Here is a 121,580-nt window from a genome sequence, read left to right on the forward strand (position 1 = left end):
TTAAAGATACAGGAGACCGGTCCTCCTTTCCATAGGGTCACCCTATTCTAGCAGGTTTCCTTACCAGCACCTCTGATGATTTAACACAAGTTGCAGCACTTTAGGGAGGGCTCCGAGCACTTTGCAGCAATTACCTCAGTAATTCTGACAACAACCCTAAAAAAAGTACGGCTGTATAAAGAATATCCCCATTTTGCAGATGGGGGCTGAGGCTGGCAGAAAGGTAGTTTGCGGCTCAATGGGGGAGTGTCTGCTTTGCATGCAGAAGTTCGCAGGTTTTACCCACAGCATCTCCAGGGTAGGGCTGGGGGTGGGGGGGAAATCCCACCTGGAGAGCCTTTGCTGCCAGTCCGTGTCGGCAATACTGGGCTTGATGGTAAAAAAGTCTGACTCTGGATAAAGCAGCTTCCTACGTCTCCAGCTTTGCCTAAATCCACCTAGTGAATTTGCGGCTGAGACGAAATTCGAACCAGGGACTGTCACCGACCAGACTGCACCAGCTCTGGCCCAACCCGTCGTCAAGGCCCTTCCTTGCCCCACAAAACTGTGGAAACGGCCGTGTGATGGGATATTAGGGGCTGTGCACCCACCCCATGATCTGCTTCGGAGACCCCGAATCAGCTTGGCTCGGCTCAGATTCGGGGCCTTGCTCCGAGGCCCTCATTAAAAGGGCTAGAAAATGAATAGGGAGCTCACACATCTCCTTTCTCCTTTCCAGTCTCCCTTCCTACAGTCGTCTTTTTGCTGGTGCTCTCGGGCTCCGCTACGGGCCTGCCGTTCCGCTGCCATCACAGCACGGTGAATTCCCTGCTGGTGGCCAACTGCCAAGCTCAGCGCCACAAGGCCGTCCCTCACGTCGACCCCTCCGTTCAGGCCCTCCTGCTGAATTTCAACGCCTTCTCCGCCATCTTGAATTCTTCCTTCCCCCCGCTGAAGTCCCTGAGGATGCTGTCTCTCGGGAAGCAACAGGGAGGATCCCTCTTGGTCGGAGAGAGAGCCTTCCGGAACGTGTCCAACATCACGTTCCTGGACCTTGGAGGCAACGCGAATCTGACCCTACACCGGGACGCGTTCAGTGGCCTGACCAAACTTGAGGTGTTGCTCCTGGACGTTGACGGCTTGGACGAAGAAGTGCTGGAAAATGGCTACTTCCGGGACTTGGTGTCCCTGAAGAGACTGGATCTCTCTGGGAACCACCTCCGTAGGTTGAGGCCTGACCCGACCTTCCAAGGGCTCAAGAGGCTCACCGTGTTGCAGCTGAAGCTCAACAAGATCGGGGCAGTCTGTGGGGACGACCTACAGCACCTCCGAGGCCGTCACCTGGCCCTGCTCGACCTTTCCTCCAACCGGCTGCTCAGCCGCCCGGCCTGTGCCAACCCCTTCCGCGACATCACGCTGGGGACCTTGGACATCTCTTCCAATTCGTGGACCGTGACCAAAGCCGAGCAGTTCTTCACGGCGATAAGAGGCACACGGATCCAGAACCTCAAGATGCAACACCCGGGCGCCATGGGGAGTGGGTTCGGTTTCAGTAACCTCAAAGGTGTCTCGGCCAGCACGTTTTCAGGGCTGTGCAGCAGCGGCGTGGTCTCCTTCGACATGTCCCACGGCTTCCTCAACAAACTCGTCTCCTTTGCCTTCTCGGGGTTCCCAGATCTCCAAATCCTGCTCTTGAGATCCAATCAGATCAATCGGATTCAAAACGGAACCTTTGCTGGATTGAGCGAGCTGCGCGTTCTTGATCTGTCTGATAACTTCCTTGGGGAGCTGTACAGAGACGCCCTGCAGCCGCTGACGTCGTCTCCGCTGTTTCATCTCATCCTGAAATCCAACCACATCGGGGCGGTTCAGCATAACGCCCTGGAGAAGCTGAATTCTTTGCAAATCCTTGACCTCCAGGACAACGCTCTTTCGCGAGTCCCGCCGGGGAAACTTCCGGCCCTGCTGTACCTTAAGCTGGGTCAAAATAGGATCAAGGACGCCTGGGGTATCGCGGATCTCAGCAAGAACCTGACTCACCTGGACCTCTCCTCCAACCGCCTGAGTGAACTGGGGAGTCTCTGGGGTCACCTGGGGAAAATCCCAAACTTGCTCTTTCTGAATCTCTCCCGCAACCAACTAGCAAAATGCTTCAGAGTCGAGAAAGGGCCCCGGCAGCTCAGGGAGTTGGATCTTTCCCACAACAACCTGGAAAACATCTGGAAAGCGGATCGATGCGTGGACGTCTTCCAACATTTGGAGAAGCTGGCCGTCCTCAATCTCAGCTCCAATGCGCTTCGGGACCTGCCTGGGAGTCTTTTCCGGGGCCTCGTCTCGTTGCAGACGCTGGACCTCTCTGCCAACCTACTGCTCAGGATCCCGGAACAAGTGTTCCAGAGTTTAACATCCCTGCGGACCCTCAGCCTCCGTCGGAATCCCTTGACGACCCTCTCGCCCCCCGCCTTTCGGCCGCTGGTGCAACTGCGCTCCTTGGACCTGGGGGAATTGTCTTTGTTTTGCCAGTGCAATCTTGTCCACTTCCAGGGCTGGGTGCAGGACAGAACAGCGACGGTACGGGGAGCCGAGACGACGCTCCGTTGCATCCGGACCAGCCCTGATTTCGCGGAGTTGTCCCTGACCACGTTCCTGAAAAACAAGTGTTAGCCTTAACGCCCGGGTATCCTTCCCTGGGTGCTGTTGGCTCCAGGTTTGGGAGGCCCCTGGTGTGCCCCATCTCTGAGTGCGGCCACCTCCTCCTTGCCGCTGTCGCCTGGCCTTCTCCAATCCACTCTGGATGCCCAGAGAGAGGCGGGATCAAGAAAACAGAGGTTGTTGCTGTGACACCAACTCCTGTCACTGCTCACCGGCTTAGAGGGGACGAGTCAATAGGCAGTGAGAGTGAGGAGCCCCCAGGCTTGGCAGCAGCCCCTTTCTGTACTGTGGGCCTTAGCACGTGCCCAGTTATGTCGACCAGGTCGAACATCAAGGGTAGTGGGCCCACTGACAAGTTCCTCCTGGACCTGTTTCTCCACTTCCCCACGGCATCCTTCCTTGCGCCCGGCCTCTCAAGCAAGCAAGCGGCGGCCATGATGAGGAAGAAGAGGAGGAGCGAGAGCCGCAGGAGACCACAGCAGCAAGAAGGTCAACTTAGTGATGGAGTTTGCCGCCTGAGGGTGTATTCCCCAAGGAGCGGCAAAAAATCTGGAGCCGGTACTGATGCACTAACTTTCTCAAGTGCCATTTTGGGTAGAAAGGTACAAATCAAATCCATCCATCAAATTCCAGTCCAGGAAATGGGCCTAGAGCGAAAGAGAGATGCCTTGGGAGGAACCGGCTGTCCTTTTCCTGTGAATCCTAGAACACACAGATGACAAAAGAATTGTCTAACTATCCCCCCCCCTCGTTTTATGCTTTTAATCTACTTGTTTTTACAGTTGCTTTAACTACGTTGATTTTGGTTTTGCTACAGATAGGCAGCAACGTTGAGCTCCATTTTTTGGGGGGTGGAAAAGTAGGGTATAAATGAAATAAATAAATGTGCAAGGAAACAAATCCTGCCAACTCTTCGTGTCGGAGTGTTTGCGGCTCAGAACCGGGGTACTGGCTGCGTTTACCTATTTATTTAAAGTATTTTTTATCCCGTTCCTCCGCCAAGCAAGGTTCTCTGACCGGCTTAGAATCAATCAGTAAATAAAACAGTCTCTGCCCAACCAGGCTTACAATCTTAAAAAGTCACGGCATGCAAGGAAAAGGGGATGAGGAGGAAGGAGGAGGAAAATTCGCCCAGCTTTTAAAGGTGAGGCCTCGGATTCCCAAATTCTGTTTTTGAGCTTTTGGAGGAAAACGGCAAATCGAGGCAAAGGTTGCCAACTTTTTCTTCTTCGTTTTTGCCTCTGCTTCTGTGCCTTGTAGGGTTGCAAGACACGGCAAAGGTTTACCAAGCAGGACTTCTCCTGTCATGGGAAGGTGATAGGAAAACCTTTGCTTATTTAAGTGTGTGTGTGTTTGTGTGTGTGTATGTGTGTGTGTGTGTGATGTTGCTATTTAAAGCATGGAAGCAAGACAAGGAAAACATGTTGGCCGCTCTAATAATGGCATTGACCTTCAACAATACCTTAGCATCTACACTACAAACTTATTTTGGTTCGGACTTGTCGAAGAATCGAGGGAATTGTATTCTGCTCAGGGTGTCAAACCATTCCTTGCCTTCTCTGCAGGAATCACTACTGTCCGATTCACACGAGGGTTGTTTTATTCCCACCTACGTACAAACCATCACTCCCTGGGAAATGAGGTGGTGGCCATTATAAAACCTTTAGCTTCTATGGATAGCAGGAACCGGTAAAATTGGGATTTATTACCATATTTGCAAAGTCATCTATTAGTTGAAAAGCGATCTCAGTGTTCATGTCTCTTTCCTGTGTGTACTGGTTAAATACATCTTGCACTCAGCTTTCAGGATTAGAAGCCTGTATTCTGTTACTGGTATTTTTTCTTTCTTTTATGTATACCCTGTGGCAGGATCTACACTCCTGCTTCAAAAAGGTTTATAACAGTAGTGACAACTTTTGGGGGCCAGGACACACTCCACATACAGTTTCCAAACCGCTTTCGAAGTGTGGAGAGCTAGGGTGACCCCATGGAAAGGAGGACAGGGCTCCTGTATCTAACAGTTGTATAGAAAAGGGAATTTCAGTATTTGTATGCCTGCAGCACCTGGTGAAATTCCCTCTTCATCACAACAGTTCAAGCTGCAGTAGCCCTGCCCTCTTTGGGATGTGATCACTCTAGTATAGCTCCTGCAGCTTGAACTGCTGTGATGAAGAGGGAATTTGCATGCATACAAATGACGCCTGCTGAAATTCTCTTTTCTACACAACTGTTAAACATACAAAGGAGATGTATCCTTTCCATATGGTCACCCTACACAGAGCTCCATTCCAATTTCACATACATATTTCAACACAAAACTCCATTTTGATTGAATTTATCTCACGATGAAATGCAGACTCCATCTTAGATTTCTTCTAGGGTGACCCTATGAAAAGGAGGACCGGGCTCCTGTATCTTTAACAGTTGTACTGAAAAGGAAATTTTAGCAGCTGTCATTTGTATATATGGAAACCTGGCGAAATTTCCTCTTCATCATAACAGTTAAAGCTGTAGGTGCCCTGCCCTCTTTTAAATCTGGTCACTCTTGTATAGCTCCTGCACTTTAACTGTTGTGATGAAGAGGGAATTTCACCAGGTTCCCCATATATACAAATGACACCTGCTGAAATTCCCTTTTCTATGCAACTGTTAAAGATACAGGAGCCCTGTCCTCCTTTTCATAGGGTCACCCTATTTCTTCAGTGTACCACACAGACTTCATTATTTAAGATTTCACTCACACCTCCTAGCATAATTCTCTTTGGGTGACCCTATGGAAAGGAGGACCGGGCTCCTGTATCTTTAACAGTTGCATAGAAAAGGGAATTTCAGCAGGTGTCATTTGTATATATGGAGAACCTGGTGAAATCCCCTCTTCATCACAACAGTTAAAGTTTCAGGAGCCCTGTCCTCCTTTCCATAGGGTCACCCTATATTCCTTGGCTGAGGATATGCTCAGAAGCACTCTTGTTCCTTAATTCTAATTGATGATTGCTGTTTTGTACTTGGCTTTCTGCGTATGCTCAGGTTGTATATTTATAATAAACTCAAATATTATGAAACATCCTCAATTTCGACATCTTTCCAATAAACCAAGGCAGGCGTCATGCCCCTGGAACGTCTCGCTGTTCGGAGAATCGGGGTGAGCGTAACAATCCGTGAAGTGGATTTGTGCTGAGCCTGGCACTGTCAGATGGGTGAGAGGCTGAAGGGACCCTGTATACACACCCTGCACTACTATACACAGTTACTGGGGAATACATCCCATCAATGGAGGATGGAGGATCCAATGTCAGCAGGGTGGTGAATCCACTCCAGGTTTCAGTCACAACCAATCTTAGTATGGGCCACTACTGAAAAGGCCCTTCCCCTTGATCACTGACTTGGGTGGTGGGCAAGTGCAGGCAGTAATTTGGAGTCCTCTAAACGAGCGATTTATTGCACACGTGTGATTGGCCACTCACGGAAGTTTGCGGGTCCGTTACACGATGTTGTCAACAACCAGGCTGTCTCCCGCGCTATCCCTTGGAAATCCCACTATTAAAAGAGCCACAGATAATGTGTTAATATCCAGGAAAAGGCGGATCACCCAGTGTGTAAATGCAGTGTTGTGCAATAATTCTGCCACTGGATGGCGCTGTCTCAAGACGAGAATGGAGCCCGCAGAGAGAGGAAGTATTCAATTCAAACCAGGTAATTGAGATGATTTTAAAACGTGGGGAAGCTATTGGTCTCAAGCTGATTAAGCGTGCAATCCTATGCATGTTTGGCAGGGGAAAAAAAGAGTCCTTCAACTCCCAGCATTCCCTAGCCAGCATGCCTGGGAAATGCTGGGAAAGTTGTAGGACTTTTTATGTCTCAACATGCATAGAGTTGCACCCTAAGGCTTTAAAAGTTAAAACCAGCACTTTAAACAAGGCTCAAAAATGCCCTGGCAGCAGGTGCAATATCAGTGTCACATGAGCCAACCAGTACCACTATCCAGGCAGCCGTATTCTACACCAACTGATGTTTCTGCACTGTCTTCAAAGGCAGCCCCACGTAGAACACATTGCAGTAGTTCAGCCTGGATGCCATCAAAGCATGAACAATCAAACATTTTCTACATGGGGCATTTATTGTGCACTCGTCATTCCCTACTCATGGTTGTTTATGAGTTCTTTAGACAACGTCATGAGCCTCCAGTTTCAGTTCTGTTTTTAAACAGCACTTTCGTGGAGTCGGGTGTTTTTTTTTAAGAGCAGGGGAAATGTGGTATTATTTAAAAGAAGCGAAAGAAAATGTATTTTCCTACTTGTATAATTGCAGTATTCCACAGCGCCACCTAGAGGTGATGTACTGGGAATGCAGGAAAGGAAACACTCTTCGTGTTGTGTTCAGATATGAATTCTGTGATGAAACGGAAAGTAGATGTAAAGGATTAACAGCCACGGATAGAAAAGCTCCCAGCCTTCCACTGATATACTAGCCTAAGCAGGTAGAAAAAAGTATTTCCAGTTACCAATGTCACCTGAGCTGCCCCAGATTATTATTATTATTATTATTATTATTATTATTATTATTATCCTCCCGCCTTTTTCCCAGTGCTTTGACTCAAGGCAGTTTACAAGATTAAAACATGTACAATTAAAACATAAAAATATAAATTACAACAGTTAAATTAGAATTAAGCCTACAGTAAAATTAAAAACGTGTTTAAAAGTTTTAAAAACTGTAACAGATTAAAAGGGGGGGGGAATCCAATACATGAACACAGGTCCAGCATAGTTCCACAAGTCTGCTGAAACAAAAAAGTTTTTGCCTGCCTCCAAAACTGTAGCACAGAAGGATCCAGCCTGGCCTCCCTGGGAAGGGACTTCCAGATCCTCGGAGCAGCCACCAAGAAGGCCCTGGAGGCCCTGATACCCATTAGGCATGCCTGGGACGTTGGTGGCACTGAGAGAAAGTTAACATGGAATCCATGACGAGTCCCGAACTCTGCACATGGTCTTTTTGTGGGGACGGACTCTGTCCCAATTGGTCATTTTCCCTACCTGCATAAGCCTCAGCTTGTTCGTTTCTGGCCAGACACAAGGGCCAACAAATGTAAAAGCCTTTCCAGCTCAGCCAATGATTATTTCGTCTCTCTCTCCCCTCTACGTGAGAAGTTGCAACTTCTTTCAGCTCAAAGGGCAAATTCAACTTCGTAGGGCCAAATGGAGACCCCAACCCTGTTCAAAATTTATTTAATTAATTAATTAATTAATTAATTAAAACATTTGTTGTTGTTTATTCGATCAGTCGCTTCCAACTCTTCGTGACTTCATGGACCAGCCCACGCCAGAGCTTTCTGTCGGCTGTCGCCACCCCTAGCTCCCCCAAGGTCAAGTCCGTCACCTCCAGAATATCCTCCATCCATCTTGCCCTTGGTCGGCCCCTCTTCCTTTTGCCTTCCACTTTCCCTAGCATCAGCCTCTTCTCCAGGGTATCCTGTCTTCTCATTATGTGGCCAAAGTACTTCAGTTTTGCCTTTAATACCCTTCCCTCAAGTGAGCAGTCTGGCTTGATTTCCTGGAGTATGGACTGGTTTGATCTCCTTGCAGTCCAAGGCACTCTCAGAATTTTCCTCCAACACCACAGTTCAAAAGCATCCATCTTCCTTCGCTCAGCCTTCCTTATGGTCCAGCTCTCGCAGCCATAGGTTACTACGGGGAATACCGTTGCTTTAACTATGCGGACCTTTGTTGTCAGTGCGGTGTCTCTGCTCTTAACTATTTTATCAAGATTTGTCATTGCTCTCCTCCCAAGAAGTAATCGTCTTCTGATTTCCTGGCTGCAGTAATCTTTGTGCCCAGAAATACAAAGTCTGTCACTGCCTCCACGTTTTCCTCCTCTATTTGCCATTTATCAATCAAGCTGGTTGCCATAATCTTGGGGTTTTTTTTTTTTTTTGAGGTTTAACTGCAACCCGGCTTTTGCACTTTCTTCTTTCACCTTTGTCATAAGGCTCCTCAGCTCCTCCTCGCTTTCAGCCATCAAAGTGGTGTCATCTGCATATCTGAGATTGTTAATGTTTCTTCCTGCGATTTTAACTCCAGCCTTGGATTCCTCAAGCCCAGCACGTCGCATGATGTGTTCGGCATACAAGTTGAATAGGTAAGGTGAGAGTATACAGCCCTGCCGTACTCCTTTCCCAATCTTAAACCAGTCCGTTTGTTCCGTGGTCTGTTCTTACCGTTGCTACTTGTTCGTTATACAGATTCCTCAGGAGGCAGACAAGATGACTTGGTATCCCCATACCACCAAGAATTTGCCAGTTTGTTATGATCCACACAGTCAAAGGCTTTAGAATAGTCAATAAAACAGAAATAGATGTTTTTCTGGAACTCCCTGGCTTTCTCCATTATCCAGCGGATAATGGGTATCCCGCCCTATATCACTGGGATCTCAAGGTAAAATCGGAACGATGTAAAACAATAAATAATATACACAGCTAAAAACGTATTAAATCATTAACAAATTTAAACTAGTAGATTAAAAAAAAACAATAGAAACAATTAAAAACAATTAAAACTATGTACAACCATAGCCCTCAAAGGGGAGGCACTGGGCTCTGAATTGCCCCCAACCCGCCGGAATTGCACTCTGTGTATGCTCAGGCACCCTCTTCCCCTTGGCATATTCCAGGGCAGAGATAAGGCATGAATCACAGTTTCTCTGCCTCTGTCTGTCTCTTTCTCCAGATCAGGGCTGAGTACGACAGAATGGAATTGAAACTGAATTGAAGAGGATCAGTGGAAACTTAGACACTCCTCCTGGATCCTGATAGGTCCCTCGGCCTGGCGTGTCATTCCTCTCCCCAGGAGGTGATTGGCTGCTCCTTGATAGGGTCAGGATGGGCAGAGAGTGGTGCTGTTGTAACCTGGATTGGTGCAGGTGACAGACGTCAGATTGGTGGGCCAGGAGGACAGGGGAGCATCCTTGCCGCTCCAGAACTTGGAACATCCTGCATCCTTCCGGACAGGTAAGCCTTCTTCAGGAGGTGGGGAATGCATGTCAGAAGCAGGGGATTCCTCCTCGTCCTCCCCCTTCTCGGCTACCACCCAGGGCCAGATGCTAGAGCCAAACCTGGGTGCCACTCCATCTCTCCCCACTTGTAAACAAATTGCAAAACGGCGTACTAAAAAGAAGGCTACAGAATAACCCCTGAAGTTCATGGATGCTCGCTGAAGGACCGTGGGAATGCTCTGGGTTTCCAGTTGGGATGCATCTGACCTGGCACGAGTAGTTATTCGTACCGTGGATTTTGGGGGACAGTCAGTCTACAAAAAACCAGGCAAACCATCAAAAAGCATCACAAATCCAAATGTCCGCTGGGGTTTAAAATCCTTCCCCTGTAAGGCTCTGAATTAAAAGCAACTTGACAAATCTCTTACGGGCTTGGTCATCGGGACGTGAGGTCCCAGCACAGAGGCTGAGCGCCCCAACTTTTTAGGAATTTTGGGGTTTTGAGAGGGTGCTGTCATGGGCACTCTCACAACATGGCTGCCAAGAGGGGGGCTTGCCCGTTCAGAAAATGGTTGCCGTGGTGGCCACGGCCAGTCACAAAAGACTCATTCCGCAGAAGGCAAACTGGTGAGGCTAAAAGAAAAAAAAATATCCCAAGAAGAAGGCAGAGACGGGAGCTCTGCAAATGACTTGTTTGAACCCACGGTTTTCCAAACTGCATCTTTGCCCCTGCAAAGTTCAAGAAAATACCCATTTTACAGAAGGCAAAACTGATGATGATGATGATGATGATGATGATGATAATTTATTTGTTACTCACCTCTCCCTTTGGATCGAGCCAGGCACAACACAAATGCAAACATCATAGGTGTACCTAGGTGTACTGGTGACCAGCCTGGCTGACATATTTTGCACTAGTTGAACTTTCCGGACTAGACACACAGGTAGCCCCATGTAGAGCGCATTGCAGAAGTCGAGCCTCGAAGTTACCAGTGCGTGCACGACTATCTTTAGGTCTTCCGACTCTAGGACAGGGCGCAGAGATAAACACGCTCACAGGAGAAACACCCGTCCGCACCACACCTCAAAACCCCAGACTTTCCATCATTTGGCCTCCCAGTTAATTTTTTAAAGTAAGAAAAATCTTTAAAGGTTCAAAAAAAACCCCGATAGGGCAGAAAGATACATGAGCACCAAGGAGGTGTGCAAGCACACATTGGGGACTCCAGGTGTGGGTATTTCTAAGCTAGATAGACAAGTGGCCTGACTTGGTATGAGGCAGCTTCCTAGGAGCGGCACTCTGCACATGCTCAGGAAATCATAACACTTAACATTCCTATAGCGCTTTTCCACAGCGTCGAAAACTCTTTGCGCACTGAAGTTCAGTGGTCCTTACCACAGCTTCTCCCAACCTGCTGTTCTCCAGAGGCGTTGGACTACAGCTCCCATCATTCCTGGCTGGGAATGATGGGAGTTGTAGTCCAATGCCTCTAGAGAACAGCAGGTTGGGGGAGGCTGCCTTACAACATCCTTGTGAGGTAGGCCGGTGGCTGATTTCTAGCAAGACAGAGGCCCAGCTGAAATACATGCCCTGTGCTACTGAGTCACTGCGCATACCAGCTGATAATCCCCAAAGCCCGGCTCACTTTGGTTAACTCCACTCCGAGGGACTCTGCGCATGCTCTCCGGGTGATTCATTTCTAAAAAAAGAAGGGAACCTGAGCGGAATTCACATGCACCCGCGCACACATGCACAATTTGCGCATGATGCACAGCTAGTTAGAAGGAGGACTTAAATGAACACTGCGCCCTGTCACCAGCTTGACGTCTGTGAGCATGGGTGGATGTTTACAGCGTACCGAGGGGTGACCCGCTTGCGCCGAGGGGGCTTAGCGGTGCGCTCCAGAAGAGAAATGAAACCTGATCAAAACGGATTCTTTCCCCAGGGTCCAGGCGTGTGGCGGCTGAGCACGCCCTGTTTTTACACACATCAAGCCATAAAACAGGTGCCAGAGGGCCATCAGGCGTGCAAACATTTGGCAAAAGCAGCGCTCCGGTCTGAGGACAATGGATCGGTTCAGAGTCCCCCGCACCAAGGAACTGGAATTTGGGGGTGTCCTAGGTAAGGAGAAGACTGCGGGGTGCGGGGCGGGGGGGGCCTTGTTTTATGCATTTCTCTGCACACACCTCCTGCTTTAAGAAGCAAGATGAAACTTCCCCCCACTCTTAATCTGGAATAATTACCCCACCGCCCGGTCCATAAATTAAAATCCTCACACCTTTGGAAATGCTGTTAATAACGGCCTTTCTATCCCTAGTTTTTAGCTCGGCAGATTGCAAGCAGAAATGGCGATTAAAAGGGCGACTACGACTACCATGAGTTGGGAAATCTTCAGTGAGCCTGGGATTAGAGAGATGGAAAACGGAAAGAGATCTGAACCAGCATCGCTAAGGCTTAGTTTTCCAGCTCTGGAGGGAGAAAGAGGAGTCTGGTAATGGTAGAATTAGGGTACCGTTGCCAACTGACCAGTAAAACCCCAGCTGGGTCTGCTCTTGTGCCTTTAACCATTACATGATTTGCAGAAATCTGCACTTGGAAGCTTTTCACATGGTGAAGGTAAGCATCATTACTAGCTCATGTCAGATGAGAGACAGCGCGGTGTAGCGGTGAGAGTGCTGGATCAGGACTGGGCAGACCCAGATTCGAGTTCTCATTCGGCCATAGAAACCCACTGGGTGACTTTGGGCCAGTCACTGAGTGACTCTCAGCCCAGCCTACCTCACAGGGTTGTTGTGATGATAAAAATGGAGAGGAGGACCATGGGAGGGGAAAATGCGGGACAGAAATGAAATAAACAAAGTTTGCTGCTGTTACTGACACAGGAGTTGAGGCTGTCGGAGAAGTTGGCGACCTAAAGGTGGCAGGCCGGGGGAACTAACATCCTCTGCTATTTGTCATTATTAATAGTAGTTTTGTAAAGGAATTGTCAATGCCCTCTTAGAGATTCCTCGAACCCTCTCACAGAAATGCAATCCTAACCCTTTCAGTTCAAGGTGTCGACTACGTAATTCCTGGCCCGCCCCAGTTTTTTAAAAAGTAGCTGAGAACACTTAACTGAACGGAAGGCAGTGCCGTTAGCAGATGCAGGACAGAAAGAAATTCAACAGGTGAAGCTTTAGCCGTCCCTGCATCTCCACACCAGAAAAACAATAACAGATTCGCCTTTTGAATTTCTGCCTGCTCTGTTGATTTCAGCCTGCTCTGCTGGTTGATTTAAAAGTATTTTCCTCCCGTTCCTCAGCCCAGAAGGGCTGCTGGACTTGGCTTACAACCCATCAATAACAGACGACAGCTCCTGCCCACATTCTTCGCATCGGAAAAAGACATGACACACAAGGAAGAAGCGATGGGGAGGGAAGAGGAAAAAAATAAGTAGAGTTTCAGTGGGGCTGGTGGAACATACCTGCTTACCTCTCATCTTCTGGGGAGGATGAGCGACAGCCCAACTGGACCAGATCCTTTGCTTGTTTTTCCTCACAGGGATAAGAGTCAGATTTTTTTACCTCCAGTAAGTTATAAGTTTCCTGTGTTCTGTCCCCTGCTTGGTTAGTGTTGGGATGCAGGACTCCTGGGTTCTGTATGGATTGGGTGACCCTATGAAAATGAGGACAAGGCTCCTGCACCTTTAACAATTGTATCGAAAAGGGAATTTCAGCAGCTGTCATTTGTATTTATTTATTACATTTATATACCGCCCCACAGCCGAAGCTCATTGGGCGGTTCACAAAAGTTAAAACAGTAAACATTAAAAAGTATACAAAATTTAAAAACCATCAGAAACATGGTATATATGGAAAACCTGGTGAAATCCCCTCTTCGTCCCAACCTTTAAAGCTGCAGGAGCTCTGCTTAGCGTGACCAGATACACAAGAGGGCAGGGCTCCTGCAGCTTTAACTGTTGTGACGAAGAGGGGATTTCACCAGGTGCTGCATGCGTACAAAGGACCCCTGCTGAAATCCCCTCTTCATCCCAACCTTTAAAGCTGCAGGAGCTCTGCTTATCGTGACCAGATACACAAGAGGGCAGGGCTCCTGCAGCTTTAACTGTTGTGACGAAGAGGGGATTTCACCAGGTGCTGCATGCGTACAAAGGACCCCTGCTGAAATCCCCTCTTCGTCCCAACCCTTAAAGCTGCAGGAGCTCTGCTTATCGTGACCAGATACACAAGAGGGCAGGGCTCCTGCAGCTTTAACTGTTGTGACGAAGAGGGGATTTCACCAGGTGCTGCATGCGTACAAAGGACCCCTGCTGAAATCCCCTCTTCGTCCCAACCTTTAAAGCTGCAGGAGCTCTGCTTATCGTGACCAGATACACAAGAGGGCAGGGCTCCTGCAGCTTTAACTGTTGTGACGAAGAGGGGATTTCACCAGGTGCTGCATGCGTACAAAGGACCCCTGCTGAAATCCCCTTTTCAATACAACTGTTAAAGATGCAGGAGTCCTCCTATCCGTATGGTCACCCTATCCCACCCCAATGCAAGGTGTCCTTCCCCTTTTCTAACCCCTCCATCTTTTCCCCCCGCTGCAGGGGCTGCTCTCCTCGTCGCCGTCATGCCTGCCACCGTTTTCTACCTGCTGCTAACCTGCAAGTCCGAGCCAGCCAGCCTTCTCAACGTGCCCCTGCCTTTGCCAACCTTCCGCTCTTTGTGGAGCCCCCAGGACTTTGTGCTGGTCTTGGCCTGGATTGGGCTGCAAGCCGTGTTGTACATGCTACCAATGGGGAAGGTAAGGAGACAACAGGGGAGGGTGGTGGATCCAATGTCAGCAGAGCAGCGAATCCACTCCGGGTTTCAGTCACAACCAGTCATAGTATGGGCCACTACTGAAAAGGCCCCGTCCCTCAAACACTGCCTTTTGCGGTGGGCAAGTGCAGGCAAGCAGGCTGGTAGAGGAGAAGGTGATTCTTCAAGTGGGGCTCCTTCAAACGGGCGATTTATTGCCCGCTTGTGACTGGCCACTCACGGAAGTTTGCAGGGCCATTACACGACGTCATCAATGACCAGGGTGTCTCCTGCGCTATCCCCTGGGAATCCCGCTTATAAAACCTCCCACAGGTAATGGTTCTTTTATAATAAGTCCTATCATGAAAGACCCCCTTGAAACCCGAGTTCCCACCTTCCTGCGTCTTGTTTTTGACAGGTCACTGAGGGGATTGCCCTTCGAGACAAGACTCGGCTGCAGTACCGTATCAACGGTAGGTAACCCCTGGGGAATCGGGAGTGAGGCTAGCTCCAAGGTCAGTGGGGCGGGGAATCCGCTCCGGGTTTCACTCCGAACCTGTCAGGCCGGTTTGGACTGAAACCTGGAGCGGATTCAATGCCACACTGGTAAGATTCTAGAATGCAAGGCAAGCTATAATATGGAAAATCTGTTTCAATTGCTATAGATATTGTCTGTTTTTTAAAAAAAATCTGTACTTTTAAAATGCTATCGTGACTTTATATGTACCTGCCCGGACCTATATGTACCTGCCCGTCTAAAAGCATATAATGTAGGTGCCAAGCAAATCTCCTTAGGGAGCTCATTCCACAGCCGGGGTGCCACAGCAGAGAAGGCCCTGCTCCTGATAGCCACCTGCCTCACTTCCTTTGGCAGGGGTTCATGGATATACTGCTATTGGGCAGTATAAAAATGCAATAAATAAATAAATAAATTATATTGTATACTGACTAAGTATGCAATCTTACACGTGTTTCGGCATGGCAGGTGAGATTACTGGGAGTGGTCGGACTTTTTTTCCTGTCTAAACATGCATAGGATTGCGTCCTGAATTAATCTTTATTTTAAAAGCAGAAAAAAACAAAAGAAAACCTTCCCACAAGTAAACAAAACAGAAAACTAGCATATCAAGGAGAAAGGTCCCTGCTCTGCTAGTTTTCTTCTTGCGGGGAGCTTTTCACCCATTCGAAAGTGTGTTCTTTTAGAGCGTCGTTCTGCCACCTCTGAACCTGACCACCTCTGCCTGCTGCATAAGCCCACGAGCAGATGAAATTCCTCTCTCGCTTGTGGCACGCCGTGGTCAGGATTAGAACACAGCACACTGAAGAACAGTTTTGCCGGGCCAGACCGAGGGTCCCCGTCGTTCCTCGTTCTGTTCCCATCTGCCTCAGAAGACCCCTGGCTTGGCTAATCCGATTTCCGTCTAAATCATGGCACTTTTTCTCCCTTTGGCAGGGTCGCACGCCATGTTGGTCACCGCGCTGGTCTTGGGGGCCGGGCTGGCCGCAGGGTTGCGCCTCAGTTACGTCTACGACCATTTCCTGCAGCTCGCCTTCTCGGCATCTCTCCTCGCCTTCGGCCTCAGCGTCCTTCTCTATCTCAAGGCTCTGCTTGCTCCAGAGACAGCCATGGCTCCAGGCGGGAATTCAGGTGAGGTCTTCATTCACACAGAAAGGCACAGCTATGCTCATGCGCACTCTGATAAATCAGCACTGGTGTCCTAGTCATAGAATCGTAGAGTTGGAAGGGGCCTAAAAGGCCATCAAGTCCAACCCCCTGCTCAATGCAGGAATCCCCCTTAAAGCATTCTTGACAGATGGCTGTCCAGCTGCCTCTTGAATGCCTCTAGTGTGGGAGAGCCCACAACCTCCCTAGGTTCCATTGTTGTACTGCTCTAACAGTCAGGAAGTTTTTCCTGATGTCCAGCTGGAATCTGGCTTCCTTTAACTTGAGCCCGTTATTCTGTGTCCTGCACTCTGGGAGGATCAAGAAGAGATCCTGGCCCTCCTCTGTGTGACAACCTTTTAAGTATTTGAAGAGTGCTATCCTGTCTCCCCTCAACCTTCTCTTCTCCAGGCTAAACATGCCCAGGTGTTTCAGTCTCTCTTCATAGGGTTTTGTTTCCAGACCCCTGATCATCCTGGTTGCCTTCCACTCAATCTGGAAGCGTACACACTCATTGTGACTTGCCCTCATAGCCACACCCCACACAAGGAGAATCCCCAAATTGCAGGCAGCTGTGTTAATCCACATCAACAAACCCATTTTAGCATTTTTCATCTCCTCCAGGAGTTAATGAGACCAATTGTCCATTAAGCACATAAGTCGTGCCGTGCTGGATCTGACCAAGGGTCCATCTAGTCAAGCACTCTGTTTGCACAGTGGCCAACAAGCTCAGAGACCCATAAGCAGGACATGAGTGCAACGGCACCCTCCCACCCATGTTCCCCAGCAACTGGTGCACACAGGCTTCCTGCCTCGGCTACTGGAGGGAGCACACAACCATCAGGGCTAGTCGCCATGGATAGCCTTCTCCCCCTCCAGGAATTTATCCACCCCTCTTTTAAAGCCATCCAAATTGGTGTCCATCTTGTGGTAGTGAATTCCGTAGTCTAACTCTGCGTTTTGTGAATTCTCTGCATTAAAACACGGCATGATTTATTGTCGCTGGGAAAACTCGCACAGACAGAGAGCTAGTGAGTGGGTTTGCACAACATGCGAACCCACACTTGGTGGCTGAATGTGGGTTCTTTGTTGAACCGTGGGTTGGCATGTTGTCTGAACCCAAGGCATTTCCTGCAGCATGGCTTATTTTTCTCGAACCTTCAGACCCATGGTTTGTTGCTGGGTTCTCCAGGGTAGTTCACAAGCCATGCTGCGGAAAATGTCCTGGGTTCAGACAACACGCTAACCCACACTTCAACAAACAACCCACATTTCTATAACAATCCACACCCAACCACTGAGTGAAGGTTAGCGTGTTGTGTGAACAGCCCATAGTCTTCGAGATTTCTATCAACCCAGTGTTGCTTAATCAATTGCTCTGGAGACTTCCAATTGCACGCTGTACATGACTTTGCAACTGTATATAACTGCTGAAGGTGTTTATCAGGCATCCATGATCATTAGGTTCAAAAAGATGAAGAAGTATAGCTTTAGGATTATTATTATTATTATTATTATTATTATTATTATTATTATTATTATTATCATTATTATTCCTGGCAATTTTTCTAGATTGTCCTGATGGGCTTTGCCAAGTCATGCTGTCTTTTACAGATTCAGGCATTTCCTGACAATTGAGCATATTTTAATTATGACCGCTTTCTGGATGTCAGTGTGGAAGTATTTTCGTAGGCCCCGTTTCTGAAGGTTTTCTGTACAGTTTTTTGATGTGATGCCAGTAACTGATGTGACTTTTATTATTATCATCATTATATTTATTTGTATCCTGCCTTTTGCCTCCTTTTCCTGTTGCCATAGTTCTTTGACTTCCATGGCCAGTGGTGTATATTTCTCTCTCTTTTCCTCTTCCTTTTCAACAACGTTTTTGTCATTTAGTATTGCTATGTCGATGAGGTATGTGTGTTTTTCTTGTTTGTCTATGACTGTTATATCTGGTCAGTTGCAAGGTATTGTTTTGTCAGTATGAATTATTATTATCATCTCTTTCTCGCTCATGATGGTTTTTCTAGATGAATATAACGGTCTTTGCCAAGTCATGCTGTCTTTTACAGATTCAGGAATTTCCTGACAATTGAGCATGTTTTAATTATGACCGCTTTCTGGATGCTGGTGTGGATGTATTTTGGTAGGCCCAGTTTCTGAAGGTTTTCTGTACAGTTTTTTGGTGTGATGCCAGTGACTGATTATTTATTTATTTATTTATTTATTTAGAATATTTATATACCGCTCCCCATTGAAAAATTTCGGAGTGGTATACAAGATAAAATGAAAATAAAAACAGAATAAAACAGTTAAAACAAAATTAAAAGAAGTGAGTAATGGAATAATTGTGACCTTTTCCTGTTGCCATAGTTCTTTATCTTCCACAGCCAGCGCTGTGTATTTTTCTCTCTTTTCCTCTTCCTTTTCTACAACATTTCTGTCATTCAGTATTGCTATGTCAATGAGGTACATGTGTTTTTTTTTTTTGTCTATAACTGCTATGTCTGGTCAGTTGCAAGGTATTGTCTTGTCCGTATCAAGTGTCCTGTCCCAGTATATTTCATGATCTGCATTTTCCAAGATTGTTTTGGTGTAGGTTGTTTGATGAGGTTGAATTTGATGGACAGTTGTTGGTGAATTATTTTTGCAAATGTATTGTGTCTGTCTGTATAATCCATTCCTGCCAGAATTTTACCATCGTCATCATAATCATTTTGTCTCTCCCCACCACCACTACAGGAAACCCTATTTACGATTTCTTCATGGGTCACGAGTTGAACCCGCGCATTGGTGCTTTTGACCTCAAGTTCTTCTGTGAGCTGCGCCCAGGCCTCCTTGGATGGGTGAGTGTCGCCGTTCTGCACAGCTCCCATTTTAAAGTTTCAGCTGGCTGTTTCATCAGCTGCTGCTGCTTTATTGCTAGTGGTTAATTGCATGGGGGGAAACATATTGGTCCGAGCAGGTATATATGGAAGGAGGCCGTCCTGCAGGTAACCTGGCCCCAAGCCACTGAAGAGAATACCAGAACTTTGAATAAACAGGGTCAAGTAGCAGGTAATGGTGGGGATCTTTGCCTGAGATTGTGGAAAGCTACATCAAAGTAGGTTAGAGAGGCCAATGGTCAGTTTTGGTATACCGGAATGTCACCAAATTGAGAGAAGCGATGGATCTGGGCGGTACTTAAGAACATAAGAGCAGCCATAATGGATCAGACCAAGGGTCCATCTAGTCCAGCACTCTGTTCGCACAGTGGCCAGCCATCCATCGGCCAGGGATGAACAAGCAGGACATGGTGCAACAGCACCCTCCCGCCCATGTTCCCCAGCAACTGGTGCACACAGGCTTACTGCCTCGAATACTGAAGACAGCATACAACCATCAGGGCTAGTAGCTGTGGATCGCCTTTGCCTCCAGGAATTTATCCAACCCCGTTTGAAAGCCATCCAGATTGGTGGCCATCACTTGCCCTCAGACCTCTCGCAGCCAGCGATCCTGACAGATGAGAAAGAAATGAGATGTAGATCGTTTATACACCTGGTTTATATTTGGTGATACTTGCTTAAAATCATCCAGTTTTGGTTTTCAAAACAAGCAAACACTAATTATCATCGCTTCCGCGGCTTAATTGGAGGGCACTATGGTGCATTGAAGTGCATGTGCATGCTGTTGTAATTTCTTGAACTGCCAGCAGGGGGCAGCCACTGGCATATTTAAATTCGTTGGAAAGGGTATTTGTGTTAAAGGGGGTGGTTGGAGGGGTTAAAAAAGAGTTGGATGGAGAAGGGGTTTTGCAGGGGATTGAACTCATTCCGTAGCTGACGTTTCCCCCTTTCTGCCGTCTCTTAGGCCGTGATCAACATGGCCATGTTAGTGAAGGAAACGGAGCTGAGGGGCAGCCCTTCCTTGGCGATGATCCTGGTGAATGCCTTCCAACTTCTCTACGTGGTGGACGCCTTCTGGCATGAGGTAGGTTCCACCTGCTGTGGAATCCACACCGGCCTGAAAATTTGGCGAGATTTCCTGGGACGATCTCTGGTTTTGCCAGAAGTCTTGAATTCCTGGGTTCTGCTCCGATCTCTGGTTTTGCCAGAAGTCTTGAATTCCTGGGTTCTGCTCCGATCTCTGGTTTTGCCAGAAGTCTTGAATTCCTGGGTTCTGCTCCGATCTCTGGTTTTGCCAGAAGTCTTGAATTCCTGGGTTCTGCTCCGATCTCTGGTTTTGCCAGAAGTCTTGAATTCCTGGGTTCTGCTCCGATCTCTGGTTTTGCCAGAAGTCTTGAATTCCTGGGTTCTGCTCCGATCTCTGGTTTTGCCAGAAGTCTTGAATTCCTGGGTTCTGCTTCGATCTCTGGTTTTGCCAGAAGTCTTGAATTCTGGGTTCTGCTCCGATCTCTGGTTTTGCCAGAAGTCTTGAATTCCTGGGTTCTGCTCCGATCTCTGGTTTTGCCAGAAGTCTTGAATTCCTGGGTTCTGCTCCGATCTCTGGTTTTGCCAGAAGTCTTGAATTCCTGGGTTCTGCTCCGATCTCTGGTTTTGCAAGACGTCCTGAATTCCTGAGTTCTGCTCCGATCTCTTGCGAAGCGAAGCAGTTACCAAAACAGGCAGAGACTGGAGGCAGTGCTGAGTTTATAGGGGATGCACATTGGCGTTTTTGTACTTTCCTTCGCTGCAATAAGGACTAGAAACTTCGTTCGTTTTTATACGAGAAAAAGCAGACATGGAGATTTTCAAGTCTGATACCCCAATTCTGCACTTTCCTAGCGCTGAGATCGAATGCAGAGGGTCAGTGCCGGCCCTAGGTTTTGGGGCGGCCACCTCCTCCCTCAGTGAGCACCCCCTTCTCACTACCATGATCCTCAGCTGCTCATCACGGCCACCGCTTGCTTGCTGGACAGGCAGAAAACCAGAGAGAAAGCTGTCCTTCTTCACTGGGCATCACTGTTGTCTCAGCCAGAGACAGGGCCGGCCTTACCATAAAGCAGAGTGAGGCAAACACCTCAGGCAGCAGATCCTGGGGTGGGTGGGCAGCACTGGCAAACGCCCAGACTTTTCCTTCGCTTGGAGGACACGGCTGTGTGTCCCACTTGGCTTGTTTTTCACCCCAGAGGATGCCGAGCTATTACCGGCATTGAAGTAAGATCTAATTGTGATACCTGTACATGGAATGGAGGGGAGGCCCTATCTTGTGCTTTGCCTCAGGCGGCAAAATGTCTCGGGACGGCCCTGGCCAGAGAGGCAGGGGAAATGGAGGAATTAATCCAGGGTGTGGGGAGACTTGCTGGGCGACTTTCTTATACACATTTCTTATGTTTCTCCCTGAAGGAAGCCATCCTAACCACCATGGATATAGTCCACGACGGCTTCGGCTTCATGCTAGCTTTCGGAGACCTGACGTGGGTTCCGTTCTTGTACAGCCTGCAGACTTACTTCCTGGTAACCCACCCACAGAAGCTGAGCCTGCTCGTGGCTGCGGGGATCATTCTGCTAAACGGTGAGTTGGGCTGCAAACACAGCCTCTGAGCATGTACAGAATACATTTCCCTCTTTTTCTTTTAAAAGCGGTCGTGGGCAACCATCAAACGTGTGGGGCCATGGGGCTTTCTGTTGAGGAGAGGGATAAAAAGCCTTTATAAAATGGTAGTAAACCATGTGGTCTAGAAACTTGAAAGGGCAGAAAAAGACAAGCAATATTCAAGATTCCCACTAGGTCAAAGATATGCAGTATTACTTGCTGAGCCTAGAGATGCCTCAGTCATGGATTTTGTCCTGAATGCTTTTGTCCTGAATTTTCGGAGGGAGAAGATGGGAGTTTGTCTACAGAAAAGGACAGGAGCAAAATGACGTGGCCTGAACGAAGTGTGCAAATGCGCATACATTTAAATAATTTGATGAATGATGATTCTGTTCATCACTCTGTTCCTTCAGCCTCCTCTCTCCCAGATTAACCCCACGATATTTATGGACTCTGTCTCCCTCTCTTTCCTGCTGCCCATTTGTCGGTCTGCGTTCACCCTCCCCTCTCCTCCCCGCCCAGGGCTAGGCTATTCCATCTTCCGTGGGGCGAACTCCCAGAAGAACACCTTCCGCCGGAATCCTGCCGACCCCAAAGTAGCTGGTCTGTAACTCTTACAGCATGTTTCTGTTGATAACGTACTAGGTGCTGTACAAAACGCAGCATCCATTTGCAACTGACTTCCTTTCTGTTTCTAGTGGATTTTTAAAAAAATGTCAGTAGCGTGTGTGTGTTTGTACTGCAGCAGATACCTGTATTTTAAATCTAGACAGCAATCCTTCGATATATGCATTAGAATCATAGAATCATAGAAAAGCAGAGTTGGAAGGGGCCTAAAAGGCCATCAAGTCCAACCCCCTGCTCAATGCAGGGATCCTCACTAAAGCATCCCTGACAGATGGCTGTCCAGCTGCCTCTTGAAAGCCTCTAGGGTGGGAGAGCCCACAACCTCCCTAGGTAACTGATTCCATTGTCGTACTGCTCTAACAGTCAGGAAGTTTTTCCTGATGTCCAGCTGGAATCCGGCTTCCTGTAACTTGAGCCCGTTACATGTCCTGCACTCTGGGACGATCGAGAAGAGATCCTGGCCCTCCTCTGTGTGTCAACCTTTTAAGTATTTGAAGAGGGCTCTCATGTTTCCCCTCAATCTTCTCTTCTCCAGGCTAAACATGCCCAGTTCTTTCAGTCTCTCTTCATAGGGCTTTGTTTCCAGACCCCTGATCATCCTGGTTGCCCTCCTCTGGACACGCTCCAGCTTGTCTGCATCCTTCTTGAAGCGTGGAGCCCAGAACTGGACGCAATACTCTAGATGAGGCCTAACCAGGGCCGAATAGAGAGGAACCAGTACCTAACGTGATTTGGAAGCTCTACTTCTATTAATTTCAGCCCAAAATAGCATTTGCCTTTCTTGCAGCAATAGTAATTTTTATTAACATTTACATACTGCCTGATTTGCTAAAAAAGACACGCACAAACCAAACAAAAACGAAACACAATAAAAACAACAACAGTAAATCATAAAAACAGCTACAATTTAAGAGGTTAAATCATAGAATCCTACAATAGTAGAGTTGGAAGGGGCCCATAAGGCCATGGAGTCCAACCCCCTGCTCAATGCATCCCTGACAGATGGTTGTCCAGCAGCCTCTTGAAGGCCTCTAGTGTGGGAAAGACCACCACCTCCCTAGAGAATTGGTTCCATTGTACTGCTCTAGCAGTCCGGATGTTTTTCCTGATGTCCAGCCGGAATCTGGTTTCCTGTAACTTGAGCCCACTACTTCTTGTAAAAACTGTTCATGGTGAAGGCTAGAAGGAAATTAGTCACAGGCTCATTTGATCTACCACCAGGCTTTTAAATGTCCTTTTCATCTGCCTTAGGTTAAGGTATTGTCAGTGCCAGTCCACTGTGTCAGACTCTTTTTAAAAAGGCACTTCTGAAGGGCTTTAGCTAGTTCCAAGGGCCATGGCCATACGTGTAAAGAAGTGAGCAGATTACCCGAATGTTACTGCTACTTTTTATTCAGGATGGCTTTGCACCAGCCTCTTGTTAAAAAGTTTAAGAAGGCTATGATCTGTGTAACTATCTAGAACTGGCCGCCTTGAGTGCCAGTTTTGGTAGAAAGGCAGGGTACAAATAAAATTATACTCCAGGTCCTGCACTCTGGGAAAAAGTTCTCGATCCTCCCAGAGTGCAGGACATGGAATAACGGGCTCAAGTTAAAGGAAGCCAGATTCCAGCTGGACATCAGGAAAAACTTCCTGACTGTTAGAGCAGTACGACAAGGGAACCAGTGACCTAGGGAGGTTGTGGGCTCTCCCACACTAGAGGCCTTCAAGAGGCAGCTGGACAACCATCTGTCAGGGATGCTTTAGGGTGGGTTCCTGCGTTGAGCAGGGGGTTGGACTCGATGGCCTTGTAGGCCCCTTCCAACTCTGCTATTCTATGATTCTATGATTCTTGCTTTTTTCTATCTTAAATTTGAATGGGAGGAGGCAGATGAGGACCTGCCTTTGCCCGTGAACAATAATGTGCATTGCTGGCCAGTCTTTTAATGTTTTGGGTTTTTTTATGGCAGTGAAAACAAGGATTTTGGACTCTTGCCCTGGGGACATATCCTGGAGGTGAAGGCTATCCGTGGCTACTAGCCCTGATGGCTGTGTGTTACCTCCAGGATCAGAGGCAGTAAGCCTGTGTGCCCCAGATGCTGGGGAACATGGGTGGGAGGGTGCTGTTGCACCGTGTCCTGCTTTGTGGGTCCCTGGTCGACAGCTGCCTGGCCCCTGTGTGAACAGAGTGCTGGACTAGATGGACCCTCAGTCTGATCCAGCATTAGGGCTCTTCTGATGTTTTTAATAAGAGCCTGAAGCTACAACATGCAGTTTTGGGGGGCGTATTTTTGCCGTTGCCCCCGGATTGAGGCCTCCGGAATCTTCTCCGAAATGGAATCTGGCCCGAATTTCTGCACCTTAAGGCTTAACTCTGTGCACGTGGTGCTGCTCGCACAGAAGTAAAGAGCGTTCGGGTGCTCCTGCATGGAGGACGTGGGAGACCATGCCTTCCTAGGCATCCGTCGCTGCCCAGTTTGAGGACGGGAAGAATCACCCGTGGCAATCCCTCTCAAACATTCTTCCACACTGGCCTTCTTGCGAAGCAAACAGCCACCCTCTGGCCCAATTTGGATGACATTTGGGGACCCGAGGATGGGATAGGCTGCTTAAATCCCAGCCGGACCCCACCGCAGGCCTTATTTTATCTTGTAAATGTCTCTTGGGAAAGCCAAGGGTGGAGGCGGGCTGTAGCATGTGTGTCCAGGGACGGTTTTGGATGCAGGGCCATGCAGGATGGGACGGCGAAGTCTGTATGTTAATGCTAGAAACGCCCTTCGTTGCAGGACTCCGGACCATCCCCACGGCCACAGGACGGCGCCTGCTGGTGTCAGGGTGGTGGGGCTTCGTCCGGCACCCCAACTACTTAGGGGACCTCATCATGGCGTTCGCGTGGTCCTTACCGTGCGGTAAGTGGGGCGGCTGCCAGTCTCAAACCACGTCTCTCTTTGTCTCTGGCCGATTCACTCAAAACATGCTTTCAGGAGGCTCGACGCACTCGGTGTGTTTTGAAAGAATGACGTGGTCACGGGGGAATGGCTTGTCCTGTGTTAGATAAGGTTGCTTTGGGCCTGTCCAGACAACACGCGAAGCCTGGGTCTTGCAGGTCCTGGTTCCCACCGGTAGTCTGAAACATCTGGAGGACATCCGGCCGGGGAAGGTTGCTTTGGGCAAGAGGTAGACCGCCAGATGTTTTGGACTTCAACTCCCATGAGGCCCTGCCACCACGACCAATGGCCAGGAAGGCTGGGAGTGGGTCTCCAAATCCCCAACCCTACTTGAGAGTATCCAAGAACTGGATTCAGGGCCTTCTTGAATTGCTACCTTCTTGAATTGCTACCTCTCCCTGACGTCGCTCTCCGTTTTCTCTCCTCTCAGGCCTCAGCCACATCCTGCCTTATTTCTACGTCCTCTACTTCACCTTGCTCCTGGTTCATCGGGAGGCCAGGGACGAACACCAGTGCTTGAGGAAATACGGCCTCGCCTGGCAGGAATATTGCCGGCGCGTCCCGTACCGGATCTTCCCGTACATCTACTGAGATGCCGTTCGGACGCTCGGCTCTCACCTAGGACCACAGCGATGCCTACGTGCCACGGCGAGAAAGAAGGTGCCACGGCCCGCTGGGCAGAAGTCTCAGACCCCACTTGACCAACATGGCTTGTTCCTCCCATTAAAGAAAACGTTCCCTTGCCTCCGAGGACACTTTGATCTGGAGATTCTTTTGCTATGCCGCAATTTGGTAGAAATCCCACTCAAATGGGCAAAGCTGGGCAAATATATCTATCTATCTAAATGTGCAGCCTTCCCACCCAAAGTCCAGATTCCGTGAATATGCAGATTTATCCTGTGCCTGGAATACAAGAGAAAGGGCGTCAAGCTATGCCAAGACAGCTGGCTAACTTGTGCACTACTGGATCCTGTGCAGCAATAAGGACTAGAAACTTGGTTTAGTTCCCCCCAACCCCCAAAAGCAGAGATTCTTGGGAGGCGACATTTCTACAACCAACACTCATTAAGCTGTAGGAAAGATGGAGCCCTGTTTAGATGGAATTAACGAAGCAATACTAATTGGGAGATCTGACATTTTACAAAGCAAACGGATTGTAATTTGGGATGGTGAGAACAACCATCACAGAAATGATCAAAAACGGACATAAAAAAAATCTCAATCTGATTTTTTTTAAAAAAATGGTTTCTAATTAAGTTTGGCGTCTAGGGCTGGATTATATGTTGTCAAGAGCGCTACTTTGGAGGATACAACTCGAGTTTCAGCTTTAATAAAGGAAGGTTTGAGACTCAAAGGTTGCATTTCTCTGTTCTTAAACAGTAAATGTGACACTGGGAATAACCTGAATAATTTCTAGCGCGGAAAAAAGTGTTTAAAAATTGCTGTCATAACGCTACACCGGGTTTGACAATAAAGATTCTAGCTAGTGGTTCCATTTCAAATTTTGGAAGGGGAATTCTTAGTCAAATTTGGAGAAATTTCAAATGTATGCAAAAGTTTTTATTTTAATCCACATGCGGAGGTTGGCACTCGCATAAATCAGCTAAAGAGGAAGTATGTGTTCTCAATCCCACCACGACCACCATGTACTAAAGGACTGAATGTTGTGAAGAGACTTTTGACATTATTTTACACTGGAGTTGTCTAGCGCTGATGCTAGAACAATCACACTGGCTGAGCTGAAGCAAACTCTTTAATATGAACTGGTTAAATCGGATTTCTTCTCTAGGGAGGCCCTGGCGAATTTGGGAACTGGGGGGTTGTTTGTTTAGGGTATTTGGAAGGAGAATGAACAAATGAAACTTATTTTAATAAAGCCTGCATTAAAACCTTTTCTCTATTTGGAATATAATTTTGTGTGTGTGCAAAATTTCTGCTCAGCACTTTGGGGAAATCAATGCTGAATGCAGAAGTTTTGGCACAGATTAAGCGGAATGTTGTCCACGTCATGATGGAAAACAATGAAGAAAGCCATCTCCAAAGGAATCATAGAATAGTAGAGTTGGAAGCCATCGAGTCCAACCCCCTGCTCAGTGCAGGAATCCACCCTGAAGCATCCCTGACAGATGGTTGTCCAGCTGCCTCTTGAAGGCCTCTAGTGTGGGAGAGCCCACAACCTCCCTAGGTCACTGGTTCCATTGTCATACTGCTCTAACAGTCAGGAAGTGTTTCCTGATGTCCAGCTGGGAAAAATTCTTGACTGTTAGAGCAGTACGACAATGGAATCAGGTAGACTAATTTCAGATTATTAAAACATGACATGCTTAGTTATTAATAGCTCTGCTGTGTGCTTCAAAAACTTCAGATGATTTCATACAGAATAAAAACACACACACCCCTGTCCATGGCCTCTGCTCATCCAGTTCTACCCTCTGCCCCCATCTAGACAAGATGGACCTTTGATCTCACGCAATTCTTTACTGTGTCTCCTCACGATCATTCTTCAGCCTGTAAGCTCTTTGGGGCAGCGATCTACTTTAAAAACAAAAACGCAATGATAAACTCGTGCTCTGCTTGCTTGAAGAGCTACTGTTTTATTTATTTATTTAGAATATTTATATATTCTAAATTGAAAAATTTAGGACCCATTGAAAAATTTCGGAGCGGTATACAAGATAAAATGAAAAATAAAAACAGAATAAAAGTTAAAACAAAATTTAAAAGAAGCAAAAACAGAGATTCAAGGCTGCATATTAAGGAAAGGCTTCTTGGAATAAAGATGTTTTCAGGAGGCGCCGAAAGGAGTACAAGGTCGGAGCATGCCTGACCTCCAGAGGCAGGGAGTTCCACAGGAGGGGAGCCACCACGCTGAAGGCTCTTCCCCTGGTGGATTCCAATTGGAGGATGGATCTAGGTGGAACCACCAGGAGCAGGCCCTCGGATGACTTCTGTGACCGGGCAGGTTGGTAAGGGAGAAGGCAGAGCTCTCTCAGGTATCCTGGTCCCAAGTTGTTTAGGGCTTTGTACACAAGTACGAGAACCTTCAACCTGGCCCGGTAGCGAATAGGCAGCCAGTGCAGCTCCCTCAGCAAAGGAGTTACATGCTGGAAAGGGGCAGCTCCGGACAACAGCCGAGCTGCAGCATTCTGCACTAGCTCCAGCTTCCGGAGCAGCTTCAAGGGCAGCCCCACATAGAGCGCGTTGCAGTAATCCAGCCTTGAGGTTACCAATGCCTGTACCACCGTGGCCAAGCGATCCCTGTCCAGGAGAGGCCGTAGTTGGCAAACCAGCCGAAGATGGTCAAAGGCACTCCGAGCCGTGGCGGCTACTTGAGCCTCCAACGACAGAGATGGGTCTAAGAGTACCCCCAAACTACGAACCTGTTCTTTCAGAGGCAGAGCAACGCCATCCGGAACAGGCCATGAGCCTGTCTCCCGGACCCGGGAACCACTCACCCAAAGGGCTTCTGTTTCCCTCACATGTCCCTCATAATCATGGTGGTTTCAGCTGCAATCCCCAAAATATTTATTGGGAATACAGTGGGATTTCCCACCCTCTTGCCACAATAAACATGCACAGCTTTGAGACATTAATCGGGTTAAAAGGAAGCCGGAACGAAAACAGACGGCCAGCTCAGCAAGGAAGTTTACCTTTTATTACAAATCCCCTCCTCACCCTCAACATCTCTTTAATCCCCGGCCGTGCTCCGTTTCAAGGTGTTCGGTATAGAGGCAGAAAGGAGGCTAATCTATACCCATCTGTGCTCAGGTCTAATCTAAGAAGTGATCCAGTGTTGTTATTTTCCAAAGCCTTCTTTTTCCAATTTCCTGCTGAAGGATCCAATCCCGTTTCCAGTAGAGCGATTCCGTCCTGGGCTGTGTGGCACCTGCGACAGGTTGAAGCGCTCAGTCCAATTCTTCTATCAAGGGTCTTTTGGAGGGGGGCACTTTGGCCCCCCACATCTTCTCCAGTTCCTGGGTGACAGCGCCCACTTCCTTCGCCATGTCCAGGTGGGACTTGTACTCCCTCTGTGCCTCCAAGGCCAGGAGGGTCAAGGCCTCCTCGTTCTCGTTCACCCAGGACAGGAGAAATTCGCACTTCTTCTGGGCTCCGAACACCTTGGGCCGGTCTTCGGCAGGTACCTGCCTCTTCCCGTTTCTCAGCAACCTGGACAGATGGGCGAGAGCGGCCAAGGTGAATCCCTTCTGTTTCACCTGGCGCTCCCCCATTAAGAGCTGGGCCACCGCGAGCATCACGCCGCCGTTGCCCAAAGGGCATTCGGGGTACCGGTCCACCGTCACCGCCTGCAGGGCGGCTTGCAGGGCCTCCGCCGTGGACCGGTACACCTGCTTGGCCCCCAGAGCCCCGGAGACGTCCAGGACCGTTTCGCAGAATTCGGGAAGCGTCGTCTCCGCTTCGCCCACATCCCCGTTATAAAGTGACAGGGCGTACGCGTAGGCATAGAGCACGTTGGGCAGCTGGAAGCGGACCAGGGGCGAGAGAGGCGAGCCGATGAGGGTGGCCAGAGGCGCGATGACAGCGGGCACGGCGGGCACCGAGTTCGAATCACCCGCAGGCTGCGGAAGGCTCTGGGTGCCAGCAGCGGTGTCTTGCGCCTGGATGGGAAGCGGAGGCCGGGTGTTGCGCTCGGAGGCTTCCTGTGGGGCTTGGGCATCCGTGGGGCCCAACTCCTGGATCAGGGCTGCCCCACGGCTGCATGCCACCCACCAGGGCTGCCAAGGGGGCAGCAGGGCCGAGATCTCCCCGCTGCTCAGCATCCGCTGGAAAGCCTTCCTCTGCTCGGGGCTCAGCTGCTCCCACAGGCCCTCGAGCGCCTCCTGCGCCGAATGGGGGCCGAGGCCTAGCTGGGGGTCCGCATCCCCGGGCTCGCGTAGTCCCCGCAGCCGGAGGAGGGCCTCCCTCAGGCGGCGGCGCGAAGCCTCGTCGCCCCGCTGGCCCCGGAGCCGGAGCTGCAGCTCGCGGCTCTGGAAGTCGCGGGCGCACGAGCCGTGGCCCCGGTAGCAAGGCACGGAGCAGAAGCGCAGGTGGCAGCGCGGGCAGGTGTACGGGGCGCGCTCGGCCAGGCACAGGCCGCAAGGGGGGCTCGAACCCGCGGCCTCCATGGTCGGGAGGGCGGCCGGCGGGGCGCGAGCGCGCTCGGGAGTTTCCGCCAGCAGTCGGCGACTTCCGCCGCCGAACGCTCCCCGAGCGGCCGCCTCGGAAGCCTTCGTTGAAGATCGGCTGTTTCCGCCCGCTCTCGGGCCAGAAGGAAGCCGGGTCTCCGCCGGCTCTCTAAGCCAGCCTTCTCCAAGCTGTGGAGCCACAGACTGTGACCCACCCACCCCCATCCATCATCCCCAGCCAGCTGATGGGTGGGAGATTCAGGACAGAAGAAAAGGAAGGGCTTCTTCACGCAGCACCTAGTGTGAACTATGGAACTCACTGCCACAGGATGCAGTGATGGCCGCCCATGAAAAGGGGGCTGGATCAGTTCCTGGAGGAGAAGGCGATCCATTATTATTAATTAATTAATTAATTAATTAATTAATTTATATAGCACCATCAGTGTACATGGTGCTGTACAGAGTAAAACAGTAAAACAGAGTAAAACATTCCAGCTTTGCCGCTTAAAGAACTGACGCCCAAATGTATTTTTTTTTCCTCTTCCCTCCTCACGGCCTTGACCTCGTATGTTGTGACTTAAATTAGAAGTTCGTAGGCAGAGACTGGGAGTCTTTTTTGGCTTGAAGAACAGGGCAAAACCAAAATGCTTTAAATAAAACAAACATGAAAACAGAAGAGTGCGACAACCCAGCAGTTCACAGAAACGGGGGTTGTCCTCCACACAGTGGCGGTGTGCTGCATGTATATATTTGCTCTGCAGCAAGCCCTCCCCCGCATTGTTTTAATAACTGAAGGTTTGCTCTTCATGTTAGGCACCTTTGAAAAGCATTATTGTGTGATGGCTATGAACAGTTCCATGTAAGTCTTGCCAGCATGCAAAATAGCAACTTGTGTTGCATTTTAACGTTTATCATAGAATCATAGCAGAATTGGGAGGGGCTTCTGAGGCCATAGAGTCCAACCCCCTGCTCAATGCAGGAATCCCTCTTAAAGCATCCCTGACAGGCAGCCCACCAGCTGCCTCTTGAAGGCCTCTGATGCAATTCCACGTGCACTCAAAGGAATAACCTGCAACCTTTCTGTTTTAAAAGCAGGGACTGTTTTCCCTGTCTATGCAACCATCTTCCTAGGCAAGAAGTTCTACAGCAGGCGATTCAAATGCCTTCTCAATGCTTTCACACTGTGGGAATCGATCCATGGCTGGGCACATCCCCCTTCAAACGGCAGCGACAGATCTCTGTGAAAACATCTGCACACGCAGAAAAGCGGCATAAGCAGGCAAAAGGCCGAGACGTTCGGCTGACATTCCCTCCGGAATGAAAACTAGAATATTTCTTGCATAGGTGTTCATCATGTGAGCCTTCACGTGCAGCTTGAAGCACTGCAGTCAAGACCAGCCAAGATCCAACTCTTTATTTCTCAGGCTTCAACCCAAATAAAGACCAAATATGTTGTCACTGCCATCACTTCCTTGTTATCTACCTGTGGCTCTAAGCATCTTTGGGCATAGGTTTGTAAAGTATCAGGGACGTGAATAATGCGAACTCAACCTTGCTCACTCTAGTTGTGTTGGACTAGTGTTGGCTGGGGGTTTATGGGAACTGTAGTTCATCACATCTGGAGGGCACCTCGGAAGGCTGCATTATATACAGACTAACAAAACCAACTCTGGAAAAATGCCACCAGCTGTGACCTGCCGATTTTAAACGGGTATCATTTGCCCTCGGCTTTTCCTGAACATGGCTGGTGGCATATCAAAGTGGGGGGGGGAATCCAATCCCATTTATTTATTTTTATTTTAAAAAGAAAAAGATCTTTCCTTTCAAAGATTTAAGTGGATTTAGAAAACCTCCAATGGTCGAGAAAGCCATGAGGCAAATACATTTCTGCTCTCCGCTTCTACTAATCCTGCAGACATCGAGGCTCTGGGAATGTTTTTGAACCAGGTAGCAGAATCCCATTCTGAGCCCAGAGCCCATAAAATCCCACCACCGCAAATAACTAAAAGCAACCTCCCACCTTGAGAGGTAGCATACAAGTTGGGGGAGTGGGGGGGGTACTAACAGGGAAAGGCAGCATTTGATTGGCCACTACTGGGCTCAAGTGATAGGAAGCCAGATTCTGGCTGGACATTAGGAAAAACTTCCTGTTAGAGCAGTACGACAATGGAGCGTGTTCAGAGGGCAACCAGGATGATCAAACAAATCCCTATGAAGAGAGACTGAAAGAACTGGGCATGTTTAGCCTGGAGAAGAGAAGATTGAGGGGAGACATGATAGCACTCTTCAAATACCTGAAAGGTTGTCACACAGAGGAGGGCCAGGATCTCTTCTTGATCCTCCCAGAGTGCAGGACACGGAATAATGGGCTCAAGTTACAGGAAGCCGGATTCCGGCTGGACATCAGGAAAAACTTCCTGACTGTTAGAGCAGTACGACAGTGGAACCAGTTACATAGGGAGGTTGTGGGCTCTCCCACACTAGAGGCCTTCAAGAGGCAGCTGGACAACCAACCATCTGTCAGGGATGCTTTAGGGTGGATTCCTGCATTGAGCAGGGGGTTGGACTCGATGGCCTTGTAGGCCCCTTCCAACTCTGCTATTCTATGATTCTATGACCTAGGGAGGTTGTGGTCTCTCCCACACTAGAGTCATTCAAGAGGCAGCTGGACAGTCATCTGTCAGGGATGCTTTAGGGTGGATTCCTGCACTGAGCAGGGGGTTGGACTCGATGGCCTTGTAGGCCCCTTCCAACTCTGCTATTCTGTGAATGGATCCAGCACAGCATCTTAGGCGCCCAACTAGACCCTATGCAAAACCGACCCTCCAGCTTGCCCCTGGGCAGCCCAGTCCATCTCAGCCGAGCGGCTGCAGCCCTCAGCTCGGAGGGAATGAAAGCCCTAAGGAAGAAGAGGCACTTAGGAAGAGCCACGACATCAGGCAACGGTTGAAGCAAATATCAGATTTATTAGATCGCTGGGCGCTGTCTAGGAGTTGGCATTGGGCCCCTTCTTCTTGCCAAAGCCGGGCACAATGTTGACGAAGCGGCGGTTGTACTGCATGCGCCTCTTGGCCCGGCCGGTCTTCTTCTTCTTCTTCTCTTGCTTAGCAACCTTGGGGGGGGGGGGGGGGACAGAACCAAACGTCAGCAGAGGCTCTGCGGCCGGCCTCCACCTCTCACAGCCCTGAGGCCCCGCCGTGCTTATCCTCGCCTTCGAAGCTTAGCTCCCGCAGCCGTTTTACGGGCGAGGGGTGGGTTCGCTGGTTCTCCACACACCCCGCCCCCACCGGGGACTCTCCGCTGCACGTTGCCCGATGGGCAGAGGGTCGGAAGCTGCCGTTCTCCCTACCCCTATATTACAGGGGTTTCCCCCAGAAAGCATTAGCAATTCTAGGGCTGATTTGAAGCCGGGCTCAGGCCACTCAGATCATCAGCGGTGCTGCTGTGCAAAGTGCCTTCCCACACCCGCCAGCCCCCAAAGCTGGAAAGCTTCTACGCCAGGCAAGTGCTTCCGCAGAGACCCACAGACTATCGTTCAGGTAAGCTAGTTCTCAGCCCTTTGCAGTTCACCTGCGGCTCTCCTTTCTAGAGCTTTTCCTATTACCCAGCCCTCCAGCAAGAGCCAGGCTCAGCTTCCCCACACTACACTAATGGGGCTTTGCTGCTCAGAGTCTTCCACACTCAGCAAAGGGAGGCAAAAGCAAAAACCCAAAACCATTTGATGCTGTGGGAAGAGAGAACAGCGAGCGCCTTTTCTCCCAAGTTTCAGGCCGCCAAACCCTGTGAAGCACAGGCTGAAAGGGGTGGAGAAACCGCTTTGCCACTATTATTTATTATTTATTATTATTTATTTATATAGCACCATCAATGTACATGGTGCTGTACAGAGTAAAACAGTAAATAGCAAGACTCTGCCGCATAGCCACTTCAGCAGGATTTCACTCAAGCACCTACCTTTGGGGTCTGGCCTCTCACTTTGCCGGCACGAGCCAGGGAGCCATGGACCTTACCTGGGCAGAGGGAACAGAAGAGGTGCAATGAAGGCTGCTGTATCGATATGTTGCTTAAGAGCGCGATCCTATGCACATTTAGACAGAAAAAAGGTCCTAGAATTCCCAGCAATGCTGGGAACTGTAGGACCTTTTTTCTGTCTGAACATGCATAGGATTGTGCCTTGAATGGACTTAACGGGAGTCATCAGAAAATCAAAGTAGGAGACTAAAAGAACTGGGCATGTTTAGCCTGGAGAAGAGAAGATTGAGGGGAGACATGAGAGCACTCTTCAAGTCCTTGAAAGGTTGTCACACAGAGGAGGGCCAGGAACTCTTCTCGATCCTCCCAGAGTGCAGGACACGGAAGAACGGGCTCAAGTTAAAGGAAGCCAGATTCCAGCTGGACATCAGGAAAAACTTCCTGACTGTTAGAGCAGTACGGCAATGGAATCAGTTACCTAGGGAGGTTGTGGGCTCTCCCACACTAGAGGCCTTCAAGAGGCAGCTGGAAAGCCATCTGCCAGGGAAGCTTTAGGGTGGATTCCTGCATTGAGCAGGGGGTTGGACTCGATGGCCTTGTAGGCCCCTTCCAACCCTGCTATTCTATGTTTCTAACTGACCAGCCACAGTTTTTATTGGTACTTTCATTTTAAAATGTTCAATTTTAATCTTTTAACTGTTTTATTGCTATGTTCACCGCTCCAGAATTTATTTTAGTTATGGAGCGTTGTACAAATATTATGTGGGCCTTATTCATGAAAAGTCACACTTGGGCCCATGAGATGAATATGTTAGATCATCCCTTCACAGGAGGGTCAAAGCCGGGCAGGGTAAAGGCTCCACCATTTTACTTTAAAGTTCACTCTGCATAACCTTTTCATATCAGGTGCATCAGCAATCTGTAGCTTCGAACGTCTCAACACAACTGCCATCCCTGATGTCGTCGTCCCCCAAACCGGAGGCCTTCACACTTACCACCCAGCATGCGTGCAGCAACCTCCAGCGTTGTGAGGTCGCTGATGCCGCACTGCCCAATGATGGCACCATCTTCCAGGGGAGTCCCGCCTAAGAGAACCACCTGGTCCTCAGGCGTGATGCCTTCCAAGGACTCTATGCAGGCCTAATGGGAGAAGATGATCAGAAAAGAAGCCGGGGATGTTTCAACTCGCTAAAGCATCCCCTGATACTTAGGCAAGCCCCAAAATGCACATCAATAGTCAACATTTTCAGCACATCAATAGCCAACATTTTCAGCCGCTCTAAGATGTCAAGAAATACTTTTGTAAGCCGCCGTGAGGGCCTTTTTTGGCTGAACGGCGGCATAAAAATCCTTAAATAAATAAATAAAATAAGATGGGAGATCTCACTGCCGAGAAGACAAGCTGCCCACACTTCTTGCTGCTTCTCCAATAGCCCTTGGGAATAGAGTCTCAGGATGGAACTGTACATTACATGCAAATGCATGCAACTGCCAATACATCTAGGGAAAAGCAACAGAGGCGTGACAGTGCATCTCCACGCATCAGCCCCTGCTGAAAACCCAGATGGGTCTTTGCACAGGTAGATATCTGTCTGGAACCCAGCAGCGGGGAAGGATTGGGGTGGAGAGGAGAACGAAAAAACTGCAGTAGAAAAGCAGTGAGCCGGCTCTTCGATAAGAAATACCCACCACTACACACACAGCACGCTGCTTTTCCCTAGTGACTATCAGGGCTTCGTTACATGGATTGTGTAGTTTATTTACCTCCTCAAATTTATATCCTGCAGTTTCTCCAGCAGAACACAAGGCAGCACACATGGAGTGTTCAGCTGGCCTTCCATCCTTATACTGACTGGTTTAGCTTCAGCAAACGCACAGACTAGATCCCTGACCCTAATGCCATACAATCCTAGAATCAGATGCAAAGGACCAAAAGGTAGCACTCCCACTATTTTTCATACATGTTTTCTCCCAACGGCAACAGGTAATACTAGCAAAAGACCGCTCAAGCGCTGAAAAAGAACACGTGAAGCCCAGATGTCCGGGCGACTTAAGCAAACAAGCTAAGCTGCAATGGAAGAGAGTAAAAAAAGAAAAATAACCTCTCAGAGCCTCGAGCGAAAGCATCCTATGAGAGAATCCCTTCCCGACTTTAAATGTGGTAACTGGGTACCATACAGTAGGGGCAACACTCACTATAACCGTGCCACAAGCAAAGTACAGTACAACTAGCGAGGTTCAACGCCCTTCACCGAGGGGGTAAATTTAGGGTTCAAAGGTAAGGAGACCTTATAAGAACTACATTTCCCTGCTCCTTCAGTAAGAGCTGATCAGCAAAACAGGAGCTTGACAGGGCAGGATACAGCTTCCTTACCTTAAGGTGAGCAACTGTTTCTTGCCCGGACACCTCAAGGGTGTGTAGATTCTGAGCACGAATGAAGAGCTGCATGGTTCTACCTGTGCTGAGAGGAGAGAGTGGGAAATTAGCAGGCATTGTTTTGAAGGTAAGGGCAGAAGATGGGACGTCTGGCACCCCCGCCTCTAGCTGCAAGACATCCCCACCCTGGAGACACGCACACACATACTTTTCACTGTAAATCCTCTCTTTACTCTGTAAAGTAGTGCTCAAGGTAAGGCGGCTGTTTAACAGCCCACTCGGAAGTTGAGTTTCTCAAGACTCTCTGTTCAGCCTGCTGTTTCACCGCTTCCTGGCAAGAACTAAAGTTTCCGAGAGGGAGCTGTTTGAAAGACTCCAACCGGAGTTTAGGGACTCGGAAAAGCTGTATATGTGTCTTTCCCAAAATGGTGCAGAGAATAAAGTCCACCTGGGAAGGCCAGCCAGGACTCCGTTGCTCTCAGTCAAAGATTAGCGTCTTTCCTAAGCAAGACAAACACGCAGCGTCATCTGCTGGTCCAGCCCCAGCACAAATTCTGTCCTAGAGAACAGGAATTCAAGGACCTGCCATCTCTCCATTATCAACTCGTTTGCTCATCAATCCAAAGGGAGAGGCGGGTAAGAAATTATTATTATTATTGATTTACATGCCCAGGCTTGAACCTCAGCATCTCCAGGTAGGGCAGGAAAAACTCCTGCCCGTCAGTGTTGACAAAACTGAGCTAGTTGGACCCATGCTGTGACTCAGTAGAAGGCAGCTTCCTAGATCTCTCTGAGTTCTCATCCACTAGCCCAATCATCCCAAAGCCGGTCCACCAGCCCTGCTAAAAGACCCCCTTCATCAAGGCGCCTCTTCCCCCAACCGTCACCATCAACAGCCATTCCAGCAGGCTGTAACAGAGGGAGGGCCATTCCACCAGCTCTGCTAAGCCTCACTCTTTCCTCTCCCCTCCTCATGCCTTTTTCCTTGTGTGTCGTGTCTATTTAGATTTTAAACCTACGGGCAGGGACTGTCTTCTTTGACTGATCGATTGTAAGCCGCCCCAGAAGACTTCTGTGTCGAAAAGAAGGGTAATAAAATTTAGTTCTCCAGCTAGTCCCCCACCCCACTAAACAGGGACACAGAAAGCTGCCTCTTCCTGAGTCAAACCCTGGATCCATCTAGCCGAGTGTTGTAAACTCCGACTTGCAGCAGCAAATGGCTCTTCAGGATTTCAGGGAGGATTTTTTCTAGCCCTCACTGGGGATCAAACTTGGGGTCTTTGTGGCCCATCTATGGAACCCAGGAGTCCAAGCTCTTTCCCTCCATCTCCCTTGAATGGCAACCTACACAATAACCTCACCCCATCGGTTACGTCCTTTTCCAAGGTGAGGTCAAGAGCTTTTTATTTGCCAAAGGCACTTTTCACGATTCCTATTTGCTTCTACTGTTGACTCCGTTCCCTCGCTTGCTGACTCTCGGTTTTTATTTATTATTACATCCAGCCTTTTTTCCTCTTCATTTCTCTTCCTCCTCTCCTATCTTATCCTCAACCACCACCACCCTGTGAGGTAGGCTGGGCTGAGAGTCTGTGACAGGCCCAAAGTCACCCAGTGGGTTTCCATGGCCAAGCAGGGACTTGAACCTGGATCTCCAGACTCTGTTCCCTCATTTGCTGCCTCTCAGCTTTATTTATTATTACATCCAGCCCTTTTCCCTCTTGCAATGTAGCTTACATAATCCTCTTCCTCCTTGCCATCTTAGTGGGCTGGGCTGAGAGTCTGTGACAGGCCCAAAGTCCCCCAGTGGGTTTCCATGGCCGATCGGGGACTCGAACCTGGATCTCCCCACTCCCAGTCCAACACTCTAACCACTACGCCACACCACCTCTTATTATCTGTATGCTGGTTGCTTCTAGCCTGGCCTAGGGAATGCCAGCCACAGCACTCTGCCTAGAGGTAGGTAATAAAATGAACAACAACTAATCATATATACAGTTTTGCTATATTCTGTCATATTTTGCCATATTCCCGAAATTCCTTTTCATGAAGGGGAGGTTAATAGATATATTTTGTATATATATAAACTAAAATAATAAAAGCCCCTTCTTCTAACCCCCCACCGGGGCAAAAACAGGGGACCCAGGCGTCCGGCGGAGGGGGGACCCAGGCGTCCGGCGGAGGGGGGGACCCAGGCGTCCGGCGGAGGGGGGGACCCAGGCGTCCGGCGGAGGGGGGAACCAGGCGTCCGGCGGAGGGGGGGACCCAGGCGTCCGGCGGAGGGGGGGACCCAGGCGTCCGGCGGAGGGGGGGACACAGGCGTCCGGCGGAGGGGGGGACGCAGGCGTCCGGCGGGGGGGGACCCAGGCGTCCGGCGGGGGCACCTTCTCTCTCCCCCACAGCCCATCTGCCTCCCCGGCAAAGGGGACGCCGCCTGAAGCGCCGCTATCAGCCTCCCCCTCACCCCGCCTCACCCGTCACGCTCCGATCCAAGATGGAGGCTGGAGAGAAAAGGAGAAGCTGCAGCTTCGCGCACGCAGACGCTGAGAGGAAAAGGAAGAGGCGGGGCTATGAGGAGCGCAGGCGCACTGAGGAGGCGGCGTCGGTGTGGGCGTCGTCATCTCTATGGTCGGTCGCGCCCACGGCTCGTTCTCTATTCTCGCGCGGACGTCACCACGCTCCCGGGGTCATCCGGCGGCGCTGCGCTCGAGAACGTCATCAAGCCGCGCCGCCGCGAGAGAAGGAGGTCCAAGATGGCGGCTTTCGGCTTGGTTAGAGCCGGGATGAGGAAGGAGCTGCTGTTCTTGCTGCGGGGAGGAGGAGGAGGACGAAGGCGGCTGCCGCAGATGGGGACGGCCCAGATGGTAGAGGCGGCGGGGGAAGAATTAAAGGGAGGATAGACGAGGGAAGGCCTTGGAGGGGGGCATTTATTTATTTATTTATTTATTACATTTCTATACCGCCCAATAGCCGAAGCTCTCTGGCCGGTTCACAAAAATTAAAACCATTCAAAGTATAAAACAACAGTATAAAACCATAATATAAAATCCAATATAAAAGCTCAACCAGATAAAAACAGCAGCAATTAAGGGAGAAGGGGGCGGGGGGGGGGGTTCTTTTCAAGACACGGAATTGGCACGACAGGCCGCAATCCAATAGGTAGAGCTCCCCCTCTCCCTGGTCAGGTATCACCTAGCCTTGCAAAGCTACATTTCTTGAATCTCTATTTTACTAATAATATTAATAATCTATCCCGCCCCATTGTTGAATCTCTCTGGGCCGTTTAAGCATAATTAAAAATACAGTGGACAAAGCTTTGAAAAAATTTACATAAAAATGCACAAACAATATACACAGGAAAAACACATATCTAAAAACATTTTTCAGCAACCAATGAAACTGTAAGATGAATCCAGGATCTCATCTTAGTAAATCTCATCTTAGTAAAGGAACTCTGGTAGTGTAAAAAAATAAATGACTGTGTAGGGTAGTGATTGCTTCCTGTGGAGGGTTTTTCCTGCTTGCAGCTAGACTAGTGAATGGGAAATTCACAGTAACACATACATGTGAACTTGTTTAATGTGTTTGCTCTTTCTGCTAGCTCAGCTTGGCATGCAAGGCCCTCTTCCCTTCACCTAATTTCATCAATCCCCGGGAGGTTGGGCAGCGTGCGTGTGAGAGAGACTGGCAGGCCCAAGACCACACAGTGGTTGAACAGGGTTGGAACCCACGTGAGTTCCATTTAACAGAGATCATAGAATCATAGAATAGTATGGAAGGGGCCTATAAGGCCATCGAGTCCAACAGATCCCAAGGAGATGCCTTTATAATAATTTATAAATGTATATATTGAGAGAGAATGCATGCAGTACCAATCCCCAGTCAGAATCAAGGCATGCCCTGCCTGAAACCTTGAAGAGCCATTTGCTGCTTCCAGTCGGAGTTTACAACACTCGGCTAGATGGATCCAGGGTTTGACTCAGGAAGAGGCAGCTTTCTGTGTCCCTATTTAGTGGGCTGGGGGACTAGCTGGAGAACTAAATTATATCATCCTACTTTTCGACACAAAAGCCTTCTGGGGCGGCTTGCAATCAATCAGTCAAAGAAGACAGTCCCTGCCCGTAGGTTTAAAATCTAAATAGACATGACACACAAGGAAAAAGGCATGAGGAGGGGAGAGGAAAGAGTGAGGCTTAGCAGAGCTGGTGGAATGGCCCTCCCTCTGTTACAGCCTGCTGGAATGGCTGTTGGTGGTGACGGTTGGGGGAAGACGGGCCTTGATGAAGGGGGTCAGGGCTGGTGAACCGGCTTTGGGATGATTGAGCTAGTGGGTGAGAAGTCATAGGGATGTAGTATGCCAGGCTAACTTTGTCAAAGCAGCTTCTAATGCGCACAGGTGCAAAACAAACCTTGTTTTCTTCTGTTAACTTCCTTAAGTTAATTTATCTTGAAATCCACATCAATCTTTTTAAAATGTTTTATGGGTACTTAATTTCCTTGGCTCCTGCTAGCGTACGGATCTAACCCTCCATAACTAAAGTGAGAATGGGTTTCTTTTTTTTTATATAGACTTCCCTGTGCCATTGTGGGAGAAAAATAAAGTGTCAAGAATGTTATGTGAGAAAATTGAGTTCACTGTTACCTCTTATGTTTCAGAGCCAAGTCTCAGGAGAAGCCAATTCTGCAGACTTGAAATATCCAGGGATTATTGAGTCTACTGAGGAATATAAATTTGTGGAGAGACTCATACCTCCCACTCAAGTACCAGTACCTCCGAAACATGGCAAATATCCTACCCCTTCTGGATGGAGGCCGCCACAAGGTGAAATGGGGTAGGGGTATGAAGAGAATTTGATTTCCTTCCTGGCTGTTGTATCTTTAAAGGTTGAAAAAAGTCCCACGTTTTCTAGCACTGGAATGGATCCTAAAAGAGCTTATGCAAACATTACGTGTTGAAGTCTCAGAAACTAAAAGACAGTTTGGACAGGATAGTTGAACATGTGCAGTTGAGGCTGAAGGAGTGAGACACTTCCATTGTGTCTGGCATTGTAAGCTATCTGAGTGGGTTATAAAATAAAATCTTATAATTCACTACTTCCTCTTCTGCCTCCTCCTTCCATACAGCCCACTCCCCATCAAAATTTGTGCTAGAACCTCAAGACCTGCAAGCTTAAACACGCTACACAAATTAAAGATGTTTGTAAAATCAGAGTTGAAGGAGGGGTGGGTCAAAGTGTACCCCGATCTCTGCTGACCAGGCTTTGAGCGGTAAAGCAGCAGTTCCTGCAGCCGAAACTCTCCCCACGGCCTGAGTTCGATCCCAGCGGAAGCTGGTTCTCAGGCAGCCGGCTTGGGTCGACTCAGCCTTCCATCCTCCCGAGGTCAGTAAAATGAGCACCCAGTTAGCTGGGGGAAAGGTAATCATGGCCGGGGAAGGCAACGGCAAACCCCCCTCCCCACTATAAGGCCTGCCGAGAAAACGTCAGCGAAAGCTGGCGTCCCTCCAAAAGTCAGTAATGACTCAGTGCTTGCACGAGAGGTTCCTTTCCTTACTTTTGTAATATAAAATGACACAATCTGTAGAGCCAAGCATGTTTTGCTCATGTCTCAAAATCTCTCACTAGATCCACCTCCTGACGTTCCTTATTTCGTTCGGCGTTCACGCATGCACAACATCCCAGTGTACACAGATATCACGCATGGTAATCGGAAGATGACAGTCATCAGAAAGATTGAAGGTGACATCTGGGTAAGTGTCCCTCCCTCACCCCAAAATGCTGGGCTTTTGTTCAAGAGGTTGCCACAGAGGAAGCAAAGTAGCCGCTTCAGTCATTTTAAGGTTTTCTTTCATTTGCAGCCAAGTGAGTGCTGGACTAGGAAAATATGAAACTTAGCACAGCCATCGCACTCTGTGCCAAGCCAACCTTTAGGATGACGAAACTGGGTTGGACACGTAGAATTCCAGTTTAAGCCAGGACAAAGGGATGTGATCTTACAAATGGCATAGAGGCATGAGAAGAATCTCAGTAGACACCTCCCTGTCCCACTGTTGAAACAGAATTAAGTTCAAGTAAACGGGTGAGAGTTGTTTAGCAAGTACAAACTCTTTGTAAATCATTGGCTCTGTATTATTCTAGGCCGGTGATTGTGGAACTGTGATAATCTCAACAGAAATCACGTGAACTTTTGCCTTTTTCCTCTTCCCCCTAGGCACTTGAGACTGAAGTGAAGGAATTCCTCACTGAGCTGTCTGGAAAGACACCAAGCACCCAAGTTAATGAAGTTGCTTGCAGTATTCGTATCAAGGGCTATTTTGACCAGGAATTAAAGACGTGGCTGGTTGATAAAGGCTTTTAAATAAAAGACTTATTTATGGGAGGATCTCGTTTATCTTCTGTGAAGACCTACTTTACTAACTGTTATACTGTGTTCACCAGCAGTGAGGGGGATTACAGACTTTTTTCAGGCCTAGAAGTTTGGTAGTGGGGAATCAAAACTCTTACAAGCAGCAGCAGATTTAGTGAGTTGGACAGGTGTGTCCTAGAAGTCTGCTGCTTTTTCTTTAACTATCACTCCACCTGATGGAGTTTTAGTCATCTGACACAGTTCTTTAATAGAGGAGTAAATAATTCCCTTTTGCTACAGAATCGTTCCAGGGATTATCTTGGTCACATTCTTTTAAAACCAGCATCAGACTTTCAAAAGAAGATACAGTAGAATACTCCCTAAAATTGACAGATTAATAATTTGATCTGCTGATGGTAGATAGAAGCAAGGGGTCCCTGTCACACTGCACCCTATTTTTTTGGTTGCTAACATTCTGAGTTAGTTTAATAAATATATTACTCTGAAGTGGATTTTGGATTTTTTCTTATGGCCAAGATAGCTAGCTTTGCCTTTTGTGTGAGAGTGTGAGTTAAAATTTAACTGTTTAACAGTGGGATCCTCCATTAGAGGAAGAGTATTTTACATCACCTGGAGCTGGGACTTTACACTGTAAAACTAAGCAATTTGGCTTCTGTTGACTTTTTAAAAAACAGTGCACCATCAAAAATTGTCTCCATCATTTACTATAAAAAACGATTCAGTTTATCTACTTCTGTTTTCTATGATAGACATGATAGCACTCTTCAAATACTTGAAAGGTTGTCACACAGAGGAGGGTCAGGATCTCTTCTCGATCCTCCCAGAGTGCAGGACACGGAATAATGGGCTCAAGTGACAGGAAGCCAGATTCTGGCTGGACATCAGGAAAGACTTCCTGACTGTTAGAGCAGTATGACAATGGAACCAGTTACCTAGGGAGGTTGTGGGCTCTCCCACACTAGAGGCATTCAAGAGGCAACTGGACAACCACCTGTCAGGGATGCTTTAAAGGGGATTCCTGCATTGAGCAGGGGGTTGGACTCGATGGCCTTAGAGGCCCCTTCCAACTCTACAATTCTCTGATTCTACATTGCATGTATTTCATTGTGCGTATGTAGCATGGAATCCAGCACATGAAAGTCTCAACTTTCTAAGAACGAAATTCCTGCCCAAAGAGGTTTGCAGAAGCGCTTATAGTCCCTGAAGCTATGGCACTGGGTTTGACTGAGTCTGTAGTGGCGTTTTAGCCACACCTGCCCTGTTAAGTAATCAGGTATGCAAAGGTACATGAACTTACGTATGTTAACAACAAAGACACAGCCTTGACTGAGCAGGATTCTTACCCATACTAAGGTTACCCCCCTCACATCTACAATTCTCCGTGACCTCGTAATTAATTCCTGTTTATTTACAGTTGCAACGCATGAAATGTACAGTGGGGAAAAGTTTACAAAAAAAAGGAGGTGTTAATGGCAGACACAGTCCATGATCGCTCAGTCCTCAAAAGGATCTCTGGAGTAGCCTCTCTTGCGTCGTGAGCAGCCTCTGCTCTGCATGGGATGAGTGATTTCAGGTCTTCCACACCTGATCCGTTAATGGCAACATGTTCCCTTAGAAACTTACAAAAATCATGGATGGTAATAACGTGGTGAGGCAGCTCCACACATCATAAAAGGAGAAAAACCAGTTTGTTTTAAAGACGGGCACAGTTCATTTTCTCCACGGCTTGCCACAGAGAAGGTCACAACCAGACTTCATTCTGCGTTCATTTGGGCTCAAGCGAAAGTAGCTGCAGCTTCTGCTATGTCCCACAGATATTGCAGGTGCCTCACTTCAGTCCCTTTCAGGTCTGTTGGTAATATTGATTGTAGTTCCAGGCATTCTGGTACCCATAGTTGCTATAGTTCTGCAAACAGAATAGAGAAGTAGTGAAGGAAAAGCCTTCTCTCTGGAGGTGAAAACTCTTTTGCTACAGAACATGAAAAGTTTTAACCCACAGCGTCTCTCCCACTCCGTTCCTTCAACAAGGTTAGCTGCAGTAGATCATTTTCTACATAGTTATTTTACTGCTTCCTTTAATATCTCATAAAAGCACCCTTATTACTGAAAAAATAATAAATACAATCTTTAGGATATGAAATCACAGTATTTTTGTGTGTGCTAAATTATATGGATGGTTCCGTTTATCAGGAACATACACTACTAGCTTCCTATAGTCAGAGCAGCAAGAATTATACATGCAAAAAAATGGAGATCATTAATTCACTCACTACAATGAGTGAATGGATGGGGGGAAATGTGGGAGTTCGTTCTTTTCGCTAAATTAACACATTGACCTGGTTTGCACCTAACAACAACCCTGGGTATGGCTTGTCAGTGAATCATGAATTATATTATGTGTGAACCCTGCATTATGGTGGGTTGTTAATCATGAATAACCTAGAGTTCACAACCCAGCAATGAACAATGGGTGCTCTTCCTGGGTTGTTTGTGGTTAACAATCCATAGGTAAACCATAGAGCAGGCTTCACATGTAACAACAACCCACAATTCAATGACAACCTGTACTGAACCCGTTCTCTAGGTTGCCATTAAATTCAAACCAGGCCATTATATGAAAACTAAAGAAAAAAGACAGCAACTGGACAATTTTATAATAAATTAGATCCCAATTGTTGCAAAAAGAATTCCTTGATTCCAAAAATACAATCTGTTTTTTTTAAATGTTCTGAATCTAATTACATATTTTAAGTTACTTTTTGGGGTGTTGGTTTTTCTATGGAATATAGCTAAAATTAGATATATTGTTTGCTATTATTTACAAAAACAAATCTGAAGTGATAAATGTTTTACTAGAATTATCAGATTTTATACTCTTGTAAAACTATTTTTGCCTCTCTTTTTTTTTGGCAATTAAATAAGGCCGCAAATGTTTAGAAGGCAAAGTTGTTTTTAACACCAAATGTTTATTCTAGTCCGTATGGAAGGCACTTTTAGTATTATGCTAATATATTTTAAATTAGCCAGTTTAAAAGGCAGGCAGTATAAATCAACTAAAGTATTTAATGTGTTGAGAACTTTAGTTTTCATACATGACAGTAGAAGTTGGGTTGTTTTTAGAAAAACCAATGTTTATTCTATTCAATATTGGAGGCACTTTTAGAGATGTGTGCAAACACATATGCGTACAATATTGAAGGCACTTTTAGAGATGTGTGCAATATTGTGTGTGAAATATGTGGTGCAATATGTGGTGCAATATTGAAGGCACTTTTAGAGATGTGTGCAATATTGTGTGTACAATATGTTATGCAATATGTGTACAATATTGAAAGCACTTTTAGAGATGTGTGCAATATTGTGTGTACAATATGTGGTGCAATATGTGTACAATATTGAAAGCACTTTTAGAGATGTGTGAAATATTGAAGGCACTTTTAGAGATGTGTGCAATATTGTGTGTACAATATGTTGTGCAATATGTGTACAATATTGAAAGCACTTTTAGAGATGTGTACAATATGTGGTGCAATATGTGTGCAATATTGAAGGCACCTTTAGAGATGTGTGAAATATTGTGTGTACAATATGTGGTGCAATATGTGGTGCAATATTGAAGGCACTTTTAGAGATGTGTGCAATATTGTGTGTACAATATGTGGTGCAATATTGAAGGCACTTTTAGAGATGTGTGCAAACGGGCTAGGAGGCCTTGTACACCTAGACAAGGCAAGCCAACATCCAGTAAGAACATCCCTATATTACGCTGATTGCTCAAAGCGAACCAACTTTTAATTCTATTAATTTGTGTTGTGCACGCCAGCTAGCGGGATCAAATTTAAGAATCAAGCCAACAATACCCGTCCGTGTGTGTGTACACGCCTGGCAAATAGTTTGTGAACTGCTTCTAGCAACTCACCTGGTACCAAGTGTTGTAGTTATAAGTTCCGCTCGCGCTGTTGGTCACATCTGCCGCCATCAAGGGCGTGATGCCTGTTGTTGCCACCGCAAGGTTGCCGCCTCCAGCAGCGGCGTCCTCCAGGCGCATTCTCTTTTCATCCGCTTCATCGGCACTGCTTGGAAGTTAAAAAAGGACAGTCAGGCTACATCCTGGAACAGAGTGTGTCTCTTCGGCTGCATGTATCGCCCTAGGTGGATTTAATTCTTGTGGCTTCCCCAGAGGGATGATTTACAGCGAGAGCCAGGCATGGAATCTATGCTTACGAACAGCCAGTCCAGGCCCGGGCCCGATCCAAAGTGCTGGTATTAACATTCAAAGCCCTAAACGGCTTGGGGCCAGGCTACCTGAAGGAACGCCTCCTCCCATATGGACATGCCCGGACCCTAAGGTCATCCACAGGGGTCCTTCTCTGCGAGCGCCTGCCAAAGGAAGTGAGGCAGGTGGCTACCAGGAGCAGGGCCTTCTCTGCTGTGGCACTCTGGCTGTGGAATGAGCTCCCTAAAAGAACACTATATTCTTTTAGACGCCAGGTGAAGACCTTTTTATTCTCTCACTATTTTAACAGTCTATAAATTAATTTCAACTTCGCTGTTTTAAATTTGTAGTTCTGCACCGCTGCTGATTTTATCCGGGTTGTGCTTTTATATCATGGTTTTATACTGTTTGTTTTATACTTTGAATGGTTTTAATTTTTCTGAACCGCCCAGAGAGCTTCGGCTATTGGGCAGTATAGAAATGCAATAAATGAATAAATAAATAAAGTAGGCTAAAAATCAACCCTGTTAAATCCAGGTCAATGAATGCCACTTTATGCCACTTTTGAAAAAATAGATACCACTGTACAATCAGAACTGCTGTTACTATTTTGTCAAGAACACTCACACATACGGCTCGGGTCCAAGGTTATCTAAAAAACAGTATTCTCCCTTATGAGCCTGCCTGTGCTTTTGAGATCTTCTGGAGAAGCCCTTCTTTCAGTCCCACCACCATCACAGACATGTCTGATGGGAACATGGGACAGGGCCTTCTTGGTGGCTGCTCCAGAACTCTCTTCCCAGGGAGGCTAGACTGGCTCCCTCCTTGATGTGCTTTCAGAAGCAGGCAAAGACTTTTTTGTCCCGGAAGGCCTTTGGCGATTAATCTGGACCTCCATCTGTGCTAAGGACTTTTAAAATTGTCACGTATTTTAAATGTTTTATTATTGGAATGCATTTAATATACTTTAAACCGTTGCATAGTTCTATTCGTAGGTTTTAAAATGTGTATGTTTTTAAATTTGGTAAGGCCCAGTATTGGGCAAAGGCGGGATACAAATACAGGGGGGGTCTGGAAATCGGGGGTCTGGAAACAAAGCCCTATGAGGAGAGACTGAAAGAACTGGGCATGTTTAGCCTAGAGAAGAGAAGATTGAGGGGAGACATGAGAGCACTCTTCAAATACTTGAAAGGTTGTCACACAGAGGAGGGCCATGATCTCTTCTCGATCCTCCCAGAGTGCAGGACACGGAATAACGGGCTCAAGTTAAAGGAAGCCAGATTCCAGCTGGACATCAGGAAAAACTTCCTGACTGTTAGAGCAGTACGACAATGGAATCAGTTGCCTGGTGAGGTTGTGGGCTCTCCCACACTGGAGGCATTCAAGAGGCAGCTGGACAACCATCTGTCAGGGATGCTTTAGGGTGGATTCCTGCACTGAGCAGGGGGTTGGACTCGATGGCCTTGTAGGCCCCTTCCAACTCTGCTATTCTATGATTCTATATAATAATATATTGTCCAAATATATATATATTCTATGGCTAGGATATCATTTTTTACCAATGGCTCTTATATTATTTATTCATTTTTATCCTGCACCTCAGCCAAAAAGGCTCTCGGAGCAGCTTATAACTTATCAGTAAAGAAGACCGTCCCTGCCCTCGGGCTTACATTCTAAAAAAGACACGACACACAAGGAAAAGGGGATGGGGAGGGAAGAGGGAGAAAAAAAAGAGGGCTCTTGGGTATGGACTTGCCCAATGAGCAGGTTTCATTCCAGAACAAGGTATTTGAGAATTATTTATAGAATAGCTTGCCCATATTGCTTCAGCACTGAAGGCAACTGGAGCACAAGAGCGTTTTTAACGTTCATAGCGCTCTAAGTCATTCAGGGCACAGCACCCACACACTACCTTCTCATAACTTTTACAACAACCCAGCACGGTAAGCTAGCATTCTCACCTTTACTCCCTAGAGCTCAGAAGGCTATTGACAGGGCTGGTCTGTCTGTGAAGCTTAACACACGCACACAAATGATCTTAACGTGGAAAGAAGCAGCCTCTTGCTTTTAACACAGCAAACAAGGCGTTCAGATGGATGTCCCAAGCGAGAAGTGCCATTATATCCCCCTCTCCCCCCTGGATTGGATGAGAGTGTCGTGCTTCTCCCATTACAGAGGAAGGGACGCAGTTGCTCTTCCCAGTACTGGCAGAGTCCCCAGCACCGCCATGGAGGCATCGCACAAACCCGCTCAGCTACTCAGTCTACAGCCAAGTCCCTCTTGAGGGCACCGGCAGAGTCCCCCACTGCCTACATCCCTGGTGTTATTTTATTTATTTATTGCATTTTTATACTGTCAAGGTGCTGGTTTTGACCTATGAAGCCTTACACGGCTTGGGACCACAATACCTGACGGAACGCCTCTCCCGACGTGAATATACCCCATCACTACGTTCAACATCTAAGGTCCTCCTCCAGGTGCCTACTCCGAGAGAGGCTCGGAGTGTGGCAACGAGGGACAGGGCCTTTTCGGTGGTGGCCCCCAGACTGTGGAACGATCTCCCTGACGAGGCTCGCCTGGCACCAACGCTGCTATCTTTCCGGCGCCAGGTTAAGACTTTCCTCTTTGCCCAGGCATATGGCGGCACATCTTAATCACCCACATGTTTAGTTTTTTTTAAATGGTTTTTAATGCTTTATGTGTGTATGTTCTGTGTTTTAGGATTTTAAATTTTGTATACTCGTTTTTATCTTAATTTTAGAATTTCTGTAAAACGCCGGCTATGGGAGCGGTATATAAGTGCAGTAAATAAATAAATAAATAATAAATACTGCCCAATAGCCGAAGCGCTCTGGGCGGTTCACAAAAATTAAACGACTACCAAAGACAACAGGGTGATATAACTGACATCACAATATAGTCAACCACAAATCCGGAGTAAAAATACTTATAAAATGAACGTCAGTTGCATGCATTTGTAGCAGCAAAGTAAGTACAAAGCATTGATTGCAACAGTGCTTATAAACCAAAGTTGAAACATTTGACAACAGTTCGTATATATTCGTAGCGTGGTGAGGTGTAAGATCAACTACCAGAATCCTGAGATCTGCTCAAGGACTTCCACCTCTCCCAGGCAAAACCAAGGAGTCTCCAAGGCCTACACGTTAGGCTCAGAGTAGCATCCTGAATCTTACGCGTTGAATTTTCTCCATGCAGCCATTTCCGGGGCTGACTTTATACTGGAGATAACAGTGGGGGGTTTCTCCAGGGGGCAGAGTTGGAGAAGAAGCCCCGCCCTTAAAGGAAGATAAGGAAGCTTTGGGTGCCGAGGAGGCTGGAGGAGCCAGGAGCAGCTTTCAAGTAACTAGGCCAGTGTTGTCAAGCAGTATATTTTTCGTAACAAACAGTATATTTGCAGTATATTTTTCTTCACAAACCCACTTAGTGAAGTATGACACACAGGCCTGGAACTCCACGTTGACAGAAGACTGTCCGGGGGCAAACGGGCTTTTGCCGTTATCTTCCTCCCAGTTAATTGGCCATTGTTTAACTGCAAGCATGTCCTGTTGGACTTCCAGATTAGCACGGAACAAACACCAAGGCAGACGAACTTGGCAGACAGAAGGGATTAAAGGTGTTGATTCAGGACACAAGCAAGGCGATCAAAGGGGTTTCGGCTGAGGGAGGGGGGAAGAAGGAGCAGGGATTTGGCTACTTAAACTCTGTGTATGTTCAATAAACTTCACTTCGGTCACTTCAACCCTCAGGGTGCGTGAGTTTCCTACACACTTAGCTACTCAGTCTACAGCCAAGTCCCTTTTGGGGGCACCGGCAGAGTCTCGCCACTTCCGACATCCCTGGTGTTATCTCCAACCTTAGACTGGAGATAACAGTGGGGGTTTCCTCCAGGGGGCAGAGCTAGGAGAAGAAGCCCTGCCCCTAAAGGAGGCGCCTCCTCCTACGCCGATGACACACATGGAGAAGGCCAGAGATTGAGAATAGGAGTGGTTGGGGAGTTGCTCACCCGTTTTCCAGGAGCCTCTTCCTCATCACTTGCTGGTTCAGGAGTTTCTGGTGCTCGTCGTACGATGTCAGTAAGCTGGAAGCACAACAAGGAGGAGGAGCATTGGGACAGAGAACACTCTGGCCTGTGCCCTCACAAATCAGAAAGGCAGTAAAAGGAAGAAAAAGTCTGGAGTTTGGCAATTGCCCTGGGCTATTACCTGTTTATGCTCGACCCAAAGTCCTCAAGGAACTCTACTCTGCGCTGGGAGAAGATAATCTTGGTCTCCAGGGGGAGGCCGCTGGTCAGGGCTCGGTCAAAGCTACTCATGGTGTTGCCCTCGTTTTGCCGGACATCAGCACTGAACTCCATCTCCAAGAGGTTGGCGTAGAGCTTAGCGTTGTCCTGAATCCACCGAGAATCCAGGGGAGAGGGAATGGGCGAGAAGGACAATTCAGAACAGTCAGGAAACAACGCTTGGAAGGGAGGGGGGGGAAGTCATACATCCTCCAGCTTCATGTCAAATTCTGCCCTGAGAAAACATGCAGTTCAAAATAAAAGCTTTGGCAAAAGCTGGCCAGCAATAAAGGTTGTCAAGAGGAGGGCCAGGATCGCTTCTCGATCCTCCCAGAGTGCAGGACACGGAATAACGGGCTCAAGTTACAGGAAGTCAGATTCCGGCTGGATGTCAGGAAAAACTTCCTGACTGTTAGAGCAGTATGACAATGGAACCAGTTACCTAGGGAGGTTGTGGGCTCTCCCACACTAGAGGCCTTCAAGAGGCTGCTGGACAGCCATCTGTCAGGGATGCTTTAGGGTGGATTCCTGCATTGAGCAGGGGGTTGGACTTGATGAAGGCCCCTTCCAACTCAACTATTCTGTGATTCTATTCTATGAAATCCACCCCGGTCATGCCAGGTGCAAAATTTGGAATGCTGTAAAACGGCATACTGATTTTTCTATCCATATTTAATACGGACAGTGGCTGATTTGTCTATCCTTTTCCCTCACTGTTTTGGTGCCAAGGGTGGGGGGGAAGAGGCTGGGGTGGGGAGGGGACTGGACCTGAACGGATGGGAGGAAACTGATTACTAAACGCAGAAGTCTTGTGGCACCTACAACCTTGTACATAGAAAGAATTGTGGTCAATGGGACCCAAACGCCATGAAATAAGAGGTTTAGGAGATCTATATTTCTCCTCTCATTCTCCCCAGCTCGCTGCCAACTGAAGGCAACAATTTATGCATGTAACAGGCGACAGAAGTCTGCCCCGATGAACCCATTCGACTTTAAAGTGCCACAAGAGCCTGTTGTTTTAATGAACAAGGCGACAGTTCTGCAGAGAAGACTGGAGACACCACGGTGAAAGAATAAAAAAGAGGGTTGCCTCTAAAGAAAGGCCGTGCACGCTTTGCATGCAGAAGGGTCCAGATTCCATCCTTGGCATTTCCACTTGGGAATGAACGTGGTGCCAAGTGTCCCACTGTGAGAACTTAATAACTGCATGGACACGCCTGGCAGAGTGCAGAGAAAATGGACTAAGAATATAAGAATGAATCTGAGGAGTACCCTTTTCGGTCGCCAATAGATTAACACGGGAGACGATGTTTTTTGCTGGAAGAAATTCTGCAGACACCTCCTTCTAGTAAGTAAGGACTTGTGTGTTATACTTTTGCAAAAGGCCAGATTTATACGGATTATTATTATTATTAATAATAATAAATATTCCATTAATTACATCAGTCACCAGCATTACATCAAAAAGCTATACAGAAAGCTATACAGGACACGGAATAACGGGCTCAAGTTAAAGGAAGCCAGATTCCGGCTGGACATCAGGAAAAACTTCCTGACTGTTAGAGCAGTGCGACAATGGAATCAGCTACCTAGGGAGGTTGTGGGCTCTCCTACACTAGAGGCCTTCAAGACAACCATCTGTCAGGGATGCTTTAGGGTGGATTCCTGCATTGAGCGGCGGGTTGGACTCGATGGCCTTGTAGGCCCCTTCCAACTCTGCTATTCTATGATTCTATGAAAACCTTCAGAAACTGGGCCAACAAAATACATCCACATCAACATCCAGAAAGCGGTCATAATTAAAATCTGTAGAAGACAGCATGACTTGGCAAAGCCCGTCATGTCCGTCTAGACCAGCCTTCCTCAACCTGGGGCGCTCCAGATGTGTTGGACTACAACTCCCAGAATGCCCCAGACAGCTGTCTGGGGCATTCTGGGAGGTGCAGTCCAACACATCTGGAGCGCTCCAGGTTGAGGAAGGCTGGTCTAGAAGAACCGCCATGAGCGAGAAAGAGATGATAATAATAATGGCAATGTGCTTAATTAATATATTAAAAGAAATACGTTTTAATACTAGGTCTTGTGTCATTGTCCTCTGTTTTATCGTTAATGTTACAGCCCCGTGAAGAAGGCCTCAAAATAAAGGACTGGCTGAAAGGATTCGGGCTTCTGGTCAATAAATCTATTTTGCATGCTGAGAACTGGCTTCTCTCCTTTCATAGAATAGTAGAGCTGGAAGGGGCCTCTAAGGCCATCCAGTCCAACCCCCCACTCAGTGCAGGAATCTACCCTAAAGCATCCCTGACAGATGGCTGTCCAGCTGCCTCTTGAATGCCTCTAGTGTGGGAGAGCCCACCACCTCCCTAGGTCACTGGTTCCACTGTCATACTGCTCTAACAGTCAGGACGTTTTTCCTGATGTCCAGCTGGAATCTGGCTTCCTTTAACTTGAGCCCATTATTCCGTGTCCTGCACTCCTTAGAATCATAGAATAGTAGAGTTAGAAGGGTCCTCTAAGGCCATCCAATCCGACCCCCTGCTCAATGCAGGAATCCACCCTAAAGTATCCCTGACAGGTGGTTGTCCAGCTGCCTCTTGAAGGCCTCTAGTGTGGGAGAGCCCACAACCTCCCTCGGTCACTGGTTCCATTGTCGTACTGCTCTAACAGTCAGGACGTTTTTCCTGATGTCCAGCCGGAATCCGGCTTCCTGTGACGTGAGCCCGTTATTCTGTGTCCTGCACTCTGGGAGGATGGAGAAGAGATCCTGGGTCTTTGAAACCCTGGAGAGCTATTGCCAGTCAGTGCACCAGCCATCTTCAACCTTTTCAGACCTAGAACCTGCATTTTGGAGAGCTTGTTTAGAGTTCTGACTGAAACCCGGAGCGGATTCACTGCCTCACTGCCACCAGAGCCACCGGCCTCCATTGCAAAAAAATTCTCTCTCTCTCTCTCTCTCTCACACACACACACACACGTCAGTATTTTTTACCGGATCCTTCTCCAACGCCTCCAAGAGGATTTTCCGGGCTTTGATCAAGTTCTTCTGCACTTTCAAAACCTGCCGGGCCAGCTTGACGGAATAGAACGAAGAGACGGGCATGCCCTCGTTGTCCCGGATGGCTTCCATCAGGAGCGTCTCGGCCAACTCCATGTTTCCCAGCCGGCGCTCCAGGCTCACCCGCCGCAAACGCACCATGGCCAGGCCGGGCACACAGTCCTCAAACGTTTTCAAGATGCGCCGGGCTTCCTCCACCTCTCCTAACGTGGGCGGACGGAGACACAACACGGTCAGGTGCGTGCAAAGCGGCTTGCGGAGGAGTCTAGTTCGTATATGTACTTATTTATTTACACGTTTGTATCCCGTCCTATCTCACTAGGATCTCAGGGCAGCGTACAGATAGAATCATACAAGCAATATAAAACAATATATATATATATACACACACACACACACACACACGCAGCTAAAAACAAATTAAACCATGAATAAGCTAAAACCAGTACAGAACTTAAAAACAGTAAAAGCAATTACAAATATGTACAGGCTTGGTGAATTTAGCCATTAAAAGCTTTGTTAAAAAGCCATGTCTTTGGCGCTGGAATAAAGTCAGTGTCGGCACCAGTCCAAGGGGAGGGCAGTCCACAGTCAGGGTACCACAACAGAGAAGACCCTCTCCCATGACCCGCTATAGCATATGTCTCTTGAACTGGAAGATTCAAGGAGATTATTGTATTGAAGAATGTTACAAAGAAGTATGGGATATAGCTATTAATGATAAATTGACTTGTAATATTAAATTGAGAAGAGGTATAGCTAAAACAAATGATTTTGAAGGAATTTGGAAACAGTTCCTAATATTTGTGTTTTCTAAAGGAAGTGGGAAACCGCCAGCAGAAGAAAGTATGAGATTTTGGAATCAGGAATGAGATCTCGAGGTGGGGGGTGCACTTCTATGTTAAGTTTGATTATGTTATATAGATACGATATTAATGTTAATCAACAGTTATGTAGTATGTTGTGTTTTTTTAAATTGTATTGGTGTATGTTTAAGTATTGTAGAAAATAAAAAATTTAAAAAAATAATATGTACAGGCTTGGTGAATTTAGCCATTAAAAGCTTTGTTAAAAAGCCATGTCTTTGGCGCTGGAATAAAGTCAGCATCGGCACCAGTCGAAGGGGAGGGCATTCCACAGTCAGGGTGCCACAACAGAGAAGGCCCTCTCCCATGACCCGCTATAGCATATGTCTCTCATTGGTGGGACGCGGAGGAAGGCTCCTCCATCAGATCTTAAGTCTTGGGCAGGCAGAAACAGGGAGAGGCGCTCCCTCAAGTATCGAGGTCCCAAGCCGCTTAGGGCTTTAAACGTCATTACCAGCACCTTGAATTCCGACCGGAAGCGTAGAGGCAGCCAGTGCAATTCCTTTTAGACCGGTGTGATGTGGTCTCGGTAAGATGTACCTGCCAGCAGTTCAGCTGTTGCATTTTACAATAGCTGCAATTTCCAAATCGTCTTCAAGGGCAGCCCCACGTAGAGTGCATTGCAGTAGTCTAATCAGGAAGTTGCCAGTGCATGCACTACTGTGTCTAGGTTGTCCCTGTCTAGTAAAGGCTGTAGTTGGCGGATCAGCCGAAGATGGCCCCAGGTACTCCAGGCCACTATTATTATTATTATTATTATTATTTATTTATATAGCACCATCAATGTACATGGTGCTGTACAGAGTAAAACAGTAAATAGCAAGACTCTGCCGCATAGGCTTACAATCTACCTGGGCCTCCAGTAACAAGGATGGATCTAGGAGTGCCCACACTCTCCAAGCTGTACCAGAAAGCCGCTGCAATTTCAGCAATGGCGAAAGGCAGGCATCCGCCTTGCAACTGAGCAGATGAGTCCGCCTAATGTCACTTCCCACTGACCCAGACTCTGCTTTGTCTGGTCAGTCTGGGGTGCAGAATGTCCGCCCCAAATCCAGCCCTCCGGAGGCCCTGATCTGGCCCTCTGGGGTTCCCCAGAAAGCTCCGCCTCCTTCTAGCCCCACCCCCTTTCCCCCATTATCAATCATTTAGTGGTTTCCCAGGTTTTTACAAGCAGTAAAAAGCTTTAAGCTAAGATATGCTGGTATTTCTGGCCCAGCCTTTTCTCCATCGTCACCTCCTCCAAGTTTCTCTGAAACAGGAGCTTCTGCACCCCAGGTTTGAGGCCGTGCATTCTGGGAAATGGGCAATGCTTCGGGGATTCACCCATGCCCAGCTACACGAGGCACTCCAGGGAATCCTTGCATGTCCCTAGGGGTGCCACTCCACTGTCAATATATAGGCAGGAAAATTGGTTTGGGGACCGGGAGAGGAATCAGTGCTCTCCGATCCGACAGCCAGAGAATGGGGAATGCGTACGGCATCGTGGCCTCCTTTGCTACAGCAGTGTCGGCTGTTTGGTGACTGGTCTGGACAGTATCTACACAGGGGGTGAACTATCAAAAAACAGGGACTCCCTCACCTTCAACCAGTTAATAAAGAAGGCTATTTTGACTTTATCAGGACAAGTACACCAGTGTCAGAAGCGCCTATTCAGGAAGCGTCGTTTTCTGCAACGTTATCCGTTACCGTGAAATGTTATTAGACTTGTGAGATCTATAGGAAGACCTCATCTGGGCGAAGCGGAGATTACACCCCGGTTCCGTAAAAATAACTGTTACGGTTGTTGTTAAAGAGATTTATTTATTTATTTATTTATTTAAGCATTTTTATCCCACCATTCAGCCAAAAAAGGCTCTCATGGGGGGCTTTTACAAAAATATTTCAAATATTTTTGAGATCAGACAGAGCTGTCAAAGTTGTGGTTAAATAGACCGGCACAATGGATAAGGCTGCTTTGAAACTCTGATGGACTATGTACCACTGTAAACCCATTGGCCCAATTGTACTTGTGGGTATTTCTGTATTAAATTTGGCAACTCATTGGCTCAGGGCTAGCTTGTAGGTCTCTTTCACCGCAAGGGTTTATATTGATCTTATTGGGGACCTTGTACTTTTGGTTTTGCTAAAGCACATCTCAGTCCTACTCATGGCAGACCGTTTGGAAATCAACACAAATACTGACATGTCAGCTTGAGTTCTGGTGAAGAGTTCTGTGAAACCCGGAGGCCTGCCTACTCCTACAAGCCAACTTACAGCAGCTAATAGTGGAAGTAACTTAGTATAAACTGCTTCTCGGGTTTGGCGGTAGGCAGTGCAGGGACGGTCACCGTCTCACCTTGTTTCTCCTCAAATGCTGCCCAGAGGAGGTGGATGTTGGGCTTGCGAGGGAGGTGGTAGCAGCATGCTCGCTGGAAGACACTCCTGGCCCCTGCTATGCTGTGGTTCTCCAGGTATCTTGTGTACTAGATTGGAAAAGGGGGAAAGGGACAAGAGAAACAGGCCGTGATTTACAAATCAGCTGGCAAATTAATGGACCTAGATGTAGGTCCTAGACAAGTTCTACATCTAGGAAAATAGAAACCAAAGGCACAATTACAAGATGGGGGATACTTGGCTCAGCAATACTACAAACGAGAAGGATCTTGGAATTTTGTAGATCACAAGCTGAATAGGAGCCAACAGTGCGATACGGCTGCAAGAAAGGCAAATGCTATTTTGGGATGCATTAATAGAAGTAGAGCTTCCAAATCACGTGAGGTACTGGTTCCTCTCTATTCGGCTCTGGTTAGGCCTCATCTAGAGTACTGCGTCCAGTTCTGGGCTCCACAATTCAAGGAGGACGCAGACAAGCTGGAGCATGTTCAGATGAGGGCAACCAGGAGGATCAGGGGTCTGGAAACAAAGCCCTATGAAGAGAGACTGAAAGAACTGGGCATGTTGAGCCTGGAGAAGAGGAGATTGAGGGGAGACATGATAGCACTCTTCAAATACTTAAAAGGTTGCCACACAGAGGAGGGCCAGGATCTCTTCTCGATCCTCCCAGAGTGCAGGACACGGAATAACGGGCTCAAGTTAAAGGAAGCCAGATTCCGGCTGGACAGCAGGAAAAACTTCCTGGCTGGTAGAGCAGTACGACAATGGAACCAGTTACCTAGGGAGGTTGTGGGCTCTCCCACACTAGAGGCCTTCAAGAGGCAGCTGGACAAGCATCTGTCAGGGATGCTTGAAGGTGGATTCCTGCACTGAGCAGGGGGTTGGACTCGATGGCCTTGTAGGCCCCTTCCAACTCTGCTATTCTATGATAATCCACCCTGCGGAAAATGTGCTGCGTTCAGACAAGACACTAACCCACGGTTCAACAAACAGCCCGCGGTTCAAACCAACCCACACTCAACCACTGAGTGTGGGTTAGCGTGTTGTGTGAACAGCTGCTGCGTTTCTTGCTTGCCCTCTCCGGATGAGAACGTGCCACAGCTCGTTCGCAAACGGAGGGAGTTTTCATCGCAGCCTCTCAGACTGCCTGAAGGGAAGGGGAAAGGAGCTGCTACTTTTATTCGCTGTGGAGTCGGGGGGGATTTGGACATCTATTTATTTATTTAAAGTATTTATATCCCACCCTATATCACTAAGATCTCAGGGCGGCGGACAGATAAGAATCTACACTTGGGCAGGCCAGAAGCAGGCCTTGTCGAAGGGCGAGGGCACGCACCTTGATCCAGAACTCCTCGTAGAGGGCGCAGGCGATGACGCAGCGCTCAAAGAGCACGATGGCGCGCTCGTGCGGGGAGTTGGCCATCTCGAAGTCCAGGTAGTCCCTCCAGTTGCGCAGCTGGGCCCGCTCCAGCGGTTTCACGTGGAAGTAGGGCCGCTTGATCTGAAACGGAGGGAAAGGCAGCGTTCCGTAAGGGCAGGCGCTCAACGGAAGGGCACAAGGACAGAAGCTCGCGCTGCACAGGCAGGGCAGGCGATCCTATTCCACGGCAAGGCGCAGCCCACAAGGCCCTGCAGCCCTGTGGAGGTAGGGTCTCTGGAGAGGCCACCAGTGAGAGAGGAAGTAGCAGCCAGGCACCTCTCCGTCGTGCCTGGGTCCAGCTCCAGCTCAGAGCCCCCTCCCTCCTGCTACCAACTGTCTCTGAAGAGGCCACCAGTGAGGGAGGAAGCAGCAGCCAGGCACCTCTCCATCATGCCTGGGTCCAGCTCCAGCTGAGAGCCCCCTCCCTCCTGCTGTCAACTGTCTCTGCAGAGGCCACCAGTGAGGGAGGAAGCAGCAGCCAGGCACCTCTCCATCATGCCTGGGTCCAGCTCCAGCTGAGAGCCCCCTCCCTCCTGCTGTCAACTGTCTCTGCAGAGGCCACCAGTGAGGGAGGAAGCAGCAGCCAGGCACCTCTCCACCGTGCCTGGGTCCAGCTCCAGCTGAGAGCCCCCTCCCTCCTGCTGTCAACTGTAACTGCTGAACTTTGCAACTAAGATTGTAGTGCCTGAATTTGCTTTCCTTTCCCCCCCCCCCTCCTCCTCCTCCTCCTCCCTCCCAATCCCCTTTCCTTTTGTGTCATGTCTTTTAGATTGTAAGCCTGTGGGCAGGGACTGTCAAGAAATACTTTTGTAAGCCGCCGTGAGAGCCTTTTTTGGCTGAATGGCGGCATAAAAAATCCTTAAATAAATAAATAAATAAATAAAAATCCCGGAAAACCAGGAATGTCCCGATTTCCAAGAGATTCTGAAATGTCCCAACCGGCTGGGCAAGAATCCCGGATTCCTGGTCCAGCTGGCCGGAGAAATTCTGACCTCCAAAATGGTGCCTTGAGCCTGCGAAGCAGAAGCAGAAGCAGCAGAGAAAAAGACGCATCAATCCAGCGCTTTTTACAGAGCATCACCGCTCCTCCACAGGCTCATCTGAGCCACTCACTGAGACTCAACTTATTGTGCCTACGGCTGCGTAGAACAGAAACAACAGCGAGGAAAGGCGCACGTGCGCTCCTCCGGCTACCTGAGCCCCATGCGATGCAAAGGAGTTTGGTGAGCTTGGATGGTCGTGGTCAGACCTTTAGGGTCAGCGCAGGGCGGAGCTGCTGGGTTATTTGTGGGGGAAGAAAGAGAGTTTTGTGGGGGACGGGAGGGAGCGAGTGGGGGACGAGGGGGTGAAGGAGAGAGGGGAGAAAGGAAAGGAAAGTCACCCCCTCCCCAAAAAATCGCCCTTTAAAAATCCACCTCCTTGGATTTGGGTTGCAAGCCTCAAATCTGTTACTTGGAAGTAAGTTGCAGTGAATTTAAGACGTCTGGTTTTACAGTAGTTGATGTTTTAATTGAAAAATTGGGCTTTCCCTAGACCTTTACATATGGCTGAGTTTTTTAAAAAAATTGTCCCAGTTTTGTGGATTCAGAATATGGCCACCCTACGCGGAGGCAACTCCGGGACCACTTCCTGGTGACTGACGCTCAGCCCTTCGAGCACCGGGCCAGCATTCCTCACGCAAGAAGCCCCCCAAGGCAGGCAAAGGTCTCCACAAGCGCCACTCTCTTCTCTAACAGGAGACCAGCAAGGAGCTACGCAAGTGACCCCTAAAAACCCGGCTTTCGGCATCTTACAGGAATGCTGGCACCGTATTCAATGTGACTCCGTGAACGGAAGAGCTAGAAACTCAATTTTAAAGCAATGAAACTAAAAAAGAACCCGCATAGAATGTCAGGATGCCAACTTTCTGGATTCCTGCTCGCACACCTGCTTCTGTCGCAGGCCCCATGAGCCTGGCAGAGAGAGGTAGGGTGGCCGGGCGGGACTGAGCTTCCCTTTTCAGAAGCGAACCGCCACGTTTCTGGCATCGAGGCGCAGTTCCGTGATACAAACCCCTTCCTCGAAATTCCAGCGCTTGCTGACTTCTGCCTCGTTCTGGGCGAACATCTGTTGGCGGATCGAAAGTGCCAGCTCCCGGATCTTGTCCTGGTCCAAGGGTCCCTGAAAACCGAGAGCGGTGAGCTTGGGCGCGTCAAGAGAGGAAAAACACTTTTAGAGCCAACGCAACTGTTCCCTGCTAGAACAGTTCGAAAAACAATGCCTATATTGACATGCTGAGGGTTTGCGTTATCAGGACTAAGAGTTCGTTAAGATTCGGCAGGAAACAGGGAATGTTGAGCCACGAGTAGCACAAGCATCGAGCAGTGTGCATATGTTGGGAGGACCTTCCCTCTAACAAAATCCTGGCCGACCAGCATGCAACCATTTGCCTAAAGGACTCCTTTTTGGAATGCCTGCTGCTGCCGCCGTCCAAAGTTTAAACACGTTCATAGAACAGTAGAGTTAGAAGGGGCCTCTAAGGCTATCGAGTCCAACCCCCTGCTCAATGCAGGAACCCACCTTAAAGCGTTCCTGACAGATGTCTGTCCAGCTGCCTCTTGAAGGCCTCGAGGGTGGGAGAGCCTACCACCTCCCTAGGTCACAGGTTCCATTGTCATCCTGCTCTAACAGTCAGGAAGTTTTTCCTGATGTTTTGTCGTACTGCTCTGACAGTCAGGATGTTTTTCCTGATGTTTTGTCATACTGCTCTAACAGTCAGGAAGTTTTTCCTGATGTTTTGTCATACTGCTCTAACAGTCAGGAAGTTTTTCCAGATGTTGTTGTACTGCTCTGACAGTCAGGAAGTTTTTCCTGATGTTGTCGTACTGCTCTGACAGTCAGGAAGTTTTTCCTGATGTTTTGTCATACTGCTCTAACAGGAAGTTTGTCCAGATGTTGTTGTACTGCTCTGACAGTTGGGAAGCTTTTCCTGATGCCCAGCCACATTCTACATGCTGATGTTAAGGCCACATTCTTGTGGCCTTGATCAGTGTATAGAAACCAGGAAGGCCCTGACAAAAGTGACACCAAGCACCAGAGACACGGGAGCAGCCAGCAGCACGAATACCCACCAACACGTGGCTCCCGTCTCCAGCTTCCTGCTGGGCCTCCATCTTCAGTGGCACATCCTCCCCAGGCGGAGCCTCCTCTGCCTCCATTTCAGTGGTCTTGGCCACTGTCTCAGAGACCATCTTCGACTGCAGCCACACCAGCTCCTCCGTGGAGAGAGTATCTCTGGGGTGGTGGCTGGCCATGTGCTCCTTGAACCTGAGGAAGGGAAAGAAAACGGCCATGATGCTATTTGGAACGTGGCAAAGCAGCCTGATAGAGCCCCTGCTCTGGGTGCAAAAGGTCCCGGGTTCCATCTCCAGGTAGGGCGAGGAAAAAGGATCCTGGCTGAAACCCTGGAGAGCTGCTGCTGCCAGCCTGTGTCGACAGTACTGGGCTAGGCGGGGTTGTCCCATGAAGCTGATGGTGGGGGGATTCAAGACAGATCAAAGGATGGACTTCTTCACACAGCACAGAGTTAAACTATGGAGCCCAATCCAAGGTGCTGGTTTTAACCTACAATGCCTTACACGGCTTGGGACCGCAATACCTGATGGAACGCCTCTCCCGACATGAACCTCCCCGTACACTGCGCTCAACATCTAAGGTCCTCCTCCGAGTGCCTACTCCGAGGGACGCTCAGAGGATGGCAACAAGGGAGAGGGCCTTCTGGGTGGTGGCTCCCCAATTGTGGAACAATCTCCCTGACGAGGCCTGCCTGGTGCTGACATTGTCATCTTTTCAGTGCCAGGTCAAGACTTTTCTCTTCTCCCAGGCATTTAGCAATACGTAATGGCCCTGGGACCCTGGGTCTGTTTTACGGCTCATCGTTTTTAAAGTTGTTATACTGGTTTTAAATGTAATGTGTATTTTGCTTGTTTTTGTGGGTTTCAATCTTTGTATATTGTTTCCTGATTTTTGTGGTACTGCTCTAACAGTCAGGAAGTTTTTCCTGATGTTTTGTCGTACTGCTCTAACAGTCAGGAAGTTTTTCCTGATGTTTTGTCGTACTGCTCTAACAGTCAGGAGGTTTTTCCTGATGTCCAGCCGGAATCGGGCTTCCTGTAACTTGAGCCCGTTATTCCGTGTCCTGCACTCTGGGAGGATGGAGAAGAGATCCTGGCCCTCCTCCGTGTGACAAGCTTTCAAGGACTTGAAGAGTGCTCTCATGTCCCCCCTCAGTCTTCCCTTCTCTAGGCTAAACAGGCCCCGTTCTTCCAGCCTCTCCTCAAAACTCCTCAGCTCTCCCACTTACTTCTCCCAGTGGTGGCTGTACAGCTGGGTCGGTGTGCTGAGCACTCTGTCGTAAATGGCGGTGATGGCTTTCAGGTCGCCCTGCTCCCTCTGCCACTCCACGTACATCTCCCAGAGTTTGTCCGAACGGAAATCCACTCCTGCCGCAGCCACAGCCGACTCAAAGGTGCTGCAAGGGACAGAGCGCACAAAAAAGGGGGGAATTGGCATTCATTTCACAAGCAGGACACGCAACAAAAGCGCCGCACGAACACTCACCCCCATGCAAGGGTGCCCCCGGTGCAGCGTTCCAGCCAGCCATGCCCTCCTTTGCATACTCCATTCCACCCGCCAGGATTTCCCATTTCCTTTTCCAGCTGTCAGCGATCCCCAGGCCCTGAGCATGCCCAATCCTCACCCCTCTTCAGTTTTGTGGGTTTTAAACACTGTATTTCAGCAGTTTTGGCTACAGACACTATTAAGAAGAGCAATTCACAGTAACTCTATTCTTCTCAAGAAGGGGAATCTTTCAAATGCTGCCCTGGGCTGCGGGAGCACAACCCTGCCTGTTCCAATGGGGAAGGGGAGGAAAGTGAGGATGAGCCCTGCTCCCACCCCCCTTGGAACAGGCGGGCTCGTGTTCCTGCAGCCCAGGGCAGCATTTGAGAGATTCCAGTCCCTTCTTGGGAAGAGAGTTTGTCCCTGTTCTGTGCGGAGTTTCTGGGCAGCATCAAGTGCTCCTGAAGCAACCAGTCTTCCGCTCAACATCAGAGCTAGGTAGGGATCATTCTGGCAGTATTATGAGCCTCAATTCTCCTCTGCTCCAAGTTGGGGCCGGGCGGGGGGATGTATTTGTGCAAGAGCTGAGGCTTCTTTGGTTACTGTGTTGGTTTGCTTAGAATAGTATAGAATAGTAGAGTTGGAAGGGGCCTATAAGGCCATCGAGGCCTTGTGTTGCTGAGGCACTGGGAGAGGCCTAGCTGGGCAGTGTTGTGGCGACCAGCACTACCTAAGGCAGGCCCGAGAACGAATACCTTCAACTTCTCAAGGGTGCAAGGAAGTTTTGCAAGCATGCTGGGCAAAATTCCTGAAGCCAGAGGGAGGGCGAGGTTGGCTTTCTGGAGAATCCGCCCCCCTCCCTCCAGAAATCCCTAAAAAAAAAACCTTGCCCTTCCCCCGGCGCCCTCTGGGTTTCAGCCGCCCTCCAAGCTCACACAACCCACCCGCAGATCTTCTGAGCGGAGTCTGGAAGGTTCATATCCAAAGTGTTCTGCAGGAAGGAGATGTAGTGGATCCAAAGGTCCATGCTCAGCGGGATAGACTGCAGGCCTCGCTGGAAAACCTGTGCAGCAGCAGCAGAGAAAAGAAAGAATAAACGCTACGAATTTGTGTGTGTGTGTGTGTGTTTCTCTGCTTCCTTTCACACTTTAAGATCTGGGGTCTCCTCCTTCCTCTGACACACCAGCAGCGCCAGAAGCAGACGCAAGGTGTCAGGGTGTGGGACTCTCATTTCGGACAGACGGCTCAGGTGAGTTTCATTTCGCATTCAAAGTACATCTGCCACTTTTGATGAGGAGGCCTCCCTCCCCCACCATACAATGGCTCAGGTCTGAGGTGTTTTGCCATCCTGTTGCTCGTCTCACTTGCTCAAGTTATCTTGAGTGGAGCACAGCGTGTTCAGAGGAGGGCAACCAGGATGATCAGGGGTCTGGAAACAAAGCCCCATGAAGAGAGACTGAAAGAACTGGGCAGGTTTAACTTGGTTAAAAGAAGACTGAGGGGAGACATGATAGCACTCTTCAAATACTTGAAAGGTTGTCCCACAGAGGAGGGCCAGGGTCTCTTCTCAATCCTCCCAGAGTGCAATAATGGGCTCAAGTTACAGGAAGCCAGATTCCGGCTGGACATCAGGAAAAACTTCCTGACTATTAGAGCAGTACGACAATGGAACCAGTTACCTAGGGAGGTTGTGGGCTCTCCCACACTAGAGGCCTTCAAGAGGCAGCTGGACAACCATCTGTCAGGGATGCTTTAGGATGGATTCCTGCATTAAGCAGGGGGTTGGACTCGATGGAAAAGGTCATGTATTGTGTGAGATCTTCCCAGAAGAATTTGACTCAGAGAGCTTCGGCTATGGGGCGGTATATAAATTTAATTAATTAATTAATTATGACAATGGAACTCATGACCTAAGGAGGTTGTGGCCTCTCCCACACTAGAGGCATTCAAGAGGCAGCTGGACAGCCATCTGTCAGGGATGCTTCAGGGTGAATTCCTGCATTGAGCAGGGGGTTGGACTCGATGGCCTTGTAGGCCCCTTCCAACTCTACTATTCTAGGATTCTCTGTATGGTACACGGTGGTTTGAATTGGATGGGGCGGGCGTGACACACACTTGAAAGAGCAAGAGCACCCAGGCAATCTTACATCCTCCGTCTCCTTGATGAAGTCGAAGCGACGCTCCATGTCCGCGTACTTCTTCCAGTAGCCGTAGCAGTAAGGGTACCGCATGAAGAAGCTGTCAAAGGCTTTGCGGGCTGCATAGATGTGATTCTGAAAGAGCAGTAAAGAGGGAAAAGCTTCAAGTCAGAAGAATAAAGTCCCATAAGTAGATACACGTCCAGGTAAGAAATACTCCCTATAAACATATGAATTTGCCTTGACATAAATGGGGGCCGCTGGCGTTTTCTCTGGCTGACAGCAGTTTTCTAAGACGTCTCAGCCTTGTTATCCAACATCCTTTTACCTGAGGGTGTTGGAAATCAACACTGCGACTTTCTATAAGCAAAGCAGGTGCCCTGCCTCCTGAAACACTAGTGCTATTTGGACTAGTAGAACATGGGGAAAAGCGGGGGGGACTCAACAGCTGTAGCCTCCATTTCCAATTAGATATAAATATCAATCTGGTCTTCAGTTCATTGTCAAGAGCTGTTAACCTTTCCCTTCTGGCAATTTGGTTAAATAAAATCCCAAATCCCCATTCCTTTTTCATTGGCTCTATGATGGTAAAAAGCTAAGAACTAAAAAGCGCAACAGAACAATGAAAAGATCAAAAATATCGCAAAGCCAAGAGCATCAGGTTAGAAATGCCTGCTGGGAGAGGAAGGTCTTAACCTGGTGTCTAAGTGTATATAGGGATGACGCCACGAAGGCTCCACAGATGGGGGCCACTACAAAAAAGGCTCTTTCTCTGGTGGCCCCCTCAACAGAGACACCACAGAACATGTCACGTTCCACGGAAGCACGCCCAAGCATGCTACTTGTAAAAGGAAAGCCAGGCTTGTCCAAAACCCTGGCTTATCATCATGTATCAAAACTGAGCCAATCTTTTAGAGCAGTGGTTCCCAAAGTGGGCAGTACCGCCCCCTTGGGGGGGGGATTGCAGGGGGGTGTTAAGAGGCAAGGGGGCAGCAGGGGGGCGCTAAGAGGCAAAGGGGCGGCGGGGGGGGGGCGCTCGAGGTGGTCTTTTCCGAGAAGCGCCTCTCCAGAAGGTCTTAAAACCCACGGACATTTTTATGGGAGAAGGTAGTTTGGTCCCAAGCCATATAGGGGAAGAATCCACACATGTATTAATACCGTTTAAAAAGAGTCCTTTTAACGGTGAATTGCTATCCTGCACTATGGAGAGTGGTTGCATTTCCAACATCTGCCCCTTACGCCTGGAACGCTCTTCCAGAACACTTGAGAACTACAAACTCAATCACAGCGTTTAAAACTCAGCTAAAAACTTTTCTGTTCCCTATAGCTTTTAAATATTGAGTTTGTTCTGACTCTATACTGTTTAGCTTCACCCTTCCCGGTGCCTGTTTGCATTCTCTTTCCCTCCTTATTGTTTTACTATGATTTTATTAGATTGTAAGCCTATGCGGCAGGGTCTTGCTATTTACTGTGTAATCTGTACAGCACCATGTACATTGATGGTGCTATATAAATAAATAAATAAATAAATAAATAAATAAATAATAATAATAATAGTGTGGTCTACCTACTTCTCTCCAAGCAAAGAAATCGACTCCAGATCACTAAACATGGTGATTTATGACTCACGTTAAGTGACTTTAAACCAGACATTGGGAAACTGGTACCACTTCATCAAACCATCCATCACATTAAGAATTTACAGGTACTCTTATCTACCCTAGTTACTACCGTATTTCTTCGATTTTAAGACGCCATCGATTGTAAGATGCACACTAATTTCAGTACCACCAACAGAAAAAAAAAACCTAAGACACACCCGCGATTCTAAAACGCACCCTGTTTTTAGACATGTTTATATGTGGGGGAAAGTGCGTCTTAGAATCAAAGAAATAGGGTAAATGTGATATCTAATATTCTTGCCAAATGACTATCAGACTTTGAAAAGATGGTATCACTGGATCAAGTTTAATTGAATAAACTAAAAAAATGTAATTGGATTTTGAATAAAGTATTCAATAAATTGTTACTGTTTTGAATTTTATTGTTATTATCTTCCTTGGTGGGTCATTGAAAACCGCTATTCTGAATAATGATTTTTATAGTGTAGGGTAGGGGGCACTGGGCGTGAGTTTGTGGAACCGAGGGGGCGGTGACCTGAAAAAGTTTGGGAACCACTGTTTTAGAGCACAGGGTGGGACATAACGAAGAAGGCACCCTGGGGCTGACTTCTATTTATTTATTAATTACACTTCTATACCGCTCCCATAGCCAGGGCTCTCTGGGTGATTTACAGAAATTCTAAAATTGAGATAAAAACGAGTTTACAAAATTTAAAATTCTAAAACACAGCACATACACACATAAAGCATTAAAAACCGTTAAAAAAACTAAACATGTGGGTGATTAAGATGCGCCGCCATATGCGTGGACAAAGAGGAAAGTCTTAACCTGGCGCCGGAAAGATAGCAGTGTTGGCGCCAGGCGAGCCTTGTCAGGGAGAGCGTTCCATAGTCTGGGGGCCACCACCGAAAAGGCCCCGTCCCTCGTTGCCATGCTCCGAGCCTCTCTCGGAGTAGGCACCCGGAGGAGGACCTTAGATGTTGAACGTAGGGATGGGGTATATTCAAGTCGGGAGAGGCGTTCCGTCAGGCATTGTGGTCCCAAGCCGTGTAAGGCTTCATAGGTCAAAACCAGCACCTTGAATTGGGCTCGGAAACATACAGGCAGCCAGTGCAAGCGGACCAGAGCAGGTGTTATATAGTCAAACATTCTGGTTCCCGAAATCAATCTGGCCGCTGCATTTTGCACGAGCTGCAGCTTCCGAACCGTCTTCAAAGGCAGCCCTACGTAGAGTGCATTGCAGTAGTCTAACTTGGAGGTTACCAGAGCATGGACAACTGAAGCCAGGTTATCCCTGTCCAGATAGGGGTGTAGCTGGGCCACCAACCGGAGTTTGTAGAAGGCACTCCGTGCCACTGAGGTCACCTGAGCCTCAAGTGACAATGATGGATCTAAAAGAACCCCCAAGCTACGAACCTGCTCCTTCAGGGCGAGTGCAATCCCATCCAGAACCGGCAGAACACCCACCCACTCTCCATCCTGTCAGCGGAATCACCTACTGGTGTCCAAGTAACCTCGGTTCCCTCAAAGCTAGTGGACCATCTCTCAGCCTACCTCTTGTTCCACGTACTGCAGCAGGTCGGTCCACGCCGTGAAGTCGAGGGGGTTCTCCTGAGCCGCCCTCCAGTACCGCTCAAACTCCAGCGGGTACATGATGGAGAGGTCCTCTGCGGGCAGACTGAGCGCCACGTGAGTCACCACGTCGGGAGCGGGGGGCTGCAGGACCTCCTCCTTGGCAGGCTCGGGCCGCAAGGCCGGCGTATTGGCTTCTACGTTGACTCCGTTGCACCCTTGGGCTGGTGCTGCTTCCTCTGGCTTTGGAGCGCCATTGCTGGCTTGCTTAGGGAGCACCTCTTGGTCAGGGCCTAAAGGTTTCAGGAGCAAATACGGAAATGAGAAGTCTCCCGTTCCCTCTAGGAAATAGCGTTGGCAACCTTCAGCGAAGGACTGTTTGTACTATTCGGCGGAGGGGGCGAAATGGGCATTTCCTAGCTTTTTATAGGTTGAGTCAGGCCAAGAAAGGCGGCCCAACGTTCCTTGCTCTCTCTGCTTCACATGCCAGGATCTCTTCTCGATCCTCCCAGAGTGCAGGGCACGGAATAACGGGCTGAAGTTACAAGAGGCCAGATTCCGGCTGGACATCAGGAAAAACTTCCTGACTGTTAGAGCAGTACGGCAATGGAACCAGTTACCGAGGGAGGTGGTGGGCTCTCCCACCCTAGAGGCCTTCAAGAGGCAGCTGGACAGCCACCTGTCAGGTATGCTTTAAGGTGGATTCCTGCATTGAGCAGGGGGTTGGACTGGATGGCCTTAGAGGACCCTTCCAACTCTACTATTCTATGATTCTGATTTTTTCCCAACCTAATATTTTTGCAGCTCAACATACGCACAGCCCAAACTTGACCGGAAAAGGCATTTCCTAACTGACCCTCAGGTCCCCCTTGTCAAGGAAGACCTCTCTCAGGCTTCTAAACAGGCATTTGCCTGGTCACCTGTACTAACAAAGAATCGTCTCCAAGGCCTTTTCTACACCTAAGGATGATCCCAGGAAAATTGAGGGATCTTCCCTGCCTGCTCCCAGGGTCCCCTGTGTCATTTGCATGCACAGGGATGATCCCAGGACAATTCCTGGAAAACAGGCAGGTGTAGAAACAGCCCAAGAGAGGAGAGAACTCACAGTTCAGTCTCCGTGTGCACAAAGCCCCGGGTTCGGTCCCTGACATCTCCAGCTTATAAAAGGATGTCAGGTAACAACGCTGAGCTAGAAAGGCCAATTCAGTATAAAGGCATTTTCATAAGTTAACGTAGGGAAGCTGTTGTAAAGTGGAAGAGAACAATTCATTTTTCGCTTCCTGCATGTTACGTGTGGACAGTTAGATCAGTCATATTAATTCATTTATTTTTGAAAAAATTGTTTTCTGGGTTTATTTGCATGGCTCCCCCTAATTCAAGTGGAAGATTTCTACTTCTGCATCAGCTAAAGCAGTTATACCAGGTTCCCTTAACCACAACGAATTGCCCAAAGGTTGATCAACAGGCACGCAACATATCGAATCAACTGGCGCACTTGTTCAAAGGGAGTTGGGTCCATCTAACAAACATTTGTCAAATTAATTTACACAAAGTCATCTACAGTACTGCATCTTGTGGCAGTAAGCTTCTATTTATATTTGAGCCCTGGAGGAAGGTTCTATTTTCTTCTGTGCTGCATTTTATACTGCACAGGCTGATGGGCTGGGGCGATCCCCGCTGAACAACGTTGGTTGGTTCTCCTGGATCAAAATGAAAGCACGTCGCGTCCAGCACATCTTTTCTAGTTCCAACAACATGAAACGGGTGCGTCTGGGAAACCTTCAAGCAGGGCATGAAAACGATGCCTGTTGCTGTCCTACTTTGGCATGGACGTCAACTCTCAAGGTCAAAAGCAGCTGCTAGACCTCTCCATCATGAATGTATCTTGAGCATTCAACATTAGCCTGCCATCCACAGGCAGGTGAGTGCAGGGAATTCCATGCAGGTGAGTGAGTGGACTGATAGAAGAGAAATAGAACACTTTGTTCCACCACCACCCAGCATAGAAACCAGGCAAGCTGCTAGAATATTAGGGGTGAGCTGTCAAGTTCGCCGATGACACCAAATTATTTAAGGTGGTTAAAACGCAAAGGGATTGTGAAGAGCTCCAAAGGGATCTCTCCCAAGCTGAGAGAGTGGGTCTCCAAATGGCAGATGCGGTTCAATGGAAGCGAGTGTAAAACTTCCTGACTGTTAGAGCAGAATGACCATGGAACCAGCTACCTAGGGAGGTTGTGGGCTCTCCCACACTAGAGGCCTTCAAGAGGCAGCTGGACAACCATCTGTCAGGGATGCTTTAGGGTGGATTCCTGCATTGAGCAGGGGGTTGGACTCGATGGCCTTGGAGGCCCCTTCCAACTCTGCGATTCTATGATTCTATGATGCACATTGGGGGGCAGGGGGGGAGGGACCCCAACTTCAAGTATAGCCTGATGGGATCTGAGCTGGAGGTGACTGAACAAGAAAGAGATCTTGGGGTTGTGGTGGACAGATCGATGAAAATGCCCACCCAGTGTAGAGCAGCTGTAAAGAAGGCAAACTCCATGTTAGGCATTATAAGAAAAAAAACTGAGAATAAAACGGCCGGTATCATACTGCCCTGATAGAAATCTATGGTGTAACCACACTTTGAATACAGTGTAAAGTTCTGGTCACCACACCACACCACCAGGATGATCAGGGGTCTGGAAACAAAGCCCTATGAAGAGAGACGGAAAGAACTGGGCATGTTTAGCCTGGAGAGGAGAAGATTGAGGTGAGATATGAGAGCACTCTTCAAATACTTCAAAGGTTGTCACACAGAGGAGGGCCAGGATCTCTTCTCGATCCTCCCAGAGTGCAGGACACGGAATAACGGGCTCAAGGTAAAGGAAGCCAGATTCCAGCTGGACATCAGGAAAAACTTCCTGACTGTTAGAGCATTATGACAATGGAACCGGTTACCTGGGGAGGTTGTGGGCTCTCCCACACTAGAGGCCTTCAAGAGGCAGCTGGACAACCATCTGTCAGGGATGCTTTAGGGTGGATTCCTGCATTGAGCAGGGGGTTAGACTCGATGGCCTTAGAGGCCCCTTCCAACTCTACTATTCTATGATTCTATGACTGTTAGACTTAGGGAAGTTGTGGGCTCTCCCGTCAGGGAGGCTTTAGGGTGATTAAAGGGGCTGGAGCATCTCACCTATGAGGGAAGGTTACAACAGATGAGATTGTTTAGCTTGGAAAAAAGGAGGCTGAGGCGGGAGATGTGAGAGAGGTGTACAGAATTATGCATGGCTAAATTACGGAATTCACTACCACAAGATGTGATTGTGGCCACTCATTTGGATGGCTTTAAAAGGGGGTTGGATAAATTCCTGGAAGAGGAGAAGGCTATATCCATGGCTACTAGCCCTGATGGTTGTGTGCTACCTCCAGTATCCAAGGCAGCAAGCCTGTGTGACCAGTTGCTGGGGAACATGGGCGGGAGGGTGCTGTTGCACCATGTCCTGCTTTGTTGATCCTTGGTCGAGAGCTGGTTGGCCACTATGTGAACAGAGCGCTAGACTAGATGGACCCTTGGTCTGATCCAGCAGGGCTCTTATGTTATTAAAATTCCTTTCCATCTAAACCACCCAGAGAGCTTCGGCTATGAGGCGGTATATAAATTTAATAAATAAATAAATAAATCCAAGGAAGCTGTTCTAGTTCTAAATCAACGTCCAATGGCTGCCTGGGTGAGGATGAATAAATCAAAGAGTAATCCAGACAAGACCGAGTCGAAAGGAAGATTAAGGAACTTTCTTATAATGTACAATATTGTATTACGTGACTTTAAATGGATGGTGCAATAGCCAGGTCTAGCAGCATGATCGATATAGAACTTCTATGTTGAGAAGCAGTCTATCTGTGAGCACGAACTGCTTGGGGTCAAACAGAAGCGGAAGGCGCTGGACGGATGCCCTGTTGCTGAGGTTCACAGAGGCCTCTGGCTGGAAACGGGATCCTAGGCTTACAGTGCAATCCTATACACAGCCAGTAGAGGAAGCAGCAGCCCTTCCACCGAATCCGTGACCTGCTGAACTTTTCAACTAAAAATCTAGTGCCTGAAATTGCATTTTTCCTTCCTTCCTCCGGCTCAACCTCCTTTCAAGTCAAGCCTTTAAATTGTCAGCTTGCGGGAAAGGGACTATCTTGTGAAATACCTTGGGAGCCTTTTTGGCCGAAGGCGAGCTAAACGTACTATAAATAAATGCCTATTCAGAAGTAAGCCCCCTTGAGTTCAATGGGGCTGACTTCTGCATAGGATTGCAGCCTCCGGTTGCAATTCTTATATGCACTTCCCTGACAGCAGGCCCCACTGAACGCCGCAGGACTTTGCCTCCATGTATAGGACTAGGCAACTCTGAGACTGCTCTTTGGGATGGGGAGTTTCCAAGCATTACATCCCAATATAAATCTGTGGGGGCAGCCTGGCCCACATGCAGGTCTGCACCAAGGATAGAGCATCCCCATTCAGGAGCAGTGCACTTGCACAAGGACCAGGCACCAGGAATAAAGACCAATGGGATGGTTACCTCATGCTCTTTCACACCATGCTTATCCGCTTTTCGTAAGACACCCTGACTGTCTATCTTTGGAAACTGGGCTAGACGGACTCACACCCCTCTTCCTCCCATGGGACACCTTGACTGTCCATCATTGGAAACTGGACACAAGGCTAAACAGAAAGCCCCCTTCCCCCCCCCATGGGACACTTTGAGTGGACACAGGGCAAGACAGAAACTCTCCCCCCCCCCCCTGCACAGGACACCTCAACTGCCCATCGTTGGAAACTGTACACTGGGTGAGAATCTCTCCTTTTCCCCCCCTACGGGACACTCTAGGCTAAACAGAAACCCCCCTTCCCCCCCCCCGCATGGGACACTTTGACTGTCCATCATTGGACACTGGACTAAACAGAAAGCCCCCTTCCCCCCCCCCACGGGACACTTTGACTGTCCATCATTGGAAACTGGACAAAGGGCAAGACAGAAACCCCCCTCCCCCCCATGGGACACCTTGACTGTCTGTCGTTGGAAACTAAACACTGGGCGAGAAACTCTCCTTCTCCCCCCCCCCCCCACGAGACACTTTCACTGTCCGTCGTTGGAAACTAAACACTGGGCGAGAAACTCTCCTTTCCCCCCCCTACAGGACACTTTGACTGTCCGTCGTTGGAAACTGAACACTGGGCGAGACAGAAACTCTTCCCCTCCCCCTTTACGGGACACTTTCACTGTCCGTCGTTGGAAACTAAACACTGGGCGATGAACTCTCCTTTTATCCACCTACGGGACACTTTGACCGTCCGTCGTTGGAAACTGGACACTGGGCTAAACAGAAACTCTCCCCCCGCCCTTACGGGACACGTTGACTGTCCGTCGTTGGAAACTGGACCCTGGGCTAAACAGAAAGCCCCCTTTTCCCCCCATGGGACACCTTGACTGTCCATCGTTGGAAACTGAACACAGGGCGAGAAACTCTCTTCCCCCCCCCCCCATGGGACACTTTGACTGTCCATCATTGGAAACTGGACACTAGGCTAAACAGAAAGCCCCCTTTCCCCCCCCCCACGGGACACTTTGACTGTCCATCATTGGAAACTGGACACAGGACAAGACAGAAACCCCCCTCCCTCCCCCCATGGGACACCTTGACTGTCCGTCGTTGGAAGCTAAACACTGGGCGAGAAACTCTCCTCCCCCCCCCCCACGAGACACTTTCACTGTCCGTCGTTGGAAACTAAACACTGGGCGATGAACTCTCCTTTTCCCCCCCTACGGGACACGTTGACTGTCCGTCGTTGGAAACTGGACACTGGGCTAAACAGAAACTCTCCCCCCGCCCTTACGGGACACGTTGACTGTCCGTCGTTGGAAACTGGACACTGGGCTAAACAGAAACTCTCCCCCCGCCCTTACGGGACACGTTGACTGTCCGTCGTTGGAAACTGGACCCTGGGCTTAACAGAAACTCTCCCCCCGCCCTTACGGGACACGTTGACTGTCCGTCGTTGGAAACTGGACCCTGGGCTGGGCTCCTCAGCGGACCCACGAGGACGCCAGGCGTGACCCGCACGGGCGCCCCGGATCCCGCCCCCCTCGCCACACCCGTCCTGCCTCTCACCGGCCGCCTCGGCCCCCGGGAGCCCCTCGCCTCCTTCTGCCCCGCCGCGGCCGGGGCTGGCCGGCGCCTCGGGTCCTTCAGCCGCCATCTTGAGCGCGCGCGCCGAACGGAGCGGGGCTTTTTCCCCCTCTGAGGGCCGCCGCCGCCGTCGTTCCCGCTAGGCCGCACTGCGCCTGCGCAGCCGCGGGACCCGGATGGAGCGGGCAGCATGGCGGCGGCGGCGGCTGCCATTGGCGAGAAGACTGGAGGAAAAGGCAGCCACCATAGAGACGGGGGGAAAGAGAGGCAGGCGCTCTAGAGAACGAGAGCGATGCCCCATAGACTTACAATGTTAGATTCACCCAAAGGGTCTTTTTCCGGGATCATTTGGGCGCTCTCCCCCCCCCCCCCGCCCCTCCAAAGACCTTCCAAGAGAAAAGAACTAAGAAATCCAGGATTTTTTAAAAAATGCTTTTAATTAACTTTTATCTCGCTTTTATATTATTATATCGTATCTTAATGTAAACCGCTTAGGGATTTTAATATATGAACTATATTAGTATTTTATATTATTTATATTAATTATAAATTCATAAATGTTAGTGCACATGTGATTGGCCCGTTGCATTTCACACCCACTAGAGAGAGAAGTTTCTTTGTTCCTTGCAAGTTTGGCTTTGTTTTGCCTGAAAAATGCCTATTATTTAAAAACTCAACCCACCTGTATGCAAGTTAATGTAGGGTGACCATATGAAAAGGAGGACAGGGCTCCTGTATCTTTAACAGTTGCATAGAAAAGGGAATTTCAGCAGGTGTCATTTGTATATATGGAGAACCTGGTGAAATTTCCACTTCATCACAACACTTAAAGTGCAGGAGCTATACTAGAGTGACCAGATTTAAAAGAGGGCAGGGCACCTGCAGCTTTAACTGTTGTGATGAAGAGGAAATTTCACCAGGTTCCCCATATATACAGATGACACCTGCTGAAATTTCCTTTTCAATACAACTGTTAAAGATACAGGAGCCCGGTCCTCCTTTTCATAGGGTCACCCTAGTTAATGGGAACAGCAGCCTTCTGTTTACGGCCGAGCTCTAGATTTTATCTGGAAGGTGAAGACTTTTTTTTAACAAAATAAATAGAATAGATTAAAAGGAACTGAAAGTACTGGGAACAACTTTGCTAGCCTATTGTTTTAACGGTGGACTACACTGCAGGGCTAGCATAAGCCGTCCAGGGCTAAGCACCGAGGGTAGAGTCCCCCTGGACTTGCTTCGTGCACCCTCTGAGAATGCTAGGATTTAAACCTGGGGCCTTCTCAATGCAAAGCGTACCACTGAGCTCTGCTCTTCACACAGGACTTTCCAATATAAATTTTAATTTCGTTTCATGACTTTTAGGCTGCCTTTAAAGGTAAAAACCCCTCAAGGTGGCATACAGGATTTTTTTTAGAAAAAGAACATATAGAAGTATACCAATAGGCAATAAATATACGACAAAATACTAAAAACAAATCACACCACTAAAATCTGCAGCCCACAGGTGATGGGAAGGCCAGCAAAACAGCTTTCCTGAAGACGTGCAAAGAACCCCTGATGGAAATGGATTACAGAGGTGCGGGGGCCACCACTGAAAAAGCCCTCTCCCCACATCAACCTAATAGCCCTACGCGGCAGGCAGGAAAGCTAACAGCCTCTGCCAATGACTTTAGGGTGTGAACAGGCTGGTAGGGTAGAAATAGCTTGTGTCAAAACCACTTAAGGCTGTGAAGGTGAAAACCAGCCCTTTTCATTCGGCTCAGGAGTGCACTGCCGAGGGACTAGAATTCTTCACTGTGAAGACTTCGTTGGACTTCGTAACGGGCTGGATGAGGGACAATAAACTGATTCAGACAAGACAGAGGTTCTATTAGGAGATGCATCTTTTGTTCAATTAAGTGTTCAACTTGTGAACAACTTCACAGTTTGCAGGGTGCTCACAGTTCCAGCTCTGTCACTTGAGGTCCAAGAGGCCTGCTTGAATCTTTGCAATGTCTATCATGAGGAGAGACGGAAAGAACTGGGCGTATTTAGTCTAGAGAAGAGAAGACCGAGGGGAGACATGGTAGCCCTCTTCAAGTCCTTGAAAGGTTCTCACACAGAGCAGGGCCAGGATCTCTTCTCGATCCTCCCAGAGTGCAGGACGCGGAATAATGGGTTCAAGTGACAGGAAGCCGGATTCCAGCTGGACATCAGGAAAAACCTCCTGACTGTTAGAGCAGCATGACAAAGGAACCCATGGCCTAGGGAGGTGGTGGGCTCTCCCACACTGAAGGCCTTCAAGAGGCAGCTGGACAATCCTCTGTCAGGGATGCTTTGAGGTGGATTCCTGCACTGAGCAGGGGTTGGATTCAATGGCCGTAGAGGCCCTTCCCAACTCTACTATTCTTTGATTATGCATATGATTTACATACTGCCCAACTGGCAGGTGCATATGGGCAGAATTCCAGCCAGCCATGCCTTTTCCCCAAGGTACTCCATTCCGTATTTGTCATGCTGTCTGCCTCCCATAAGTTGCCCTCATTTCGGCCCACAGAAACTGCTCGGTCCTCAATGAACTGTATCGGGGTCTGCCCACCCCCAGGCCTTAAGTTTCCCCCAGCCCCCAAATGATGGTTCCCTCTCAAGCTTGCAAACACAACCCTTTTGCGAGTGGATGCCGCCGTTCTGGCTCTCTACGGATTTCCACGCAAAGACAACGTTCCCCACGACCAGCAAGGAAAAAGCCAGGGAGGCAAATTATAGGAGGATGAAAAGAAGCAGGAGAGACACAAAGGATGAGGCTGTCTGGCTACGGAACACGAAAACTTTAATCAAGAAGGACTTGTAGGCATTGAGCCCTTGTCTCCCGGCTGCTACAGTCCAGGAGGAAGGCGGGGGATTCTTTAAATTCGTAGGCTGGCCGCTGGGATGGAAGGGAGGACACACCAAATAACGGGTGCTTCAGCTGACAAGACCTGGAGAGGAAGAAAAAGGAAAACTTGAACTTACTGTCCGTTGTAGTAAAATCCCTCCCTCCGCACACACACACACAAAGACACAATTGCTGCATGTCAACAGCACCCTTATCGAACCTAAAGATTATTCGCCGTTTGGCATATCCTCCCAAGCCATCTAGATAAGAAAGACTGAGCAGGTCTTTGCCTGTCCTCCAGGTATTTGGGGACTTCAACTCCCAGCAGCGCCAGGGTCAAGGCTGGCAGCTGCCATTCAAAACATCTGGGGCAGGCTGGTATATACGCAAGAACTCTGGCTGGACGAGGAATCCATCTAGACCAGCCTTCGGCTTCCCACAAGGACAGCCGGATGCTTTTTGGAAGGTCGCAAGCAGGCCAGGTGGAAAAGGGCCGTCGCCTTTTGCTTGTTCCCTTCATCTGGCATTCACAAAGGTGGACTGACCGTGATCCTGGAAGTTCTGTTTACCTATCGCGGCAAAGTCCTCTTGAGAAACCGCTCCTCCTCCTCCATGGAATGGTACCAGCCCTTTCAAAGGCTGCATCCGGACAACGCAATAGCCAACGGTGGTTTAAGTAGTCAAACGTTAGTTGAATAAACCATTGGTTATTGTGTCGTCTGCCGGGCAAAAATCACCCCACGGTTGACTATTTCCCCCAAATAACCAACGGAGGCAAACAACGTTCTGCAGAGTTGACTAGTCACACAACCGTTGGTCCGTACGTACGTGGGAATAAAACAAACCCTGTGTGAATCGTGTTGGATTCCTCCACGCTATCAACCATAATCTTACCAGCCTGTCGGCTTCCTCTTCTCTAACCTCGAGAGCACAGAGCGCTTATCGCTCAGAACACCCCTCTTCCTCCCAACACACACACGCCTTTTAATTGAATTTCCGCTCTCGTTTTCTTGAATTCTCATGATAAACAGCCTCACACAGGCACAGCTCACGGCACGGATCCCTCCCCGTTGGCAAAATTAAGAGGAGGAGAAACATACCAAGGTAGTCATCCATCAGCGACCCAATAGCAAACTGCAAAAAAAGCGAGAGAAAGGTTGAAAAGAACCGTTTTATCATAAGACGTTTTGCAACAGTGGGGATCTTTAGCCTATGGGCAGAAGCCTGGACTGAAAGCCAGAGACAGGGAGAGGACGCCAGGGAAGGGACACAGAGAAACCATTATCCTCCAAGGAGCCCAAAGACGCACAACTTCCGGGCCGGATTCAAAGGGCTGGTATCAACATTTAAAGCCCTAAGCAGGTTTCGGGCCAAGTTATCTGAAGGATCATCTCCCATATGTACCTGCCCAAACCTTAACATCATCTTCAAGGGTCCTGCTCCGTGAGCCCCTGACAAAAGAAGTGAGGCAGGTGGCTACCAGGAGCAGGGCCTTCTCTGCTGTGGCACCCTGGCTGTGGAACGAGCTCCCTAAAGAGGTTCGCTTGGCACCTACATTACATGCCTTTAGACGCCAGATGAAGACCTTTTTACTTTCTCAGCATTTTAACAGTCTAACCCTAAACGGCTTGGGGCCAGGCTATCTGAAAGAACGCCTCCTCCCACATGTACCTGCCTGGACCCTAAGGTCATCCTCAGGGGTCCTTCTCCTCTGCAGCTTCGGAGCGAGGCGAGGGGTTGACTTGATGCCGTCTTGCACATTCTTGCCTCGCTCCAGAAAAAAAGGAAGCGAGGCAGGTGGCTACCAGGAGCAGGGCCTTCTCTGCTGTGGCCACCCCCAAATGTAGAATGAGCTCTCTAGAGAGGTTTGCCTGGCACCTATGTAACAACGCCAGTGGAAAGATAAAAGCCTTTTTATCTTCCCAGTATTTTAGCAATTTATTATCCAGTCTTTTAAGTCAGCTATATTAAATCTCGACTTTATTCTGATTGTACATTGTGGTTTTTAAGCTTTCATATTACATTTTATGCTGTACTGATGGTTTTAACTGTTGTGAACCGCCCAGAGAGCTTCAGCTATTGGGTGGTATAGAAATAAAATGAATAAAATAAACCCGCCTCAGAGATAAGAACATAAGAGTCCATTTAAGAACCTAGATTCTATTTATTCCAGCACTCTGTTCACACAGCGGCCAACCAGCTGTAGTCCAGGGACCAGCAAAGCAGGACACAGTGCAACAGCACCCTCCCACCCATGTTCCCCAGCAACTGGTACACACAGGCTCACTGTCTCGGATACTGGAGGTGGCACATAACCATCAGGGCTAGTAGCCATGGATAGCCTTCTCCTCCAGGAACTTATCCAACCCCTTTTAAAGCCATCCAAATTGGTGGCCATCACCACATCTTGTGGTAGTGAGTTCCATAGTTTGACTATGCACTGTGTGAAGAAGTCCTTCCTTTGATCTGCCCTGAATCTCCCACCCATCAGCTTCATGGGATGACTCCAGTGGTATTATGGGTGAAGGGGGAATGCTAGGGACTGAACCCCAGAACCTACTGCATGCCAAGCGTGTGCCTGACCACTGGTCTCTCCTCCATCCCCCAAAGAACAGATGAAGCTGCCTTGCACCACATCAGGCTGGTAGCCGTTTTGACTGGTTTTGTCCACTCCAAGGGTGGGTAACTGGTGGCCCCCAAACATTTGGGCCTACAATTCCCATCAGCCCTAGCGAGCATAGCCAAGGGTGAGGGATTCATAGAATCATAGAATAGCAGAGTTGGAAGGGTCCTACAAGGCCATCTAGTCCAACCCCCTGCTCAATGCAGGAATCCACCCTAAAGCATCCCTGACAGATGGTTGTCCAGCTGCCTCTTGAATGCCTCTAGTGTGAGAGAGCCCACAACCTCCCTAGGTAACTGATTCCACCGTCGCACTGCTCTAACAGTCAGGAAGTTTTTCCTGATGTCCAGCCGGAATCTGGCTTCCTTTAACTTGAGCCCGTTATTCCGTGTCCTGCACTCTGGGAGGATCGAGAAGAGATTATGGGAGTTGTAGGCCAAAACCTCTGGAGAGCCAATATGAGAACAAAGGGACGTATAACAAAGTGCCCCCCCCCCCAAGTCTCTCGACACATCCACTCACAATATCGTTCTTGTCCACTCGGGTCCCCACGATTTTCAGCCTGATCTCGTCGTCCTGCTGGATGACAATATCCTGTCGGGAGAGAGGCACGCAGCAGTGTTGAGTGGGAGAGTTAATAGCATTCCTTCTATGACCGATGTTCAGGCGGGGAGTGCCGCTCCAAAATGGCACCCGCCACCGAGACACAGGAAGTAGGGATTAGCAGGCCTGGAGAACTTCAAGGTTTGCGGAAATACAAAAATCTTTAGGGGGCGAAAAAACCCTCAAGGGGGAAAACCCCAACACTACCCAATGAAAAACGAACAGCCGTGGCCGAGGGGGTCGGGAAACAGGAGCAGGGTGTATTGGATTTGGTTTCAGAAGAATTCTGGGTGTGAATTTGCCCAGAGCTGTACGCAGTATAACGGCGTAAGTACACTGATTTGTGAGAGCAGTTGGCAATTTCTATGACTTTAAAGTTGGTTCTCAGAGCGATATTTGCATACAATAAAGATCATTCCTACTAAGAGAAGCTAAGCGATACACAGTACTTGTTCTTCACAGAGTGTCCTTTCTTGCTGATAAGGTACGCTGCTTTCTCTACTGTGAGAAATTTATGCTGCTGTCAAGAAACACACACACATACACACACTCGCCACCTTTCTCCTTCTGGGTGAAGAGAGCAATGTGCATTTTCTGACAGTGACCCTGTTCAGACGAAACGCTAAGCCGTGGTGGTTAAGCATTTTGAGAGAAACACTATGGCCTAGCACGTCGTGTGAACCATTCCTAACCATGGTAGCTCCATAACCATGGTTTAAACACACTCACTAACCACTTGCTGCAAAAGAGTTAGTGGCCTAACCGTGGCTTAAGAGTGTCGTCTGAACAGGCCCAGTCTGAACAAAATGTTTTCAGGATGTTTTAAAGATGTTTTAATCACGTATGGTACGGTTTTAATCAGTTTTTAATGTGTATTTTATATCATGTTTTTATATTGTAGTCTCGTGTGGCACAGAGCGGTAAGCGGAAGTTTCTGCAGCCGAAACTCTCCCCACGGCCTGAGTTCGATCCCAGCGGAAGCTGGTTTCAGGCAGCCGGCTCGGGTCGACTCAGCCTTCCATCCTTCCGAGGTCGGTAAAATGAGTACCCAGCTAGCTGGGGGAAAGGGAACCGCGACTGGGGAAGGCAATGGCGAACCACCCCACTACAAAGTCTGCCAAAAAAACGTCAGCGAAAGCAGGCGTCCCTCGAGGAGTCAGCAATGACTCAGTGCTTGCACAAGAGGTTCCTTTCCTTTCCTTCATTTTATACTGTGTTTTATACGAATGATTTTAATTTTTCTGAACCGCCCAGGGATCTTCGGCTGTCGGGCGGTATAAAAATGCAAATAATAATAATAATAGTAATAATAATAATAATAATAATAATAATAATGAGACCAGCCCTATAAAATCCTGAGCAGATTGGCCTGAGACCTGTTCTTGCCTGAGAAAGGGGAGGTGCGCCACCTGCTCAGGTAACCCGCCCCAGGCGATGTCCATAATGGTATCATAATGGTATCTTCAGACCTGGGTGGCGGAGGTCCTGGCTGGAGCAGAACCCCAAGTTTAATACAGAGGGGACGGGGTGGAGTGGCTATAATCCTTGGCATCACCTGCTTCCGACCTGCTCACCCACACCCCACAATGAAGGCAAGTGATTCCACCACATGGCCTCGTCCGTGCAAAGGCTTTGGAATCGCACCCTTTTGCGCCAGGAATCAGGGGGACACTCACCTCATCGACAGTCTTGTAGCAGGGTGGATTGGAGTTGGGGTCAAATTCCATTTCGGAGGGAATCGACTGCAAAGAGAAGGAGAAGCGAACGTGAGCGGCAGGAGAACCCTAGAATAGTAGAGTTGGAAGGTGCCCATGAGACCATCTAGTCCAACCCCCTGCTCAAGCATCCCTGGCAGATGGCTGCCTGGCTGCCTCTTGAAGGCGTCTAGGGTGGGAGAGGCCAGAGCTCCACAGAAGAGCACCTTGCTTTGCACACCAGAGGCCGACCGAACCAATTCTTCTCTTCTTTTATACATTCCCTCTTCACCCTTGCCTCAGCTTCCTTCTCCTTCCTCTGCAATTTCCCACATCTCAGATTGTACAATGAGTCCAAGGGAAGGTTACAACAGCTGGGATTGTTTAGCTTGGGGAAAGAAAGAGGGCTGAGGGGAGACATGATAGAGGTGTACAGAATTATTCAGGGTTTGGAGAATGTGGACAGGGAGACATTTTTCTCCCTCTCTCACAATACTAGGACCCAATAGGGTCGTCCCATGAAGCTGATCGGTGGGAGATTCAGGACAAATCAAAGGAAGGACTCCTTCACACACTGCAGAGTTAAACTATGGAGCTCACTACCACAAGATGTAGTGATGGCCACCAATTTGGATAGTTTTAAAAGGGGGTTGGGAGAAGGCTAGCCATGGCTACTAGCCCTGATGGCTATGTGCTACCTCCAGTATTCGAGGCAGTGAGCTTGTGTGCACCAGTTGCTGGGGAACATGGGCGGGAGGGTGCTGTTGCACCATGTCCTGGTTCGTTGGTCCCTGGTCAGCCACTGTGTGAACGGAGCGCTGGACTAGATAGACCCTCGGTCTCATCTAGGAGGGCTCTTAAGTTCTTAAGCTCTTCCAGACAGAGAACCCTAATGAAAGGAGTGTAAGAGCCAGAGTAACGCCATTAGCTCTAAGCGAGAAAGGCACGTAGCAGAGCAAGAGACGCATGCATAGAATAGAGCTATTGTTCGCCAGAGGGAGGACGAGTTAGCAGCATAGACTAGAAGAAAGGAATGTAGAAACAGAAACATACTGAACTAAGATAACACAGGGACATGCGTAGTATAGACAAATGCTGACCACCAGAGTGTTGTTTACTTCGAGGTATAAAAAGTGACCACACCTTACACCTTTTGTCCGGTCTGCTATATGCTTCCGCACCCTGACTTGCAAGCAGTTAATCAATAAATCGATTTGTTTTGGCTTCCACTTTTGCATGCTGGCTGATTTCTTGGGGCTTCAATTGGCTTCGCCCACAAGAGAAAGAACATGTTTTCTAACAGGAGGACAAAAAGGTGTTTTGGACGTCAGCGCCCAGAAGCTGCTGCCAGTGTGACCCTTAGTCATGGATGCTGGGAGATTTATTTTCTGCCCAGCCCTCCTGGAAGGCACCTTGAACACTAATAGCACTATATAAACAACTCAATGAAAAGTACTCGGACTGTGCCCGGCTGCTTCTTGGTGAAAGAAAAGAACAAAATTGAAAGGTAGGCGTCACCAAGGAGGAACTGAGGGACGATGCAAGTGCAGGATCACGGCTTTTAGTAACCCCCTCTGCAGTTCTAAGAGGGGGGGGAACCAAACTCCCAACAGGACCTACAACAGTTGCCCACCCTGGGTTCTCCCTTAAAAACAATTATGGTGAGGAATGGTTGCCAAGAATCTGGGAGCCAGCATTTTAATTTCCCAGAATGCCCCAGCGTGATACTAAATCCGAGGCATTGTGGGAAATAAAAATGACAGCTCTCAGCCACTTCGGAAAATGGCTGCCATGGTTGCCAAGAGTCTGGGAGCCAGCATTTTAATTTCCCAGAATGCCCCAGCGTGACACTAAATCCGAGGCATTGTGGGAAATAAAAATGGCAGCTCCCAGCCACTTCGGAAAATGGCTGCCATGGTTGCCAAGAGTCTGGGAGCCAGCATTTTAATTTCCCAGAATGCCCCAGCGTGACACTAAATCCGAGGCATTGTGGGAAATAAAAATGGCAGCTCGCAGCCACTTCGGAAAATGGCTGCCATGGTTGCCAAGAGTCTGGGAGCCAGCATTTTAATTTCCCAGAATGCCCCAGCGTGACACTAAATCCGAGGCACTGTGGGAAATAAAAATGGCAGCTCCCAGCCACTTCGGAAAATGGCTGCCATGGTTGCCAAGAGTCTGGGAGCCAGCATTTTAATTTCCCAGAATGCCCCAGCGTGACACTAAATCCAAGGCATTGTGAGAAATAAAAATGGCAGCTCGCAGCCACTTCGGAAAATGGCTGCCATGGTTGCCAAGAGTCTGGGAGCCAGCATTTTAATTTCCCAGAATGCCCCAGCGTGACACTAAATCCGAGGCATTGTGGGAAATAAAAATGGCAGCTCCCAGCCACTTCGGAAAATGGCTGCCATGGTTGCCAAGAGTCTGGGAGCCAGCATTTTAATTTCCCAGAATGCCCCAACATGACACTAAATCCGAGGCATTGTGGGAAATAAAAATGGCAGCTCCCAGCCACTTCGGAAAATGGCTGCCATGGTTGCCAAGAGTCTGGGAGCCAGCATTTTAATTTCCCAGAATGCCCCAGCGTGACACTAAATCCGAGGCATTGTGGGAAATAAAAATGGCAGCTCCCAGCCACTTCGGAAAATGGCTGCCATGGTTGCCAAGAGTCTGGGAGCCAGCATTTTAATTTCCCAGAATGCCCCAGCGTGACACTAAATCAGAGGCATTGTGGGAAATAAAAATGGCAGCTCCCAGTCACTTCAGAAAATGGCTGCCATGGTTGCCAAGAGTCTGGGAGCCAGCATTTTAATTTCCCAGAATGCCCCAGCGTGACACTAAATCCAAGGCATTGTGAGAAATAAAAATGGCAGCTCGCAGCCACTTCGGAAAATGGCTGCCATGGTTGCCAAGAGTCTGGGAGCCAGCATTTTAATTTCCCAGAATGCCCCAGCGTGACACTAAATCCGAGGCATTGTGGGAAATAAAAATGGCAGCTCCCAGCCACTTCGGAAAATGGCTGCCACCGCTGTCAAGACCCACTGATATAGGAGGGGGCCCAACGCAGGGCATATTGCCCAGGACCCCTCAGACCTGGAACTGGCCCTGTGTGTGACACATTCGCCCTGCCCTCGGATCTGTTCTGCGCAACCTCTTCCAAATTCGTAATGTGCCACCTGAGGCCCACTGCAAGCCGCTGACCCCAGCACTTACGTGTCGTGAAATGAAGCAAGACATGGGTCCGATTTCAGTGAAGAGTCCAACCTGGGCGGAGGTGGGGAAGAGATGAAAGGCATCACTAGCAAGAGAGCCATTGCTGGAAATCTCTTGGCATTCATTTCCCACAACCCAAAAGCACCATACACGGAGCAAGGCAGAACCAAGAACTGTCAATGTTGCTATTTTGGGAGGGGGAACCTAGGTGTTAAACCTAGACAAATTCCTGGAAGAAAAGGCTATCCATGGCTACTAGCCCTGATGGTTATGTGCTACATCCAGTATCCGAGGCAGTAGGGTTATCTGCATCCGTTGCAGGGGAACATGGGTGGGAGGGTGCTGTTGCACTGTGATACTCCTCTCCTCTTCCTTTTACTCTCACAACAACCCTGCGAGGTAGGGCTGCTCTTCAACATTTTTATTAATGATTTGGATGAGGAGGTGCAGGGAACGCTTATCAAATTTGCAGATGACACAAAATTGGGTGGGATAGCTAATACCCTGGAAGACAGAAACAAACTTCAAAGTGATCTTGATAGGCTGGAATGCTGGGCTGAAAACAACAGAATGAAATTTAATAGGGATAAATGCCAAGTTCTACATCTAGAAAATAGAAACCAAATGCACAGTTACAAGATGGGGGATACTTGGCTCAGCAATACTACAAACGAGAAGGGTCTTGGAATTGTAGATCGCAAGCTGAATATGAGCCAACAGTGCGATATGGCTGCAAGAAAGGCCAATGCTATTTTGGGCTGCATTAATAGAAGTATAGCTTCCAAATCATGGGAGGTCCTGGTTCCTCTCTATTCAGCCCTGGTTAGGCCTCATCTAGTGTATTGCGTCCAGTTCTGGGCTCCACAATTCAAGAAGGACGCAGACAAGCTGGAGCATGTTCAGAGGAGGGCAACCAGGATGATCAGGGGTCTGGAAACAAAGTCCTATGAGGAGAGACTGAAAGAACTGGGCATGTTTAGCCTGGAGAAGAGAAGATTGAGGGGAGACATGATAGCACTCTTCAAATACTTAAAAGGTTGTCACACAGAGGAGGGCCAGGATCTCTTCTCCATCCTCCCAGAGTGCAGGACACGGAATAACAGGCTCAATTTAAAGGAAGCCAGATTCCGGCTGGACATCAGGAAAAACTTCCTGACGGTTAGAGCAGTACGACAAAGGAACCAGTTACCTAGGGAGGTTGTGGTCTCTCCCACCCTAGAGGCCTTCAAGAGGCAGCTGGACAACCCTCTCTCAGGGATGCTTTAGGGTGGATTCCCGCACTGAGCAGGGGGTTAGACTCGATGGCCTTGTAGGCCCCTTCCAACTCTGCTGTTCTATGATTCTATGACTGGCCCCAAATCACCAACTGAGTTTCACGGTTGAGTGGGGACTAGAACCTGGATCTCCCGAGTCTCAAGCTGCACTCTAACCACTACACCACACTGGCTCGCTACAACCACCATGGCCGAGGATGATGGGAGTTGCAGTTCAACACCCCGGGAGGGCATTGGGGAAGGCCGGAAAAAAGAACGCACCTTTTCCACTCCACAGATAAGACACGGCTGCCCCAAGGGATGTCAGGATGCATTGGCCAGATACTGGAGGCTGGGGATTTTATTTGATTGATAATATTTGTGCTCTGCCTCCTGTTCGCAGGGATGGATAATTCATGAACTGCTTGCAGGGAAGCAACAGGGCCCTACACGGAAGGGGACCCCAGGAGGTTTGATCAAGAAGATTCCTCTTGACCGTGAAGCTGTGCAGAATTTACTGGAAGTAAGCTGCACAAAGAACTCAGTGGAACTTACTTAGGCTATGTCTTATTCAGCAAAACATCTTGCTTCGGGTTTATTGGACTCCACAACGCCCTTTCAATAAGGGTCTGTCTAACTTCATAACTGTTGTAGATATAATTCACCTAATGCTTCTTTAATTCTTATGTTTCGGCAATGCCCAGTCGTTACCCAATTTTGGGAGGAGGTTGTAATAAGGATAAACTTTGTACTGGAACAGTAGCTGCCCCCTTTGGGGAGGAGGTTGTAATAAGGATAAACTTTGTACTGGAACAGTCTTTAATATGGAACGATGTGCATGTCCTCCTAAACTACCTACCAGCTTCTTGGAAGTTAACACGTGGTCAGCGCAGATGGATTTTCAGAGCCCTTATGACAGCTCAAAGACTTATACTATCACGTTGGAAAGACAAATGCTCAGCTCCCATAATGCAATTGGGGAGCTAACAACGATTATCAATATTTGAACAAGCATTATATAGGTGTGACTTGCGAGCGGATATATGGTCTGCTTTTCTTGAAACCTATGCATAACTCTCCCCTTTTTTAAAAAAATGAACGGTATACCTGATTGGAAAAAATGATGATATTCTTATACATGTAATGTTTGTTTTTCTTTTTCATGATGCATTTTTTGGTTCTGTTTTATTAATATTCACAATAAAAAAAGGGGAGGATTTTTTAAAAAAAAACCTTCTGGGTAAATACATTTCTAGCATCAGGTTTGTAAATGGATTATCCAGAATGTTCATCCTTGCTATTTAGATTCTCCCTTCCGAAAGGCGGAACAAGAGTCCTGGCAGGAGCAAATCTGGATTAAGCCATTTCACAAACAACTCCTGCACGCGCACGCACGCACGCACCTCAGCCAGCAAAGCCCAGGGCAAAACAAGCATCACAGCCCTCCCCAGCTTCCTACATGACCTGCGCCTTACCTTGTTCACCTGAGTCACCACGGCGTCCACCACCTCGCCCTTGAAAGGCCTGAAGACAATGGCCTTGTATTTGACCGGGTAAAGGACGAAGCCACGGCCCGGCTGGATGACCCCTGCCCCGATGTTGTCAATGGTGGTCACGGCAATGACGAAGCCATACCTTAAGACGTTTTTAGAATGTTTTTAGCATGTTTTAACAACGTATATTATGTTTTAATTCAGTTTTATGTATTTTATATTTACTGTTGTTCCCCGCCTCGATCAAAATGGAGAGGCAGCTAAGAAATAAATGTATTATTATTATTTGGAAATCGGGGTTGTAATATTGGTGTCAGATACATAGTGGAGGCCCTTTATTTGATGATGTCTAATGCTTCCCAGCCCGATTCAAGGTGCTGGTTTTAATAATAATATAGTAATAATAATATTTATTTCTTACCTGCTTCTCCCTTTGGATCAAGGCAGAGGACAACATTAGTACAATAATACAGTATAAATCAGATACATAAAATTAATTAAAAGAGCATATAAAACCAATACGACATCAAATACTTAAAAGGTTGTCAAACAGAGGAGGGCCAGGATCTCTTCTTGATCCTCCCAGAGTGCAGGACACGGAATAACGGGCTCAAGTGACAGGAAGCCAGATTCTGACAGGACATCAGGAAAAACTTCCTGACTGTTAGAGCAGTACGACAATGGAACCAGTGTCCTAGGGAGGTGGTGGGCTCTCCCACCCTAGAGGCCTTCAAGAAGCAGCTGGACAGCCATCTGTCAGGGATGCTTTAAGGTGGATTCCTGCATTGAGCAGGGGGTTGGACTCGATGGCCTTATAGTCCCCGTCCGATTCTATGAAAATAACAATCCACACAACTTAAAAACTCTTGGTTTAACATTCATCTGGGTAGGCCTGCCAGAAGAGGCTAGTTTTTGCAGCTGTCTTAAACTTCGAGGATAGTAATAAGCTGATGAATCTCCTTCAATCCTCGCGCTTACTTACTTGCCGGTACAGGTGCCCTCCACCTCGGTGAACAGCTTTTGCTTCACTGTGTTGAGAAGGTTGGGGCCAAAGTAACGTGGATGCAGCAGAATTTCGTGTTCCAAGGAGATCTAGAAGCAAAACCAGGGCAGCCGTTGGGAGAGAAGGTCAGTACCAAACATGGGAAACAGAGAGCAGCATTAGGACCGATTCCGAATACACTGTGACAACTAGGAACTTAGGTACACCAGAAGATGCTTTTGGTTCTTGGTGGGATCAAAAGCCCTTGCTCCATCTAACTCAGTGTTGTTGACACTGACTGGCAGCACCTTTCCAGGGATTCAGGAAGGGATTTCCCCAGAAGATGCCTGGGACCTTCTGCAGGTGAAGCAGGGGTTCTGCCGATGCGTTTTGCGCCGCTTCAGTAGTAGTTGTGTGCAAGGAGTGTGGTGGGCCTGTTCAGACAACACGCTAAGCCATGGTTAGGCCATTAACCCTTTTGCAGCAAATGGTTAATGAGTGTGTTTAAACTGTGGTTATGTAGCGACCATGGTTAGGGATGGTTCACACAACATGCTAAGTTATGGACACTTTTATACTCTGTGTATCACGTTTGTCAATGTAATTGGCTAAAACCTGTATTTGGTTGCTTTCAGTAAATTGATTAATTGCTAAGTTATAGTTCACACAATGCGCTGAGCCATAATGTTTAGCTCAAAATGCTTAACCACTGTGGCATAACATGTCATCTGAATAGGGTCCATGTCTGATCCTTGAGCACATAGAATCATAGAAGAGTAGAGTTGGAAGGGGCCTACAAGGCCATCTAGTCCAACCCCCTGCTCACTGCAGGAATCCACCCTAAAGCATCCCTGACAGATGGTGGTCCAGCTGCCTCTTGAAGGCCTCTAGTGTGGGAGAGCCCACATAAAATAGTGTTTGTTGTTTTAATTTTTTAAAATATTCGAAATAGGTTTTAATTGTGTTCACAGTTTTCCATTGGAAAGGGGACTCCAAGATATGACAAATACATGGAATAAAAAGATGTTATAAAAGCATCTGGAGGGAAACCTCACCTTTATTGAGTCTTTCCATACCACTGATAACTTTATCATCGTTATCAGGTTCCACATTAGAAGGGCTAATCATCTGGGGAATTTCTGGAGGTCAGGATATCCTGGGGCGTGGGTGGGTGCGTGGGTGGGAGGGATTTGTGCCTTTCCAGATGTTGCTACCTTCCAATGCCCATCAGTACCCAGCCAATGGTCAGGGATAATGTCAACTGTAATCCAACAACACCAGGAGGGCCACAGGTTGTACTGACACGGAGGAGGGTCGGGATCTCTTCTCGATCATCCCAGAGTGCAAGAGACAAAATACCGGGCTCAAGTTAAAGGAAGCCAGATTCCGGCTGGACGTCAGGAAAAACTTCCTGACTGTTAGAGCAGTACGACAATGGAATCAGTTACCTAGGGAGGTCGTGGGCTCTCCCACACTAGAGGCCTTCAAGAGGCAGCTGGACAACCAACTGTCAGGGATGCTTTAGGGTGGATTCCTGCATTGAGCAGGGGGTTGGACTTGATGGCCTTTTGGGCCCTTCCAGCTCAACTATTCTATGATTCTAAGAGCCCTGCTGGATCCATCTATCCCAGGGATAAATTCCTACAGGAGCCATCCAGAGAGTTTTGGCTATGGGGTGGTATAGAAATGTAAATAATAATAATAATAATAATAATAATAATAATAATAATAATAATAATAACCCCCACCCCCACCCCCCAAATGCCTCTGGGATGCACGAGCCTTCGCCCACAGCAATTGGGATCCAGAGGAACCCTAACCTCTGGACACAAGAAACTCCATCATTGTTATTTTCTGTGCCACCGCGGCCAGTAGACTGACATTCTCCACCAGCCCTTTGGAAGAAGCTCTGCCCCGCAGAGACTCCAAACCCACGCCACTGGGGACCACAGGCACAGGGGGAAACCCCAGGGCCCTAATATTTGGGGGACCCCCCAAACTCATTGCAGCCCCCCCTCTCCAGGGATGCAGGGGGGTCCCAGTCTTCCCCTCCCCAGACAAAACTCACGTGGTAAAACATCCTCCTTGCTGCGCCTCCACTTGGCCCTCCAGACCGGAAGGAACGCGGAGACTCGCTCCTCCTTGTTGCAACCCAGCTTCCTCCTGATTGGCTGCGCCGCGCCGGGCTGCCCAGCAGCTTGCCTGCGCACGCGCCGTGGCGGCCGGCGGCAGTGCCTATCGTGTCATGGCGGCTGCGAAAGGCGAATCCTGTGCCCCCCCTTTCCTTAAGACTCAGAGGGAGGGGGTCTGTGTGAGGAGGAAGAGGAGGAGGAAGGGTTGTCCTTTGCCAAGACTTTTGCTAGGTCAGAAAGAAGGTGGACCAGCCCTCTTTTGTATCTGGTCACACTAGGCAGGGCTCCTGCAGCTTTAACTGTTGTGATGAAGAGGGGATTTCACCAGGTGCTGCATGCATGCAAATGACACCTGCTGAAATTCCCTTTTCTATGCAACTGTTAAAGATGCAAGAGCCCTGTCCTCCTTTCCATAGGGTCACGCTAACCCTCCCACCCATGTTCCCCAGCAACTGGTCTATATAAGCATACTGCCTCTGATACAGGAGCCATTGATAAGGATACTAGTAGCCCTTGATAGCCTTCTCCTCCTGATTGAATCATAGAATAGCAGAGTTGGAAGGGGCCTACAAGGCCATTGAGTCCAACCCCCTGCTCAATGCAGGAATCCACCCTAAAGCATCCCTGACAGATGGTGGTCCAGCTGCCTCTTGAAGGCCTCTAGTGTGGGAGAGCCCACCACCTCACCAGGCAACTGATTCCATTGCTTTACTGCTCTAACAGTCAGGAAGTTTTTCCTGGTGTCCAGCTGGAATCTGTAACTTGAGCCCGTTATTCCGGGTCCTGCACTCTGGGAGAATCGAGAAGAGATCCTGGCCCTCCTCTGGATGACAGCCTTTCCTGCATTGAGCAGGGGGTTGGACTCGATGGCCTTGTAGGCCCCTTCCAACTCTGCTATTCTATGATTCTATAAGTATTTGAAGAGAGCTGTCAGGTCTCCCCTCAATCTTCTCTTCTCCTGGCTAAACATGCCCATTGTTTTAGAAGTTAGCCTTCTGCTGTGTTTTTACTGGTAAATTTTGTTTCTATTGGATTTAAAACTGGAACCCCTGTTTTCATGGATTTAATTGAAACAGGTTTTTACGACTTAAAAAAAATCTATGCATTTTGTGTGGTTTCTGTCTTGCACACCATTATAAGAGGATTGCACGCTTTCAGGCAGTCGGTCTAAGAAATAATTTTGGAGAGATCAGAGTGAGGCAGAGCTGGGACTCCTCTCACCACTCCTTTGGGGCGGACACGCTCGTGCCCAGTCGCCTCTACCACAAAATCTTGGATTTCTCCATTGATTGACAGCTTTCCCTTCAATCTCAAGGGGGGGGGGAAGAGAGAGAGAGAGAGAGAGACATCTAAAAAAAAAAAAAGGCTTCTGATGGGAACCCGGAGACAGCGTATCCACAAAACGCAGCGGCGCTCTACATATCTTATCTCTGTGTGCACTCGCGCTCCCCAACGCGCCTCCACGTCGCCACGACGAGGCTCCGCCTCTCTTCAGTGACGCATTATAAGGGAGAGGGGGCGTGGCTCGCGGGGCGTGTCGCACTCGCCGGCCAGCCCGTTCCCCGGCTCGCTTTACGGCCTCGTCGCGCGACGCTCCTCCTTTTCCTCTCCTCGCTAAGATGGCGGCGGCCGGGGTGAGCTTGCTTTTCCCGCGGGGGCCCGTAACTCATCCGTTTGCATCCGGCCCTGGGGGGCGGCAGTGGGGCTCTAGCGTCCGGGGACATGGAGGAAAAGGCCTCGGCCTTAGGGGGGGTGGGATATTGGGGCGGAGGGGCGCCTGGGGGGCGAGTGGTCAGGGGTGGGGAAGAGCCGGGGTGGGAGTGTCAAGTTACTCCTCTTTTCTTCCTTCGCCTCCTCCAGCCATTTAATTGAAATTGCCTCATTCTGGGGATTATGTGGGATTTAAGCCCCGATTTGGGGCGGGCGAGAGTGACGTCTCCGCTGCCTCACTTGTGTTGGACTACAACTCCCATTTCCCCTCGTTGACTAGAGGATGATGGGAGCTGTGCTTTGGTGTAGGCCCTCGTCCCCCCTGAAGGTGGCAGGAGCCTCACTAATACCTCCCACAACACACCAGAACATCAACGCACATTCATGGCTGGGGGATGATATGTGCTGTAGTTGCTTGAGTTGGGAAGTACATCAGAAGAGCCCTGATGCTGGATCAGACCAAGGGTCCATCTAGTCCAGCACTCGGTTCACGCAATGGCCAACCAGCCATCGGCCAGGGATGAACAAGCAGGACATGGTGCCACAGCACCCTGCCACCCATGTTCCCCAGCAACTGGTGCACACAGGCTTACTGCCTCGGATACTGGAGATAGCAATACTGGAATTGCTAACAGAAGTCTGGGCTAGTGGGACCCTTATAAAGGCAACTTCATGTCTCTTTTGGCGAAAGCCATGCTGGACTCCAGAGACTCCTGGTCCAAGCCAGCGAGGGAATCCTTGAATAGGTGTGTCAAGGAGAAGTACAACTGGGCGTTTGGTTTTTGAACAGGGTGGTAGTGGTTGGGGGCTTCTGAGTCAGAGCCCAGGGGAAGGTGGGTTGTCCATTGGATGCAAAGTCATCTACCTGAAAGAGCTGGGCCTGTTTAGCCTGGAGAAGAGAAGATTGAGGGGAGACATGAGAGCGCTCTTCAAATACTTAAAAGGTTGTCACACAGAGGAGGGCCAGGATCTCTTCTCAATCCTCCCAGAGTGCAGGACACGGAATAACGGGCTCAAGTTAAAGGAAGCCAGATTCCAGCTGGACATCAGGAAAAACTTCCTGACTGTTCGAGCAGTACCACAATGGAACCAGTTACCTAGGGAGGTTGTGGGCTCTCCCACACTAGAGGCCTTCAAGAGGCAGCTGGACAACCATCTGTCAAGGATGCTTTAGGGTGGATTCCTGCACTGAGCAGGGGGTTGGACTTGATGGCCTTGTAGGCCCCTTCCAACTCTCCTATTCTATGATTCAATGACCTGAGATGACAAGGGATGCGGAAAGTCCTACCAGGTTCAAACCCAAACTCCAAGTAAGGCTGAGAAAGACCTGTGTTCGAAACCCTAGTATTCACGGCATATTCTGAATACTCCCGAAGGCAGTTTTCCTAGATGGTAGGTTTTGGTGGTTGAGGGGGAGACTGTGCTGATAGGGTAGCGAGTTGCAGTGCAACATAGCTGAGCGTGTCGGAGGCTGCCCGCGCTTGGTGGGTGTGGTCCTGCATAAAGAGGGGACTCTTGGTGTTTAAGAAGCAGTTTAAGAAGAGTTGAGTCTCGGCTGGGTGAGTGCATGGGGACAGGAGGACGATGGGTGCTGTAGGGTTACTTTGGGTGGTGAGAGCATTCTGATAGGGGGCAGGGCTAGAGAGAGGGAGCCCTTGAGATATTGCTGTGTCAGTGTCGCAGGGGGTGGAAAGTAGGCCGTGGCCAGCTGCATTGGTGATGTAGGATGCCACGTCTCCGCCTGCAGCTGTAAAATCCAACAGCTGTTCCATCTGCTTATGGGGGGGGGGGGGGAGAATTCCAGGACAAATAAAAGGAAGGACATCTTCACACAGCGCAGAGTGAAATTATGGGATTCAGTACCACAAGATGAACACAAGTTTGGTTGGCTTTAAAAGGGGGTTGGATAAATTCCTGGAGGGGAAGTCTATCCGTGGCTACTAGCTCTGATGGTAGGGTGCTACCTCCAGTATCCGAGGCAGTGCTGGGGAACATGGGTGGGAGGGTGCTGTTGCACCATGTCCTGCTTGTTCAGCCCTGGCTGATGGCTGCCTGGCCACTGTGTGAACAGAATGCTGGACTAGATGGACCTCCGGTCTGATCCAGCAGGGCTCTTCTGATGTTCTTATGCTGCTCAAATTGCCCTTCCTCAAAATAAATTGGGTTAAGTCCAGAGGGGAAGGGTTCGCGTGCTAAGTTAGGATCCCTTCTGGGGATCACCTGGATAAGCTGCTGCATTTATCCGGCTTCTCGTGCTGCTCCTTTCTCCTGCAGACTCTCTACACATATCCTGAGAACTGGCGGGCATTCAAAGCCCTTATCGCTGCCCAGTACAGTGGCGCCAAGATCAAGGTCCTCTCCACTCCGCCGCAGTTCCACTTTGGGCAGACCAACAAGACACCTGAGTTTTTGAAGAAGTTCCCAGTGGGGAAGGTGAGTCGCTGTCCCTGCTTGGGTTATCCTCCTCCCAGCTGCGACAATAGAACCGAAGACCTAGGGAGGTTGTGGGCTCTCCCACCCTGGAGGCCTTCAAGAGGCAGCTGGACAACCATCTGTCAGGGATGCTGTAGGGTGGATTCCTGCATTGAGCAGGGGGTTGGACTCGATGGCCTTGTAGGCCCCTTCCAACTCTGCTATTCTATGATCCTATGAACTACCTGCCTGCCCTCCCAATGAGTTCTATGAGTCAGCGAAACAGGAGACGGCAAAATGAGTTTGCCTGTGAATCTCTGTTTTGCCAGGCATTAGCTGAGCGTGGTGGCAAAGATTGTCAAAGCCTTGTGTGCAGTCTGGGAACAGTGTCCCAGCTCCCTAGATGGAAGCAGCATCGATTAATCCTTAGCGTTTATATAGTCCTGTAGAATAATATTTTGCATTTATATAGTCCCGTAGAGTATTCATAGCATCCCGCATACACCGTCTCTTTCTTAGAACAAGTCTGTTAAGCCGGTCAGTATTATGTCCCTCATACTGCAGGCTGGTGCCAAAGTCCAAGACTAGCTTAAAGGGGCCCTAGTGAGTTCACGGCAGAGGTAAGAGTCAGCCTGAATGTTTCCTACGGGCTTGAGTTTCTCAGCAGGTACATCAGATCAACCCTGCAAGATGCAAGTATTTTAAATGAAAAGGAAAAATCCGTGGCTTTGACGCTTGTTCTGGAAATATCTGTATGCATTTAAACATAGAGCCTGCCTCCTCTTGGATAGTGTGAGGCTGCAGGGGTTTTCCACATAGCACATTTGCCTCCCACAGCTGGGGCTTTGCTACTTCAGAAGTTTCTGGGGCGGATGTGATGTTTCCAGTTCATATATTCTGTACAATCGTCAAGGGCAGCTCCTCTGGTCTGCAGGTGAAGGGTCTCCCTTGAGGCAGGAGAAGGGAGACCACCTGTGTGTAAAAAAAGGAATTAAGGCTAGGCTGGACTCTTTCCTAGACATTCTAGTATTTATATCTACAGGGAGTTGTGATTTTATAATAGGAAGAGGGTATTCAAATGTTCAGCCTTCCATCTGCAGCTATATAATTCAGGCACAAGCTTTTGGCTCAGTTCAGACAATACGTTAGTAAATGCAGCGCAAAAAATCCACTCAGCGGTTGAGTTTTTAGGGGGTACTCCCAAACACAACATGTTCTGACTCCACCGTCGCATGACTGTGAGCGACCGTGGAGTTGAGTAAAATCCATCATGATCTTTGATTGACAATTCCTCCACCCCCCGGTCCTCCCGATGGTATCCCATCAGCCATTGCTGCAAAAAGCCAATCCCAGCGGCTCTCCTAGAGTGGCACTTGCTCCTTTCGCCGCTCTTGCCAGGGAACTCTGTAGCCAGTGGGAAAAGCCAACGCAACAGAGAACTCCATGGAGCCTGCCACACAACAATTGTGCAGGAACTCTCCTCTGTACACCATGGAATGTTTTCCAAAAGGACTCCACTGTAGGGTGGAGTTTTCCCGCCAGACAGCGTATTTCTCAACGGCGGTGTAAAAACACCGTGGAGTTCTAAAAACACCGTTGAAAAACGTGTTGTCTGAACCTAGGCTACAAATTAAGGGCCATTTTGCAGCAGTGCCTGTTTCCGCATGTGTTGGCAACATCACAGCTTAGTTAGGATTTGTGGTTATTCTGAGCTGCTGCAGGCATTCCTGCACGGAGTGGGGTTCAACTTGGGCAGAGGCCGCTACGGATGGCGAGGGCTATCCGTCATGGTGGCGCTGTCAAGTGGCTTGACGAAGTCTGCTTTCCTCCGTAGGTTCCAGCCTTTGAAGGGGATGATGGCTTCTGCGTGTTTGAGAGCAACGCCATTGCACACTACGGTAATCCTAATTGCCTGTTTCTGCTTGTTCATTTCCCAAAAGCGGGGGATGCGGTGAAGAGAACCTAGATCAGTGACTGGTCAACGGCTCTTTGATTTGCAGCAGCTTCGAGGCTGGCCGGCTGGTTGATGGGGCAGCTGGTGAGGAGCGTAGGAAAAACCCTGCTGGATCAGGCCAAGGGTCCATCTAGGCCAGCACTCTGCTCACACAGTGGCCAAGCAGCTGTCTGCCAGGGACCCACAAGCAGGACACAGGTGCCACAGCACCCTCCCACCCATGTTCCCCAGTAATTGGTGTATATAGCCTGATTGCCTCTGATACTGGAACTGGGGGGTTAGGGTTACAGAAACATCCTTGGAATTGGGGTCTTCCCCATGTATTTATTTATTATATTTATTTGTATCCTGTCTTTTGCCCAATACTGGGCAACCGTTTAAGCCTACCGTTGCTTTAACAAATGCGAATTCTTGGCATGCCAGCCTCCCATGGCTTCTCTGCTTTCTTAGCGTACTAAAGCTTAAGAACTACCGTTGATGCCTCGCTTGAAAACGCCAGCTTAGTGGCTCTTACTTGCGAGACCAGAATGAACGGTGGTCACACAAAACAGTGACGCTCCGTGGGTTATCACGTTGTCTGAACGCAGCACGCTTTCCGCAGGGTGGTTTGTTAACCCTGCAGGGTGGTTTATTTTTCTCCAACAAGCCACTTGGAGAAACCATGGCTTGTTTCTGGGTTGGTCAACAAGCCACACACGGCATTGTTTATAAGCAAACCTGCAGAAAAAAGGACTGCTTTCAGGCAGCACAAGAACCTACGATTCAGCTGCAACCCAGAGTGGGTGGGTTAGCGTGTTCTGTGAACCCAGCCAGTAGACTATCTGTTGGGATTACCTTTACGCAGCAGAGTATGTGGGCTCAGAGATAGAAAGAATACACAAAGAGAGGCTGGTGTTTATCTTTTAAAAAAACACCCAACGTATTTATTGGGGAAAATACACGGGATAAGAAAGCCTCCTTCTGTCTGATGGGAATGGAGGAGAGCGAGAAAGAGGGCAGCGGCGTGGCAGCCCTTTCTTGAGAGAGGAGGGATTGTGGCAACAAGACAGGAAGTGGAAGTGTTGATAGTTCCGACAAAGACATCCTTAAAGGATAGCAGAGAAGGCAGGTTAAAATCTCTTCTTGGGCTGCCTCCGCTCGCCTGTTTTGATTCTGTTTTGCTTTAGACTGTCTAATGGTTAAGCTCGTATTCTATAACCTAAGGAGGTGGTGGGCTCTCCCACACTAGAGGCCTTCAAGAGGCAGCTGGACAACCATCTGTCAGGGATGCTTTAGGGTGGATTCCTGCCTTGAGCAGGGGGTTGGACTCGATGGCCTTGTAGGCCCCTTCCAGCTCTGCTATTCTATGATTCTGTGAACGTCTGCTTTCCTCTTCCAGTCAGCAACGAAGAGCTGCGAGGCGCCACCAAGGACGCAGCTGCCCAGATCATCCAGTGGGTGAGCTTTGCTGACAGCGATATCGTCCCACCTGCCAGTACTTGGGTCTTTCCCACACTGGGCATCATGCATTACAACAAACAGGTGAGCGGTGAAGACAGACGAATGGCTTTTACACAGTGTCGGGCCACTGGTTCAACTAACGAAGGTGCCTTTCAGTTGTTTGGGACTACAACTTCCACGCTCTTTCCCAGCTTTGTCAGTGGTTGGGGATTATGGGCGTTGCAGTCCAAAACACCTGGAGGGGACTGGCTTGTCTACCCCTGACGTAATGTGATCCTGTATAATAAATGTCTCTCGAAGTCATTTCCCAGCCCACGCAACCAGCCCTGCTGGTTCCGAGCAAAGGTCTGGCATGTTCTCCAAGCCACCTTGCTTCCAGGAAGCCTGCGGCTGTTCCTCTTCTCCCTTTATCCCCAACTGGTAACACATCTATGTGAAACTGTATAATGGCTGGTTGCTAAATACAATAAACTTTGACTTGGTATTCATTGGCATGCTCTCTAAGGCTCAGTTCAGACAACACATTTCTCAACGGGGGGGGGGGGGGTTAGAACTCCACGGTGGAGTTTTTATACCACCGTTGAGAAATGTCTTGTCTGGTGGGAAAACTACCCCACGGTGGAGGGTTGTTGTTTTTGGAAAATACTCCAAGCAGAATATCCATGCTATGCAGAGGAAAGTTCCTGCACAACTGTTGTGTGGTGGGCTCCGTGGAGTTTTCTGTTGTGTTGAGTTGACTTTTCCCACTGGCGGATGGAAGGCCTAAGGCCATCGAGTAGGGAATACTTGGCTCAGCAATACTACAAATGAGAAGGATCTTGGAATTGTTGTAGATAACAAGCTGAATATGAGCCAACAGTGCGATATGGCTGCAAGAAAGGCCAATGCTATTTTGGGCTGCATTAATAGAAGTATAGCTTCCAAATCGCGTGAGGTCCTGGTTCCTCTCTATTCAGCCCTGGTTAGGCCTCATCTAGAGTATTGTGTCCAGTTCTGGGCTCCAGAATTCAAGAAGGACGCAGACAAGCTGGAGCGTGTTCAGAGGAGGGCAACCAGGATGATCAGGGGTCTGGAAACAAAGCCCTATGAAGAGAGACTGAAAGAACTGGGCAGGTTTAGCCTGGAGAAGAGAAGATTGAAGGGAGACATGATAGCAATCTTCAAATACTTAAAAGGTTGTCCCACAGAGGAGGGCCAGGATCTCTTCTCGATCCTCCCAGAGTACAGGACACGGAATAATGGGCTGAAGTTACAGAAAGCCAGATTCCTGAGAGCAGTACGACAATGGAATCAGTTACCTAGGGAGGTTGTGGGCTCTCCCACACAAGAGGCCTTCAAGAGGCAGCTGGACAGCCATTTGTCAGGTATGCTTTAGAATGGATTCCTGCATTGAACAGGGGGTTGGACTCTATGGTCTTAGAGACCCCTCCCAGCTCTACTATTCTATGATTCTATGAGTCCAACATCCTGCTCAGTGCAGAACTCCACCCTAAAACATAGCTCCACCTTAAAGGATAATGTCTCTTGTTCTCTTTCAGCTGCCATGACACTTACTCATTTTCTTGTAGTTGCTCCAACCGGCTAACACAGCTACCCCTCCAGGATTTCCCCCTAAACCGTTTGCCTTTCTGCCCTTCCAGGCCACTGAGTATGCCAAGGAGGAAGTGAAGCGGGTTCTGAGCCTTCTCGACTCCCACCTGAAGACGAGGACGTTCCTGGTGGGGGAGCGCGTCACACTGGCCGACATCACGACTGTCTGCACGCTGCTCTGGCTCTACAAGCAGGTGGGTCCCTTGTTGCAGGCTGAGGAGAAGCTCATTGGCAGGCGGCTTTCCACATGGAAAGGCCTGAGGGGTCGGTAGAAGTGCTGGCGTCGTGGGCAAAGTGTGCCTGCTGCTCACCTCCGCGAGGTGTGAGCTGCTTCTCTGGCCATTCGCAACTCTACAACATCTGTCCCGGCTTATCTGTGAATAATTGGGGTTCGTCGGACCAGGTTCGCACAACCGAGTAGATGATCAAGCAAGAGAATGCTTGACAAGACTTTTGGTGGTTCTTGAGCCAGGGTGGTGTAGTGGTTAGAGCGTTGGTCTGGGAGTCGGGAGATCCGGGTTCTAGTCCCCACTCAGCCATGGAAGCCCACTGGGTGACTTTGGGCCAGTCACAGACTCTCAGCCCAGCCTACCTCACAGGGTGGTGGTTCTGAAATTAAAAGGGAGGGAGCAGGATTATGTAGGACGCCTTGAAGGAAAAAAACGTGGTACATAAATGTGATAGATAAATAAAATTTGCTAGTTCCTCTTGACAGTGAAGTTGGGAACCAGCATCTTTGTTGAATCAGATGAGCAGCGGAGAGGTGGCCTGCTTTGGAGGCTAACTTCATATCTTTCCGCCTCTTGTCTGAGCAGCAGATCGAGCTGAAGATTTGGGGGAGCTTCGCTGTGACGGAAGTCACACTTTCTGGATGTCACGAGGAGAAAAATCCAGATTTTGTCTGGGTAGGCCTTAAGCAATCTTAAGTAAATCACGCAACTTCAGTTCTACTTGTTGCGTAGCCCTATTTCTGTTAGCTATAGGGGAAGAGCAAACTCTGCCCACTCCTCCCCCCTCCTCTGTCACGATTACAAGGGAGAGATTGGAAGCTTTTGCTTCTGCTTTTCAACTAAACGGAGTTCGCTATTGTGCTTAAACGTGGGAAAAGTCCAGTTAGTTTGAAGCACGATTTGTTTGAACAAGCCAGGCCAGAGAAGAGCAGGGAGGCAAAGACCTGCCAGACACTTATTCACGTAGCCTCTGTATCGTGTGTTAGTCCTACATAGAATAGAACCATGTAAATTAGGGGATTTGGAGCTAAATGCTATCAATACGCTGACGACACGCAGCTCTATCTCCCTGTGACAACTGAATCAGGTGAGGCTGTGCAGGTCCTGGACCAGTGCCTAGACTCAGTAATGGGCTGGATGAGGGCCAATAAACTGAGACTGAATCCGGGCAAGACGGAAGCCCTGTGGGTGAGTGGTTCCCAAGTCCGGGAGACAGGCTCATGGCCTGTTCTGGATGGGGTTGCTCTGCCTCTGAAAGAACAGGTTCGTAGTTTGGGGGTACTCTTAGACCCATTTCTGTCGTTGGAGGCTCAAGTAGCCGCCACAGCTCGGAGTGCCTTTGACCATCTTCGGTTGGTTCGCCAACTACGGCCTCTCCTGGACAGGGATAGCTTGGCCACGGTGGTACAGGCATTGGTAGCCTCAAGGCTGGATTACTGCAACGCGCTCTATGTGGGGCTGCCCTTGACGCTGCTCCGGAAGCTGGAGCTAGTGCAGAATGCTGCAGCTCGGCTGTTGTCTGGAGCGGCCCCTTTCCAGCATGGAACTCCTCTGCTGAGGGAGCTGCACTGGCTGCCTATTTGCTACCGGGCCGGGTTGAAGGTTCTGGTACTTGTGTACAAAGCCCTAAACAACTTGGGACCAGGATACCTGAGAGAGCTGCCTTCTCCCTTACCAACCTGCCCGGTCACTGAGGTCATCCGAGGGCCTGCTCCTGGTGGTTCCACCTAGATCCATCCTCCGACTGGAATCCACCAGGGGCAGAGCCTTCAGCGTGGTGGCCCCCCTCCTGTGGAACTCCCTGCCTCTGGAGGTCAGGCAGGCGCCAACCTTGTACTCCTTTCAGCGCCTCCTGAAAACATCTTTATTCCAAGAAGCCTTTCTTTAATACGCAGCCTTGGATTTCTGTTTTTGCTTCTTTTAAATTTTGTTTTAACTGTTTTATTCTGTTTTTATTTTTCAATTTATTTTGTACACCGCTCCGAAATTTTTCAATGGGGAGCGGTATATAAATATTCTAATTAAATAATTAAATAATAATGATGAATTGAGACTTAAGTTTCTCACAACTCACTTAATTTCCATTCATTAGCATTGGATGCTGCCAATTCTCCACACAGGATCTTGTAGTAGAGATCAAATAAGGGACCCCGGGCCTGTGTCCCTCGATCTGAGAACGCCACGCTGCTTGAGAATGTTCTGGTTTTCCCTTCGTTCCTCAGGTTTTGGAGCCGTCCTTCCGCCAACCGTACGAGAACGTTAACCGTTGGTTTGTGACCTGCATAAACCAGCCGCAGTTCAAAGCCGTCCTAGGAGAAGTGAAGTTGTGTGAGAAAATGGCACAATTTGATGGTAAGGGGGGTATGAAGCCCATTCTAAATGGCTAGCCCTTCTAATCGCTTACCGTATTTCTTCGATTCTAAGACGCACTTTTTTCCCTAAATAAAGAGCTCTAAAAATGGAGTGCGTCTTAGAATCGATGGCGTCTTAGAATCGAAGCAATACGGTAAGAGGAAAAGAGGAAGCTCCTGCAGCAGCCTTGAGCCATGCGAGCGAGGGGGAGCTGGGAGGGTAAGCGCCTGGTTTTTTGTTAGGCAAATTTATTCGTAAGTCCCATCGATTTCCATGGGACTTACTCGTGTGTCGTCGTCCCCTGGTGCACAGACAAGTAAAGAGCGGGACTGGAGAGTTAAGTTCACTCTTTGTTTCAACGCCCCCCCCCCTTCTTCCCGCGCAAACGGCGGTTTCTTCTCTCACAGAGGGAAAAAAGAAAAGGACACAACCATTAGAAGAAAGCACGGGGGGGCGGAGGTTGGCTGGGCGGTGAGGGAAGTATTTCTTTGATTCTAAGATGCCCTTTTTTCTCAAATAAACATCTCTAAAAATGGGGTGCGTCTTAGAATCGATGGCGTCTTAGAATCGAAGAAATACGGTATAAGCCATCCTTAGCTGAAAGGTGGTCTTAGTTTTTTTTAAAAAAAGAAAATGAAATAAAAGCGCTCTGTAGCTTCTAGAAGAGAGGGTGTATTTGGCCGCCCTTTTCCCTATTTATTTATTACATTTTTATACCGCCCAATAGCCGAAGCTCTCTGGGCGGTTCACGAAAATTATCCTTGTACAAGCGTAATGCTTTGATTCAGCTTGTGCTGGCTGTCACCCAGCCGTTCCACAATTCATTCCACAACTTCATTTGGCTATGCATTGCTTGCAGACGTTTATTAATTTGTTACCTTTCTACTTGTCTGTGAAACCATTAGCAAAACTAGCGCAAGCAACACCTATTATTATTATTATTATTATTTATTTATATAGCACCATCAATGTACATGGTGCTGTACAGATAACACAGTAAATAGCAAGACCCTGCCGCATAGGCTTACAATCACCTAGCCTTTATTTGCTTCTCTTGCAAGCAAAGCTCTGAAAATAGCTTCACTGCTTGTTAAACAAGGCTCCCCACATGTTTTAACCTACAACTCCGCATCAGTCCTAGTCATCATAGCCAGTGGTGAGGGATCGTGGGAATTCGTAGGCCAAAACAATTTGGTTCTGTAGCTTATGTTACCAAAGAGGTGGGAAGTTGGCGTCTTTCCCCTACTCTCCATCTAATGAAAGACGGCATGGTACAGAATTGTTTATTTATTTATTTATTTACATTTCTATACCGCCCAATAGCCGGAGCTCTCTGGGCGGTTCACAAAAATTAAAAACATTCGAAGTATAAAACCATCATATAAAATACAATATAAAAGCTCAACCAGATAAAAACAGCAGCAATGCAAAATTACAAATTTAAAACACCGAGTTAAAATGTATTTATAGACTGTTAAAATGCTGGGAGAATAAAAAAGACTCTTTTTGTTGTTGTTCATTCCTAAGGCCTTGGTGTTCCTTGCAGGATTTTCCTCATACCTATGCATGTATTGCTGCCAGCAATGTCATGGAATCCTAGAATAGTAGAGCTGGAAGGGGCCTCTAAGGCCATCCAGTCCAACCCCCTGCTCAATGCAGGAATCCACCCTAAAGCATCCCTGACAGATGGTTGTCCAGCTGCCTCTAGTGTGGGAGAGCCCACAACCTCCCTAGGTCACTGGTTCCATTGTCATGCTGCTCTAACAGTCAGGAAGTTTTCCCTGATGTTTTGTCACACTGCTCTAACAGTCAGGAGGTTTTTCCAGGTGTCCAGCCAGAATCCGCCTTCCTGTAGCTGGTGCCCATTCCATCAATTTTTTTGCAACTGCAGCTGCCTGATCTGTGATGGATGAACCTAGCTTGGTCCCTTGGGAAGAATATGCTGCCTTTGCCTTCTTAAGAGCTGCCGGTTGGCTTTCCTTCTCTGACCTTGGGAATTAAGGAGACCTGGACTTGTGCTTGTGCAGAGTGGCGAAGAAGATGCTTTTAAAACATACTCAAGCATTTGGTGCAGTGCGGCTTTGCATCCATGAGCTTCTTGCCTGCCTACTCTTGAGTTATTGCTTGAAGTAAACTAGAGTCACCATTGTTGACACCACTATTCAGAGGAGGGCAACCAGAGGATGATCAGGGGTCTGGAAACAAAGCCCTAGGAAGAGAGACTGAAAGAACTGGGCATGTTTAGCCTGGAGAAGAGAAGATTGAGGGGAGACATGAGAGCACTCTTCAAATACTTAAAAGGTTGTCACACAGAGGAGGGCCAGGATCTCTTCTCGATCCTCCCATAGTGCAGGACATGGAATCATGGGCTCAAGTTACAGGAAGCCAGATTCTGGTTGGACATCAGGGAAAAACTTCCTCATTGTTAGAGCAGTACGACAATGGAACCAGTTACCTAGGGAGGTGGTGGGCTCTCCCACACTAGATGCCTTCAAGAGGCAGCTGGACAACCCTCTGTCAGGGATGCTTTAGGGTGGATTCCTGCACTGAACGGGGGTTGGACTTCATGACCTTACAGGCCCCTTCCAATTCTACTATTCTATGATTCTATGATAACTTAGTTATGCGCTTTTGCATATATAAAGTTGCAGTTTTAGATACTGGCTTCTCAAGTTAAAAAGAGACTGTTGAAAAGCAGGGAGGGATCTTTCAGAATGCCAGCAGCTCAACTAGTTAAGAACATAAGAGGTGCCCTGATGCTGGATCAGGCCAAGGGTCCATCTAGTCCAGCACTCGGTTCACACAGGGGCCAACCAGCCGTCAGCCAGGGGTGAACAAGCAGGACATGGTGCAACAGCACCCTCCCGCCCATGTTCCCCAGCAACTCGTGCACACAGGTTTACTGCTTCAAATACTGGAGATAGCTATCATGGCTAGTAGCCATAGCCATCAGGGCTAGTAGCCATTCATAGAACCATAGAATAGTAGAGTTGGAAGGGGCTTATAAGGCCATCGAGTCTAACCTCCTGCTCAGTGCAGGAATCTACCTCAAAGCATACCCGACAGATGGCTGTCCAGCTGAATGCCTCTAGTGTGGGAGAGCACACAAACACCCTGGGTAACTTTTTCCATTGTACCGCTCTAACAGTCAGGAAGTTTTTCCTGATGTCCAGCTGGAATCTGGCTTCCTGTAACTTGAGCCCATTATTCCGTGTCCTGCACTCTGGGAGGATCGAGAAGAGATCCTGGCCCTCCTCTGTGTGAGAACTTTTCAAGTATTTGAAGAGTTCTCTCTTGTCTCCCCTCAGTCTTCTCTTCTCCAGGCTAAACATGCCCAGTTCTTTCAGCCTCTCTTCATAGGGCTTTGTTTCCAGACCCCTGATCATCCTCGTTGCCCTCCTCTGAACACGCTCCATTGAAAGTTTTTGAAACTGATAACCCTGTCCATCCGTGCATATATACATTAAAGTTAAAGGTCGATGCAGTTGGTGCAACTTCTGTTTGCTGTAGTTATATGGCTGCGAGAAGCTGCAGGTTGTTCCCCTGGGCCCAGCGTTGTCTGTTTTAATGGGCAGTGGTGTTCCAGGACGGTGGTCTTCAACTGGTCCAGACCCACTTTGGACCTGCAACACGGCATCCACTTCCACAGTTACCCAACGTGATGGCAACAGCTTTGCCGTGACCCCTCAGGACTGATCTCACGACCCTCTTTTGCGTCACAACCCATTGGTTGAAGTCCACACTGTTCTGGGGGATTTGGTTGGGGGGTGGGAAATCTTTTTCACACTTTATACCCCCGAGATTTCAACTGGGGGCTCTCTGGATCGTGGCCTCGTTGACCCGGTTTTCCTTCCTTCCGCAGCCAAGAAGTTTGCCGAGAACCAACCCAAGAAGGAAGCGCCCAAGAAGGAGAAGCAGCCGAAGGAGGAGAAGAGGCCGGAGAAGAAGGAGGAGAAGAAGCCGGAGCCCGAGGAGGAGTTGGACGAGTGTGAGCAAGCCTTGGCAGCGGAGCCCAAATCCAAAGACCCCTTTGCCCACCTCCCCAAGAGGTAAGGCGGGCTGGCGGAGCGGCATTGCAGGGTGACAGGGGCCTCGGGTGGTCCGGCAGGTGTTCGTAGTTCTCAGCGGAGCTGGGCAAAGGCCCACATACCGCGGAAGCCTAGTGGCAGCTTCATGGATCGGTGTCTTCCATTTTTTTAAAAAAAGAGAACGCATTTTGTTTTCATCATATGGTAAAGCCAAGGATCTGTGCATCTTCCTTTCCCCTTCAAACATGAAATCTTCTCTGTGTGTGTGTGTGTGTGTGTGTATCTAGGATGTTTATCCCTCATCTTTCCTCTAGAGCAGCCTTCCTCAACCTGGGGCGCTCCAGATGCGTTGGACTGCATCTCCCAGAATGCCCCAGCCAGCGGGCTGGGGCATTCTGGGAGTTGTAGTCCAACACATCTGGAGTGCCCCAGGTTGAGGAAGGCTGCTCTAGAGAGTTCAAGGTGGGAGCCAGGGAGTGAGAGATGTAGCAGAAACACCACCATGGCCCCAGAATGCCATCAGGCACCCCATCTCACCCCACCCCACTGAAACCAGGAGGCAGGTCCTGGCCTCTGGAACAGCCCTAGAGTGCAACATGGGCTGCAGAAGCCCGATTTCTAAAAAGCAATTCACCTGTGAGTGTGTAAACCGGCGGTTCCCAAACTTTTTCAGGTCACCGCCCCCTTGGTTCCACAAACTCATGCCCAGCGCCCCCCTACCCTACCCTATAAAAATCATGATTCAGACTAGCGGTTTTCAACGAGCCACTTAAGGAAGATAATAACAATAAAATTCAAAACAGTAACAATGAATGGAATATTCAAAATCCAATTACATTTTTTTAGTTTACTCAATTAAACATAATTGATGAACTTGATCCAGTGGTATCATCTTGTCAAAGTCTGATAGCCATTTAGCAAGAACATTAGATCTCACATTTAGTAACTAGGGTAGAGTACCTCACTATTCTGCAAATTCTTAATGTGATGGATGGGCTTGATGAAGTGATACCAGTTTCCCAATGTCTGGTTTAAAGTCACTTAACAGAAGTCTTAAATCACGGCGATTAGTAATCTGGAGTCGGTTTCTTTGCTTGGAGAGAAGTAGGCAGACCACACTAAAACCACATCCCACCAAATATGTTGGAAATGCAACCAGGAGCTTCTGAACCGCTCTGCATAGTGCAGGATAGCGATCGGAAATTTCCTTCTGTAACCAAAACTCCTGGTACGGAAAAGACCACCTTGCGCGCCCCACTGCCGCCCCCTTGCCTCTTAACACCCCCCTGTGCAATCCCACCGCCCCCTTTGGGAACCACTGGTGTATACTATGCCTGCTGGAACCCACCTTGAACTCTCTAGATGTGTCAGGCAGCCTCCCCGGGTGTGCGAGGGTGCGGTGCACCCACAGCTGTCCCACTAATAGCTCCGAAGGCATAGGTAGGAGGCAGCATCAGCTGTTGGACTCTAGGTCCGTTCCCCTCTGTGGCAGAGCCCTCGAGACCCCAGCCTCTGTCTAGTGGGGGGACTCTGATTCTGGGCCTGGTTCCCGTTCGGTATCTTATCTTGAGACGCTGACAAACTGGGTGCGATGTCCAGATGGGCAGGGCGCCTCCGTGGCAAGGGGGAGGCCGTCAGCAGTTAGGATGAGGGGTGAAGTCATCAGTGTGGTGTAAGGGCTAAGAGTGTTGGACGGGGTGTCGGGAGACCCGGGTTCGAGTCCCCACTCGGCCATGGAAACCCACTGGGTGTCTCTGGGCCCGTCACAGACTCTCAGCCCAGCCTACCTCACAGGGTTGTTGTTAGGATAAAATGGAGAGGAGGAGGGTTATGTATGTCGCCTTGGGTTCCTTAATGGAAGAAAAAAGGCGGGATATAAATGTAATAAGTAAATAGAATTACATCTGGGGAACTCAGAGGGCTGGATTGGGATAACCAGGTTTGCTGGATTTGAATTGAGGTTCTTCACCCCCAGCTTAGTGCAGGGACATCAAGCTTAAAAGCCCAGATTTTGTGCACAGGTGATAAAAGCATCAGAAGAGCCCTGCTGGGTCAGACCGGGCATCTATCTAGTCCAGCACTCTGTTCATACAATGCCTGACCAGCTGCCCACGGGAAACCCACAAGCAGGATGCAGGTGCAAGAGCACCCTCCCGCCCATGTTCCCCAGCCACTGGTGCACACAGGCTTACTGCCTCTGATTCTAGGGGTAGCACACAAGCATCAGGGCCACGGATGGCCTTCTTCTCCAGGAATTTGTCCATCCCCCCTTTTAAAGCCATCCCTATTGGTGGTCATCACCATGCCTTGTGGTAGTGAGTTCCATAGTTTCACTCTGCGCTGTGTGAAGAAGTCCTTTCTCTTATCCGTCCTGAATCTCCCACCCATCAGCTTCATGGGGGGTGGGTGACCCCAAGGGGTCATTGTAAACAGAGTGCCGCTCGCAAGTTGGTGTGGCTCAGGGGGGCTACAGGTTACTGGTCTCCTCGGGGCGCTGGGCTTGAGCCACTAAGGACTTTGCCGGGCAAACAGGACGTCCTGAATTCAGCTCGGAAGACAAAGGGGCTGATGCAGGCTTCGACATCTGCTGGGTGAAATCAGCTGGGAGCCCGTAGCGTAAGTGCTGGGATGAGATGAAGCGGCTAGTTCTCCATCATCCCACCTTCTGGAACGGCCCCCCTCCAACCAAGGGCACCGTGCTTCTGGGCACACGCCCTCCTCTGGCTCTCCGAAAGCAGCCACTAGGGGCCAGCAGAGGGCCATTTTTCGGCAGCCGATGGCCCCCCAACGAGCCCTGTGCTGCCGCGCCCTGCCACGTGCCCGGGACGGCTTTTGTGCTTGGTTCCAGCCAGGCCGAGCCCGGATTCCCTGCTGAGCTGGAGGCGGGGAGGGGACGAGCGGCGGTTATGGCTGAGGGATCCTGTTGTTTGTCCGAACTTCAGAGGGCCAGGGGCCGGCGTGAGCTGTGCCCCTGGGTGTAAAACTCTCCGAATGGCTGGCCGTCTGGAAGGGAGATGTGTGGGAGGGAGGGTTTTTTTCTCTTTTTAATCCCCGTAAGAAATGGAACACTTGAAAGTATGTGTGTGTGCAATAACGAGAACAGTTGAGGTTACGAAATGGAAGGGGGCCCGTTGTCTTGCACCCCTCTAGCTGGATCCTCTGCGTTGCGAACGCGCCTGCCCGGTTGCAGAGGGCTTCGGGTGTCTCGGGGAGGTGAGGCACGGAAACCGAATCCAGACCTCAGCCTCTTTAAGGGGAGGGGGTCTTCTCCCCCCCCCTACCCCCCAGGCAAAACATGTTTCATCACCGAGCCGGGCTCCTTCTCCTCACGCTCGTACCCGAAGTGCTAGTGTGAGGAGTTTCGCAACGGTCACATGCAGCCGATATTGGCCGGGTTGCAACACTTCAGTGGTTGCTGAAATGAGCCATCCTGTGAGCCAATATAGTTTTAAACAGTAGCTGGCTTTTGTGTGCTTTGGGGAAATTACCTCCCCCACCCCACCCCACCCCACCCCACTCCACCCCGGTGCTTTCTGCCAGGCGTACCTAATAGTGCTTTTCGTTCTGAGAGCAGATGAGTCGTGACGCTCTTGTGCCTTTCACCCACATGATCTTCTGCATCCTGGAAGAACCAGTTCTAGGGAGACTGTTTTTTACTGGCTTTTCCGTTCAGCAGCGAGCGTGAACTTGCGGCGGGGTGGGCTGAGGTTGTAGCCGTTGGCGTCCGCCCTGCCCGGCCTCTCAGCGGACCTCTGAGCGATGGCAGTCTTGTGTAAGTCCCTGCTGGGCACATCGAAGCAGCTCTGGCAAGTGGCCTCTGATACTGGAGGCAGCACGAAGCCATCCGGAACTTTAGCTGCTGCAAAATTCAGCTGTATTGCAACTACATCAGTTGTATTTGTTCGTCATTCATTCCCAGGCTCAACTTAAAATCCCTGGGATGAAGTTTTAAAGCCCTGAACAGCTTGGAACCAGGTCGTTTGAAGGACTGCTTGCACCTGTGTGAACCTGCCTGAGCCTTAAAATCAGCCCTGGAGGCTTTGTTCTCTGGTCCAACAGTAATAAAGATCAGTTTGGCTGGTACCAGGGACAGGGCCTTTTTGGTGTTAGCCCTGCACTTGAGGAATTCTTCCCCTGAGCACCTCATTTGGCCCTCTCTTGGGGCTTGAAGCAGGCCCTAAATATCGCATTCCTCTGAGCTTTTTATTGATACATTATTTTATTCGATGCCCTGTTCCTTTGCAGGGTTTGTTCCGTTGGTGTTATCGTTTTTATTGCCAGCTGCCTCGTGAGGGCTTATATTAAAAAGGCGGGCAGGGTAAACGTTAAAGCCGAGACTAAGGCGAAATGGTCTTCATTTAAGACACGGAAGGCTCATTCTCCCCGGGGAAAGGTTGAGTGACGCCTTCTTCCCATTTCCCCTCTAGCCCCTTCGTCATGGACGAATTCAAGCGGAAGTACTCCAACGAAGACACCCTGACGGTGGCGCTGCCTCACTTCTGGGAGCATTTTGACAAGGAGGGTTGGTCCATCTGGTACGCTGAGTATCGCTTCCCTGACGAACTTGCCCAGACGTTCATGAGTTGCAATCTAATCACGGGTAAGGCGCCGGTGGTCTTTCTCATCTCTTCCCCCCCCCCATCCCCCTTTCTCAGATTGGCAGCCTTCGAGCCTGTCCAGTAAAAGCCAAAGGAGGTAAGCCCCCAAAACCAGTCAAAAAGAAGAGAAATGGGTTCTCGGGACGCAAAATATTTCTTTTCGAAAAGCCCGACGCATTTCAGCCTCTTATTTACTCTAGGCCTTCCTCAGGAGGCTGTAACATTAATACTGCAAGAAAATATATTAGGATAACATGTAGTAGTAGTGGTACTAGTACTTACTTACTACTACGTAATATTAAATATATATATGTATATATATTTGCTGTTGGGTTAATTAAAAACCAAAAGGAAAGGAGAGCGCATTCAAGTCAGGTCAGAAAAAGGGGAGACCTGAATTCTCAGGATGCAAAAGATGTTTTATTTCAAAGCCCGACAGGTTTCGGCCTGAATTTTTTCGAAGGCCTTCCTCGGGGGGGGGGGGGGGTGTTAGAGGAAAGCCTTTGAGAGAATTCAGGCCGAAACGGGTCGGGCTTTGAAATAAAACGTCTTTTGCATCCTGAGAATTTGTTTCTCCTTTTTTCTGACCTATTGGGTTAATTAAGCACGTTGCCACAAAGGTCTATGCATATGTGTTAGCATTAAAAGCTTTTTAATGCGCCAAGTAACCCCCGGTAACCTCTTGGCTCCTCCCCCTTCCCGCCCCCGCCCCTTTTTTATGGCAGGTATGTTCCAGCGCCTGGACAAGCTACGCAAGAACGCCTTTGCCTCGGTCATCCTCTTTGGCAACAACAATGACAGCAGCATCTCCGGCATCTGGGTCTTCCGTGGGCAGGAGCTCGCCTTTCCGGTGAGTCTCGGGCCCCGGATCACATCCGGGCACCGGTGTACGGATGCATAAACGGGTGGAAATCCGCAATCGGGGAGGCTTCACTTCCCCTAGGATCTGGCGAATGGAGAGGCGAGGGAGCTGCCTCCTGCAGTCCTGCGTTCCCTGGTGCCTCATTTGATTTTTAATTAAGCCAGACGTGCGTGGTCCTTCCACTCGTAATTGTGGAGATGATAATAATAATAAATTTATTTCTTACCCGCCTCTCTATTTTGATCGAGGCGGGAAACAGCAGTAAATATAAAATACATAAAACTGAATTAAAACATAATATAGAATCGTAGAATAGCAGAGTTGGAAGGGGCCTACAAGGCCATCGAGTCCAACCCCCTGCTCAATGCAGGAATCTACCCTAAAGCAGCCCTGACAGATGGCTGTCCAGCTGCCTCTAGTGTGGGAGAGCCCACAACCTCCCTAGGGAACTGATTCCATTGTCGTACTGCTCTAACAGTCAGGAAGTTTTTCCTGATGTCCAGCCTTAACTTGAGCCCGTTAACTTGAGCCCGTTATTCCGCGTCCTGCACTCTGGGAGGATCGAGAAAAGATCCTGGCCCTCCTCTGTGTGGCAACCTTTTAAGTATTTGAAGAGTGCTCTCATGTCTCCCCTCCATCTTCTCTTCTCCAGGCTAAACCTGCCCAGTTCTTTCAGTCTCTCTTCATAGGGCTTTGTTGCCAGACCCCTGATCCTCCTGGTTGCCCTCCTCTGAACACGCTCCAGCTTGTCTGCGTCCTTCTTGAATTGTGCAGCCCAGAACTGTACATTGTTAAAACATCCTAAAAGCATCCTAAAATTCCACTGGGTAGGCCTGCAGGAAGAGATCAGTCTTTATAGCGTTCTTAAACGCTAAAAGACTGTTAAATTGATGAGTCTCCTCCGGCAGGCCATTCCACAGTCTGGGAGCAGCAGAAGAGAAGGTCCTCTGGGTTATACCTGTCAGCCTAGCTTTGACTGACTGAAGGAGATTCTTCCCAGAGGACCTGAGTGTGTGGGGCGGATTGTACGGGAGAAGGCGATCCCGCAGATAGCCCGGACCCAAACCATGTAGGGCTTTAAAGGTGATAGCCAACACTTTATACTTCGCTCGAAAACTAATTGGCAGCCAGTGAAGAGATTTTAAAACTGGTGTGATATGGTCATGCCTAGACGTACCGGTGACCAGCCTGGCTGCCCTATTTTGAACTAGTTGAAGTTTCCGGTCTAGGCGCAAAGCTGCTCTCGGTTTGCAAAGAGAGGAAGCTATCATAACAGTGTGTGAAAATTACCACCAGTAAGGCTTTCAAGATGTTACACCAACATTTAAACTTTGATGATTCATAGAGGGGGGGAAAACCCTTCTCTTTTAACTAACCTTAGTTGATTTGGATGAGTGAGTTGGTTAAACCTGCATTCACTTTCATGAGGAACCCTTACGAAAGGACATTCTGACTTGAGGTGTATGTGTTGAAGCTGATGACACCTCGAGAGATGAGATTAAAACTGTTTTTAATATTCACTGCAGCCTGTCAGCTTGGACATGAAAGAGCTACTTAATTGGGAGACTCCCTTACATATACTGGCAGTTAGAAGTATATAAACCGCAACAGAAAATAATTAAAAGCCCGAAACTGCCCCAGCGACAACCTGTTGAGATCCTTGAACTTGACAAGGCAGTAATGGGTTTTGGGCCTTCTAGCAAGGGTGGGCAGCGTGCGGCCCTCCAGATGGCTTGGCCTACAACTCCCATGATCCCTCACCATTGGCTGTGGTGGATGGGAGCCGTAGGCCAAAACATCTGAAAGAGGGGGCAAGTCGCCCACTGTTCCTCTTGGAAATAATGAGTTGACTTTTATTGGTCCAAAGCACAAAAGCCATAAAGGCTCTGTGAAATACAGCGAAATGGGCCTCTTCAGATGACACGCTAAGCCATGGTTAGGCCACTAAACTTTTTGCAGCAGGTGGTGAGTGAGCGTGTTTAAACCGTGGTTAGGGATGGTTCACACGACATGCTAAGTCATGGTTCACACATCGCGCTAAGCCAGACAGTAACACGCCTTTACGAAAGGTCGGTAACAGCCGAGCAAATTTAATTCATACTTCTTGAGAATAAAGGCCCTAAAGCAGCCTTCCTCAACCTGGGGCGCTCCAGATGTGTTGGACTACAACTCCCAGAATGCCCCAGCCTGCTGGCTGGGGCATTCTGGGAGATGCAGTCCAACACATCTGGAGCGCCCCAGGTTGAGGAAGGCTGCCTTAAAGGAACTCAGAGCGTGTTGGTCGGCATGTTCATGGTCGTGAGCAGCTGAGTCACTGAATGTTTGTGTAGTTATTTATTGCATTTCTATACCGCCCAATAGCCCAAGCTCTCTGGACGGTTCACAAAAGGTAAAACCACCAGACACGAATCAAAGTCTAAAACGAACAATAGTCTAAAAATACAGTCGGAAAGCACAGCCAAGCTAAAACCAGGCAGCAATGCAGAGATGTATATAGATTTAAAATACAAGTTTAAAACACAGATTTAAAACAGCAAAGTTAAAAGACTAGGAGGATAAACGGTTAAAATACTGGGAGAATAAGGACGTCTTCACCTGGCGTTGAAAAGAATGTTCAGGTGGAATTGTGTGTATGTGTGTATGTAACATCTCAGGTTCCAGGGTGAAAGCCCTACAGTACTAAAGAGTATAGCGGCCGCTGTAAAGAAGGCAAACGCCATGTTAGGCATCGGAAGAAAAGGAACAGAGAATAAAATGGCCGGTATTGTACTGCCCTTATACAAATCGATGGTGCGACCACACTTTAGAAGACTGTGTACAGTTCTGGTCACCACACCTAAAAAGGATATTATGGAGCTGGGAAAAGGGCAACTGAAATGATTAAGGGGCTGGAGCATCTCCCCTATGAGGGAAAGTTACATCAGCTGGGATTGTTTAGCTTGGAGAAGAGGTGACTGAGGGGAGACAGGATAGAGGTGGACAAAATTATGCATGGTATGGAAAATGTGGATCGGGAGACATTTTTCTTCCGCTCTCAAAATACTAGAACCCAACCCGGGGTCATCTCATGAAACTGATGGGTGGGAGATCCAGGACAAATAAAAGGAAGTACTTCTTCACATAGTGAAAACTATGGAACTCATTACCACAAGATGTAGTGATGGCCACCAATCTGGATGGCTTTAAAAGGGGGTTGGATCAATTCCTGGAGGCAAAGGCTATCCATGGCTATTAGCCCTGATGGTTGTGTGCTATCTCCAGTATTTGAGGAGGCAATAAGCCTGTGTGCACCAGTTGCTGGGGAACATGGGTGGGAGGGTGCTGTTGCACCGTGTCCTGCCTTGTTGGCCCCTGGCCGATGGCTGGTTGGCTGCTGTGTGAACAGAGTGCTGGACTAGATGGACCCTTGGTCTGATCCCGCATCAGGGCCCTTCTGATGTTCTTAAGTTCAGACTACAACTCCAAAGAGAGTTGGTGTGGTTGTTTTAATGTTGGTCCAGGACTTGGGAGACCCGGGTTCTAGTCCCAACGCCCTTGGCCATGAAGCTCACTGGCTGACTTTGGGCCAGTCTTCAAAGGGTTGTTGTGAGAATAAGATGGAGAGGAGGCGGATTACGTAAGCCACCTCCAGTTCCTTGCAAGAGGGGGGAAAGTCAAAATATAAATGTGACAAATAAACTCCCATAACTCCTCTCCCACTGGCCCTGGTGTCCGGACCCAATCCGCCCAGAAAGCATTGGTTATCGGGCAGATTAAAAATATAATAAATTAGTAATAAATAACGGATGAGGGCAGGCCTTGTTCAGAAGGCACCTTTAACCCCCGTGAGTAAAGCTTTTTGCTTTATTCGCCGCTGTTAAAGGCGTCTTCTGCCCAGGGCCGTATAATAGTCCAAAAGGTCTGGAAGGTTCTGGGTTGCCTGCTCCTCGGTAAACATAGGAGCAGCGGAGTAAGTTAGGCGGAGCGCTTACTTCTGCCAAAGTGTCACCTTACCAAAGAATCCCCCGATTCCCCGTTTGGGCGTAAACGGCAGCTGACCTGTCCTGATGGTTCTGCGTGTGACCTGGGAGGGGAAGGTGCCCCCCCCCGCCCATTACTGACTGCCTCCCCGTCTCGTCTTCAGCTTAGCCCTGACTGGCAGGTGGATTATGAGTCCTACACGTGGCGGAAGCTCGACCCGGCCAGCGAGGAGTGCAAGACGCTGGTCAAGGAATACTTCCTGTGGGAGGGCCAGTTCAAGCACGTGGGCAAAGCCGTCAACCAGGGCAAGATCTTCAAGTGAGGGCCGCGGCCGGAGCTGCCCGCCCCGGGGGGACCGGACGAGGGACAGATCTCTGGAACGGCGGCCGTTGCCCCCACCGCCGACGACGTTGGAAACAACTTGTGCAGGAGGAGAGACAGTGTGACGTTCTAAGAAGTGAATTAAAAACCTGAGTGTGCTAGTCACGTTGGTATCTTGCCTGTCTGTGCTTCGGGGCAGAGGGAGGGGAACTCCGCCTCTTCGGTTTTGGAGGAGACGGGTCTGCCCTGCGCAGTATTTGGACTTTTTCTGTGTGCATTCAGGAGTACACAGAAATTTTACATTCTCCCGCCCCTCCACGGCTTCGATTCCTCTGTTGCGTGAAGCGGGAGGGATTTCTTTTGCCTCTGCTGAGCTGCGGCAAAGTTCTCCCCTTGTTCCTTCCTCTCTGGGCACAAAAGCAAGGAGCAGACCCTGGGTATGCTTTCAGCCCTCTGGCAAACGCAGACGGCGTGAAAGAGAGACAGCCCACGAGACGTCTGCACGCGCACAGGAAGGATGAGAGCTCCTCGCTAGCCTTTTGGCCAATTACTAGGCCCTGGCAGCTGGTGGAGTTCATTTTAGAGCATGCTGCACATAGTGTTACCCATCTAAACACAGTCCCTACATAAATAGGCTCTGGGTGCCCTGTGGCAGCAGGCAGTACTATTGTTCCATTTATTGAAATATTTCTATCCTGCCCTATATCACTGGGATCTCGGGGCGGCCGCACAGATAAAATCAGAACAGTCTAAAACAATAAATAAACACGGCTAAAAATGTATTCAATCAATAACGAACTAAAACCAAAGTTTAAAAGCAGTTAAGATCAATTAAAATCAATTAAAACTATGTGCAGCCTTGGAGAATTTAGCCTTCAAAGGCTTGAAATAAAAAGCCGTGTTTTTTTAACGGGGCGCTGAAATGAACCCAGCGTCCAAGGGGAGGGGATTGCCAGCACAGAGAAAGCCACTCTGGGGTCTCCACTCGTCTCCGTTTTCGAAGCTCCACCGGCGTTCTTACAGCTGCTTTTACTCCGATGTCTCTCTAATCCCACCTGGCTGGTTTGCTTAAGCCAGCAGCTTGCTCTTGCCTCACGGTCTTGTTTTCCATGAGGGGGGGGGTACTACCACTGAGAAGGCATTGCACAGCGATTCTGAACAAGGTTTTGTTTGGTTTTTGCGGTAAGAGGAAATTTGGGAAGGGTGGATGGAAAACACAGGAGGGTCATGAGTTGAAGCCTTATGTCTGGACCCTCTGAAATCCCATGCGTGAGGCAGTACTGCTGCACCGTAACATCCTTACCTGGAAGCACAGGTGTGCGTGCTTTCTCATGCTCAAGAGAGCTGAGGCCAAGGTGTCAGGCTACCCCCCCCCCCCCGAGCTCAGGGATGCCTTGACTGGCACCAATTCTCCAGCATTTTTGACAAGAGGACTTCTCCGTCAATTGGTCCCTGGTCCATGTAACTGAACCTGGTCCCTTATTTTATTTATTTTATTTAAGGATTTTTATGCCGCCATTCAGCCAAAAAAGGCTCTCACGGCGGCTTACAAAAGTATTTCTTGACAGTCCCTGCCCAGAGGCTTACAATCTAAAAGACACGACACGAAAGGAAAGGGGATTGGGAGGGTGGAGGGGGGAAAGGAAAGCAAATTCAGGCACTACAATCTTAGTTGGAAAGTTCAGCAGTTACAGTTGACAGCAGGAGGGAGGGGGCTCTGAGCTGGAGCTGGACCCAGGCACGACGGAGAGGTGCCTGGCTGCTGCTTCCTCCCTCACTGGTGGCCTCTCCAGAGACAGTTGGTAGCAGGAGGGAGGGGGCTCTCAGCTGGAGCTGGACCCAGGCACGGTGGAGAGGTGCCTGGCTGCTGCTTCCTCCCTCACTGGTGGCTTCTCCAGAGACAGTTGGTAGCAGGAGGGAGGGGGCTCTCAGCTGGAGCTGGACCCAGGCACGGTGGAGAGGTGCCTGGCTGCTGCTTCCTCCCTCACTGGTGGCTTCTGCAGTGACAGTTGGTAGCAGGAGTCTGCATCCAAAGGAGGTGTTCTCTGCCACTGACTTACAGTCCATCCTCCGCTCTCTGACCATGCGCTGCTGCGTTCGAAGCCTCCCTCTGTAGAGGGAAATGAGTGTCTACCAGGATTGCACAAACCTAAACTTTGTGAAAGACTTGGGCCCGGATGTGCCTGACTTGCAGGTTGCATAGGCTTGTTTCGTCAAGGCCTAAAATAGGTTGTGGGGTAGGTGGGTGGAGGTGGCACCTTACCTAGTTGCCAGACAGGTTTCTGAGCCCTGCCTCCGGAGCCGGAGCTATTTATGGGAGGGCGTCGGGGTGCCTCCGTGCGGCGATGCACAGGAGCAAGGCAGGCGGATGTGATTTCCCCCACACACACACTAGTTTTATCAACGCTAGGTGTAAAGGATCAAGTCAAAAGGACAAAACACACCTGTATTGATCCAGGGCTTGCCTAAACAAATATGGCAGGCTGTTAACTGCGCACCACTGACCACACACCTGTGCGGACGGGGAATAAACTAGTTCAGGCGTTCCGTGTTTGCTACCTGCCCTCCTGATCCATAGTGGTCAAGCCATGGATCCTCGAGGAGTTCTGAAGTGATGCCCACCCCTTCCCCAGGATTCCAGGCTGTCCACCGTAATCCATGCGGAGGCGTGGAATGCGGTATTGCGCAACTTTGCTTTTTAAAATAAAATAAAATTCTGGCCCTGAGATGCTACAGCCGGGCGTGTACAAAGGAGTTATTGTGCCACCGGGTGTGTGTGTGCGTGTCCTGTGAGTGTTATTGTATGCCGCGAAATACATGCGCTCTCTGCAGGGTGAGCCGCCTTGCCTCGGCGTGGGTTTGGAGTTTGATCTGGACCTGGCGTCTCTCAGCCCTGGATTCTTCTTGTTATAAACCCTGGGCGAGGGCAAAGTCTTAACTTGTCGCGGCCTGGCGGGTTCTTGGCCTGGCGTGCATCCACTCGTGGCATCAAATCTTCTTTTCCTTCCTCATTCATAAAGAAGCGCTGGTGTAGCCTGGTGTGTTATCCATAACAGCAGCGGGACGCGATCCCTATCTCCGCAGGCGCCTGCCGCGTAACGCAGGGCAAGTCCGCTAGCACCTTCAAGACCTTTGCATGGCGGTTGGTGGCGCCTTGATGCACGTTTCCTGTCCGCTGCTCCTGAAAGCGAGCTCTGCTGTTTTTATCTTTGCCATATCTGGATTACGGCCAGCTGATGCCCTCAGCACACTCCAATAATGGTGTCCCCTTGGCCCTTCCAATGCTTCGCTGGCAAGACATTAAGAATAAGAGCAGAAAGTGTGAAAAAATTAGCTTTCCGTTCTTGGCCACTAAATCCAAAGCCTTTTGTTGGTTTTTTCCCTTCTAGCTTTCTCTTTTGTGCGCCGCTGAATTGAACGCGTTTCATCTTGGGGTCTGAAAAGTACAGGCGCAAAAATAAACACACACAAAAGAATATTTATTTATTTATTGTATTTATATACCACCCCATAGCCAAAGCTCTCTGGGTGGTTTACAGAAGTTAAAAACAAAACGAATATACAAAATTTAAAAGCATAAAAACACAGCATTCTTATAAAAACAGCTATTCTGGGGTCCATTAAAAACAAACAAAACTCAGCATAAGTTGTTAAATGCTGTTAAAAGCCTGGGAGAAGATAAAGGTCTTAACCTGGCATCAAAGTTGGCCTCGTCGGGGAGATCATTGCATAATTGAGGGGCCACCACTGAAAAGGCCCTGTCTCCCTTTCCATATGAATATGGATCATATATATGTATAATGCTTATGAAAAACACTGAAATTCATGCAGAAAACATCGGTAAGATCATCAAACATGCTGAACTCCAGGTAGATGTCGAGACAAAGATTGTCGGGAAGTTAGCTCAGATGTCCAATGATGTCCTGGGACGCATAGAGCCTAATGCTGGTTGATTGGGTGTAATAAAATAAAGCACAAATAATAAAAAA

At 48.8% G+C, this 121,580-nt stretch overlaps 8 protein-coding genes across 11 annotated transcripts in view; 4 read left to right on the plus strand and 4 right to left on the minus strand.

Moving 5' to 3' along the window:
* Positions 1–4,803, plus strand: part of LOC134411983 (toll-like receptor 5) — a 7,498-nt gene extending 2,695 nt beyond the window's left edge. The window contains exon 2 of the mRNA XM_063145721.1: positions 719–4,803. Within this exon, the coding sequence (XP_063001791.1) occupies positions 719–2,643 (1,925 nt within the window). The 3' untranslated portion in view covers positions 2,644–4,803. The remainder of the gene's footprint in view (positions 1–718) is intronic.
* A 6,882-nt stretch (positions 4,804–11,685) lies between these two features.
* Positions 11,686–25,744, plus strand: TM7SF2 (transmembrane 7 superfamily member 2). The gene is made up of 10 exons (XM_063145859.1): positions 11,686–11,740; positions 14,208–14,404; positions 14,819–14,873; positions 15,854–16,048; positions 18,806–18,909; positions 19,913–20,032; positions 21,388–21,556; positions 22,100–22,180; positions 24,970–25,092; positions 25,562–25,744. The coding sequence occupies exons 1-10, from the start codon at positions 11,686–11,688 to the stop codon at positions 25,720–25,722; spliced, it is 1,260 nt and encodes a 419-aa protein (XP_063001929.1). The 3' UTR covers positions 25,723–25,744.
* A 3,020-nt stretch (positions 25,745–28,764) lies between these two features.
* On the minus strand, positions 28,765–30,254 carry ZNHIT2 (zinc finger HIT-type containing 2). The gene has a single exon (XM_063145656.1). It carries the CDS (start codon positions 30,252–30,254, stop codon positions 29,037–29,039), a length of 1,218 nt encoding a protein of 405 aa, XP_063001726.1. The 3' UTR covers positions 28,765–29,036.
* Positions 30,255–33,200: 2,946 nt separating this feature from the next.
* Positions 33,201–39,167, minus strand: FAU (FAU ubiquitin like and ribosomal protein S30 fusion). Of its 2 annotated transcripts, none has more exons than XM_063145868.1 (5): positions 39,075–39,167; positions 36,601–36,688; positions 35,222–35,366; positions 34,209–34,264; positions 33,201–33,366 (listed from the first exon to the last, which is right to left on the minus strand). In XM_063145868.1, exons 2-5 carry the CDS (start codon positions 36,673–36,675, stop codon positions 33,241–33,243), a joined length of 402 nt encoding a protein of 133 aa, XP_063001938.1. In that variant the 5' UTR covers positions 36,676–36,688; positions 39,075–39,167; the 3' UTR covers positions 33,201–33,240. The 2 variants fall into 2 exon arrangements, with proteins under 2 accessions (XP_063001938.1, XP_063001937.1); XM_063145867.1 differs by having other exon boundaries at positions 36,601–36,683; positions 39,075–39,150.
* A 144-nt stretch (positions 39,168–39,311) lies between these two features.
* Positions 39,312–43,452, plus strand: MRPL49 (mitochondrial ribosomal protein L49). The gene is made up of 5 exons (XM_063145671.1): positions 39,312–39,464; positions 41,257–41,422; positions 42,225–42,349; positions 42,811–42,985; positions 43,122–43,452. The coding sequence occupies exons 1-4, from the start codon at positions 39,354–39,356 to the stop codon at positions 42,955–42,957; spliced, it is 549 nt and encodes a 182-aa protein (XP_063001741.1). The 5' UTR covers positions 39,312–39,353; the 3' UTR covers positions 42,958–42,985; positions 43,122–43,452.
* Positions 43,453–44,353: 901 nt separating this feature from the next.
* LOC134412031 (pre-mRNA-processing factor 39-like) lies at positions 44,354–75,428 on the minus strand. Of its 3 annotated transcripts, none has more exons than XM_063145791.1 (14): positions 75,273–75,428; positions 69,111–69,421; positions 65,943–66,068; positions 64,740–64,858; positions 63,539–63,706; positions 62,307–62,502; positions 61,249–61,356; positions 59,113–59,277; positions 57,739–57,865; positions 54,472–54,740; positions 51,406–51,590; positions 51,207–51,281; positions 46,886–47,042; positions 44,354–44,872 (listed from the first exon to the last, which is right to left on the minus strand). In XM_063145791.1, the coding sequence occupies exons 1-14, from the start codon at positions 75,358–75,360 to the stop codon at positions 44,810–44,812; spliced, it is 2,157 nt and encodes a 718-aa protein (XP_063001861.1). In that variant the 5' UTR covers positions 75,361–75,428; the 3' UTR covers positions 44,354–44,809. The 3 variants fall into 3 exon arrangements, with proteins under 3 accessions (XP_063001861.1, XP_063001860.1, XP_063001859.1); XM_063145790.1 differs by having other exon boundaries at positions 46,886–47,039; positions 61,249–61,377; XM_063145789.1 differs by having other exon boundaries at positions 61,249–61,377.
* Positions 75,429–78,082: 2,654 nt separating this feature from the next.
* POLR2G (RNA polymerase II subunit G) lies at positions 78,083–92,170 on the minus strand. Its single transcript, XM_063145649.1, has 8 exons — positions 92,071–92,170; positions 90,003–90,112; positions 89,003–89,162; positions 86,275–86,325; positions 83,047–83,112; positions 81,290–81,361; positions 79,245–79,278; positions 78,083–78,247 (listed from the first exon to the last, which is right to left on the minus strand). The coding sequence occupies exons 1-8, from the start codon at positions 92,080–92,082 to the stop codon at positions 78,234–78,236; spliced, it is 519 nt and encodes a 172-aa protein (XP_063001719.1). The 5' UTR covers positions 92,083–92,170; the 3' UTR covers positions 78,083–78,233.
* A 1,496-nt stretch (positions 92,171–93,666) lies between these two features.
* On the plus strand, positions 93,667–117,756 carry EEF1G (eukaryotic translation elongation factor 1 gamma). The gene is made up of 10 exons (XM_063145746.1): positions 93,667–93,768; positions 96,119–96,277; positions 98,091–98,154; positions 99,589–99,731; positions 101,291–101,434; positions 103,693–103,822; positions 107,685–107,871; positions 112,278–112,450; positions 113,174–113,298; positions 117,434–117,756. Exons 1-10 carry the CDS (start codon positions 93,754–93,756, stop codon positions 117,590–117,592), a joined length of 1,299 nt encoding a protein of 432 aa, XP_063001816.1. The 5' UTR covers positions 93,667–93,753; the 3' UTR covers positions 117,593–117,756.
* The last annotated feature ends 3,824 nt before the right edge of the window (positions 117,757–121,580 follow it).

Source organism: Elgaria multicarinata, chromosome 21, assembly GCF_023053635.1.
Source record: "Elgaria multicarinata webbii isolate HBS135686 ecotype San Diego chromosome 21, rElgMul1.1.pri, whole genome shotgun sequence".
NCBI lineage: Eukaryota > Metazoa > Chordata > Lepidosauria > Squamata > Anguidae > Elgaria > Elgaria multicarinata.

What these genes read in the sequence shown, in the direction of transcription:
- FAU (XM_063145868.1), bottom strand. Translation starts at nt 36,675, where the DNA reads ATGCAGCTCTTCATTCGTGCTCAGAATCTACACACCCTTGAGGTGTCC. An exon ending in AAACAGTTGCTCACCTTAAG is followed by an intron (nt 35,367 to 36,600) that starts GTAAGGAAGCTG and finishes TTCTCCCATTAG; the next exon opens with GCCTGCATAGAGTCCTTGGA. An exon ending in TGAGAGGCCAGACCCCAAAG is followed by an intron (nt 33,367 to 34,208) that starts GTAGGTGCTTGA and finishes CCCCCCCCCAAG; the next exon opens with GTTGCTAAGCAAGAGAAGAA.
- ZNHIT2 (XM_063145656.1), bottom strand. Translation starts at nt 30,254, where the DNA reads ATGGAGGCCGCGGGTTCGAGCCCCCCTTGCGGCCTGTGCCTGGCCGAG.
- POLR2G (XM_063145649.1), bottom strand. An exon ending in TGGTGACTCAGGTGAACAAG is followed by an intron (nt 86,326 to 89,002) that starts GTAAGGCGCAGG and finishes ACCTCCGCCCAG; the next exon opens with GTTGGACTCTTCACTGAAAT. An exon ending in GCTACAAGACTGTCGATGAG is followed by an intron (nt 81,362 to 83,046) that starts GTGAGTGTCCCC and finishes CTCTCCCGACAG; the next exon opens with GATATTGTCATCCAGCAGGA.
- EEF1G (XM_063145746.1), top strand. An exon ending in CAACGCCATTGCACACTACG is followed by an intron (nt 98,155 to 99,588) that starts GTAATCCTAATT and finishes TTCCTCTTCCAG; the next exon opens with TCAGCAACGAAGAGCTGCGA. An exon ending in GAAAATGGCACAATTTGATG is followed by an intron (nt 103,823 to 107,684) that starts GTAAGGGGGGTA and finishes TTCCTTCCGCAG; the next exon opens with CCAAGAAGTTTGCCGAGAAC.
- LOC134412031 (XM_063145789.1), bottom strand. Translation starts at nt 75,360, where the DNA reads ATGGCGGCTGAAGGACCCGAGGCGCCGGCCAGCCCCGGCCGCGGCGGG. An exon ending in CCCGGGGGCCGAGGCGGCCG is followed by an intron (nt 69,422 to 75,272) that starts GTGAGAGGCAGG and finishes TGAAACCTTTAG; the next exon opens with GCCCTGACCAAGAGGTGCTC. An exon ending in AGCATTTGAGGAGAAACAAG is followed by an intron (nt 54,741 to 57,738) that starts GTGAGACGGTGA and finishes CGCCCACGTTAG; the next exon opens with GAGAGGTGGAGGAAGCCCGG.
- MRPL49 (XM_063145671.1), top strand. Translation starts at nt 39,354, where the DNA reads ATGGCGGCTTTCGGCTTGGTTAGAGCCGGGATGAGGAAGGAGCTGCTG. An exon ending in AGATGGGGACGGCCCAGATG is followed by an intron (nt 39,465 to 41,256) that starts GTAGAGGCGGCG and finishes CTTATGTTTCAG; the next exon opens with AGCCAAGTCTCAGGAGAAGC. An exon ending in AGATTGAAGGTGACATCTGG is followed by an intron (nt 42,350 to 42,810) that starts GTAAGTGTCCCT and finishes TCTTCCCCCTAG; the next exon opens with GCACTTGAGACTGAAGTGAA.
- TM7SF2 (XM_063145859.1), top strand. Translation starts at nt 11,686, where the DNA reads ATGGATCGGTTCAGAGTCCCCCGCACCAAGGAACTGGAATTTGGGGGT. An exon ending in GCCCAGGCCTCCTTGGATGG is followed by an intron (nt 18,910 to 19,912) that starts GTGAGTGTCGCC and finishes GCCGTCTCTTAG; the next exon opens with GCCGTGATCAACATGGCCAT. An exon ending in CGCGTGGTCCTTACCGTGCG is followed by an intron (nt 25,093 to 25,561) that starts GTAAGTGGGGCG and finishes CTCTCCTCTCAG; the next exon opens with GCCTCAGCCACATCCTGCCT.